This window comes from Ammospiza caudacuta, chromosome 4 (assembly GCF_027887145.1).
Source record: "Ammospiza caudacuta isolate bAmmCau1 chromosome 4, bAmmCau1.pri, whole genome shotgun sequence".
Lineage (NCBI taxonomy): Eukaryota > Metazoa > Chordata > Aves > Passeriformes > Passerellidae > Ammospiza > Ammospiza caudacuta.
The window spans coordinates 45,790,316-45,911,808 of record NC_080596.1 but is presented as its reverse complement, the minus strand read 5'-3'; the positions used below and the strand labels follow the sequence as shown (position 1 = coordinate 45,911,808).

Here is a 121,493-nt window from a genome sequence, read left to right as displayed (position 1 = left end):
TTTGTTCTGTTGTAGTGGCAGTGGCATTTGTTGTCCCAGGCTGGAAGCAAGATCAGCCCCTGTGAACATGAAAAATTCTGATCTGGTGATATGGAAGGATAAAAGGAGTTGTGGGAAAATTAATATGGTCAATTTTTAAATAGATTAAATCAGCAGCAACTTGTGCAAAGAGAACTGGTGGGAGGATGTAATGTTAGAGGCAGGAGCCAAACTGTAACGAGGGGATGGTGTTTCTGAAATAGGACAGAACGCTGTTGTGATAAGGAAGACCATCCTTCCTGCAGGATATCTCTCAGAGATGAGCTATAGTATCAACCCAGGTGACAGGTGTTGATAAACTAGTAGGAGAAGTCGTGATGGATGAAAATGGGAATTAAACATAGAAGAGGATATGGAATGGTGAGAAATAATACTGTGCTAATGGATAAGAGAAGGTGAAACCAAGAAGGAAGGGCCAAAGTATAACAATTCCTTGCAAACCACATCTCAGAGGATGAAGTGTCTTGGGGAAAACTTAGGGAGCTGGTGACCAAAGAACAGCTATACATTAAATGAGGAAATGTAGGTGAACCGTTTGCAAAAAACATCTTAATTCAAGACCCTTCTTTTGAATGGAAGTAAAAAGGGCTGTGAATTTCATGAAGCTGTGATAATGATAAAACATACAACTGAGGGATGGAATGGTTCCTTGAGAAGAAAATGGAATTACCGTGGATGAATGTGACAAATTGAGAAAACAGAGGAAGAAAAGTCTTGAATCAGAAGGCTGATGGAAAATACCTAGTTGAAGTTCAGGTAATAACATGACAGAGAAGAGACTGTACAGGGTTGGATGAGAATGATAGAGATGGTGGAAATTGTAAACAGCAGCAATACAACAGGAACTACCCACCTCCTGAAGTCTGTTCTCCTCCCTTTCTTGGAATTGATCAAAGATGAGAAGGATGAGAAAAAGCAGATACTCTACTGGATTGTCAGGTCAGGGTATATTTGCCTTTGCAAGTCTATCTGTAGGGCTTGAAGGCAGAAGCCTTGAGTTTGATTAAGCATCCCTTTCTTGACTTATTTTGAAATGCAGGGATTGTCTTTCAGCCAGAGTGGGTGGGGGTTTGGCGTAATTTGGGATCACTTTGAACTTTAACTGCAAACCAAACAATGGCTGGCTTCCATTGACCTCACAATTCATATGATAGTTTTACTTACTCTAAAGTTTCTCCTGTGCACTTTTGAATCATAAACAGAACAGATATTTTCTCTTTGTCTCTCTGAAACCATTCTTTTGTGATTGTTTGGGAAATAAAGTAAAAATCTAGATGCTAGCTGTGAGATAAAGCATATCTATGGTGACATGTAAGAGCTCTAGTGTTGAGAACACATACACTGGTATGTTACACTCATCTTTCTTTGGAACCAAACTAAACAAATAAGATCGTGCAGTGAATTAGAATTAGTTTTGCAAGAATACCCATATAACCATTCCATAAACCAACTTAACAATGCAAGAAAGATGCAGAGAATGATAATAGCCAGCACTCCCTTGGCCTTCTCTTACTCAATTTCTCTTGAGATGAAATCTGATTTAATAAAATAGTATCTGCAAATACATAATAGCTCAACAACAGCTCTTCCTCTGAGCTTATACTCTGCTGTTACTGTATGTGATGCCAGCCTAAGTGTTCTTATACTTTTACTAATATCCTCACAGGAGGGTTGTACAGAAACAACATTGTAAAATGAAACCAATTTGAAAACTATTGTGGTCTAATTAATTGGAATTCTTAGTGCTGACAAACTCTCAGTTTTCATATAGTGACATGTCTGCACCATACTCAGTCAAAGTGCTCTGAGAGTGGTGAGTACAAATACATGTAAGCATAACATTGATGTCACACCCAACCAACTACAATTAATCAGGGAACATGACCCCTTTTGAAGGTCAGACAAAATTCAGGGTATTTCTGTGGACTGTGACACCAGTTCAAGGGACTACCTCATCACTGTTAGGTAGTATGGGCACAGTAGCCTGCAAAGGAGAACTTGCTTTTACTCCAATTTAGAGCAGGGGAAACCTGACTGTCTCAGGAGCTCTGAGATAACCCTGGGTCTCAAGGTCATACCTGAATTTCTGTGTCTTCATATGTTAAACTACTTGGTAGCATCTAAATCTGACATTAGATTGTAAGCAAAGTTGACCATTGCTCAAGAGTAGACAGACATGCGTGGAAAAATGATGTCCTGACAAAGGAGTTGGGGTGGAAATAACACACCAAGTAGTTTTCCACCTTCTTCTCCCCTGGTCAGCTGTACCATATATATGTATTTCAGATGTGATGGGGTGCAGAACCAAAAAAAAGCTGACTACTGCAGGCATTTATGTGTGCAAAGAGCTAAACTAGACTGTGGCCTCCTGTTCTGTGATCAGGGAGCTCACCTAGCCCTAGTACCATGAACCTCTCTGAGGCAGTCCTGTCAGAGCCCTTTTGCCACTGCTGTTCAGTTGAATTTTGACTTGTCCAAAAGCAAGAGCAAAGTGTGCCATTCTGCTTCATCCTCAGAGCAAGCATGGTTCAACTTTGCCTAGACTGCTGAGAAGTGCTGAGCGTGCAGATCTGACCCCCTGAGATTGGTACAATGGGGCTGCCAGAGCAAAGTCAAATCTCTGACTACACAGAAGAAGGAAACAGAAACCTTTGGACTTGAAATAGTGGACTTCAGTGCTGTTAATTTGGTGTAATAGACTACAGACCTAAGCTGGCAGAAAATCCATTACAAGCTTGGTTAGCAGAAGAAATAAACCATGCTTTGAGAGGCATTGCATTTAAGAATGTTTGCAATGCCTTATTCTGCGTGTTTCAAAAGATAGTCAAAGCATTTAAATGAAATATTTAAATTTTTCTGAAGATATTCAGGATCAAAAAGAAGTCATGAAGCAGTAAATTATCTTCATAAACAAAATATTCCTAGGAGGTATGCAGCATAATATAAAAACGTATGACTCTGTGTCACATGCAGGTTTTCAATAACTGACCATCTTCAGAAATTTAGCATTCTCTTCACAACAAAAAGAATCCCTCTCAACACAAACAGATCTCAGGACAATGTAAACAAATTTCATGACAGCAATAGATCAGGAATAGAGGCAATTTCATCTATTCCTCTGAGAATGTTACATCATTGTGCCTAGGATGAGAGAGTTAATGTTTTTGCAAGTGGTCCATGGTTCATTTTATCTACCATTAGTTGATCCCTGCCATCCATTGATAAACCTGTGCCACTCTAATGCAGAGAGGATCAGGAGAGTCTGGCATCCCATGGCAGCTGAACTCTGCTAGACTACAGAGTCGTGTGGTCACCCCACCCATTTCACTCCTCACCTGGAGCTGAAGGCAGAAGAATTTGAAAAATCTGCACAATGGATTTCATGACCTGGATGGAGTATAGCACATCTATGCATAAGATCCATGGATTCTGATGGTTCTGTAACAAGAGAAAGTGGCTTATAGATAAAATACACCAAATAAGAGATGTGCTGGAGAGGTTCCATCAAGAAGTCTCCTCAAAGGCTGTAAGATTGTTCTCTGAGATCAGGGCTAGCTGTAGGTAAGAGTATCCTGCCTGGGTAGCAGGAGAAGGATCACTGAGGGGCTTCAGGTCTTGGAGGCATAACTTTTTCTCATCCAGCTCTTTTAGAGCTGTCTTGTCCTTCCTGCAGACTCTTCCTGATGGCTGAGGGGACAAGGTGAGATCCAAGAGCTGACAGCTGTAAAGAGCTTCTGAGAGCCAAGGTTGTCAGACCTTGACTGCCATGGCTTGACAAGGAGATGGTCAGTTGCTGTGAAATAACTCCATTTGGGCTTGTAATGGACTCTCTTCAGTACTCAAAAGCCATGAGGGTCTGCATGATCACTTCAGTATTTCTGTAGTAGCTGCAAGTGATCCAAAAGACAGCTGGGTAAAACTGTAACTATGAAATTGCCCACGACTTGCTAAGTATGGACTGGCACAGACAAAAGGCTTCAACACAATGCATAAATATCTCTCAGTCATGTTTAAGCTTTGGTGAGTAAAACTGCCATGATCCCTACCAATTTTCAGAGCCTCCAAGCTTGGAACAAGAGAACCTAAAGGCAAATGGTCTTTCCATGTTAATTTGAAATTACTTGTGTTACATCTGGTCTAAAAGCTGTATTTTGGTCATTTAAGTTACACCAAGAAATCTTGCAATTAAGTACATTTTCTAGAACAAATAGGTATTAGAACATTTGTGAGGAGTTTAAGAAAGAGTGGCTTTCTTGAAATTCAGACTTAAGATTCAGTTCACATTGTTGGTGGTTCTGTGGGAGGGAGAAAGGGAAAGGGTGTGTGTGAGACAGGCTTGATCAGATTTGTATTCAAATCAGATAACAGCCCTGGTGGCAGCGCCCTGTGTCAGTGACCATGGCTTTCCACAGGCTGTGGGGAAGGCATGCACAGCAGTTCAGTGTGGTTCAGGCACAGGAACAGCAGCACACAGACCAGCTGAGGACAGACAGCTGCATTTTCATCCAGTGCCCTGGAACAGTTGACATGGAGTCCATGACATCCATGCTCTGATGCCAGTGTGACAGAGGTGACCTGAGCTAGCCCAAGGCCTGCCAGTACAGTGTTAACTTCTCACAATTTCTCAGAGAAATTTGAGTTAGCACACTTGAGGCTTCTGCCATCTGATAGGAGATAATTTTTAATTAAATAGTAGGAGTTGTGAAACTCAGTTTATTGTTGTGAAACCACTACAATGTCTATACAGTCTAATATCTAGGGTGGTGACAAGCTGCTCTTACGAAAAGCTTTTGAATACTCTGTATGGAAACAAATATGGGATCAGTGCAGAGAAAGTGTTCTTGCAACTGCTGGGGCTGCTTCTCCAGTCTTGTTGGGCACAAAGGGCAGATGCTCAGATACATGCAGGCCTGGGTAGGAATGGAGGGGTCTCCTTGTGTGTCCCAGGAACCAAGATGGCTAAATATTTTTCAGGGAGTCTTTTACAGCTGTGCAGATTCTGCGTTTTAATTGCCTGTGATTTCCAGGATTAGAACCTGGACTGTGTTCTTGCTGACTTCAGAGAGAGCATGACCACAATAATTCACCAAGAGCAGCAGCCCTGGAGAGCTCCCTGTGCTACAGCCACAAGAGTAGTAGAGGTCTACATGTCACCTGGATTTTAAATAAGTATCTGTTCTGCACTGACTGTGTAGAAACCTATGTGTCAGATAAGATTATGAGATGATTGAAAGGCTGCAGTACAGGAAGGCAGAGGAAAAAGAAGGTAGAGCCTCTTTGTTACACCTGAACTTACTTTATCTTTAGGAGCCAGGAGGTTTAAATTGCATCTAATACTGGCAAATAACTTATTTTAAATGGCAGTCTCTGTGATCTGTAGTATATGAAAGAAGCATAGCTCACTCAAATGGCAGAGTATAATTTTGAATTCAGTATTGAGCAATTTTATCAAAAATAAAGTCCAAGGGCATGTAAGGGGTGTGGAGTGTATGTGGTGTGTGGAGTGCACTTGTATGCATGGACATTCCTGTGCTGGGAATGGAGAGGACAGCAAGGAGCAGGGAGGGGTAGGCTTGATTGGATGTGAATAATGGGCTTGATTTCCAGGCTTTTCATCATGAAGCCTCTTCCAGACTGAAAACTTTCCTGTTCTTCCTGTCTTAAAGCAGATTTCATGGCAAAACAATTCCAAGACTTTGGCGGTCGTCCAAACATACTTGGAGCTGTAGTATTTTAACTGATCAGCAGGCTCCTTTAATTTTTTTCTGTCAGGCTGCCAAGATCTTGCTGTATAAAGATAATCCCCAGTTCAGCTTTACCATCTGAAAATACTTACTACTTAGGAAGCAGTGTTGTAGGAAAAGTAGTGTTTGGCCTTAGTGAATCTGGGACATTACAGACACACAATTCTGATTTTTTATATATTTCAGCTTATTTGTGTATGACTCTTAAAAGGAGTTTAACAAATTGATAGTAATTTCTGCCTAAAAATAGTGGGTGACTGATATTTACATCAATTTCTGTAGGTAGTGGGTATAGAGACTCTTCCTTGTATTTTTAAAAAGTCTTATTTATTAAATCATAGATTATTATACACCTTCATCGTAGGCAATGCTAATGTGGATTTGTGGAAAGAAAAGTCATCTGATAACAAATTATGTGAAATGAAGTTGCGAATTGTACTGTCACTTAACTTTTTAATTCAGACTGCATGAGTCTTGAATTCTTTCTCCTTAAGGGCAAGATTCTGAAGTCTTTATTCATAAGAAGTAACCTGATTGCAGGCAACAGGATTGCTCCTCATAAGCTATATTACCTGCAAGGGCATGATTCACATATCCTGAAATTACAACAGATTAGTTGGATGATAATGTATAGGAGAGTAAATTTTGAGGTTATGCATGTCTTCTTAATTTGTTTTTGATCCATGAAGCTCAGTTCCCTTGTTCTCCATCATTAAAAGGCAGGGAGGAGACAGCATGGTGAGTGAGCACAGCCTGGCAGGGCAGGGTGCTGGGGGCTGTGCCTATGGACTGTACAAGCTTGGACCACCCTGACAGTGCTGGGCAAATGCTAGATGCTTGCAGAGAAAAGAGAAAATTTCCAATCTTTTTATTTTCTTTTTTTTTTTTTTTTTTGGATGGGTGATGGCAGGAGGGGAGCTCATGTCACTAAAACAAACAATAGTTTAAAAGGATTTGAAATCACTTGATGCATGCCTTATTCTGGATGTGGATTTTTACCCCTACTCTAACCACACTGCTCAGAATCTCAGCGAGCTTTTGTGTCTGTTTTGGTTATTTTGCAAGGCCTTGGGCTTTAATGGTCAATGCATGTTGCAGAAAGCAGCAATAATTGAGCAGTTGTAGTGATCTTTATTACAGGCATCTACATTTTGACAACTACTATATAATATAAGTCCCTACATGGTTTCTGTCCTTTTCAATGACTGGCTATGGGGAGACTACATTGCCTTCAATAGGGAGGCTACATTTTTTTGCATAGCAGTAAAATTGGATTATGTTCATGTCCAAAATTCCTTTGGGCTATCTTTTTTACAGTCCTAGGATAATTGTGTGCTTGCACTAATGTTTCCTGATGGATTGTACCAACATGGCTTTATAAATGGCATTTGGACATTTGGAAGGTACTGTTTTTTTTTTTCCTTTTTATTTTTTTTCCTCATCTGGCCATAACTGTGTCACATTCAAAAGAGAGCTTTCCAAGAAGAGCAAGGTTCCCACTGTGCACATTTAACAGGGTGACATTTTAGTGCTTACTTTTTAGCAATGTTGTTACTTTGCAGATTTTTGTAAACAGTGAATATCAAGTATGTGAGGAAATGCTGACAGTGGCTTTGTAGTAACTTGGAGGAATTTTTACCACCTCCGAAGAATATAAACTTTTCATTCATGATCTTTTTATTCATTAGAAAGTTTCTATGTTTTTAGAAAAATAATACTTCTGTTTAAAGTGAACATGACTCCTATTCTTCTAGTGAGAAAACTGGCTCAGGAATCCTCACTGCATGTATAAACTAAGTTTACTTTTACTTTTACTTCACATCCTATGGGCTGTGTTTGGCTTTCTTCCCATTTTCTTGCTCATCCTCCCTCTGTGTTTTTCAGGTAGATCTCAAATCTGACACATTTTTCCCAGAATCTTGTTGTTCTACTGATCATCTCTGCTGTTCTTATAGTGTGCAGCCCAGTAAAGTCTCAGATCTGTTCCTGCTGTTAAGGAATCCTCAACAAAGTAGTTGAACAAATGTTCAGGGAATGCCATGTAAGATGTGGAGAACATCTTATCATTCCAGTGATACCCGAGTTTTTACCTAGACCTTGCATCTGTGGGTCCTTTTACTACTGTTTTCATCTTGGCTTTATATGGTATTCACTACATCTTCTTGCAGGACTCTGTTGCCATTAGTGGATCACTAAAGAAAAATCATGCTCTTATTTAACTCTGACTCCTTCTATAATTTACTCTCCCTCAAACTGCAGAAAGGAGTTTGTCCATAGTGGATCAATGTAGGATGGAGGCTTTACCCTGAAAAGCCACTAATTTGAACAAGTTTCCAATATATCTCAAGGTATTCAAATGACCTTAAATTCCTTTAAAAAAATCAGCACAAGTGACATCCCTGCATTTACCATAAAAGTAGTTTATGGAAAGACAAAAGTACACAAAAGTACATGCCAATTCTGAACGTCCAGATTTCTGTTCATCAGTTTGAAGAAAGAGTATTTCTTGGAGTTTAGTGCTATTATACAGGAGGTTTATAGTCACAAGGGGTAATCTGAGAATGAACTTCAAAATGTGCTTCTCATCACTCAATTTTCACTACTTCTGGAGAATTTTTCTGTATTTATGCCACTGCATCTGACAGATCCTAACACTAGCTCTTATTGTTACCCCTTCCCCAGCAGTGTGCATTCAGACAGCAGAAAAGAGAGTTTCCCCCTCCTCAGATAAACTCTGACCCAATTTGGGCTAATCTTGGGAAGGGCAAGTGCTGCCAAAAGCTGCTGGGGAGCTTCAAGCGGAAGAGGACACAGAAGAACTTTCCATGACATTTCAATATAAGTCAAAGCTTAGTCACTTACTAGCTCAGCATTGATGACATTAGTCACTCTACATTCAACCTCAGCCTCATTTCTTCAGAGGTTTTATTGTTAAGGAAGGTTTTTTAATGGAGAAAGATATGATAAAACATCAGCTTCAGCACATAATTATCCTTAAAGTAATGAAAAATACCCAGAGTATAAATTTCTGTTCTACCATAGCTTTTGTCTGAGCAGGAATATTGTAGAACTTTTTCTTGAAAGTTCAGAGAATGAATTTCTTTTTGTTTCCATTTGTTATGATCATCATATAGAGCTGAATGAACATGATCCTTTTCTGACTCCAGATATCCTGTGGGAATCCTGGGAGGTTGTAGAGGGCACAAAGCACCAAAAATAATTTTAGAAACAAGAGGGAAATTATTTGGTCTCAATGCTGATTTCTTTCCCTACTTACTAAAGCAGGGAAAACCCAAGGGTTAAGTTTATGACGTTGCTGTGCACTTGAATGTGAGATCTGCTAGCTTTGATGCTGTCAACAGTGTGATTCAAGTTGTGGTGTTCCTGCATAATTTCTGAGGATGACTGCAAGAGGAGAAATTCAGGAATTTGCCAAGCTGTGAGCAAGAAGAGCCTAAAAAAAGTCAGTGCTATGGTTGGAACAGGAAGAACTAGTTTTTATTGACTCCTGTTGCAATCATCTTAGATACCGAATACATTCTATACCATTTAAAAACTCAAAACTGGCAATTACAAAGTAAACTAGAATACTGACATTCTGGTTTGAAAAATGTTTTATCACTTTTTATGTTCTTTAAGAAAAGTACTTGATATTGAGAAATGTGTAAAAGAGAACATACATAGAATGGGTGGGGTTTTCTCTGGTTTTTTTTCAGCTACCACTCAAGAAGTGACTTTAGCACTAAAGGGAGTTGTGGAAACTTCAGCTGCAGCAGTTCCATCCTGAGTGGAGCAGCACAGCCAAATCTGGTGAAGGAGTGTGTTGTCGGGGCCCTTAATAACCAGAGCAGACATGGTAAGACTCCCTATTTTTCTGGATGAAATAAACCATGGCAGTTCTTTCGAGTCATTGTGTTGTCACCAGGGGCCCTTACCAAACTGTTGATAAGGGATTTTATCTTTTGCCACCTTTCCCTGAATTACATCTGAGAAGTTTTGCAACTTATATCTGATCTGTTTAATGCAAAATAAAAGTAAAGATCTTTTTTTTTTTCCCAGGTTTATTCTCTAATGAGCACACAACAGAGTAACAGTGAACAAACACATACTTTTATCTTGCCACTTTTCATTGAAGTCTTAGTAGTAGGTGTAGAGGGAGAAACATTTGGAGGTTAAGAATATCTTATTCTTGATATTCATTTTGCTGTGTTGGCAAATCAGTGCATTTCTCTTTGCCCTTCTTTCTCAATCTGTGAAACAGAGATACTTCTGCTCTGAGAGTTGAGATGGCTGGGCAGTGCCATTGTGGTCTAAATCCCAAAGCAGTTTCAGAAACCTGAAGGAATCAGCATCACTGTGACTTAGTTGGGAACAATCCTGGTTTGGTCTAGGTATGTGTCAGCAGAAAAATTGACCTCAGGAGGGTAAGACTGAAACTGTGACTTTTCTACTAGTGATGATAATGCTGTGAAATGCAAGGAAAGATCCACACTGTTGAAGGAGATGTGCTGTTGGTACATTCAAAGATGTAAGTGTCTTGTGGTTACTTCTGTGGTAGCTGTAGGCCTGGAAGGAAATTAGGAAATGTGATTGTGAAAGAAAAAAATATGTTGACTGGAGCACTAGGAGAGAATTACCCTCTCTGCTATAGGATAACAGGAACTGACTACTTTCTTTTATGATTGGATAAAAGATATATTCTGTTCCAAAGAGACTTCTTGAAAGGCTGGCTTTGTTAGTTATAGCAACCTCCCCTCAGTCACACTCCAGCCTGCCCTCTGGGCAGCCCTGTAATGTGTCCATGGTTTGTTTATAGTCTCACTGCCCCTTATTTAAGGCTTGGAGGATATGCTCAGAGGAAAAATGTCAGGCTGTACCTGTGCTGTGGGAAATTGTCTTTCTGCCACACTGGAGGCTCTTAAGCCCTTTTACTATTGCTCTTGTTCCTTTCTGCTTTGAAGAGAACAAAATGACACCACTTCAGGTTATAATGCCGATTGTATTTTGTTGTTTGGTTGGGTTTTTTTCAAAATTGCCCTAGCAGCAAAAAGAGATCACCCAAAATCTCTGCAGAGGAGGTTTAATGTACTGTAGGGCTCTTGCCTAATTTGACATGTTACCTGAAAAGTAAAATCCCAGAGAACACTGATTGGAATGACAGGAGAATGGTGTCTTCACAAGTCCTTGTTTCTGGCTCTCCATTCCCCATGCAGGCCCTGCAATGACTCTATGCCAGAGCTTTTGCTGCATTGCTGCTAGCTGATGTAGCTGGTACATTCTTATTTCTCTCTGGGAGGTGTTTGGGGTAGGTAGGAGTCATCAGAGAACTGATGCATACAAAGAGTAAAATCACAGTTGAATATGGTCACCTTCCAATTTTACACCGTTAGGATTTGCAGGACCCCATTAATCACAGTTGTCTGGCTGCTCAGCCCCCAGGAAGTTTCTTAACACACCAGAAACTTGCGCTGACACAAAACGGGCCAGGACTTCCTTTTCTCTCTGACTGCATCACATGCATAGGAGCCTGATGATGCCTTGCAGCATGCAGTGGAAGCAGGTGGCTTTCCTGGAAGGGGCTGTTGCAGATGTGTGTCTGGAAGTTAGTCCCAAAGATACTCATGTGGCACACCCTCTGTGCTAATCTGGAGTGGGAAGGGAACTGGGGGTCTTTTTTAAGGGTGTTACTACTCCCCTCTCTATGTTTGGACTTCTGCTTAGAGCAGCAGAAAAATTGTGTTGCCAAGTTTGTGGGTTGTCTTTTTGAAACTGGGGAGTGTTGACCACACTGATGCTGTGCCTGTAAGAAGAGTTGGGTGTGGAAAAGGAAGGCTGGGGTATGTGCTGGTGCGAGCTGACTGCCATTTCTGAGGGAGAGCAAGCAAAAAAACTACTGCCAGGAGAGAGGAAGTGTATGCCTTGGGAGAAATGGCAAGGAGGATGGACTACTTACCAAGAGAGGAGACTATAGCAGGGAGCACTTGGTGTAGAAACAGTGTTTGTGATCACTGATCAGTCATAGCACCTTGGAGTAAGAGATTAAAAAAGCTCTCTGCTGACAAAGAGCCGGATTGGAAAAATGAGTGCAGGCTCCACAGTCAGGTGGTTTGTGCTCACAGGCATGGTGGGGCTCAGGGGAAAGCCAGACTATTTCTCTTCTGCTCTCTGACCATTGGCCAAACTACATCTTTAGAACAAATAATATTTAAGTGAGCAGCAAGTTTTATAGCCTAGATTTATGCAAGGGTCAAATACTACCCTATCTCCCAGATTCCTGATTTCTGCATCAGGTGTTATTTCTGTTCCTGTTTCAAAACTATGACCAATACTTTAAGAAAGAGACTCTCTGTAATTGTTCTTCAGACGTGTCTGAACGTTTCTGACCTTACTGTAGCACATAGGTGCCTTTTGCTTCTTACTCTGTTTGTCCTTCTCTGATGATATTGGAAACTTTCTCCCTTCCTCCCCCACTCATGTAAATTAGCTGTGCTTTATCAGAGTGCTTGAAGCATAGGCAGGGTGGTTTGAGCTCAGGATTGCAGCAGCACTGCTTAATCCAGTCAGACCTCTGATTCTCCCCACCTTGCACCACACGAGCTCTCTGAAGCAGAAGGGGTTCCTCCTCAAAGGCAGCTGCAGTATTAGGATATCTTCATGTCACAGAGGACAGCTCAGGAGCTCTTGTTGCTTTAACACATCCTTAAACAAATATGCCAGTGCATGTATAAACCTGAATAAACACTATTTTTCTTGGACTTTCATAGGGAGCATGGAGGAATGTGTGGCTCAAGCACTCACTATATCAGACTGTTCTGGCATAAAGTGCTTCATAGCAGCATGGCCATAAAGCAGCAAAGCTATAAAACATCACTGCAGAGAGAGGTGGTGAGTTCATAACTCAGCTGCTCCATCCTGTCTGAAGAGGTGTCTGCTCTATAAGTGAACCTTTCAGTGCTAAATTCCTCTCTCCAGACAGGAGAAGCAGGGAATAGCCCAGCTGGAAACAAACTAACCCTAACAACATTTCCCTTCCCAACTTATTAACATATAAAATCCTTGAACTGACCCTAGGGTAGATTTTAACCCAGAAGTGAGGGCAGGTGCCAAGGGATTAGTGGACTTTTACCACTATTGTTGGATTAATGTGGGAAATGATCTGGTGTAGATGGCAATGATCTGTAGTGCAGAAATAGGAAGAGGGCTGCTTTTGCAGGTAGTGGTGTGGAGTCGTGGGCTGGGGGAGTTCCACCCACCATGTGCACCTGTGTTAGGGAGAAAGGAAGCAAGAAGTATGTACTTATGAGAGGGTCTGCAGTTAGAAAATAATTTCCTGCCCATCCATCATCTTTAAATTACTTTGTAACCTTTGCAAGTTCCCAACTCTGCTGTCTGTAGACACCACACCTGTACAGTGTGGATGTGAGTGGGTAACCACACTAATGTAGAATTAGCAATCCACATTGAATAAGAGGATATAGATAATCCAGGGGAGCAGCAGCTATTTGAATACCTTCTTTCAAGATATTACTGTAGCTAACCTTTTCTTTGGGTAGTCAGGGAGTTTTTGCTCCTAGCTGAGCTAGTCAGAAGGAAAGAGACAGACGACTGTGTGCTGTGTGAGAAGGTAAGTCAGAGTTGTGCTTACTACCTATGGAGACCAATGGCTTGTTTAGAGATATAGTTATGACTGTTTTCACTGTTGTGCTCCTCCCCTGTTGTGGCCTGACTAATTGTGTGTAGTGGGCTATGTCACAGATCTTAAAACAGTTCTTTCCATCTCTTTGTGGGTATTCTCTCTGGTTTTATGTGTTTGCAGTGCTGTGTGCCTCAAGGGGTAAACGATCAAGCACTCTGCTACTGTTGTGCCACAACTAGCTGAAAAATCAGTCTTGCTTTTAATTTTATCCATCTCAGCCAAGCCTCCAGTGCCCTTCTTCCTGTGCACTGGAGATTTTTAACTTGTTTTATTTAAAGTGATAAAGCCTTCATAACAAAATCCAGGCTTGCGTTTTTACCTGCCATAGAAACAAAACCTAAATAACTGTTAAGATTGTTAATGGTTTGCTTAAATGTAACACTTCCAGATCAGCCCTTCTTATCAGTCAGAAGTTTCTGGGACCTTCTGTGTTCAGTTCCAGCCTAGCACTGTATTACCCACTCCTGTCTCGTTGAGGGCTTATTATTAATGCTTGTAAATAGCTCTGATGGTAACAGACTGCAGATGTTTGAGATATGGATATCAATATTGTACTCAGAATTTATCAATCAACCTATCTGTAGATGCTTTGTACTATTTATCTCCTAATGAAAATGGAAGTGCAACTCCTGGAAAATGGTAGGGGACTTGAAATAAGGAAGCTTGCCAGCAATCCTTGTGAGCCCAGGGTTGTTGAGCCTTACACTGTGTAATAGAAATTGATGCTGGTTTTAGATGTGAAAGTGAACATGATGTTTCACTGGAGATATGAGGAACACAAGGTAGCAAAATAAAAAGATTCAGGTAAGGTATTATTACAACACTTCCACCAAAATAACACTCAGATGCTTGGTCTTTCAACAGGTGATGTCTGCAAGCAGCACAGTGCACTTGTGCATGTCTGAGGTTTCAAAGTTTAGTTGCTGGGTAAGTGAAGTTGGGTAGGGGGCTGGAGAAGAGTAGCCGGTTACAGCAAAGGCTCAGTGTGATTTCATATGTCTTTGCAAGCCTGGGGGTGATTAAGTTTTGCTTTGGGCTCAGCTCATTACACAGAAGAGAAGATTGCTAGAAAGAACAATTATTGATCTTAATTTCTTCTAGAACTTAAGGTTAAAGGAGAAGTTTAGTCTGTCTTCACATAAATGAAGATTGCAAGCTTTTTTAAGGAGAAAATGGTGTGCATTCTTGAAGGAATTGTAGAGGAGTCAAATGCATTGACGCACAGTATTTGGCACTTGACTACTCCTGAAGCCACTGCAAGGTGTGGGATGCTGCACAGGGCAGACAGAGTTGGAAGAATTCCCTGGAATTAGAAACACTTCTGCTTTTCCCTTCCTGCAGGACTTCTCATCTTCTAATGGCCACAAAAGATAATGAACAGCCCTCTATGGCTGTGCAGTGGCACTGGCTTGGAACTCCAAGTGTTCCTTTTATTGCTGCTGTTGTTGCCTTGAAAATGATCCACACTGAGTTTTGTGAAGCCTGCTGTGAGGAGTCTTGGATCTTCTGTAATGGAGGGGAATAAAGCTAAAGCACAGACTGGGACACAGTATGAAGAGCTGCACTGTGCTGTTTTCTGCTGTAACAATGAGATGAATGTCCACTGATGGCTGAGCCTCTCTAACTCCTAGTGACTGCAGAGAGGGAGCTGCATTTGTTGCACTTCTCAGGTTCTGCTTGCTCTATGCAACCATGATGGATAATGAGCTGTTCAAAGCCATTTGGACTCATTTGTCTAAGTAGAGTGTCAGGTCCAGGCTAATCCTGTGAATTATTTAATAATCTTCTACCCTGAGAGCACAAGTGCGGAGATATCTCTGGAGCACTTAATCATTTGCATGGTGTTTACTCAGTTTATACCTATGCTTCCATTTTTTTGCTGTACTGTGTGAAGATGCATATGAGCTGCCTGCAGGGCCTGGGTGAACTGAAGGGAAAGGTCCTGCAAGCCTTCCCTTCTCGGGGGTTTTGCACCCAAGGTGTGGGGGGAAGGCTTCATCCATGAGAATGATGATTTTCCCCTAGTTTGAGAAAAGGTTCTTGGTTTTATTTCTTTGTAACCATGCTTAACCCATCAGCTGCTTGTGAATGTTTTAATTCCTGATTTATCTGTATCACAGTCATGCTCTTGATTGGAGCTGATTCCCAACCTAGATGTGATAGTAGCTTTCTGCAGAGAGAGAAGCAGAGCATATAGATGCTTCTAAGTAACCCAGTGATGCTGGTTTCAGAACTCCTTGCTGGTTTGCTCTGTTTATGCAGCCAGGGATTTGAATTACCTAACAGTGTATGTGTCAGCTCAACCCTGTGGCTGGTTACACACCAGGGTCCCCGACAGGAACCCCAGACAAATGTTGTTTTAAACACTGCATCTTTCAACTTGTTCCACAGTCTGCCAGTGTTATACACTGCCTGTGTAAAACTGTTCATTTCTAATCCTTTAAAATAATTTTTGATGCCTAGAGTGACCTGTTGTCCTGGTGTGGGACTTGTAGAATAACTGTGTGGGGTAGCAGTGTAGTGGAGGAAAGGAAAAATGAGATCATGGTGTGACAACAGCATGCAGACTGTCAATCCAGAGATTCACAACTGAACAAAAATTTTGGAAGTAATGATTAAGGTATGAAAACAAATTTTCATCAAGTAAAATGCTTACCTTGATGATTTCTTCTTCCTAACCATGATCCAAAGATTTTGCTGTTGCTGTTGATTTTATCTGGAGAGCACTGTCAGTATTATCATGACAATTAGCCTGCTGAAATTTATGATGGATATACCATTCTATGCCTGGTGCTTTAGTTAGTGAATACTTACTACATCCTGTGCTTATTTGCAAGCCCATTCACTCAAGGCAAGATGCCAGTTGCATGCTTCTTCATTGGGCAGAGATCTTTTGATTAGTTATGTCTCATAATCTTTTTGAATTTCACTTGTACGAGGTATTTTCAGATGCTGTGCATATAAATGAGAATATTTTCCACTTTGTTGGTCCCTTGACAAACATAGATATTGGCTGAACAATTCTTTTGCTTTCCACTTAACCCAGGTATTCTTGTGAAATTTGTAGCAAGTCTTATATCACTGTACACGTGTAATTTTCTGAAGTCCATTTCAACTGTATGCACACAAAATGTGTATGAACAAAACAGATAAGGAAGCTGAAATTCTACAAGATCACATCATGTTGAAAATGAATGTTTCATAACCATTCTGAAACAAAGTGTATGAGTTCTGGACATTGCAAACAGGAAAGAGAAGAATTTATCCTGACTAATCTCCAGGCAAGTGATTTTCTATGACCTGAAGGACTGAAATTTATTTTTTTTTTGCTTGCCTTGGAAAAGAATCCATTTTTCTGCATTGAAGGAAGCAAGACAGAAATGTGGCTCCTGAGGAAGAAAGGGGAATTTATCAGAGGTGAAATCCCTTTGGTTCTTCCCAAAGGGATTTCACCTCTGATAAATCACATATTCTCACTCTTGATCCTCTTCCTGCTTAAAAGCCCCAGGTCCTAATAGAAGTTTTTTAAAAGAGCCCTCACACTTTCCCTAACTGAGAAGCTGAAACACTTTTATGCTAGAAGGTTACTGAATAAACAAGTGTACACTGAGCTGAGCAAGAATGACTGAGGAAGAACAAACTCTTTTTAAGTTTCTTTTCTTAGGGATTTAGGTCTGAATTTGGTGTTGCTGATTTTAAAAGGAAATATTAGGTTAGTTGGTGATGACCTTCTTTTTACCAGATCATACCATGTGGAAAGCCAGGGAAATCTTATCCTAGATTTCAGTGGAAGTAGGGCTGAGAGTTCCTCAGCATCAATGATAACTTGTTTCTGTTGGACTGGGAGTTATTTACAAGAATTTTGATGCAGAAAAATAATCACATAAATCTTTAATCTGGAGTATTATCTGAAAGACATTAGTAGCTTCTTATTAATGAAAATAGTATTTTTGACCTTCCACTTTGAATTTGTTTCATGTTTTTATTTCTAAAGGGTAATGAACAAATTACTTTCACAGTTGTTTCAAAAGACTTAAAAGACATTGCTTCCGAAAAAAAAGATACCTTGAGTATACCTGCTTCTGCAAATTTAGAACTGCTCTTTTTCAAACCAGGATCTATGGTTGCACATCTACACAACTGCATTTTGGTGAGGAGGCCCATCCATATTTTCCTGTCCTGCAGAAAAGACCCTGCTTAGTGGGAAGGTGCTGCTGCTCTGTCAATATGCCACATGCCCTATCAGTGGAAAAGCTCAGTAAAGGTTCTTTCTTCAGAGATACATTTGATACCATGAAGAGTTTAGACACTTAAAGTTTTAAAATTTTCAGAGACACTTTGGTCAAAACCATTTGCATTGGGACTGTAATACTCTTTGGGAATCATTTGTGGGTGATTAAGTGAATTTTTTACTTGCTGGAGAACTTGCACTTTAAGATATGCAAATTCTCTAAATTGTCTGTGCATTTAAAATCTGAGTGTACCAAGGGTAAATAAAACTGTGGAAAGCCAGTGCCATTTTACTATAGATAAAAACTCACTAGGCAGCAATAGATCTTCTAGGCAGTACTCTGTGTATAATTAATATCCTAATCTAGATTCTGCTGAAGCTAGGGGAAAGATTTTCACCAACTCCAGAAGAAGTTAAATAAGGTTATTAGCTGACCACAGTGTTCATGTGTCCATGTAATCACGCTAAAAGACTTTAAAAAATTCAGTGCTGCCTTATGAGTTACTATAGTGATAAGGGCGAGACCATTACTGAACATTGGCCTATTTGGACTAGTTGAAAAATGGTTGAAGATGATTTCTGCATTCCTTCTGCTCCCTTTGTATTTCTATTTCACAATTCTTATTGAATTAATGTCACAAATGTCCCTGTGGTTCACCACCCTATGCTGCATAAGGTGGTAACATATGTCACGATCCATCTGTTGATGTGCTTCAGTTGGGTGCTTTTCCTGAAGTTTAGAATTATGCAGCTTTCACTCTGCATTCTCAAGGATTGTCAGCACCCAGCTGGACACCAACACACCATCATGGCATTCCAGGCAAGCTCAAACCCCTTCTCATGGGAGGGATAACTCCTTCTGCATGGGGCAAAGCCATGCCCTCCACTGCTTTCTGGGAATATGACGAAGGTCCTTTCATCCCTGTGGAAGGAAGATCTCAGATAACTCAGCATAGTTTGGGACTGTGGCTGCTCAGGGTTTATAGTGTGAGCTTTGAAAGTTCTTTTTCTCTGCTCAGTGGGGTAGACAACAGTTGAGTGGAAGTTGCATTCAACAAGTGTTTGAAGGTAAAAAGAAAATATTGAATGTATTGAAGGAAACTGAATGAACCTGTATTTTTACAAAGCTAAAAGCTTTCAGCTTCATCACTTACCATCAACAATCCAAGATTAGTGTGTCCTTACTAAGAAGGACATGCTACTAGACACACCTGATGTTGTTTTCTTTGCTTTCTTTCTGAAGGGGGTACAGCATATGGGGATCATGCACCCTGCAGCCTTGTCCAAGGAGGCCACAGGCCAGCTGCTGGCAGAGCAGTCCCATTATGGACAATAAGGCACTTGCCATGGAGGTGAAAATATTATCCCACTTTCTGGAAAGGTAATTAGCCGTTGGAAATATTTTTGTTTTGGTTTTGTTAATTTTAATTTGAAATTTCTAATTTCTCTAATTTGCTACCAGCTAATCTCTAAATTGTTATTGAAAAGTTACCTCTGCTTTATGTTGCCAGTTCAGGTGTGTTAGCCAAAGAGAGAAGAGGGAAGTTTGGATTTGCCCTCTTGGAATGGGAAAGAGCCTATGTAAGCTGCACATTTGCAATCCATTTAATGTCAAAACCCGAAGGGGAATAATGGGGTAAGGAATTCTGGAGTTTGTGGTTTCACTCTAGGACACCTTGGGCTGTATTTAACCTTGTAGGCATCCAGTTAACAACCTAAGAACAAATACAAGAAGCAAAGGCTTCCTTCTATGGGCTTATGAAATAATTTTCAGCTTGTTGTTAACTCTGTCAAGCCAAACTGATATCTGTTAGTCTTCAATAATTTGTGCCAAATCATATGTTTCAACCCATAGTAATTTCATCTAGGAGTGTGTTTCAATCTTACTTTGGGTTTTGTTGTTGGTTTTTTTTTTTTCTTTAATGTACTCAGTGCTCAAAGCTAATATCCCTGGGTCATCATTCTCCATAGTCACATCAGGAAATTAAAATTTGAAAAAAAAAAGAACTGCCCTAAATGTGTGGGTTTTTTAAAGTTCTGTCAGTAAATGCTTATGTAATGGAAACTTCATGTGTAACTACAGCAGTACCTGCTGCCATGCAGGTGAACTGGGAACATGAAGTCAGTTTTCCTTCCTGGGCAGCTGGAAGACACAGGCTTCTCCATGACCTTGGGGTGAGCCTTGCCACCTGTTGCCCTTTTTATACAAAAGCAGCCTGTGCCAGCTAGCAAGGGCAAGCACTGACCTCGCTGGGAGAAGCAAGAAGAGCTCAGGAGGGCAGTGAAGCAGCTTGGCAGAACAGTCTGGTTTGGAGCACGTGAAACGCTTGTGAGTGGGACGAGAGCCCCAAGCCTCGCATGCTGCCAGCTCTGCTCCTGCCTGCTGGCCCTGCCAGCACCTGCACCTGGTACTGCCACTACCATGGCCAGATACAGCAGGCACTGCTGGCTGCTGCTGCAGGGAGCCCGGCTTAAAATTACTCTTTCAAAATGATTGTGTATCATCTCTCTCCAAGCATCTTTGTAATAGTAATAATTTCAAAAAACAATTAAGGGAGGATCAAATAGGAAAAGAAGCCATAAAATGTTTATATAACTTCACATAAAATAATTGCCTTTAGTTTAGCTAATCTAAAGTTTGGCTAGATCAGCTTAAATAATTTTTATTTAAAATTAAGCTTTAAGTCTGAACTTAAAATCTTTGCTCTCTTCATCCATCATGTTCACCTATCAATTTCTTTGCTTCTAACTGTTTACAGTTCTCCTGCATATCTATATGCTGCCTTTGCCTTGTGGAGAAAAAGAGTCATTATCTAAATAGTGACCCAGCTGCTGGGTTTTCTGCTTATATATCAGCATTCAGGCTGGTAGTGATTCAAGGCTCAGAATACATGTGAGATGTGGTCGGATAAAATTTGCATTATCACACAGAGGTTAAACAACCTTGTAGTAGGATCTGTCACTACTACATAGAAAAAAATATAAGAAAGAAACTTGATGTATTAATTTTTGGGACAGATAAAGTTGGGGGATTTTCTGTCTGGTAAATTTTTGTTTCTGCTAGATACTTCTAGACAGAGATTTTGAAAAATCAGTTTTCTAAAATACCAATATGTAGGTGTCCATGAATGTTATGTAAAAATAAAGCATTTCAAATAATAATTTTTAGTACCATTAGGTGGTTTGTTACAAGAAGCAGTAGTCAAATATTCCTACAGGCCCATCTCTATTTAAAGAAATGGGAATTTCATTACCAGGATGCACAATAAAAGATATATTTCAAAAAATAAATAAATGCATTCTCATCACTCTAGGAGTTCTGCATCTGAAAATATAAGAAAATAAAACAGGGAATGAACTCTGCTCCAGCTGGGCTGTGGTGTTGCATGGGGCAATGGAGGGTTGCATGGATGGCAGGCCATGGCTGGAACAAGGAAAGATCAGGCTTATGATAAAGTGAGATCTCTCCAATAGGTAATTGGAGTGGTAGGTGTTGTAAGTGGGATGTGCTGGGGAAGCAGAAGTGATGGCCTGAACAGCTCATGCTGTTCAGGAATAGGATAGGGAAGCATCATTTCCAAGAACTACTTGGTGTCCCAACTCTAAAAGTTTCTTGGGTCCATGCATGGTGGCAGAGTTCATGCTAGCCAGTGCCAGTACCTGGTACCTGTTTTGTGTAGACAACTGGATACATGTGCTACAGATAACTTGATTTATGGTGGTTCCTTATACCACAAACATGGCAAAAAATGCTTATTTTCCTCTTATAACCAATGTTTAACTAAGGAGAGGCATATTTAATCTGTTTTTCATGTGTATTTCCCATAAACACAAGTTTGGGTAGGCAAGTTTGCTATTCACAAGCCAGACCTATTTTTTTTCCTTGCAGCAACTCTGTGAATCACCCCATTGCAGTGGAGGCAGGAGGGTGGAATTGTTTCCACACATTTTCAGAGACAATGCAGGTGATTGATGATGAAGGGCATTGACAGGTTGTTCACTTAATCCCTAGATTGGCTTTTATCCCAAATGAAGATGTAGTTTACTGACATACATTGCTGTGGAATACTTTCATGAGCTGTATGATGATCTTATCCATATCCCTCAAGCCTTTTATTGAAAGTATTCCCAGGACTTTTCTTCACCACAACATTAACTGGTGAGTTGGCTCTATCTCTCTCCATGTCTAAAAGCTGCTTTGCACTGAAGCAGGAAGGAGTGTGCAACCTCAGCTTTGTAGGTGTGAAGGAGCATGAACCAATACCTGAGCTACTCCAGCTGCCAGCCTGAGCTCCCTGCACTTAGTCCCCTGTTCCCACAGAAGCTCAGCACTGGAATGGGGCTTGCCACACATGGGAACTGTAAGTTTTTTCCAGAAGCCTGTGCTTTGGCACCTGTTTGTGCTTACAGGGGTGGCTCCTGTGCATCCTCTCCATCCATTTAAGGCAGGCAGCTGATAACTTCCAATGCCTGCTTGTCCATTGTTTTGGTCTGGCATCTGCAAGCTTGATTTGTTTGGCATTTAATGGCCTGGGGCAGATGAGATGTGGGGTCACCCTTTCAAAAGCAGAGCTCTGTTTATGCACGATTCAAGTATTGTGACATAAGTGTTACATGAAAATGCAAGTGACAGGATTAATATACATGTTCCAGTCTGCAGATGAGTTTTGTAAGAAATAAGAGGCTTTTTGGAATGCTAGGCACTAATTTAAAATCAGAGCCTCAAAATCACTATGTACAAGCTCTTTGGCTTTGGGAGAAAGATTGGGGCTCATGAATTAATTCTCTTTTCCCTTTCTGTCTCCTGTAGGCACTAGCATTGAGTTGGAGGAGTCCAAATGAATCCTTGCAAAGGTGGAGCATGCTTTTTAGCTGACAGCTTTGGGGAGGTGAGCAGTCTCAGGTTGAGACATTTTGTATAGGAGATGTTCCTTACCATGACATCTGGCCTGCTCCTGGGGCTGAACTTGGCTTGTGCATCAATTCTCATTAGAGATAGTTGCAAGGAGGTGTGGGTATGTGAAGAATGTGAGAACATGTTGTGCATTTAGAGGTCATTGCTGGTGAGGGATATTCAATATACTGTAGTCTGGCACTATCTGGGGTTCTCCTGTTTGGTTTTGTGTCAAACATGGGTAAATTCTACTGAATAGAACAACTTACTCCTTTTGTCAGCCAGAAAAGACTGTGATCAGGATATGTTTCAGCAGAATAGATGGTATTTTACTTTTCATACACTTTGCTTCTTAGTTGGAGTCTAAACATAATAAATATTTAACTTCTGAGCTTTCTTGCTCTGATTATTTCTGTGTAATATTTTACTTGATATTCAGTTAAGCAGATGAAACATTATTGTTGGTTCATCTGTTTTAGCAATATAGCTTTATACATTTCAATGTCTGTTCTCAAGTAGTTATTAGAAGTAAAGAACATATACTTTATCTCTTTTGTGTGATGCCTTTAACCCTCAAAAAGATTGATACAGAGAGGAATAGTTATTGGGGAAAATTTTTACAACAGAAAAAGTGAACAAGTCAGATCGTTCATATTACATTGTCATAAACAACCAGCAGAGCATTCTTGTTATATTTGTCATTTCAGTTAACTAACTTTCAAATTTGAAAAGCTTTCTGTTGTTCATTTTGATGAGGTAAGTAGTAAACTTGCTAGTAAACTTGCACCTGTGTACAGCTTAGAGGAGGAAAGAGGTGTTCTTTCTCTGAACTGTGAACCAAAGTTCAGAGAAAGAAGAAGCACTGGCAGTAAATGAACTGGCACAATTTAGTCTGTTGCTGTTTAGGCTGACTTTTCCAGTCCTGTGTCATTACATAGGCACCTTGTCATTTGAGGAAATAACATTTTTGTTAGCCTGACATAAGCAAGCTGAATCAGTTATGACCAGATTTCTTGTTTTTACTGGACAGAATACTGTTTCCATGGAACTCCTCTGTCTCCTTCATATCTTCTGGGATTCAAACTGACACCTTAATGCTGTGCAAAGGGCACTTCCTGTGTGCTGAGTGTGAGCTAAACAGAGACCTTTTCCAGTGGAATTCAGAAGTTCCTCAGATCCCAAACCATAAGATACACATTTCTATTATAGAGGGTAGGGAGCAAGAGATGGAGAAATATTTGATAAACAGAAGCAGCAATAGAAAGTGGAAAGAGTAGTAAACATAGATGAAAAATCCTTCCTGTATTAAAAAAAAAACCTGCAAAGTCTTCAAAACCCAACAAAGTCATTACATGTTTAAAAACATGGAATTGCTATTTAAATTTGCCTTGTAATTTCTTTCCTTTTTTTTTTTTCTGAAAAACTCTCTAGATATCTTTTTGTATGTATGTATCTGTGTGTATATATATATCGGGTCTCCTTTCTGGTGTGCCATAGAAATGTCACAATTTTTTTATCTGTGCCTTTATACAGAAGATTTTTAAACATTTTATTATTCTGGTTAGGTATCTCATTGTTCAGAAGACTTAATACTCAACACACTCATGACTTCCTTACTTCTGTCTTTCTAAGCTGAAGAACTATTTAAGGCAACATACTGAGGGTGAGTGAAGCAAGCTTTAGGCTGGCACTGCACAGACCTTTATCTAGGGCCCTGCCAGTACAGCTCATTCATTAACTCAGTTTGTCTGAGTTTGTTTTCATCCATTTGAAAGGAAGGCAGATGACTGTAGTCTGTGGGAATCCCTTAACATATATTTTTCATCTCTGACCTAGGACAGAGTTTCTTACTTCTGGGTCTCTCTTACCTTTGGGATGTTTGCTGCAGTGCCCAATATGATATGTTGTTTCTTAGATGAAACTGCATTTGTATGATGATGACATAGATCAGGAGAAAAAAAGGGTGTAGAGATAACCAAATTCAGTTGTCCTCAACAAACCAGTTCATCTGTTGCAAGCCTACAGTATCTTATTCCAGTATCTTCTTCACAGACTACCTTTTTATCCCAGCTCTAGTTGTCATAGAATCGTGGAGTCATTTAGTTTGGAAAAGAGCTCTGAGGTGAAATCCAACCATTATGTAACTGTCATATAACCTCAAACTTAGGTCCCCATGTCACCATTGTCTTTCGATATGTGGCAGGAATATTATGTGCACTTGCAGCCCAGAAAGCTGACCACATCCTGGGCTGCATCAAAAGAAGAGTGGCCAGCAGGTCAAAGGAGGTGACATATGTCCTAGTCTTGTCCTTAGTCCTAGTGTTGGTTCCTGCTGTTCCCCACTGCGCCTCCACATAGACCCCAGACATGACTTGTCACCTGAAATTGCCCAAGGCTGTTGGTTAAACTGCTTGGTATCACCTGTCGGGGTGCCCTGGGGGACAGCAGAGCTCCTGGGAAAAAGCATCTCTTCTGCTGGAGCTGTCCTCAGGTCCTGCTGGTTCCTGACTCTGGAGGGACTTTCCTGCTCCCTGGTGTTTCCTGTCAGTACTGGGATTCCATTTCTCAGGTGTATGAAATTTACACATGCAAAATGAGCATTATTCCATTTCTCACTAGGAAGAGGGTTGTCAAGATAGAAGCAACTATTCCTGCTCCATAGACCCAGTAGCTCATGTGTTTTAGTTGCTATATGTGTTAGACATTTTGAAGTGCTTATTTATATAACATTTCTTTGGTTTTCTTCTCTTGAGATTGCACCCAAGTGTTAGCAGATGCAGATACAGTATGGTAGAAGGCTAAATAGTCTGTTTTGTGTAAAACTGATACATTTGGGATGGTTCTGAGATTATACACTTAGGATTACCCAATTCAGTAGAGTGATCTGCATACCCTGTAGAGCAAAATAAAAAGACTACAATTAAATAAAAAGAAAACAGTAATGACAAACAGTACATATATATAAGAACAGTACTCTGGTATCAATATTACAGGGAAAAATTACTGAAAATTCTATAATGTTCATATGCTGAAATGGAAATCCTTTGTTTTGGGTAATCTCTTTATGGGATAATTATTAACAGCTGTTAACATTGTGTTAATATTATGGTCCTGGAGAAAGAAGGGATCCAAGAAAATGGATTGATTTTTCTAAGGATCACCTTCTCCAAGCTCAAGAGTAGTCCATCCTCACATGCAGTGAAGCAGAGATGATCATCCCCCTCTACTCAGCACTGGGGAGGCCACAGCTGGAGCACTGCCCACTCTGGTCTCCTCCATACAAAAGAAACATGGAATACTGGAAAGAGTCAAGTGAAGGGCCATGACTATGGTAAAGGGACTGGAGTTTTTGTCATATGAGGTGAGGTTAAACTTCAAGAAGGAAAAACCTGGGGCTAGGGGAGGATCTTGCTGGTGTGTAAATATCTATTTTACAGGGAAAGATGGAGGCAGACCCTTCTTGATGAAAGGACAAAAGGCTGTGGACACAGACTGGAATACAGGGAACTCCCTTTAAACAAGAAAGCCAGAATCTCCTTTTGGATGTCTTTATTTACTTATTTGGTGTATCTGATGTACTTAAAGAGCTGATTTCCATAATGAAATAGGTTCAGAGCCTGTATGCCCTGTACACCAATAAAAAGAGTTGGTGAAACCTCAAATATAGTTAAAATGTGTATGTAATTGCTAAAGGGTCCTAGACCTTCCTGATCCAGAGGAACACCAGGTTCCTTTGTTCCCCTGTGTAAGACAGTCCAATATTTTCATTGTAGATTTTATGCTCCTACTTCTGTGTTACCTGTGTTTTTCCTACACAGTTTGGTTGACACTGGCTTCCTGTCTTTTCTGATCAGCTGGCAAAAAGCTGATTTCAGAGAATAGTCCCTGGATGTATAATGTGGTGAGCATCAAGGGGCATCAGAGGAATGATACCTGGCACTACTGAGATACCTATTTAAATATTGTGTTGCTGAGACTTTTGCAATTTCATGTTGCTTACAGAATTCATTAAAAGGTACAAGACATAGAAAGAGAGAGAGTTTTTTTAGAGACTCTCTTTCCAGTGAAATACAAGACAAAACCAGTTCACTAAAGTTTCTTGGAAGAAGCACTAAAATGTGGGCCTTTAGAAACTCAGGTATGGAGAAACATGCTAATAAAGGATTAACTAGCATAGTGGATAAAATAACAGTAAGCTTTGGTGTTTGGCAGGTGGAACATAAACACATTCAGGACAAAGCATGAAATCACCTGTGCCTGAGATATGTATGCAACTCTATCTTACTTGTTTCTTTCATCCAAAATTGTGGACAAAATGCAAAAATCATATGGCAGAGTCTGGCTGTGTCTACATGAGCACAAAGTATGGTGCAATGTTGCAGAAAGAGCCATTTGTTGGGGATGAGCCATTTGTCGGGTGCAGGGAAAACTCAGACACTCAATATGAGTGTTCAGCAAGTTCTGTTTATTGAAGAGAGCATCAGACACTTATACAGCAAGTAATAAGCTCATGAATATTCTGTAATTTACACTGTCTATTGGCCCCACCACAACATCAGCTCTTCCCCATTCCTTAGGGGTTACATCTCTCTTTTCTCATGTCTCTTTCTCAATAACTATTTGTTATTATATTCTAGCTAGGCCCAAGGACACGCCATCTTGCAGGTGCAGGACTTGGAATTAGCCACGGCCTTGTACTTTTCTAATCTCTAGTCAGCTAAAATCCCAACAGTGCAATAGGAGGGAAGCAGGACAGCCTACTCATGGCGGAGCAGCTGGTGTCCATGCTGCTTGTGCTCTGGGGCTTTCCTCAAGGAGCTTTCGTGTGGCACTAGAGACTCTGTGCCCATTAGCAACAGCAGTCAGTGAGTTGCACTCCTGGATTAAATGCTTTCACTTCCTTTCCTGGGAAAGCAATTTATTTTGAATTTCTGAGTCACTCCATAGCGTGAAACAAGTGCAGTTACGTGGGGGCTATCAGCAGCTTCACAATTGCCCTCCTCCTTTGTGCTAAAGAGTGAATATAGGCTCCTTCCTTTCTTAAAATGCTGTTCTGTGGGAAGTCCTTTGCCTGGTTTATACTCCAGTATAAACTGAAGCATTAGGAGACTCTAGTTGCCTTTATGTAAAATAAAAGCACCTCCAGTAATTTATAGAATATTATATATATTTGTGTGTGTATGTGTATGTGTGTGTATCTCTGTATGAAAGTGTACAGCCTTAACACCCATACACACACTTAAAATAAAGAATACCCAGGAAACATAGGGAAATTATGGCAATGAAGAATGTGCAACATAGTGGGACTTTGACATGTGAGATGATGATTTACATGTCTAATGGACCAATGCAGCACATAGCCAAACCGAAAACAGTTGAGGTAACAACTGCCATCCAGAGGGGCCTGGACAGACTTGAGGTGGAGCCATGACCCTCAGAGAGCTCAACAAGGCCAAGTGCAAGGTCCTACATCTGGGTTGGGGCGATGCCAAGCATGAATACAGGCTGGGCAGAGAACAGATCGAGGTGTAGCCCTGGGTAGAAAGACTTGGGGGTGTTGGTGAATGAGAGGCTGGATGTGAGCCAGCAAATGTGCACTTGCAGTTTAGAAAGCCAAATGTGTCCTGGGCTGCATCAAAAGGAGTGTAGCCAGCAGGGTGTGGGACAGGATTCTGCTCCTGCACTGCTCTCATGAGATGCCATCTGAATACTACATCCAGCTCTGGGGTCCCAAGCACACGATGGACATGGACACCCTCAGGCAGGCCCAGAAAAGGGCCATGAAGATGATCAGGAGCACCTCTCCTGTGAAGACAGGCTGAAAGAGCTGGGGTTGTTTAGCCTACAGAAGGCTCTGGAGAAAAAGTACAGCAGCCTTCCAGTATCCAAAGGGAGGATGTGGGGTCTGCAGGACAGCTGGAGAGGGTCTTTTTCACGGGCATTTAGTGATAGGAAAATAGGTTATGGATTATAAAATGAAAGAGGGTGGGTTTAGATTAGATCTGAACAAAAAATTCTTTGCTACGAGAGTTCAGAGACACCAGAACAGGTTGCCTGGCGAAGCTGTGGATTCTATATCCCTGGAAATGTTCAAGGCCAGGTTGGATGAGGCTTTGAGCAGCCTGGTGTATGCAGGCAGAAGTTCCAGTGGCAGAAGTTCCAATGGCAGAAGCATTGGAACTAGCCGATTGTTAAGGCTCCTTCCAACGCAAAACATTCTGTGATTCTATGATAACTACCGGGGTCCTGATCAAGCCCCAGCCACCTCAACATGCCCCTCAAATTCACAGCACCTCACAAAAAAAGTTTGGCAGAGGTAAGCAACAAATTGCAACAAGGTCGTTGTCCTCTTCCAACACCTTCATACTTCAAATTATGTCCGTTTAGCATATTCATACTGGATGAAGATGTCCTTTCGGGAGCCGTAAGAAAGCCCTTGCTTTGCAAGCTGTCACATCAGACCTGAAAGGTGTTAGGTGGCAGTAGTGCCAGTGCTCCCCTCAGCTCCCTGGCCATCTCTGTCATTTGTGCCCGCACAGTACAACATTTCCACCGCCCTCCCGGCGGGTTTGTGTGAGTTACTGTGGGCAGGGGCAAGGGGAGGGGCAGGGCCGCGAGACAGACACGGGCAAGGCCGAGTGGCAGCCCCCGCCGGGCGGCGCGGACGGGAGGAGGCGGAGGAGGCGGAGGCGGGCCCGGCACACGCACACGCCGATCCCGCCGTGCAAGGCTTAAAAAGGGCGGCGCTGAGGCCGCGCGTACAGCCGTGGTCGCAGCTGCTGCTGGGAGGTGAGCGGGATTCGGGGGCTCTGCTGCCGTCGGGGCCGGGGGCCGTCAGGGACGCGCCGCTGAGGGACGCGGCCGGGCCTGCCGGAGCGGCCGCCGCGGGGCCGGGGTGGTCTGCGCGGCTGCTGTCACCGCGGGGCCCGGCGGTCCCTGTAGGCTGTCTTTGCGGGGCCGCGGGGCTTTCCTCCCGGCCCTCAGTGGGATCAGCGTCCCCCGGAGCCGGCTGGGCTTCCCCTCGCACAGAAGCCTTCAGGAAAGCGTAGCTGTCTGTCTCCGGCCTCCCCCCGGCGCTGCGGCAGCTCGGGCTGGCCGGGCATTGTTCGGCGCCGGCGTTGCCCCCCAGCCGGGCTCGGCTCGACCTGGCGCGGGGTGAGCGGCTCGGCCGGGCCGAGCAGCGGGTAGCGGGCAGGGCAGCGCGGTGCTGCCCGCTGGCCCCGCGGCTTCGCGTTCGTTTAGCTGCCGGACTTTGCCTTCGAGTACGTTGTTTTTCGGGCGTGAATGCAGCGTGTACTTGATACAGCTTTTTTTTCTTCTTCCTTTAAAGCAGTTTAGAGTACGTGTGGAAATGCAGCGTGAGGCAAACTGGCCTAAAATGGAAGGTTGAGTGGCTTTGACTTTGCAGGCCTCCTCTGCTGCTAGGTAGGACTTGCAGTGCTACAGCACAGAGATTTAGCCTGGTTACCCGACGCTTTTGTTCTAGGATGCATACATTTCTTGTTCCTGTTGAACAGGAATTGCAACACTTGAAGCCTTCTAAATTTCTAAACGGCATGGCTGTGAGCCGTCTGGAGTATTACGGACACCCTCCTGGACTATGTAATCTAAACATTGCCTCACTTGGGTTAGCGTCCAAGGTATGATTGTCAGGTTCTTGATAGGAAAGAACAGACCTCATCCATGTGGTGTTAATAGATTTCCTTTTTCATCTGCATTGCTTTACAGGGAATCATGCACTCTCCTGAGCCTGGTCAGGAAAGTTTATTATTGCCTCTTTGCTTTGGAACGTGCTCTCAAACTCACAAGCTGAGATTTCTCAGCACTAGGATTTGGATCAGATTTCTTGCATCAAGAAATTGAATATAAGAGGGCATCGAGTTTACTGAAAAATACCTTTCTTTTCCTCTTGCAACAATAGCAGTGTTAATAATGCAAAAACTGATACATAGAGTTCCTCATGGACTCTTGCTGTTACTGCCTTTTTAAAGTTTAAGGATATGTAACTTGTTTGTATTGGGATGGGGAAATGTTTAAAAGATGGCTGATGGGAAAAATCTAAAGCTTGTCATTCCAAGTAGCTGTTGTGTGTAGTGTTATCAATTCAAGGTCTTAAGCAAACAGCCTTAGCCTAGTGTGAGGACTGCATGATTACAATGAATTTACAAAGGTAGCTTCTAAATTTGGTAGATGTTGTTTTACAACTACAACTTGAGCAACATGAGTTTGGAAATGAGTTTGGAAATAAGTTTTCAGTTTTTGAGAAGGAGACACCTAAGCAGCTTTTTGCTTCAAGGACAAGTACAAGGTTGATATTGGTAGAAAAAACAAACCCAGCAATTTATAGTAGATGGTAAGACAACTTTGAAATATTTTTGTGGGTAACTGACTTGCCTGTCTTTTGAGTGAAGTCTGTGTAGCTGGTTCTCCTATCTCCTTGCTCCACTAGAAAGGAATACTTCATGGGATTTTTGGGAGGAGGCAGAGGTGGGTTGTACCTTCCCTGTTTTGTGCCCCTCCAGTGGGGCAGAGTAAAATGTTTCCATTCCCTTTCTTATCCTTCCAAGAAAACAGCGCTTTTACTAAAGTGAACAACAGAAGGTAAAAATAGATTTTTGTGTATTGTTTTTCTTGCTAATAGGGTTGATGGAATTGGGTAGACTGAAGAAAATTAATAGCAGGAAATTTTTTGAATGTGCAGCAGAGACAAGAGAGATGTTCTGCCCCAAGGGATACATTGCTTGATGAATTGGGCTTCTGGTGGTCTTATGAACAGACTGCCTGCCATGTCCTGCTTCCCTGCTCTGCTAAATTAAAAGTTCAGATATCTTAAACGTTTCACTATGGTAAATATAACCAGCAGTAACTCCCTAGAAATCCTCACAAGTAAGAGGGGTGATGGTTTATGCATTGGCGCATGGTTTTGTGGGGGAGTTTACAATGCTGTGTGGCTCAGGGAAGCTCTGCTGTGCAGCGTTGACCTTTCCAGGCTGTAGGCTGAGCCCTGTCAGCGGATGTGGGGCTTGCGCAGATCCCACCTGACTGCTGGAACAAGGACACTTGATAGTATAAGGCTTCTGCTCTCTTGCTGCCTTTTGTGTTGAGAGTTACTCATCTACACAGAGTAAAATATGATTTCCTACCCCTGGTAGGGAGTTTGGAGGTAGATAATCTTTAAGGTATTTTTCAAACCAAACCATTCTGTGATAGTAATTTTTTTTTGTCAGGATTTGAACCTTAGTAGTACTGGTAGTTTGCTCAAGACTGATTGAAAACAGCTTGCATGATTTTATAGAGGTGTAGAGGAAAAATGGATTTTGCTTTTGTAGTTGAGCCATTTAAGTGCTATACCAGAGGTGCATGATGTTGTATTTCCAAAAGAGGATTTCACCTTTTTTTATGAATTACTGTTCTTGAACCCAGAACTCTTAAGCTTTTTAGTTTGATACTGCATGTGCCATGTTTTGGAAATTTGGCTTCTGCAGTCAGACTGCAATAATAGCCTAGTAAGATTGAATTAATTTCCTAGGAAAGCAAGACAAAGATGCTTACTATCACTGACTCAGAGTAGATGCAGGCATACTTTAATACCTGTGGTCAGAAGATTGTTCTGTTTGTCATACTATTTTTTGGGCTGCTGGTGTTGGGAGGTCACTCAGTGAGCCAATTGCTTCTCCGAAGTACTTACTGATCTTGCAGTCTCAGTGTGTTAAGGGATTTGATTTTTTGTAACAACCTGCTGGATGTAAACCCTATGTAGTGCAGTGTGGTAGGGCAGGTTGCCTTCAGCCGGAGTTCAGGTATCCGAAGTATGAGTGAGAAACTCCTTCTCACAGAGTCTCAAGTGAGCACTTAAACCATGTGTTAGCTTGATATTGCATACTGGGCTTTGTGAATGGTAACCTTTTCCTGGGAGGAGTAGAATGAGTAAGTTGGTATGATCTACTCACCTTGAGTATGGTCTACTCAGCTTGAGTAGATCATACCAGGAAAAAGGTGTTTGGTTCTATATGGTGGTTTTCATCTAAATGGTGTTTGGAATGACACTAGATTGACAGAGTAGTGCCATGCAAATCAGAGTTGCAGGGATGCAGTTCTAGTGGATAGCAGCGTAGGCTGAAAAATAAATATTTGCAGGCATCTTATCTGGTTTTTGGAGATGAGAAACCAGCAAGATTGCTCAGTGCCATGATGTGTATGTACAGGCATGGATTAAAGGTAACTCAAAGCAATCATTCTCTGAAAGGTTTTAGTGGTAAGTGTTGATTTTCCTTCATACACAGGGTTACCAAATGTTGTTGGAGGACTGTAATTGCACAAAAGGCATTGAGCAGATTCTTGTCACGTGTTTCAACTCCTGAACTGGAATAAACTCCAGTGACCTCACCAGTGTGCACTCAAATTACTTACTGGACCTCACTGAGAGGCAAGAATCCAGGTGGAGTTCCACTTGATTGCAAGGGGACTGAGGCCAAATGTCTGAGGACGGGCCTGTGACTTTGCTTGTTGGTGTGAACAGAACCTTGACCCATTTCAGATTTAGTGCCCCTTAAAGGTTGCAGCCTTAACTTTGATTGCACTTTATGAGTAAGTCAGCGTCCTAACTTATGGGTCTGAATCCAGCTTGTAGGGTGTTTCTCTCCAGTTCTGCCTTGTCCCAAATGCAGGAAGAGAATCTGAACCAGTAGAGGGAACGAACCTACACCCCAGTATGTGATGCCCCATGGTTGCTGAGAGCCTGACTTAGGGAGCTGAAGAGGAGTTGGATGTGAGGTGTGCATATTAAGGACCTGGTGGTTCCTCCTGCCTGGGATGTGTTCCTAGTTCTCTAGTTCTTTCCTCTTCACTCTTGCAGGAAGGTAAATAGGTCAGTTACTGCTTTAAAAGAAGGGTTTATAGCTCTCAAGCTTGGCTGGATAAACTAGGTGATTTCTGGGTAAGATTTTTGAAAAAGAAAAGTTGGAGAGGTGCCGAGGGGTGAGGCAGAGGTGGTGGAGGAAGAGGAGGTCATAGTAGTGGATTAGACAGTTCAATGTGTTTGGTTTTTTCAGGCAAATTTTCTCTGCCTGAGGAGTCATATATGACTCCTCATATATGACATGACAGGCTGCACCACAGTAGGCATCTTGCTGTCTTGTTTGTTATACAGAGCTTAAACTAGGATCTCTCCTTCAGGTCTCAAATACCAAAGCTCCTTTGCTGTATCTTGAAGGTGGTTGTGGTTTGCTTGCTGGTTAGTTTGGCTATGTTACAGGTGTTTGCAAGAGCTCAGATTCCCTCTGACTGCAGGACAGGCAGAAAATCCTGGGAGGATTTGTAAGCAGTGTTTACAGTTTTGTGCCTAATGTAGTATTACAGTAGTCCACCCTCTTCCCCAGCTGTGCTGTTGTTTCCTTCTGGAAGCTAATGGCTATCTGGTCATTGAAATGAGAGTTGATCTAGTTGAGAGCTAGCATCAGGAATAGTATAGAAAGATTGTGTTTGCCAGATCACCTCCCTTGTGACTGCCTGGCTAGTGTGGAAAGGGTTGTGGCAGCATGTTACCTAGGACAGGGTGGACTGACTCAAATTTAAGGTGATTATAAATGCACTCTGAGATGAGGATTATGTATTCTGCTCAGACAAAAGGATTTCTTGGGTTAATAGCCAAAGCTATTTGTTCTACCTGGTTTTTTACACATAATAAAAGGGCTAGAACATGATTCTGCACTTGGTCTTTCAAAGGCTGAGGGGAGAAAGGCTTAAGAAAAAAAGATCCATGGGAGCTGAGCAGTGTAACCTGTAAGAGTAAGTAAAGAAAAACGGACTGCAGTGGCAGGTAGCTGTCAGGACAACTCAAAGGTATGTGGGTGGCTGGTTCCCTGTTTCAGCGTATGATAATGAAAACATCATAATGCTATATTGCTCATAATAAGAGGCGGCATGTCTTGTAGATTTCTCCTCCCTGCAAGAGGCTGCAGAAATAACACAGCCTGTTCTTTTACACCATGTGACGGACCTGCCTTTATGGCAGTGCTAGTGTGTTGTTTATCTAAATATTAGCGCAGAGAGAAAGAAAGGCCATTGGTTCTTGGGGTTGTTTTCTCTGCACTACAGAAGCCGATGGCTGCTCTCCTGTTCTCTTCCGCTGCACTCGGACCATGCCCGGCTACGGGCAGACAATAGGCAGGCTGCTGCCCACTGTAAATAGACCATTGTACGCCCGGAGTGGGAGCAGCAGAGAGCGGCTGAGCCCTGCCAACTTGGGTCGCTGCCTTGAGATACTGGCTGTGCTGTAAAGAACGAGTCTTGGGTGCTGCAGGGCGGGTGGGTGTGTGTGAGCAGAGAGCTGGCTTTGAAACTTACAGAGCTCCTTAGCCAAATTGGTACGGTGAGTGCTGAGGGGTGCCTTTTTGGGCTGCACTGGGGGAATTGTTTCTTTGGAGGTGGTCAAGACAGATAATTGTCTCTGAGGCAGTTTTGGCTCATTACCCAAACTTCTTTCCCTCTGGTCTTTAAAAAAAAAAATAGCATGGTCTATTGATGGCATTGAGAAAAAAGTGCTTTTGACCTCAGATGTTGATTCTGCTCTTCCCTCCCCTACATGTAGCAATCTGAGTATTACAGACTGGTACTTTCCATCTGGCATCTCCTTCCTTTTGGTCTTCAGCTGTGTCTCACACTGGGGCTTAGTTTGAGTCTGTCCCTTGTGTTCCAGATCCTGCTTGGTAAGAAAGAATTGCAGGACAAGAATTTGTCAAGAGAGCGTGGGTTTTTTTACTTGCCTTGAGTGAGCAAACTTAGCTGGGCCCTTCCTTGAGGAAAACAACTGAAAACTAGAAGCAAGCTCCACTCTGAGGATCTTTGTATCTCAGTGTGAGGACTCTAAACCATTCTCCTTGGTCATGATAAAAACCCAGGGTGTCTGATGATGTTTGGAGCATGAGCCAGCTAGATACTGAGATGACTTGAAGGCTGGGAGGCATTGAAGCCACTTTTCTTGATGGGGTATATTTGGATGCATGTGTTAAGAATGTGAATTTATTGTCTTGGTTACAGTTGGCTTTGCCCTAAATGCAGAAGACGAGCTCATATGACTTAACAGATAGTGTTAAAGCTTGCAATGACTTAGTCTTGCAGAAAACTGTGTCCTGGTCTTTTGTGTGGATGAGGCAGGAGATATAGTAAGATATTATCTCAATATAAACATAAGCAGCAAAATGTGTCATTGGATAGCTGATAACTTGTGGTATAGCTGCTCAAGAACAGTTTTATATTGCAGGCTTCCCTAGAAAGAGCTGGGCAAGGAAATGAAAAGCAGAGGTGTTTCTCTTCTCTTCACCCAGGCTGAAATCATAGCCAGTCCTTGACTATAATGGGACTGTTGTGTGAATTAAATGATGTTTGTTTCTGTTCTTGTTACCTGTAAAGGCATCACAGCCTTTTGAGCAATTCAAATTGCACTGCATTCCTAAATCATAGTTTGTGTGCAGGACACCTCATGACTAATACAGACAGGAAAACAGTTTTAAAAGTCAAAGGTGCTCATTGTGGAGCTTGAGGAAAGAGCTAAGCTTGCTCTTAGCCATTACCCATATCATAGACCCCCTTGTCTAGTTTTATGATGTGGTGTCCGTGATAAATGTGAAATTAACTTTTAAGTCCAGACTTCCTAGTTGGTGAAGAGGTTTTTTTATTCTTACTGTTCGTCTGTGTATAGTCAAACTTAAGTAGTAGTTTTCACACCTGTAATGCTAATGAACATGATTAGGGGTGTAAGAAGCAGCTGCATGGTGATCATAACTGTTAAATCAATAACTGATTCCTTTTTTAAAAAAGGAAATTAAGAGCTTGTTTATATATTCAGTTCATCTCTACCTTCAATTGTTACAGCCTGATGTGTTGTGGATTTTGATTATAGTCTGCTGTATATCACTGTGCAGATAACAAGAAGGCATTTCTGTAGTGGCCCTGCACTGCCTGCCAGGGTGATGCAGCCCTGTGCCCTAAGGCTAGGCCAGAAGAGAAAGGTGTGGGGGAGAGAGCAGTGCCTGCTGCCTGGGGATTACTCTATGGGTCTAGGACTCTTCCAGAGATGGAACTTGACTCCATCCCAGCTGCCCCCATCCATGACCTTGCTTCAGCCTGCCCTGTTAACATTGTGAAAGCATGGGCCCTTTGAACCAATTTTATTACTATTTTGCTGTCTCTAGCAAATCTTGTCCAAATACTGGTTAGACTTTTTGTGAACTAGACCACGTTTCTGTTGTCTGGCTGCATAACTGATTGCTGCAGTAACGATTTCAAGGTCAGACTGTAAACTAGAAATTTCCTGTAGAAATATGAAATGTTAACCGGGTATAGTTGGTCTTAAAACTTCTAAACATAATTCTGCACGTTTGGGTGTCAGTCTCATGTGTCACCCTCCTGCAGCGGTGGCTCCTTACACACTATGACTGTAGCTGTTAGCTACCTCTTTGACGTTCTCTAGGACCTTTGTTTAATTCCGTTGTCCGTAGGACATGGCTAAGACCTAAATTACCTAAGTAAATACATGTCTTTGTTCTTCAAGCCGGCGGGGCAGCGCTGCCAGCCGTGGCGGGTGTCGGGCGGCCGTGCCGGGGCCGGGCCCGGGGCTGGTGGGGTGAGCGCTGCCCGCTGCCATTGGCCCCGCGCGGGCCGGCTGCTCCCGCTCACCTCTCCCCTAGTGGGCACCGGCCGGCCCTTCGGCATGTGACACACGTCCCGGGAGACCTTGGCTGTGGAGGAGAGCACCAGCTGAGCGGACTGCAATCCCTTTTTTTTTTTCTGCAGCTGGTTCTTGCTGTGGAATATCCGTGTCAGTGAGTGCTGGCAGGGAGCAGCCTCTTCCAGCTCTTCTGTGCGAACGTGACAAATCAAATGTGCTTCCTGTGCTTGATTGTATTGCTGCGTGCTGCTGCCGTGGGCCTCATTTGCCACTGCCTCGGTCTGCCGCATGACCACAGATAAATTACTGGCATGGTGCTGAGAGAAATAGCAAACTTGCTAAGTACCATGGAGGAGCTATGGGAGGATATTGGCTTTGAAAACAGCTTGCTATACTGACCTTTCTGTGCATGTCTGAAGGGAGAGTAGAAAAGAGTTTATTTTACTGGAATTAGGACGGGAAAAATCTGCTCCTGCTATGCTCCTATAGGATTGGGATACTCTCTGTTACATGCAGGCAGGATAACATATGTCCCTACCCTTCATTTCCCAGACTTCCCTGCTTGATGACTAACTGTTTAAACAGTCTTACAATACATCTGCTCTACAAATAACTATTTTACCTTTGTGAAATTCTCTCCTTTAACAAAAGGTCATCTTTTTTAAAAAATGAGTGCAGTCTCTGCTGAAAGCAATACTAAAAGCCTGAAGAAATTCCCTCTTCTCAGCCGCATCTATTTTTCTGGAATATCAACTAATAATTGCTTGCTTAATTGCAGCAAATTTCTAAAGATATTGCCTGCCTAGTGGTGGATCAGGTTATTTTGACAGTAGGAAGCCAGTAGGACAAAGCATACATCACCGCCCTATAGCAACAGCGAATCAAAAGTGCATTTCAGGTTCTTTTTGTGCAACTTTTTTTCATACCAACAGATTCCAGCACTGAAACAACTGCAGTGAACCACAATGCAAGCACACGAGCTGTTCAGATACCTACGGATGCCCGAGCTGGGGGATGTCAGGCAGTATGTGCGCACCCTTCCGACAAACACACTGATGGGCTTCGGCGCCTTTGCGGCCCTCACAACCTACTGGTATGCAACAAGACCAAAGGCAATAAAACCGCCGTGTGATTTAGCAATGCAGTCTGTGGAAGTGGAGGTAAGTGCCACTTGATGGATGCTGTAGTTCACTGACATTTGAACCATAATGCAGCACTGAGAGAGACCGAACACTTGATTTACATTAGGGTGTTTCTAAACCTGTAATGTGAGAAAAATACATTTCTGAAATGTGGCTTGAACTCATTATTTTGGCTTGCTGAATATGAAAACCAGCTTGAGGCCTGAGGAAATAACTTATAACAGGAGAAGTTTCTGCTGAGACAACTGAGCTTCTGATCTCACTAGTGACAAAACTTGTTTATATTACAATTGGCAGAGTGTAGTTCTCAATTTCTGGCCGCATGATGACCTATTAAATTAGGTCTTGGGCTCAGAGTATGTATACTGGTATATACTGATTAGGCTAATAACTCTTCTGTTATTTTTAGTGTATAATAGCTGACACATGACACTTTATATTGTGTTACAAGCATCAGGAGAGTACTAATTGTCCTCAGATGATCTGTGGAAAGAAATACTAGTCTGCCAAGATCCCAGCCACAGAGTTAGTTGAAATTAAACCAGCCACCTGCTAAACTCTGGATGTTAGCTTAGCTTTTGTCTTACACTTTTTAGAAACAGAGTTACTTTTAGGTGGTGGCTTTTAAAAAGTGAAGTCAAATAGTCTGAGTGGGAGAAACTGTTGCTTTGTGAGCAAATACAGACAGCAGATTGCAAGGCTGGTTTTTTTGGTTGTTGTGGTTTTATTGATTCTCTTGCTCACTACAGAGTCAAATAACAATTCTTTCAAGAGTGTTCTCTTTCTTCAGGAGAGACAAGGTGTTTTCTCCTTTTGAAGGCAGGGGAGTTTTGGAAGGTTGTGATCTTTCAGGGAGATAAATAGAAAATGTAGAATTATAAAGCTGACAGCTTCTTGGTTTACTGATGATAGAGATTACTACTATAGATTTTTATACATGTATACTTGGCACTGAAGTCTCCCTTTACACTACATTCTTCTGCATGGATAGACTGCATCTAGTTGTCCTGTATCAAATTAAATTAACATGACTTTTGTGCTTAAGACCAGATATGATTACAAACTGATGTAAACAAATGTGGCAGAGTAGGTCAACTCATGAACTCTAGGAAACTCCTGTCATTACTTCAAATTGGGGACTTTCTTCAGTGTTTTATTGTTTTGAAATTGAAGAATGACACATTAGTTGGCCCCTCCATTCACAATTTATTTCCTGATCTTCTCAGTGGAGCATGCAGCAAGTATAGGGACACATCATGTTACTGTAGCACATAATGGTTTGCTATGAGAGGTACACAAAAGGGAAACAAAAAATGCAGTTGCAATGTGATAATTACCAGAAAACACCTAAGTTCAAGCAATGTGTAGAGTAAGGATCTAGGAGTTAGATCTCACTTTGTGGTGAGATTTTCCAAGTCTGTCAGCAGACATGTAGACAACAGGTGGAATAGTCTTGTAAACCAGCACATCTTGGTTGCTGGAATAAGCTAGCAGTGCAAGTTTTCCAGCTGTGGAGTGCCTCATTAGGCAGTGTAGACTTCAGCAGATTTTTGGGGGCATTGCATTTTAAGATGGTAAGACAGTAGCTTTTAGCTGGCCATAAATCCCATGACAAATGCTTATTTGCTTGAGACTCTTGACAGCAGTCTCAGTTCTCTGCCTTTACTTCTTCAAGTTAAATTACTTGTCACTGTTGGATTCTGAGATTGAAATCATTGTTTGGCAGTATGAGACTTCACTAAGCTACTTAATGCATCATTGATCCAATTACACTAATTGGCTCTCTGATCAGAGCAAGATAGGTATAACAGTATTATTTTTCACTGCCTCTTTAGAAAATGTGTTTTAATGGGCTAAATACTAGTTGGACTTAAATGAAAAACACCTGAATGTGTTAGCATGTTGCAGTGATAAGAGCTCAAACTTAGAGAATATCTTGAAATGAGTTAAGATCTGTCCAATTTTGTTTTCATTAATAATGTTTAAAATGGTAATCAAATGAGAATGTATGCTTTGAATCAAGTTTCAAGTGTATGTTGGAATTACTGCTCCTATAACAGTGACAAGACTTTATTACAGTGCTCAGGATTCAGGTACTCACTACATTTTGCTTAAAATTTAACTTCATATACTCAATTTTCTTATGTATATGTTGAGATGGGTTGTCTTCTACAGGGGGAAAAAAATCAAAATACTGCTCTGAAATTGTCTAAACTTTTTTTTTCTGCCTGAACAATAGGATTTTAAAAGGCCTGAGCAGTTGCTCCAAAAAAAGACATGTCAGAAGGCAATGCCTCTTTGCTACTGTTTTACTGTCTAGTCTACTTGTTCATTTACAGAAAGAAATTTGAAGTAGTCATAAGCTTCTACATAATTCTTACTTGTGACTTAACTTTGTTAGAAGCCAAGGAAATAAAAGTGAGGTCAGTGACTGGAGTAGGGTTTCTACATGTTTTGATATTTTATCTTCATAACTTCATATGGGAGAAAGAAGATCCTATTTACTGTTGTTCCAGGTCACTTCCTATCTCTCCAGAACTTTGATTTGGTAGGCCAGCACCGTATGACCCATTATAACAATCCCTGGATGAGCAAAAAGATTGCACACGTAGTTGAAAATGAGTGCAAAGAGTTACTGAAGTGGCAGGGATACATTGCACTAGACCAGGTTGCCCAGAGCCCCTGTCAGCCTGGCCTTCAACACTTCCAGGGATGTCATCCACATCTGGACCTGTCTGCCTGTAGATTGCTTCCCTTCCCCTGCTGACTAACAGCTGAGTAACTTTGGCTGCTGATTTTGTGTAGGTGTATGGCTGTCAAATATATTAAATCTTGCTTTAAAAACTTTTATTTGTTCCAATTTATGCTATGTAGAAAAATAGGATAGAAATAAATATTAGGATGTCAGTATTTTCTAGGAGTAAGACTGGATTTGACTGGCTTTTTTGTTCCCTTAAGAAAAAAAATTCAAATATGGAGAGAAGTATTCAACTCATGAAAACTTTAAGTCTTCTTATGTTTTTCTGATTCATTGCCAGAATTCTAGCATGCCTTGTCTTTCAAGAATCACTTGATTACACATGTGCTTGTCTCCCTATGAATGATCAGTTTTAGATGCTGTATACTTTCGTAGGGAATAACATACTTAGGACTAAATGGCTAGTTTGAAAACTCTGGTTTGTACTACTTGCTGCTCAGAATAAGTATGTTGGTGACCTAAGCACCACTTGCTAGTATATTTTCCCTCCCAGGTAAAGGGAAATTTCTCTCATCCCTGAGGCGTGGTGGAGTCTTCAGCATGCCTTCAACATTACTGCTAATCCTAAGAACCCTGTGTCAAGTCCATGGCTTGAACAAAAGCAGTTACTTTATATGACCTGAATAGGCCTTGATAGAGTAATATACACTCTGTTGTAGAATAAATCTGTTTCTTTCAGATGCTGCTATTTTTAACCAATGCCAAGGTTTTACTTAATGACTAGCACTTGATGTGCAGTAGGGTAATTTCCTGCAAGTCCCTGAGCTGCTGCAAGGGCCGCTTTACACGAGTTACTAGAATGTGTTCTCAAATTTATCAGATTTTACCGCCTGGCTATTTTAAGGACAGTTATTAAAACTGGCAACCCTTTTGACTGCTTATCTTTTTACTGGACAAACCTATTCAAACTAACCTGTGTGAAGTCAGCCAAACATTCCAGTCCTAGGATTCAGATACCTGATGGTAATGACCAGTGATTTTTTTTTTTAAAGTTTGCTGCAAACAGAACTTTCCCTCATATTGCACAAACATTCTGGATAGATGACTGTTTGGACTAGATCTTAAAACTGTAGTTCTTGCTGCTTTCAAGCAAAATGTAGATGAGAGCTGTTGCTTAGTGGATGAGTCAATTTAGACCTTGCATTACGCTCCTGGTTTGACCTTCAACATACCTGGGAGTATTTCACTGCATCACTAATGTTGAACTCCTTATGGCCTTCATACAAGGAGATGGATGTTTTTCTGAAAAACTTTTATTCTAAGACTGTTGAAAATCTAGTTAATTCTGCTTCACTATAAGAAAAAGAACAAAGTAAGCAAAACTGAAAGGTGATTGTTTCGCCTTACTGAAAACTTATAAGAACCAATGGCAACAGCAGTCTGTTAGAGAGTTCCTCTTTTTTCAGAATGACAGTGCCATTAGTCTTGTATCTCAGCAGTGTACTGTCTGATAACTCATATTCAAATTTGGTTAGTGCCTGAGGCCCTGGAAAAGTTGCTTTTGTGGTGCTGTGTAATAGGGCGTGTAAACAAAACAGTTGTAGCCACATGAGGAGAAGCAAATACTTCTTGACTCCTCTTGCTGAGGAATGGCTTAGGCTATTGTATTTCACCTGATGAGGGAATTACAGCACGTCAGATGTGGCACATGTGATACGCTGCACTTGTTGATGTTACCCGTGGCCATGGCAACAAACTACATTGTGTGATCTTTCTTAGATTAGCTCCAGAGTGGCAACACTGGGAAAAATCTGTAAGATGACCTTGATTATCCAAGATCTGAGAACCCAGTGAAATGAAGCAAGTAGTCTTGCTTTTCTTTCCAGGCAGACACATGTGCTAGTCATCTGTTAATTTCCTGTAGAGTAGATGTTGGTCTGAGAGCAAGTAGACTCTTGAATTTCTAATGTTATGAATTTTTAGAGGTAAGCCGCTCATTAAGTTGTTCTGGGTCATGTTCACAGTGTACGTTTCTGCTTACTGTCAAAGGAGTGGCAAGCTCTGCATTACTCATACTGTTTTGCTAAAACAAGTTAGGCTTGTTTTAGTGTAAAAATATTTTTCCTCTCTGTGCCTTTTGTGTGCTAGCTGATTTCTACAGACATGGGTGATATGACATCTTCTGTACACAAACTTGTATTTATCTGGCTTATACATGAACAGAGGGTGTCTGGTCTTCCAGAATACTTTGAAAACAGGAGAAGAATCTATGACTGCATATGAAGAGATTTGAGTTGTGGAGGATAGACTAACTAAATCTGTGCCTGAATTGTCTAGGGTTTGACTTTCTGAAAGAGCCAGAAATTGATTACACTGATAGAGAAAATCTTATGCAGTGTTTACTCAAGATCCTCTGTTTAACCAGCTGGGCTGTTCCTGATAAAAACTTGGTTGTAGGTGTCTGTCATCACAACAGGACTAATTAAGAACTGTGGCCTAATAGTAATTGCATAATTGTAGTTTGTGAAACTTGATTGCTCTCTATAAAATGGGGTTATTTAATCAGTCACTCTAAAAAAGGCAGTGTTATATCGGAATTATTAGATTCTTGTGTTGACTTCCAATTTTAGCTTCTCTAAGTGCTCAACAGCTAAAAAAATGGTGATTTCAATTTTCAAGATAGTATTGTCTTGACTGCATTTGAATAAATCTTTTTTGTAAGATGCAACTTTTAATTGGATTAAAGGACTCTATCTGGAACAGAGTATTTTGCTTATGAGAACACTTGTTTAGAGTATTGGTGGCCATGCTTAAAATCATTTAGGGTTTGAAACCACATACTGAAGTGTGATTATGTTCTGTCATCTTAATTAGAAAAATACATTGGGATTGCACCATTAATATTCTGTCTAGACTGCTCTGAGACTGGATTTAGGAAGCTGGATGAAATTAATTATGGTCTATATTGCACTAATGGAGTAAAATATTTCTTAAGAAAGTGCTTTTGACAAAATGCCCCTTCTTAGACTTTACTATTCTCATTTGTTCTGTGCTATCATAGGTAGCTGGGGAATAAGATTTTGGCAGGTTTTTGGTAATGTAGGGAGCAGTTTGACTCTTAAAACAATGTCCTGGAAAACCTTGCATAGTTCTCAAGTTCTCTCAAGAAGAATATTCCTTCCAGCCCCCAAGGGTGTCTGACCTTTCTGCTTGCCTTTCTTAGGGCGGTGAGCGTGCTCGAAGGTCCGCTCTTCTCAGCAGCGACGAACTGTTGTCCTACTACTATGATGATGTGAGAACAGTTTATGATATTTTCCAAAGGGGTGTACAAGTATCAAGTAAGTCTAAAATTAAAGATAATATTTTAAATATGTCAGGAACTATGTATTTGAACTCTTTTGAAATGCAGCTGGGCATAGGGAGTCTCAGTCTAGCAGTATGATGGATGTATTGGATGTGAATTTTCTTGAGGACAAAGGAAATGCTATTTTGTGAAAGAGTTCTGTGAATGAAGTCAGTGCTGTATTCCTTGGCCTAAACTTTGTAGCTTCTGTCTTTCTCAGCTTCCTTCCCTGAAAAAAACCCATTTTTCATCTGAAAGTGTCTGCTGAGAATCTAGGGGCTTAACACCAAGAGTGGTATCAGGACAGAGGAGTTGGGGTTGAATTTTGAGGGACTATTTATTTTTTTTTTTTTTTTTTAGATAATGGTCCATGTCTTGGGTTTAGAAAACCAAACCAGCCATATGAATGGATCTCCTATAAAGAGGTAAGTAGTCTCTTAGTGCTAGACTTGCTTTTGTTTGCTGAGACCATTGATACAACATCCAGTAATGTGATATAACAAATTTGAATTATTTATATGTTTTCAAGTAGTAGCAGAATATTGCAGAAAGGTGCTAGTTCCTATTACAGTGTCTTAAAGGAACAGTGTCTTAAATATGTGCAAGGGAGAGAAAGAAGAGCACCTCCTGCACCTGTTTTGTGAACCCCAAACAATTCTGAAATAAAACTTATCTTGGCATCTCAATGCTGAATTGTTTAGAACTTGGGTGAAGCAGCAGCTCTGAAGTAATGTTCAGGGGCTCAGACTGTGCTTGCTTCCAAGAGGCTCACTTTACAGGAGTTCTGTCTACAGGTGATGTTTGGGCTTCCTGACACCTTGTCTCCATAGTCTGGATGACACTTGTGTAGGGTGCTAGCAGATGTGCTTCTAGCTAGCAGCATTCTGCTTCTTGATCCCTGAAAATATCTGTATGCAAATCTCCATTAACAGCTGTGCACACTTAGGTTGTTCCTGATTTAATCAGTTGGTCTTCAAATTTGCATAAACCTTGCCTATTGCATACTGTTAACATCATTAAACACCTTCTGTGTGCAACAGACCTCACTTTTTTCCCAAGGTGACTTTGCTGGGAATTTGTTAGGCATACCTCTTTTATTAAAGCTTTGCTTTTGGGGTCTTGTGACTAATATGGTTTCAGGTCATGTGCTATACAAAAAGAATTTCAAAAATTGCCTTCCCAAGCTTTGTTAATAGAACTAAGTGGGTTTTGGCTCCTTGTTCTATTGTTTTTTCAAGGGAGAAATGCTACTCCCATAGGCACTGAATGAAGTAAAAGAAGGGTGTATGTAATGCCTGTGATTAAACAGAAATATTATGTATAATCATTCCAGGGTCACTTCTTGGGTTTAACAAACATACAGCAAAACAGCCTTTTCTGTGTTTGTGTGCTGAACCTCTAAACTTATACTTAACACTTCCAAGTTTGACTGGATCAAGTGTTTCTTCTGCTGCATATTGAGTGCAAGTGTAGTAATTACAATCAGTGCCATGTAATGGCACTGCAGTGTTTAGGTTATCAGAGCCACGGAGGGCATCCAAAATAACCTCAAAAACTTCTCTCTCATTCATACCAATTAATAATTGTTGAGGAGAGTTAGCAATTATGAGCTTGCTCTTATTATTTTTTGTTCCTCCTCTTTTTTTGCCCCTCCAGGCTTCAGACAGAGCTGAGTATGTGGGTTCTGCATTACTGCACCGAGGCTTCAAACCATCTCATGTTCAGTACATAGGAATCTTTTCACAAAACAGACCTGAGGTAATTAAACTAACATTTTGTGTATTTGTGGTCTGACCATTACCAAAAGGGCCTACTCCTTTCTCTCTTGTCAGTGTACTTCCTACTGAGAGCCTATTTGGTGTTAGGAAAAGCCTAAAGGCTGACATTGTAGACCCATGAGCTGTAGACATGGCACCTTTTACCTAAGAACCAAAACTAGTAGTTGACATAATGTCATATATGGTTGGGTTTTCGTTGGGGTATTTTTTGTTTTTTTGCCCCTAAAGCTAAATGCAGAAAACTAGAGAGCAGAAAAAAAATCAGGGAATTCAGAAGAACCTAATTACCTTGTTTGCATGTTACAGAGGTGGCTTGTTTAATAGGAAGTGAATGTAGTTCTTAGTGAATGTAAACACTGCTTAGTTTCTCTTTAAAAAGTAACATTGGACAACCTAGACAGTTGTAAGTGACAGGAAATCACCAGGAGGTGTTTAAACTTAAAATACCAAGGAAGAGTTATTGATTAAATATTTGGACAAAAATGTGTTAAGGTGATAAGTCTTGTTTCTGCCAGAGGCCCTGGGAACAAAGATTCTGGAAGGGGAGAACTACTGCTGAAGGCAAAAATTGGAAATTAATTTAATAAAAATGGGTAGAAAGACTGAAAGTGACACAATGAAAAATCACCTGAGACAGCCATGGGGATATTCAGCTTGATAGTGCCTATCCATTTGAACCCATAAAGTGGTTCTAGATTGCCCTTTCTAAAAAAATTATGAAATATTCAGTAAATATATGTTCTCTAGACTTATTTATTAAATCTGTTTTATAGGACTGAATTTCTCTAACCTAGATTTGTGTTTAGTAGTTTGAGCTAGTACTTGCTGCACTGAGCTAGTTCAGTGTAAACTTATATTAAGACAGGGGACTGCTTCTTACCCTTTATCAAAAGGATACTGTCCCTCTTGATTAAACACTCCTGTTTGTGTTTGCCATCATCAAAGGACATCCACAGTTCTGACAGGGTTAGAAGTTCTATCAGTGTCTCAGTCTCTTGTTGTCACTAAAATGCAAGCTGTATGACAAGTGACTGTGGCTTCCTTCTTTCTCTCTCAGGCTACACCCTGAGAAACTCCCGAGCTCTTGGGTTTTCCTAAAGGAATTCTATTTCTAACACCTGTAGATTTATTTCTGTAATTAGGAAGGCTGGAATGTATTCAGTTAGGAAGCTGTTAAATTATATGGAGTTACAGACTCCGCAGTTCAGCTTCCTGTGCATACAACATGATGAACCAGAAGTAAAAAAGGGAGACATGTTTTTGTTGTGCCCATTTGAATTGTTTCTCTAGAGAGCTAAGTGTGCATGGTCTCTGCTGAGTTAGGGTATTTCTGAAGGAGAGCATGGAGTTTTGCTCTTTCTGATTATAAAAATAAAATGCTTAAGTTGTATTGCTTTGAGTTGGGTCAGGAATGAGATTAAAAGATTTTTTTTTTACCAGCAATTTCAAATCTGGGATTTTCCCTGCTCAAAACTACTGGATGGGTGTTGTGACTTACCAGTCATAATCACTAATCCAGACAGGAGAATATGTGAAGATTTTTTTTTTGTGTGAAATTACTCACATTTGTTATTTCAGGGAACAGCTGCTGGGGAAATCCCCTAATGGGGAAAATCCTGGCAAAACCAAAACTTGGATTTGTAAATAAAAGTATTACTTTGAGTTCCTGGACAAAAAAGAGAGTCATCTTTTCTGGAAGTGGAGAGGTTTTGTTTTGATGGAGAGAAAACACAACAATGAAGTATGGTTTTCCTAACAGAAGATCAGAACTATGTCAGAAAAGAAACTAAAAGTCTGACTGTCTATATTTAGTACTAGTTGCTTGCTTGAGCTTTGAGAGAACTTGAGTGTCATGGTTTGATATTTACATTTGCTCATAATTTTAGATGCAAAATGGAAAAAAGTGTCTTGGTAGCCCAGAAAATAAAGATGCTGGTTGTACTGTTGAGAATGATGTGCAAGAGTTGTTGGAGGCTGCAACAAGCTTTTATGGCTGTGTGCCACTTCTGAAGTCTTTGTAGTAGACCCCCACCCTATTAAAATAACCTCTAAACTTGTGGCTGCTGAACAGCAGCTCAGTTGTTCCTTTTTTACATGTCCTGGAGGATGCCATTTAACAAGAACTACTCAGCAGACCCTTTTTGTGGCTATTATAAATGTGCCTGCTTAGGCTTACCAGTATGTGTAATGTCTTAATGAAAGTCTAGTTACCTGTTAGCTGGCATTGCACTAGTTTTATAAGAAGTCTTTTTGGACAAGAGGTGTACAACTTGCCCATTGCATGAATGCTGTCAGAAAAATTTGCTGTGTTTAAGGCTGGCTGAATCAATAGAGTACTTTGAGAAACTGAGCCCTAATAAACAGTTTGTAAAACTGAGATTTGGCAACTTTGACATAGTCTCTATTAGATATTTTATGGAATAATCAGCTGAATCATGTTTAAACTTGTCATCATGAGGGGGTGAGGTAGCTGCTAGTCCTGAAAAGCCCTGGAAAGTGTAACAGTTTGAGGGAGGGTAAAGGAAACACCCTTGTTAATGCAAGTCTTGTTGAATTTTAAGTTCTGGTGAGTTTTAAAGATGCATGCTGTTTTCTTCCTGTCATTGGAGCTGACTAAAAGTACTGAGAATTTTTGTCAGTATTTGATGGGAAAATCAGAAATGTTTTAGTTCTGCTCACCTTTTCATGTGTCTGGAGATTCCTATTTGAGAAGTTGCATGCTATTCTGTATTTTGGTGTAGCTAGTTGGTTACAAACTACACCCAAGAGTTACTATCAGAAAAAAGGAATTGCATTACTGTCTTACCTTGATGATACTTTGGGTGCAAATAGGCTGGCTGTAAAGCATAACTCTCATAACACATCATAAGGCTGCAATGTTCATTATGTTTATTGAGTACTATACTTGTTAGCAGGTAAATCCTTCTTACTGCAGCTTGCAGGGATGTAATTGCATTTTTTTTACTAGAAGTCTTCCTATAAAGAAGAATGGTTAGTCTTGAGAAATGCTGAGAAACTTTCTGGGGATGACTCTCCAAAGGACTTTTACTTTATTTGCATGTGTTGCATGTCTGACCATCAAATGAGATGTGCATAATGTAGGGGTAAGAATACTGTGTACATAAATTTAATGTGGGGTCAAGACATAAGTGAGTCCTTCATTGATTCATAGTAATAAGGGAAATTGAAAGCTTTGCCTACCTCAATAACATAAACCCAATAAAAAGTGCAGTACTCTTGCTCAAAGTCTTTCTGTTAGTAGGTAAATTAAGGAGACAGTTAATATTAACTGCTTTTTTCAAAAGTACTTAATATCACTTTTAGGGATAGGGTTGAATTTTATTGGATTCTTTCCTAGAGCTCGTTATTACTTGGGGATTTTTTCTTCCTTCCACAGATAAAAACTGAGTAGGTATTCAAAGTGAAAAAACAATAAAAACTGCCACTTTCTAAAAGGACTTGTCCATGTGAGCTGTGTCCTAATATCTTCCTTGTTAGATTCTTTAAAATGAATCATTCTTGGAGGTCTGTTACAATAAACAAAACGTAGTGACTTTCATCTCTTCTCCTTGTGCAGTGGGTCATCATTGAACAGGCATGCTATGCATTCTCCATGGTGGTGGTGCCCCTGTATGATACACTGGGAGCTGAAGCTATTACATACATTGTGAACAAAGGTAGGACACTTTCAGTAGCTCAGCAACTGAATATAGGATGGCAGAGCTGAGTGAGGGCAGAACTGTAGCCTTCTTCAGAAAAGCCTTCCATTGCAACATACTGAAGTACATATGGATCTAGTCTAAGCTGCACTTGTCATGTTGATAATATAGTTCTTTTTCATCAGCTGACTTGTCATTGGTTTTCTGTGACAAACCTGACAAGGCCAGACTTCTGCTAACCAGTGTGGAAAAGGGACAAACTCCAATACTCAACACCATTGTTATCATGGACTCTTTTGAAGTGGATCTTGTGGAACGTGGTAAAAAGTGTGGTGTGGAAGTCTTCAGCATGAGACAAATAGAGGTAAGAATGCTTAACTGTTTTAATCCTGTTTGCTTGCCATGGATTAGTTTCAAAATCCTTAACTATCTCTTGGATTGAAGTTTACTCAAAAATATAAAAAATAATAGGAGGAGAACAACTTGCTAATAGTGTTTCACAACGCTCAAAGTATAGAAGTGGATATACCAAGATGACAGCGTGAAAGCTTGTTAACATAGTCCAAGACTGATGACTAGATCTCAGTGTTAAGGCTTGCCCATGTGAAGCATAATGTGATAATTATATACTGTGACTAATATTTCAGAAATGCTTATTTCAAGGAGAGCCTGTGTGGGTTTTGGTCTTGTGAAAAATGGCACTTTTCCCTGTACACTGAATCTACAAGATGTTTTCTGAGGGAGAAGGAACATGTCAGTCAGCCTCTTACAGGATAAGGTTATGGTGATATAGGGGAATGAACTTTCAGACTTTGAAAGTAGCAATCATTTTAATTAACCACCTGATGTCAAGTCTTGGTTTTGCCTGTAGTTTTTGTGTGTGTAGATCTCTTATGCAAGTTTATTTCATAACTTCACTCATTTGGAGAACCTTCTTCCAGGATCAAATTGCATGAGGTATATGTTTGCTCTGAGATTATGAAATTGGGTTTAGCCTAGTTTCAGGTGTAGTTCTGATGAAGGCTTGGCTCACTAGGCTTTGACTATCTCCAGATAAATGTACTTGTCTTGTGCAGGTGTCAGTAGCCAGTGTGAAATGCCTCATTTCACTGAACTTGTTTTCATAGCAGTTAAGACAGCTATGTTAATAGGGCCACCTTCTGGTAAAGATACAAAAATGTCAGCTCACCTTCTTTCAAAAGACTGACTAGCAAACTGGCCTCATTAAGAGTGCCAGGTTGAAACAGGTCTAAAAACATGAAGTAGGGCTAGAGTTAAATGGCTTACAGTTCACTGGCCAAAGGATTGGGTTAAACTTAGAAAAAGAGTGGTCCAACTGTAAGTTGTTATAATAAAATACTTTCCTTGAGCTGAACTGCAGTTTTTGACAGAGGAAGATGCTTTCCACTGGATCTTCCAGCTATGGAAAAACAAAACTGAGGGTAAATGTTGCCTTTACGGAAAATGTTTGTATGCGTAAGTAGTGATGTTCAGTAGTAGTATATAACTCTTATTTCATTAATGCAAACATCAAGTGTTAAGTAAATAGGTGTTCCAAGAGCCTTTTGTTTAAATCTCTGGCAAGAAGTTAGAGGCAAGCTTAAGTAATTGTAGTCCTTCAGTGAGCAGGAAAGTTTTCTCACTTTTTTTTAAGAGGTTGGAGACTTAGAGTGTCTCTTGAAAGGTAACTATGAGCTGTTTAGGAGCTTAGACTGGAATGACTATTTCTAGCTTTGAGTAGTTGTTTTCTGGATTTCTGGCTTGAGTTTCTTGCTCAGCTGTGCATGGGTTATGTGAACTGTTCTGCTGTGTATGCCCTAGAAGCCATCAGCTTAGTTTCTGATGCCCAATGTGTATCATGTGGTTACTTGTAGCTGAGTAAATAAATGGCTCTTTAATGTGAAGAGATAGTGGAGTTTTGTTGTAAGAGATCATAACAAGTGTCTGGAGACTTCAGCTGTATATTCAGTAAATCCCAGATTTTACTCAAAGCAGGTTATAGGGAGGTACTGAGCTTGTCAGTGGTACATCAAGTGGAGGTGCTGTTTTGAGCAGACAGCTATGTTGCCATAGTGGTAAATCTTTGCATAATGAACTCTTTCAAAAAGGCAAGCCTACAGGTATGGGAATGTTCACTGTCTTTCCAGACATTCCCTTTGTCTTAACCCTCATTGGGTAAATCTTAGAGGTACATGATACTAAAGAACTCTAGGGTTCGAAGGAATGAATGTGCTGTTATTGTGCAATTGGAATGTAAAGGCAGTGGTGAAGTTCATCTGTCCTCAAAGCTACCCTTCTTCCAAGGATACACTTAACAGAAGGACCTCTTTAACTTGCATAAGCCCTTAAGGTAGTTTTGTTTCTATTTTTAAATAGGCATGACAGTAGTAAGTCTTGGTTTGAAACTTTAAAGCTCATAGATACTAAACATTGACTTGCGAATGTCTCCTCTTTTTTGCTATACCCTTGGTGGTAAAAGGATTGTTTTGGTATTCCTTCCCTTCTGCCTAAAGAGCCCTAACATCAGTGGTCAGGCCTGAATAACTAAGGAGGAAGAATGGTTCTGGATGAGTTTTTCCTGTATAGGAGTTCAAACCACCAATGAAAGGATCTTCCTTCATTTAACCAATAATTGTTGGTGGCACATCTTCTCCATGAGGTATAGGATTGATTGTCTTATCATAACCTTGGGCTTCCCTAGTGACTACTAGTTTATTAGCCAGAAAAGCCTTGTCAGTTTTAGATAACTTACCACTTTTTCATTTGTAGAACATGGTAGTTATTCTATGTATTTTTGAAATGTGCTTTAAAGCTTTTGTTACTCTTACATTAACCAGAGAATCACTGAATGCTTTGGTTGGAAGGAACCTTAAAGATCTGGTTCCCATCCACCCTCCAGCCATGGGTAGGAATTGCTGCACTGGGTTGCTATACAAGTTAAAATGCCTTAGCAGAGAGTCTAAATAATGAAGTATTACGGTATTTAATAATGTTTGGTAAATTTAAAACAAGAAAGCTACATATTTATGTCTACACTTTCTCTCTTCTCCTTTCTGCAGGAGCTAGGAAGAGCACACAGGCAAAAACCTATGGTAAGTGTGAACTTGGTTCAAGTGACAATGTGAAGCTGGTTAGCATTCTTTAGATCAAGCTAGCAAATCTCCCATAGCTCAGAAATAACACTAGTACCCTGATGTTTTGTCCAGGAAAATATTTTCCCTTGCTGTCTTAACCGTACTAATACTTTCTTAACTCTTGTAGCCTCCAAAGCCAGAAGATCTAGCAGTCATCTGTTTCACCAGTGGAACAACAGGTACACCTCATTACATTACATGGAATTTATTATTCTGCATGTGCAAAATTAATTCAGAAGCCCTCCTACTTCCCCTCCAAGATTTCCCCTGCTGCTGCACCTTTTTGGCAAGTAGTAGCTTGGGTAGTGTTACAGTAAAGTTCCCTTGGATTTTTAATTTTTTTTTCCTTTTTATTAATACAGAGTTGCAGTATTAGGGTGTGGAGGTGTAATGTTTTTGGGTTTAGAAACAAATAATGAATTTATATTTACATAACAATAAGGGCTCTGCATCAGACTTCAGACTATCAATTATTCCCTAGTGTTTTTTTTGTACTTTATCAGCAACACTGTTCCATAGTTCCATTGTTCCATAAGAACCTTGCTGTAAGACCAAAACAGACTGTCTAGATGTCACTCACTTGACATTTGTGAAGTTCATACCCACTGGCATGGAGCATAAGGAAAGAATACAGCAGCAAGCTATATTTTTAAAACAGATGTGAGAACAGAAATTAATCTGGATTTGATAGCTGCATCTTCACAGAAGAGTTGAATTTTGAGTGAGAGACATATCAAAAAATATGATGATTTCTTAAAGTTTTGGGCTCCTTAAAAAGTTATAAGACTTAATCATAAACTGATTACTTAACTGCTGCCAGCTGTTCTTGACAGTGTTTTATTTATTTGATACACAAAGAAGTGTATTAGTATCAAAGAATGCTATCACATTAGTTTTGCCACTGCTACCTTAACTTCAAGGATCTGAATTTCACTGTTGAATCCTGATGTCCTTCTTCCTTAGGAAACCCTAAAGGAGCTATGCTCACTCATCAAAACATTGTCAGCAATGCTTCAGCTTTTATGAAATCTACAGAGGTAAACTGAAAATATAAACATTGTGGACTTGCTTGAAGGGAAGTAATCTCATGAGTAAAACAAACATTGAAATCGCTAACTTTGGTCTTAAGCTGTAGTAAGATCCAAGTGAAAATGTTACTTGACAGCACTCTGTGTCCACTAGTCAGAAGTCAGTGTGTATTGGCTATTCTGCCAGGGTCAAGAACCCAACAGATTTCCAATCTGTTCTGCTGTAACCAAAGTGATACAATGATCCTGATGTGAATGTAGATTATGTTCTGCCATGGGCTTACAATGTTTCTCATTAGTGCAAGGAGTACTGTTTCTAAATTAAGCAACTGGTCTCACAGTTACCTCATGTAAGGTACTTTTGATATTGACCTTGGGGTAAATAAGGTAAATAAACTTCCTAATCTTAGATGAAAGTATATTTTTTTCAAACCAATGCTATTTTAATCTCTATTGTTCCCCTACTCTCAATATATGTAGTGGAACTCTGTGGTTTATATCAGAATTTATTTCTTCTCAGAATTCTATAAATGATAAATTGTAATAATCTGGTCACTATACTCAACTCTAAAAGATTATTTTTTCTGCTGTGTGTCTTTACTCATGCTAGAAAGTCATTGCTGTAGTCCTTAATAAAAAAACAATGCAGCTTCATTACAAGCAAAACTAAAGCAGGGGCTGTGTTCTAGAGTTTAGATGCTAGATTTTACTGTTGTATTTAACTTAGGCAAAATAGACTCAATGAGAATTAAACTTTTGCTAACACTTCCAGAAATCATTTATACCTTCTTCTGATGATGTGCTGATATCATTCCTGCCCCTGGCTCATATGTTTGAGAGAGTTGTTGAGGTAAGCATCTGTTTGTTGTACTAAATTACTGAGAAGCTTACTTCTCCTACAGAGTGCATCCAGGTGAAATATGCTCTTCCTTCTTGACTCTTGTAAATGTGTGTGAAAGCTTGAAATAAGGTTCAGGAAAGCAGTGTCCCATAAACAGTACATGATGAGCTCTAGGCAATTGGTTTTCATGCCAGAATATAAACATTAACCTTAGAGCTAGGGTTAATTAGAAACTGGTTTACTAGAACATGAGGCAATCCCTTAGCACATGTACACTGCCTAGAAATTCCCTCCAGTGTAATTAATGCATTATTAAAAATCCATGCCATTCTTTAGTCTGCAAACTTCAAAAATGTATATTATAAGGAGGCATTCTGTTTGCTTACACAAAACTAATTTTAATTCACCATTGCTTCCAAGAAATTTCAGTAAAGAGGAAGAGATTTTGTTTCAGGGTAATTTTCTTCTGGGAAATGGAAGTGGCTTTTAAGGCCATGTCAATGACAAACTTTGAAGTTCTCTTGGATCACTTGTTTTACCATGTAGCAAAATCTGAGGCCTAATTTTTGAGAATGAAATGGCTGCAGTTGTCTTAATGCTGGCAGTCTTGAAGACCTCTGGGCCCATTTTGGGTGCTATTCATTATTGAATGGATGTAATTCCTGCAGTTGTGCCTCTACAGGATATAAGAAGTTGATGTATTAATTACTGTGCTTACTGAAGTTGAATTAACACCTCTTCCTCAGGTGAGATTGCAAATACATATGTTGAAGTTTTATAGAAGGAGCATCCATGCAAGCATGAAAAATGCATATGAAGCTAGAAATTGTTGTATGACTTCCATTAGGAATCCTAAGTTTTCTGTAGAAGGTCTCTGTGTATACATATATAAGCAAAAATGTCTATATTCATATGTGTGCATATATATGTGTCTGTGTGTGTATGTATGCCACAAAGATTTGGGATAGTACACAACTGAGGTCTACAGGTACCTTCAGGCATTCAGCACTTTTTCTTCCTGGTCACCTTGATATCAGTTACACCTCCATGTCTGTTCTACTCCCCTGTCTTGCACCAGAACATACAAACAGCTCTGCTCTTGATTAGGCAGTAGAAACAGGATGGGAACTTTCATTTTAAAAGAAAAAATTAAGAGAGTGTTTGGATTGCAGTATTCCTCTGCCTGTACAAAATAGGTGGCATAATTACATAAGGAAGTTAACCAATACATTATTGGTAGAATGTAGAAAAGAATTCTTGCTCTTTGGGGTAGATATGAACACAGGCTCTGTGAGAACCAGTCTTTACAGTCCTGTTTTAAAGTTGATTTTTCCTTGCTTTTGGCATTATGTGGAAGTTAGAGGGTCAGTGAGCTTGGCTTGACAATTATACTGTTCCTGCTTAGTAAAGGCAGTTGCTGCTCAGTCCATAAGGACTGGTATTTGCTGCTTTTAGCAGATGGTGGTAAAATATAGGTGGAGGGGGAAAGTGACACTTTAGCATGTCTCATGCAATAGATAAGAGGATGGATAGTAGGGAATGAAGGAAAAGCAGATAGGTATAAACACAAGGGAGAGGAGAGATGTTAAACACTGAAAAAGTAGGAAAATAAAGTGAGGTGTGTAAAGTAGGTGGTGAAACTCATAGTCTTCTGGTTTCTAGACAGAAAATGTCAAACACAACAGGATTTAGTCTGCCTACCTTTATGTGGGTCTGAAGTGATACAGAAATAAGCTCTGGCTCTGCTAGAGTCTTCTGAAGAGCATCTTGATCAAGAATAAGTCCTCTGCTCACATCAGTCCTGTGAAATGAGAAGGAAAACCAGAGTGCAAGGATTGGAAATGAAGTAGCAAGTAAGCAGAAATCCTCACTGGCCAAGTAAAATAGCATGTGTGGACTATAAAATGCAGAATTTCTAGGTATAAAGCAGGGGACAAACAAGTCTAATATTTTTAAATAAGCTTGCTAATTATTTCAAATGGAGAAGTTCTCCTTTTCAGTCTTTTGCTAGCTCTTGAGTCACTTGACCAACTGCCCTTTTTGGATTGAGACTTTTGTGCTAAGCTCGAAAGTGTGGTTTGTGTACACCAGATGTGTCTTGCTACTTGATCTTTCTAGTGCTGTCTTAGTGTGAGAATGCTACAAAACTAGTCCAGAAGTTGAGAGGGTTTAAGGTCAATCCACACTGCATAGGACTGTCCTACATACAGAGCTGGAACACATTGTACCTCCTGTGTTTTCAGAGTGTTTACTTTTTTCTAACAGTGTGTGGTTCTGTGCCATGGAGCCCGGATAGGATTCTTTCAAGGGGATATCAGACTACTCATGGATGACCTAAAAACACTGCAGCCAACTGTATTTCCTGTAGTACCAAGATTGTTGAACAGAATGTTTGACAAGGTAAGTCTACAGGCATGAGTGCAGGCTTTTAAAAGACTCCTTAAAGTTTCTGCTGCCAGAGTAAGAGTAACTGCTGTGTCTGGGATATTAAATTGGTGTGCTAACAAATGTGTGCATCTCTTTCTAAAAGAGAGCTGAAAATGCAGGGAATAGTCCTCGTTGCATTAAAACACTTCCAGGCAGCAAATACTAGTGTTGAAAAGTCTGACTAGGGGACTTGATTCTCTCTGTGTTGATTCATGACTTAATGTTTGCTCTGAGCAAGTTATTCAAGTCTAGTCTACAACACGAAAATGAGGCTTGGCATCTGCATGCCACACTTTTAGCATCTGACTCATGGAGTGGAATTTGCAAAGCAAGGTCAGGTGTTTGCCTGTGTTTGCTGGACACAGACAAATTTCCTACATGGCAGCCAGAGTGTGTTCTAGCTGGGAGAACTGTAGACCAGCCAGTTGGGAGTGCTGGGGAGGTGTCTGTAGCCTCACTCTCCTCTGTGTGCTGTGTGCCTGCTCACAGTTAACTGAGATGGGAATTTGAAAGTAGATTCTTTCCTGAGCTTCAGATTTTAACTGGCCTTTTGCATGAGTGACTGACTCCTTTTAGGGTACAGCCAGGGGAGCTAAAGGATATAATAAATCCTATGACTGCTAAAGAAATGGCAGAGCTGTCTATGCTGTCTTAGCCAGGAAATTTCTCTGATCATGAGGCTAGAGAAACACCAAGTAACACAAGGTGCTGTTTGGCTTTGGAATCCATTTGGAGGGGAAGAAAACCTGAGACTAGCTTTTAGTACTTAAAATGTAACTCCTTATTCTGCTCACACATTCTGTACTGGAATTTGAGAAGCACAGTCAAAGCTTGGGACTTTGTTCTCATGATTTCCTCTTGCTTCTTTAGTCTGAGGCTTCCACCTCACCCACCCTTGCAGTGACCTAGCATGTGAACCCAGCAGGTTGGGGACTTGCCATAGCAGGGGGGCATAATGCTGCATTCTGCATGCTTTCAGTCATAATGCTGAGTCTTCCTCTTTCCAAATGAATGTACTAATGTTTGGCTTGCTGTTGAGCCTGCTCTCTGCCTTCCTGAGAACAACTAGAAGGAGACTTTTCAAAGTGATCTAAAGGGCAAATTTGTATATGCAAGACAGATCTCCATTTGGTATTTCTGAAGTGACCTGCATCTCCTCACAACACCATGTTTTGCATTATGTATTATGGTAGGATTCTTTTCAGAAAAAGCTGAGGATTATGCTTAATTTGGATTTTGATGATACTAGAAAAGAGAAGTAAACCATCCCTTTTCATTCATACATGTTAATGAAGAAATTATGCATTGAAACAACATCACACAGTTTGACGGATATCAAGAATTAACTGCTGATTTCAACTCTTGAACTGAGGTCAAAATAAAAATTCACAAATATTTCTTACTACAATTAAGATGCCTATCAATAAAGGTTGTTTTCATTTATTTGGTTTTCACTGTTAAGAGTCTCTATGCATGCATATGTAAGAAAAAGGGAATGGTAATCTATGAGAATTCTAACCATAGTTCATCTTTCTTAATAGATTTTTGGGCAGGCAGATTCTTCAATAAAGAGGTGGCTGTTGGACTTTGCTTCCAAGAGGAAAGAAGCAGAACTCCGAAGTGGCATAGTTAGAAATAACAGTTTCTGGGATAAAGTCATCTTCCGTAAAATACAGGTATGCTTGAAAGCCTCTGAGTTAAACTTTGCAATTGTTGGATTTCATACTTATAATTTGGTATGGCTTTTTGACTAAGTTAAGACTACCTGACTACTCAGAGTAAAAATCAGAGCTGTTTTTTTATTTTCAACCTCATTTTTTCAATTCCCTTAGTTGTTGTAGTATCACCTACCTGTATTAAGGAAGTCACTCTGAAGCAGTCTGGTGCTTCTCTCTTACTGCTTTGAAAGCAAACATTGTCCTTCTGAAGGAAGAATGCTAAGTATGATACAGTGCCACCTGGAACTCCCACTGTCTTCTCCCTGTTTGTCATGCCTGCTGTTATATCTGACACTCACTTGATATGGCCTTAACCTTGGCAGTACAACGTGCCTATGTTGCTGCTTTTTGTAGCATTCAGGGTGTATGAGAAACTGACACAAGGCAGTTAAATATAAAGCCATCACTGTAAGACCATGGCTTAAGCTCCTTTTTGCAGGGTCTGCATTGCAGTGACACCATGTACAGATACTTTGAGATTCTGTATCTTCCAGCCAATAATGAGACTAGAAACACTGCAAGAAAAACAGCTTGCAATAGCAGGACTACACTTTTACTCTCTACCATTTGTGGGTGGCACTGTATGCCAACAGTGGCTAAGGGTGTCATAGAAGACGACTCTGGAAATATTTCTGAAATGCTTTTGGTGTCCACAGTATCTTGTGTCTGTTGTAGGCAAGTTTGGGAGGAAGAGTAAAGCTGATGATCACAGGAGCAGCACCTGTGTCTGCAAGTGTACTGACCTTCTTGAGAGCAGCTCTTGGTTGTCAGGTGAGTTGCCTGGCCTTAAGTCCCAAACCCTAAATATTTTAACACCTGGCTCCTGGAGTGTTTAACATCTCTACTCTCCCTTAGAGAGCTCCCTTGTTAGAGCTTTTCTAGCAGTCTGATTATATGGATAACTCTTTCTAGTATTCTTGGAGATGATACAAGTGCATGCTCTTTTCCTGAGTTTCTCTCAGTCCCCTGAAATTTCTGTATTCATCCCAAAGTCTTTTAACTGAAGTAACTAGCTGACCTGTCTTAGGAAAGACTTTTTTTGTGGACTGCAGTAAGTAATAAATTACCTACTTTATTTAATTTTCTGGAGTTTGCCTTGTTTACAGAAATATTTTTAACTACTGTAGAAAATCTAATAATCAGTGTGGTAATATTGTAGTGTTGCTGTTTTGAACATGAGGTGAATCAAATTGCACATGTTGCATTTATCTTCAGAGCCTCTTCAAAGTATAAGCTTCTGGAGGTAAAATTTAACAGCAATGGCATAAAATAGAACAAATGTGTTGAAATTAAATAAATTCAATTAAAATTAAATTTCAAGGATAGAAAGCAAAATCATCTAAAATGTCAGGCTTCCATAATTTCCTGAAGTTTTTTAGTAGTGTGCTGGTGTAACAATGCGTTTTACATAGAAAAGGGAAGCCTGTCATATGTATAGCAATCACAGAACTGTCATGGGGCATAGGGATTCCATTTCTGGCTGTCTCAGACAAGCCTATTTTTAAATTATGTGAATGAAGTCACTACTAGTGCTATGGTTCTTCACTTCTTTCTTGCTTCTTCTGCTATTTTCTGTTTTAGTCTGCACAGGTGTCACATGCTGTGTGAAACTTTGGAGTCTATATTGGAACTGAAGGTGGAATATTAGCATTTAAAACTGTATTGTGATAAAACTAATATTTCAGGGGGTTTTTTAGAAGGTGCTGAGGGTTTTGGTACACTCAAATTTAAACAATTAGAAGAAAATAAACATAATATTAATTGCATTTTAATGAAGAAACTGTGTTGAAAAGTAATGGTCTTTAGATTATATTTTGATTTCACCTTCTAGTTCTATGAAGGTTATGGACAGACTGAATGCACAGCTGGATGCTCCCTGTCATTGCCTGGTGACTGGACTGCAGGTATGATGTTCAGCTGTGTACCTGTCTGTTAAATTTTAGGATTAGTGAAATTTTTAGAGGTCCCTGATCACTTTGTTTAATCTTCACTAACTTTTTCCCTGATCACTTTATTTATTCTTCACCTATCATGAGTGATAAGATTGGTTTTCTTCAAGTGAAATAAAAATAATTGAAGAGATCGCTTGACATTTCTACTCTAAATAGCTATGAATGTTCAGTAATTCAAACTTCTAGGATTTGTTCTTGTAAGCTGAAGTAGCTTTAGGAGAGGGGAGGTCACAGTATTAACCCTTGTAGTTTATATCAAGCAAAAATCTTCTGTGTATAAGGCACTTGTGGAAATACAAATGGCATTTTTTGGTGTTTGGAATCAAGCGTGTGCACTTCCCTGAGCTGTTACATTTCTAGCTCCCTAACTGATACATATTGCTAATGGAAACTGTATGGGACTTCTGCTACTTAAATATGTCTGTAGAGTGAGGATCCTGATAATAAGAAAAAGCAAGCTTTAATACATGGTTCAGCTTGTAACATTATTAGGGATATCTGAGAATTTAATGTTGCAGTCCTGGCAAATTTAAGCTACCAGAAATCAGTTTTCCATCTTTCTTCAGTGTGTAAGCAGCTTATTTTTTTCAGAATCTGACTAAAAAGCATCAGGCTATTGAAGTGTTACTGTATTTAATAGGTCATGTTGGAGCACCAATGGCATGCAATATCATCAAGCTTGTTGATGTACAAGAAATGAATTACTTGGCTGCCAAAGGAGAGGGTGAGGTAAGTAAGAAAGGCAATATGACCCTCTTGGGAATTTTTGGAATTTTTTTTTTTTTTGTTCCTGAAATAACTGAGTTTAGTAAAAGTGCTAAACATGGCCTGCTACATGAAATCTAAGATGCCTGCATGCCATATTTGTTAATGATTCACAGAAACAAATCAGGAAATATAAATGGGGGGAGGGAAAAGAACTTACATAGCAATGTTATCCCACAGGTTAACAGATGGTTTTATGACCATACATAAGGCTGTTTGACAAGGCAGCATCTTCCAGCTGTGGAATATCTGGGAAGTGTGGCCACCTCATGGTGCAGCTATGCTTCAGCAGAATGCTGGCAGAGGGCTTCCCTCCCACCCTGCTGCCAAGGGCCAGAGAGCAGCTGATGCATACAGCCAGTTACCCAGCTTGGGTAAAAATAAATTACTACATGAACATTTCTTCAAAGTAGATACAAAGTTAAGAGATGAGATGAGGTCACTTAAAGCAGCTGGGAACTTCTGAGAAATGGACATCAAGTGCCATGAAGGTTGCTGGTGATTTGTGATGCCTGCCTGCACATTTTTCTGAACTTTTTTATGCAATCTGCACAAATTGAACACGTATGTTTTACAAATTGCATTTTGAGGACTCAGCTTTACATGTGATGCTATATGCTGTCTTCTAAAATATTTTTTCAAAATTAAGTGTATACAGATTTAACTTTGTATCTACTTTGAAGAGATGTTCATGTAGTAATTTATTTTTCCCAAGCTTCAAAAGCAGATTAACTGTGGTGTCTTTCATATGCTTTCAAGAGGCTGTGGGGGCAACTAGGGGAGTGAGAAATTAAAAGTAGCTTAAGCAAGTAACTGATCTGTGGCTAGGATTTATAATATTTATAAGGATTTATAATATTTGTCTTGGTTGTGATTCATATGAGACTAGAAACAAATCATTGAGCTTTAACTCCCAGAAATACTCAAGGATTTTGTTGGTCTTCGTGGTGGGAAACTGCTTGCAAGTGAAGAACAATGTCAAAAGTCTTCTGTCTTGCATATGACTCCATATGTAGTCTTCAACAGCAAGTTTTGCTTCACTTTCAGTATGTTCTTAGAGATTGGTTTGCTAGAGGAACTGAGTATAAATTCTTATAAGGATAAATAGTTAAATAGTTTTTAAAAATCTCCTAAAAGTGTTTTGCTTTCACCTAATGTGAAAATATACTGCATTAGGAATTACTTGGACTTGAATAAAAATGGTAGCTCCTTAATGTATCAGCTGCCCTCTTAGTCTTTCAGGCCTAATTTCCTCAGTATAACCTATTCTGAATATAACAAAAAAGTATTGTAACTTGCTTCACAGAACTCAAAGCCCATTGCTTTTGAATTGGCACTCCTTATGCATTTGCCTAAAAGAAATATTCTTCCTTATTTTCTGTTTTTTATCTGGGTTAAATATTTCTAGTCCCCTTCTCTGAGAGTAAGCTTGCAATATTCTCTGCTCTGTCAGCCTTGATTTTCACTTTTGCCAGTCAAGAAGAATAAATATGTGAATAGAATTATATATGAGCATATGCAGAAGAGGTCTCAGTGCCAGCTAGCAGGATACAGATAAATGGTTGGCTGTCTCTACTGGGAAAAGCTGTGACCTACTGTGATCTCAGGGGCTGTGAAAAATTAACATTTGATTATTCAGTCTTTGACTTGACTGGAACATGTGGAGTCCTCTTTTATTTGTATCCTTCCAGATAAGGTCTATTTTAGAACAGAAGTTAGTTGCTTTGCAAATATTACTTTAGTTTGGTCCCAAGTTTGTTACTGTCTCCATAAGGTCATGAGAACCCTCACTAATACTCTGATCTCCCTCCTATTGACAACATCTCATGTTCATTATATTGTAGCTCACCAGCATACTGGGTAGGCACTGAATGTTTTTCAAAAATTGATTGCTGTGCCACATTAGTAATTCCTTCTAGCCTAATTTTTGGGCAACAAATGCTATTTGCTTGATACCCAACTGGTTTGTTCTCCATTAGTTTTAACACAATGCCCCTGCTGTTTACCAAAGCTGAAATGAAAATGTTGCCAGGCTGAGAGATCGTATTTCTGGATGCAGCAGAATTTTTTCACATAAATAAAACCAAATCTCTTGTGATAGGTTCCAATTATTCAAATAGTGGGTAGGAAGACTACTGCTAGACTGGAAGAGATCAGATCCTTCCAATTGCTTCTTACTCAATTTCATACCAATGGAAAACATTAGGTCTCCAAAAACCATGAGTAGAAATTCCTGTACAAACACAAATTTCCTCTTGCCTTTTTAATGGTCATTAAGAATCATTGGAGGATGAATTTTTTTATAGTAGTGATTGCTAACTTTCCTTCATTGTGGCACATATTAACAAATGGCTCTTTTCAGGTGTGTATTAAAGGGGTAAATGTGTTTCGTGGCTATTTAAAAGATCCGGAAAAAACAGCAGAAGCTCTGGACAAAGATGGCTGGCTTCACACAGGAGATATTGGCAAGTGGCTACCAGTAAGTTAACTTACATAGCTGCAATAATACTTTCATAGTAACTGGCAGAAATTTAATAAATATATTAGAAAACATTTGTTATTGAACAGAATTAGTTAGGTGAAAGACAAGAATTTGTGGATAATCACTGTTGTAGCTGAATCTGTATGCCTGGGCCTAAAAAAGTATTGACAGTGCCAGTTCTGAGGAAATTTCCTTTTCCTCTGAAAAGAGGCTTTCCCCAGTTTAGATTAGATGGATACATAACATATTTTCTTCTAACACTAGTTTGACTATTCTCTGATTTTAACAGTTTCATTGTGCCAGTGTGGCATGCCTATGGTGTGTAGATTGGTTTTTCACTTGAAGTGCCTCCTCTGAGTAAAAGTTATTTCTGCCAACAGAATGGTACATTGAAGATCATTGACCGGAAAAAACATATATTTAAACTAGCCCAGGGAGAGTACATAGCACCAGAGAAAATAGAGAATGTCTATCTGAGATGTGAAGCTGTTGCACAGGTGTTTGTCCATGGAGAGAGCTTGCAGGTAAGCATTTTTCAGGTAATTTTAAAAATTATTGCAAAGGAAGACTGCAGCAAAGTTCTCCTTTCTTCCTTCTCCTCACCCCAAATTTTGGGACTGAAATTTAAATTTTTATTGTAAACTATTATCATTATGCATTTTGGTTCTGATTGGATTCCAGCAGTTACATAGCATGTTTCTGGATTTAGTTTCACACCAGGTAGTGGAACTAAACTCATTTGCATATTAATGACTGTATATAAATTGCTAACAGTGTGCAGTGGGAAAAACCCAAAAAACAAAACAGAAAAACCCTTGCATACCAAGAAAGAACCTGGATATCTTGGGGGTTTTCAAATGTGAAGAAAAATGTGGATCTTAATTCTTTCAGTTCAGCTGAACTGAACTGCACTTGCTGTGTTCAGGTAGGTATCAGAGAAAGCTGTTGACTTTACAGCAGGATCAGAAATGCTCCCCAGTGAAATGTGTAGGAACTGAAGTGTTGACTTGGGAATTTTTGTCAAGCTTTTCTCATTTTTTTTTTAGGCCTTCTTAGTAGGTGTTGTGGTACCTGATCCTGATACTCTGAACAGCTGGGCCAAGAAAAGGGGATGTGAAGGCTCCTATCAAGAGCTATGCAGAAACAAGGTAAGGGGCATGTCTAGCTGAACTGTTAAATGTTCTGCATCAGCTTTTTCAAGTTGCTGCTTATGGAAGCATGAAGCTATATAACACATTTCTGTATCCACAGGATGTAAAAAAATATATTCTGGAGGACATATTGAGAATTGGGAAAGAATCTGGTTTGAAGTCATTTGAACAGGTATGATGCTTATGAGAACCCAAATACCTAATTTTTTAAACTTGTCAACACCAATATGATCTGATTCTCCAAACACTGCTTTTAATTTGTGTCTGGAAAACTTTTCAAGTGGTGAGCTTTGGTGAGATGTCTGGGCAAGTTTGTAATAGTCTTGTCTATTTCAAGGAATACAGCTTGGCTAGTAACTTTTTATTTTCCAGGTGAAAGACATTGTCCTGCACACTGAAATGTTTTCTATTGAAAATGGCCTGTTGACACCAACACTGAAGGCGAAGAGACCAGAACTGCGAAAATACTTCCAGTCACAGATAGATGAACTCTATGCTAATGCCAAAATGTAACTGCAAATGGAATGAGAAAAATGGCACATGTCTGTCTACTGTTGGCCTTTGCATCTGTATTTTGACTACAGCAAAAATAGGGAAGGAAACTGTGCAATCATTAACTTGTACAAAAATGGGTACTTGCCATAGGAACATTGAAGAAATGGAACACTGCCTTACTGTCAAGTCGTGTTGCATACTGTTTTTATGGTGACCTACAATTTCCAAAAAGAGCCTTAACTGTAAATGGTAACTATATGTAAGTTATTTAATATTTCCTTGGTCAAAAATGGGACTCACCTTCACCAAGGAGCTAAGGTTTTATTGCCAGCATGTTTGCTGTCTGCAGTGTGTTTTGCAGTTGTCAATTCCACAAAGGATTTGGCAGCTTTGAAAATGCCTCTAAGTATCCTGCATTCTCAGAAAAATTACTTAAGCTGTTCAAAACCACCCCACCCACCCAACCACCAAAAAACCCAAACCCTTAGAGTTTGCATGGCTGGTATCACATCTTTTGTTAGTCCCAATGTTAACTGGGGCAAGGCATCTGAGCTGTATCTCCCTTCTACATCTGCAGCCAGTTATGGGATGTACTTCTATAAGGTAGAAATCAGCACTCCACACAAAGAAGATTGATGAATAGAAGTTCCTCAGAGTCTGCATATGGTAGTTCTGCACTGTGTGGATGCAGTTCTTTCAGCAAGTGTAGCCTCTGCTACATTAGCATGGTTCTGGAGTGGTGCCAGCCCTGCAAATGAGCAGATCCCAACTCTGGCAAGAACACTAGAGACCTAAAAACCAAATCACAAGGCTGGGCTATGCTAACAGTCAGGGTAAACATTGCACCTGTACCAGGCACTTGTTGCCCTGTAATGAACTTGTATTTAAAATGTGTTTTTATAAAAATGTGCCTGGCCCTCTCTAAGTGGAAGACTTCTAACATAACCTGTTTCCTGTGCTTTATGTATGAGCCACTGAGTACCCTTCACTGAATAGCAAAATATAGGTCAGGTAGAATGTTTTTGCCTGATGCTTTGCAGCAATTGGAATGATTTATACATGCCAGCAGAACTGTGTGTTGGCCCAGGATAGGTATTTGTTCAAGGATAAAAACCTAATTCCCAGATAAATTGCAAAATAAAAACTAGTTATTACCTTTTGTTTGAAAAATCAGCAGAAATAAGCCTTATTTCAGCATAAGTCTTTTGCTATCCTTAACAGAGTTGGTTTTGCATTAACATTCATTGCTGTTTTTTGAAAACATGGATATATGTAAAATACAAGCACAACAAGGTTTGCACTAAGATTTGTGTGTGATTGTAATGCACTACTCTGTAGCATAATTTCGTATGTGTATACAATTCAGGTATACAAATCCAAGTCAACTGTTAGAGCAGTAGTTTTACATTGAAATTCAAATGTTTGGTTAGTGTTGGCTATTTCTATGTTTTATAAAACCAAAACAATTTTCAAAACCAATGAAGGAAACCAAAATAAATATTTCTGCATTTCAATGCTGTGATGCGTTTATTTATCAAGGAAAAATGCTGCTAACAAGCCCAGGTGTAATATTCTAACTGACAAGGTGTGAAACTCCACTGCTACAGTCAAACTGAATACATTATAAAGGCTGGTTGTTTACACTTTTGCTTTTGGAAAGTAACTTTTTATGTTTAAGGTGTTGGGCAATGTTTGTAGGAAAAGAATGCTCTTGTATGTAACTTGCTCTTTCAGTACTTTATGAAACAAGCAAATCTTTTATTTTTGTCTTTTTTCCTGGCAGTTGTGTTCTTACCATCACCTCAGATGACTTAAGTGAAAGGTGGAGTTTTCTGGAGCGCTGCCTGGGTGGTAGTGGGTTTCCTTAATCCTGCCCTCACACTGCATTTGGCTTAAATCCAGGGGGGTATGGTTTGAGAGATTTCAGGGCTGGAGTTACCAGAGCAGGGTAGAGGAAGCACCACCACCCATACATTATTTAAAGCTCCATGAGAATATAGATGTCAGTGCAAGATGCTAAGCAAATTTCTGCTCCTACTCACTGTAGAGTTTCTCCTCTCAAGTAATTTTCTATTTTCTTCTATACATTTCTTCCATACTGAAGGAAACCTAAACTAGATTTGTCACTTACTGAATAACATACTCAAATCTGTGTGTATGCTGCTTGGAAAGGCAGGGAAGTGTCACCACACGTCACCTACTGGAGATAGCTGAGCAATGGTTGAGAATTGGATCCAAGGTTTATGTTCTTAACAACGTTCTATTGAAGAAACCTTTCTGGAAAGGCATCACTACAGAAACAAATTTGTACTGTATTATTTGTGGCTTATGGGGCTAGGTGCTATAGCCAGTAAAATAGAAGTCTACAGGGAGCTTACCGCCTCTTAAGCCTAAAGTGTGTGTTTCACTGTTTTAGTTTGCCTGGCTAAAGCCAAAGGGGTGTATGTGGGTGTCACCACTGCCAGTGGATACAGAGGCCCTCCGACTGACGGGACGTGACGTATTGCTAAATCTCCTCTTAACACTTTAATTGCCAGAGATGGAATTTTATATTTTCAAGCTAAAGCCTACTTTTTTTTGGCGCTATTTAAATAAATTTCTGAACTGTTTGTGACCGTATCTTTCACTTTATCTTTGTAGAAGCGATCTCTTTGACTCGCTTTTCCAGATGCACAGCGTCAGTTTAGGGAAAGGGAGAGGAGAAAAAAACGGGACGTTATTGTGGTTTATTTTTTGTACTTAATCAGAGTCATTGACAGAAAACTGCGGAGGAGAGTGGGGTTAGGTGAATTCTCCCGGCGGAGCGCGGCTGCGGCGGCGCCGTTCCGTGTCCCGCTTCCCTTTCCGGCCGGCCGCTCCTCCCCTTCCTTCCTGCGCGCGGGTTCCAAAGGCGGCGGGAGGCTGCCCTGAGAGGCCGGGCCCGCGGGACCGGCTTGTACCGCTTCTGGAGTGAGCTGAGCCCAATAGCCTGAAGGAACAAAGAATAGCTTGAGGCAACAGAGATACCCCGTTCTCTCCCAAGTGCCCACACTGAGAAAGCTGAGTTCTATCGGGGACAATTTCTCACTAACTTCATCCTCGATTTTGTATTCAGCAGTGTTTACTGAACAGCGAAATGTCCTCAAAGAAGAAAATAAAGAAGAATCGTACCAGCTATAAGCCAGAGGTAAGTTTCGCTAGGCAGGACAGAATTCAGACAGCCGGTGTGTCGGTTTTGCAGTGTTCAGAGGCGGGCAAGGTGACGGGCCCTGAGGGGAAGCCGTGTGAGGGGTGGCTGAGGTCCCGGTCCGCTCAGCTGGACACTGAGGGGAGCCCTCGGAGTGGGCTCAGCTTCCTCACCAAGGGATTGCGGGGACAGACACTGACCTCTCCTGTCTGGGGACCGGCGAGGGGACCAAGGGGAGCGGCCTCGAAGGTTGAGGTTGGATATTAGTTGTTTTTCACCCAGAGGGTGGTTGGACACTGGCCCAGGCTCCGCAGGGGAGTGGTCACAGCACCAAGCCTGACAGAATTCAGGGACTGTGTGGACAGTGCTCTTGGGCACAGGGTGTGGCTCGTGGGGTATCCTGTTCAAGGCCTTGCGGATCCCTTCCAGTGCAGGATATTCCGTGATTCTGTGTTGTGTCACTGTGCCGTTATGTTATGTTATGGCATTGTCCCCAGAGGCGGATGCACAGGGGTTAATGCAGGGCTTGCTTTGCACTGGGAACTGCTGGGGTGGGCTTGGGCTGCTGCTGTGGAGTTTTCTTTTTTCCTTTTAGGTGTAGCACAAAATGGATCATTGACTTTCAAACAGAAAAAAGTTTATAAACAATCTCATAAAAGAAGATTTGTAGAGAAAGTAGTTGATGTGTATATTTGGTACTATAATAGAAATGCTGGGGCACTGCTAAGCATTGGTAAAATTAAAAAGCTCCAGAGGTCAGTCTTTTCTGGTTATAATTCACCCTACAGGTACACACAGAAATTAGTGAGGAAAGTCACTTGTGCATTTTGTGAATGGCATACAACTGTTTCATTAACTAGTGTCATTCTCCCTTACCTTTCTGCTTTACAGAAGTGTCTCTGTAATCCTTGATTTGTAAATTCCACCATTTTTTAATAAGAAGTTGCTCTATAGCTTTTCAGTTTCTTAAGATGAAAATAATTAAATTGGACAGGGTGGAAATTTATGTGGTATAGAAATGAAAGAAAAAATATTTTAATGCCTGAAAAGAAAGACTACATGTCATAGAAACCAGGTATTAGAGTGTTATAAGATTTCTAAGCTTGTATACATTTATGAAATAAGACAAAGCTTGCAGCAGAATACAGTATCAAACAGCAGAACATAAACATTTTATACCATCGCTTCTTTTAGCGGAAAAACCCCACAGCCTGAGACAAAAATATGCTTCAAATCCTTGTGTCATAGCTTAGGAGTCAATATGGTTCTGGTTAAGTGTATTCCTAGCCAAATGTTCTTGAAATGTATTGTCACATTTAATCTGCTGTACATTCAGAGAGCTGGGTAAAGTGGCTGTTAATTCATCCCCATCCAGGAGCACAAAGCCAACTCAAATCTTCGCGTGAAATCTCTTCCACTTGAGGAACCAGATGTCTCAAGAATATTGAAGGTAGCAGACACAAACCAACTTGATGAGCTTGATGATTCCTTTGGTTAGTATTATCTTGAGTGTCATTTAATGCATGTTTTTCACAAACCAACCACGTGGACAAAATACTTCAGGTGCTTACCTAGGAAAAGGTTTTGGTTCTTTGCAAGAGAAAGTAATGGAGAGGAAAGACAGATGGGATTTTTTGTTATTTTCTGTAATTTAGGAAGTAACAGGAATAAAGCTGTAGTATGTGCAAATAAAAGTCAATGGGAAAATACTGGCTATTTCACCTTTATAGTCTGAATGATAGAATTTCACACATCATAGTATTGCAGTTGTGTAAGAACTCACAGTTAAAAACCAAAGTTAACTTATTCTTTATTAAATTACACAAATTATGAAGTGACATTTTTACCATTGTAAGAATATTCATGGTAGTAGACCTGGACATTTGCAGGGGTGTTTTTCTGGTGCTCTCAGCTGTTACTTAAAGAAATTACATAAAGCCATACAATTAGTGGTGAAGGATTAAAACCACTTCCATGCTTTATATTTGACTTGTGTAATGAGGCCTCAATACACAGGAAGAGAATCAATTTAGATGGGGTAGGTGCTCTTCTGTGTGGAGTCCGGTTATAGCTATCTGTATTTTTTTTTTAAGAGCTGTTTCTCAACTGTAATAGTTATTACTCTGAGCAAACCACAAAATATAAATGCAATTTAGGAACAGCATTGACAATGAGCTATAAAAAACTATTTAGCAAAAGGGTTGTTTGTAAGGCAGGGCTGCAAAATGAAAAGCTCTTGTTTCTGTGGTATGTATTTAGACTGCAAAAAGAATGCCCACTGACACTTATGTAAACCAACACAAAAGTTTTGTGGCAGTGTGCTTGAAAAAGAAATTTATACTGTGGAAGGCATGCTGAAACCTAAATTTTTCAGAGTTCTAATCTATTTTGGTAGCTACCGTCAAGAATTTTACATTTACTAAAAATTTATTTAAAAAAAAAAGAAAGTAATTGTTTAAATGTCTAGAAGGGTTACATATGCCATAGCAAGGAAGAACTTGAATTAAACTGTACCAAGTATTTTACTTGTTCTGTGCCATGTGTACATGCTAAGCTTGGTTTGGGTTCATAAAGAAATAGCAGGTGGATGGGTACAGAAACTATGAATCCTTTCACTCTATATCTTTTCATAATACTCAAATAATACTTGTAACAAGAACTTCCTTTATATTAGTTAGCAAACCGCAAATATTCTAACTAAATGCTTAATGGCTGGCAGTGCCTTAACAGATGGGAGCAGTGCTCACACAGTTTATTTTTTGTTCTTTATAGATCACCCTTTGCACAGTACTGCTGTGGATGCTTATGGAGAGGAACAGTCACAAAACGAGGCACTCGGTCATGTCTCAGCACCACAAAGGCAAAATACAGGCACACGGTCTGTTGGAAAAAAATAAAATTGTCAACATTTAATTTAATCTTTAGGTATTTAGATTTGAAGGGAAAAGTGTTCTACTTCAATTATAAGTAACAAAGAAAATTATTTCCAAAAAAAATGAATTAAAATTTTAGTATATTTCTAATATGTATAATCCAGTTTGGTTTAAATCTGAAATTGTCTTGCTAATGAATTCAAGTAAAACTTTAATAGTACTTGTATGAGATACAGCTGTACAAAATGTTCCCCAGAACACAGTGTTTTGTGTATGTATATGGCTCATCCTTCCTCAGAGGGTAGTAGTGTATGTTTTTCTTTTCCCAGTAAAAAACGGCGTCACTCAAAGCCCTTCAGTGGTGATGCTCAGGAATTCAACACAGCTGATGCTGGAGAGGAACCCCTTAAGGAGACTGTGGTACCAAAAAAGTTTCATGATTATTTTCAGTCAATTTAATTTTAGTTTATTTTATGCCATGCCTGCATTAGAGGGTGGAGGAAGAGAAAGACCTTCCATTTGTTTCTTAGTACTTAATTGTATCCAAAATAATCCGTCCTCAGAGTATTCCAGTGAGGTGGCCAAGTGAAATGCCCAAAGCTACAAGTCATCACATCAACAAGGAATATAAGAGCCAGGTGTTCCTGGATCCTGTAGCCTTTTCTCTTGCTGGTTTGGGAGTATATGCTTTCCTTTTTTCAGTTTTCTTATTTGTATCTGTAATATATGTTCTCAAGGAATGGCATACTAGATGGAACATGAATCCTTTGTACTTGTTTGGTATTGAAGCAAAACAGATTTATGGGAAAAAGAATATTGATAAAATTAATTTTGAATGTGTGTTAAAATGAAAAGCCATTCAGTTTTGAATGAGTGTTTTTGAACACTTACTCCACTCCCTGCTGCCTGGCCAGTGGCTGGAGGATCAGTGGCCAGGGCAGTCAGGCAGCCTCTGTCCTGCAGCAGGGTGACACTGGGCTGGGACTGGTGGAACAGGCCAAAGGAAGTGTTACTGATGCTTCAGTCAGGGAGTGCTTTCTGCATGCTGCCTGATTGTCATCTCTCAGGAGTTCAGATGAGTAAACCTAGGGTTTCTTCTGGAAGTTAATCTGCTTTTCGTGTCACAGAAAACTCTGAATACCAAATTCCAGGAAGAAAAGGAGCAGCCTTCAGAGGAGAACACATCAGATCCTTCTGGTAAAGTACACTTTTCAGAACTCCCATATATCTTTTCTTCATTCAGGATCAAAGTTTTTCAATAGTTTTCATTTCTGGAATGTAGCAACACAGTGCTTCTAGAAATGGGAAGTTTGAGTTTCAGTTTTGGTATAGACCCCCATTTGATCCCCATGGTTTGCATCCCTGGATGTGGCTGTTCCTCTCCTGAAGGGGTAAGGCATAGGTGTGCATTACACCTCTAAGTGAGCCTGGTTTCCTTTGGAGGGAAGCCTGGAATTACGGCTGTGGGGCTGTAGGAGGTGTCAGTACATCCCTTGGTCTGCAGCCTGGAGCAGCAGCTGTGGGGCAGAGCTTGGAGCACCCCTGGCTGCAGTGCAGGAGCAGCTGTTGATGTAAAGTCCCCTGAGACAGGGAGCTCCAAGACAGTGGCATTTTTCAGTGGGAAGAAACTGTCCCTTGGGTCATCCTGCTTCCTTGGAACAGGACCCCATCACGTTTTAGTACTGGATTTACACTGGGGAGTGTGTGAAGAAACATGGTTTAACTTTTTGTGGAATTGGTTTGTAATGCTATTTCAAAGTTTAAAGAAATGCATTTGTGTGTAGTGGGGTTTTTGGAGCTTATGTGGTATTAATAAAAGAATGTATGCAAATATAAAAGCTTGTGATTCTTGGAGTAATGCAAGTTGCAAATTCAGGCTAATAGTTTTTTAACACAAAAAAATCACATCTACATACACTATGTAGTTTATTACTCAGTTTACTGATGTGTTCCTGGGCTTGCTTGAATCAATAAATAATAAGAATTAAGTTACATGTCATTGATCATCCCAGTTCTAAGGTGTTCCCAGGTAAATTTATCACAGTTGCACAAGCAAAGACAGGTGAAATAATTAGAATATTCCTCTTCTCACATTTCATGTTAAAATACTCATAACTTTTGGATGGTTATTTTGATGGTGGGCATCAGAGTTTTTGTGTTGTTTTACAATGTGCACCAGAATTGTGCAATGCTTATGTTCATTCTGTTGTTCCAGTGGATAACCCACATTCTGTACAGGTTTGGTGTCCCAAAGAGCTGAAGAGATCTCCTAGAGATATTACAGAACTGGATGTTGTTCTGGCTGAAGTTGAGAAGATAGCAGCAAATTACAGGTAAATATTCTGCTTTTCCATGAGTGGATATTCAAAGTTTTCAAAGGAAATAGCTGTGGTTTTGGTAATGGGCTGTCCTTTAGGGAATCAGTGCTGCATGGTTACATTCTGATGTTAAGGATTATTAAATATCTATGATACAAATGTTTCTTCACATGTGATCTTGACATGGTCTCCAGGGATTTGATATTTTTCCAAACATGAACAGCACATCTCAGTTGCTGATTTTCAAGACAGAAATAAAGCTATTGCTAGTATATGAAAGATCTTCCTTTGTCTATCTGCTTAACTTTGGGTTATTTGTTACTCAAAGGAAGGGTTTTGGATGAGATTTCCCCTTTACTAAACCAAATATGTTTTGTCCCTCTGACTTCTCCAGACAAAGCATAGAATCAAACATTTGCAGAAAGGCTATCAGTGACTTTTCTTCTGCTTTCAAGGATCAAATCACTGATCTTGTAAGTACACCAGAGATAAAATCAGTTCTGTGGTCAAAATACCTATGGTTTTATATTGCCCTTTACACATTCATTTTACAAGCTGTAAAAGTTTCCAGTCTCTTGTCAGTATAAGTAATATGAAAACACAATTTGTTGTGTGCAGGTTAGAATTGGCTGCCTCTGTGCAGGTTTTCATAATAACTGCCTCTAGACACAACACTGAGGTCATGCAAGTACTTTGCCAAATTGTCACCTTTTGAGAGTAGGGAAGCATCCAGTAATCCTGAAGTGTTGGTCATATTTAAATCATTATGTAGTAAAACTGTGAGCTGCATCATTTAGATGAGCATACAGCTATGTCAAACACTGTTTTCAAAGCTCGTTGACTAGAGGTTTAAAAGGTGGGTTTAATTTTTGTGTTGTCTCAGTGACTTCTTAGTAAGACCTCTAACATATTCCAGGGAAAATCATCCTTTTTTAATTAACATTTTGAACATAACTGTAAGATATTCAAGAGCCATCTGGACACAATCCTGTGCCACGTGCTCTAGGATGACCCTGCTTGAGCAGGGAGGTTGGACCAGGTGACCACTGTGGTCCCTTCCAGCCTGAGCCATTCTGTGATTTATTGGCAGGAAAGATCAAGGTGATTCTGATGAGTAAAATGAACTCAGAACTTTGCAGCACTTGTGCCAAGTACAGTGGCCAAGTACTAAAGCTGTAGTTCTGAGTGGTTCATTAGCAGTAACAAATGTTGGGATTACCAGATTTATACATCTATATAAAGATATAGAAAAAAAGGAAGGTAATATTACAAGAATTGGTACAAGGAGTATTATTTGCACAAGCTCCTTTTGTGCAACAGTTTTCCTCTGGCATGAGGAGAAAGAGTCAATACACAACTGGTGATGTCCCATTGAACCAGGGTTGGTTGGTTTTTGTAAAAATAAAAGAACAACATTTTATGATATTCCAAAGTAATTATTGCAGCCATATTTTTAGGAGGATAGTGATGACCTGTCAACCTGTAATTCTTCTTCTCTGTAGATAGCAGGAGTCCAGGAATTAAAGAATATGAAGAAGAAAAATGCTAAGGTAAGCACATACATATCACTAGATTGTAGAGCATACAGTTGTGGGCATTGAAATGTTGAGAACTTGACTGGAAGAGACAAAATAATTTCCAGAAAGGTGTACTGTACTCAGAATCAACTGCACAAACAAAGGTTAGGGAACCACAGGAGGTTTTTTGGAAAAGATCTGAGTAAATGTGGTGGATTGCAAACTCCAGATGTATACTGCTATATGGTGTAAAAACAATGAGTGCACATTAGGATGGGTAAGATCTGTGCATGTCAATTACTCTTTTGTCTTTTTGGTTTGTTTTTTTTTTTAATGAGTGAGGCCTCTGGAAAGCCAGTTAAATAATGAGAGCTAACCTTAAAGAAACATGAATGAATATAAAACCTAGGAGAGCAGCAGAGATAGAAACCTGTGAGGATAGAATGGGATTGCTTAATTTAAAGAAGGGAAGACTCAGGCAGCTGCATTCCCTAAATAGATGCAGAATTTTTGTTTAGAGGAAGACAGTTCCTCTCTTTTTTATTTATTTATTTATTTATTTATAGCAAGTAGGAATTTGCTGAAAATGCAATAGGAATGTTGTCAGAAGGAGGCAGTAGTGTAAGGGCAGAAAAATATTGCAGTGGTTTCATCAGGGATAGGTGAATGCCCTACAGAAGAGAGATTTAAGAGCAGCTTAGGCACTGTCTGGACTTCTGCCCAAATTAACATCCTCTACCAAATGTTCAATGGCAAAATAGCTTTAACAAATAGTCAAGATAAAGCTTATCCTGGGAAGTAGCAATTAATGTGCTAAAGTCTTGTTGACTTGGGGTGATATGGTAAACTGCTCTGCATGTGAAATGAAAATCTTAATACACACCTAGCATTCACAGCCACTCAGATTTATCCTTAGTTTGCTTCTTAGACATTTGTTTAAAATTAAAGTTTTAGTTGCTAAATTTAAATTATGAGTTTTGGGTGTTGCTTTTTTTTTAATTGCATGTTATATTAAAGAAAGCTTACTTAGTTATGGCAATCATGCTGGACACACATTTGCATTAATTTTCATCTTTAAACCTAAAACCTCCTAGAGTTCTTAATGTTTGAAATTAAGAAGTCACAAACTCCTTTTGTATGCTTGTAAATCCAATGTTTCTTAAGAAAACTTTTGGATGGAGATTAGAGTTTGACATTTTAAACAGCTTTGAATTGTTTCAAATACAGTTATAACTTATGGCAGTTTATCAGATCTGGTATCTTACAATTTTCCACAATGACAATCAGCATAAAACTTCAGAGGAAAAAAAAGGCAATGAAATTTGAGTTGTTTACCTTTGAAGTTTTAGAAACTGTTTCACAGACTTTGCTCACTGTTTGTTTCAGGCAATAACCAACATCAAAAAGAAAAGGCAGCAACTGGTGCAAGTCAGAGAAAAGCTAATTGGGTGTGTATCTAACAATGGACAATAATAGCCTGAAGAACTTAGAGTCTGGTATTTTGTAACTCGGAAGGGAAAGTAACTTCTTTTGTTCTCTCATTTTATTTTGATGAAATTGCCACTTTGCTTTTTCTTTTTGCATGAGCTTGTGATAACCTCTCCTTTACATATTTCAGTTGCCTAGGCAGTCATTCTTGCAAGCTCTCTTAGCTGACTAGTTACTGGGAGGGTGTTTCTCACCATATGTTGATAGGAAGAACACCAGTGTTAGGATTTGAATTGCAGAGGTGCTGGATCATAAATTAAAAAGGTCATACAGAGGACTTCTTTGGTTTTGAGGTGGGAGAGTGTATTTCAGCTCTGCAGGTGGGCAGGGGTTGCTCTTAGTACATGGCTGATTTCCTTCTGATGTGGCCACACAATTCCCCCTCTCTAACCTGGCATATTAATCTTAAGTGTCGTTTAGATACCCAGCACAGGAATTATGTGGTTGGAAGAGCCATTAGACTTCCCCAAAGCCCTCGGGTTGCTAGTGACAAGCTTTGTCCTGAAGCTGCATTTAACACACCCCCTGTAAGGTAACTCTAGGGAACCACAGGCTTGGATCTGCAATAACAGGGCAAAAACCTTTTCTCTATGGCCATGAGAGGTGCTTTTCTTTGTGGTCCTATGGACAAACTTTTCTCAAAGAACTATTTGAAGCCCCTGAAAGCTGTCTGCACATTTTTATATGTTGCGTTTTAATCCTTTGATCATTTTAGGTTTTTTTTTCCTGCAGCCCTGTTATAGGAAAATCACTGTTGGTGCTCAGTTCTTGGAGTGCTGCTTTAATGGATTAAGCACTGCAGTTTATTTAGCAGAGGTGTAGGTAGTTTGTAGATCCTGAATATGCTTCAGCATAAGCACTGACCAACAGCTTTGCAGGCAGGGGTGTGCAGAAGCAGAACACCTTGTATTTAAGAAACTACACTTCAAAAACATAAATGCTTAAGAAAAGAGTGGCAGACTCAAAAGAGAGGTTTGGGTCTTTTTGGTGTATTTGGACTCATGCCCCTGTTTAAGGACTATGCTTGTTCTGCCTAAGCACTATTCTATAGTAAGCTGTGTTTTGTGTTTCTGACCAACCTTTAAGAATTCCTTCAAAGGAAATAGGGTCATAGTTATTCATGCAATAAATATGCAGATGTAAGCATCAAAGTCTCGATCTTCTTTCAGAGCTGAACCGCAACTGACGCAACTACAAAGAGAATTTGCTGAGTTACAGGAAAGGAAATCTTCCTTGAGGCAAACAATTGAATTAATTACTGATTTAAAGGAGCTACAGCAAGACTGTTTGGATTATAGAGAAGAAAACCCCCAAAAAAAAGTGGTAGTAAGTACATATTCTGCATGTGTTTCAGTTTTTAAGTGTTTTTATTTTAATTTATAAAATTTATAAATTTATTTATTAACATCTCTTAAGTAGTAGTATTATGTTAATTGTCTTTGTGGAAGCAGCTTGAGAATCACTGCTGAACTTTACTGTAGTATCTCACTTGTTTTTTTCATCTCATATTAGAAGCTGGAGTATTTCAGAGCAGATTCTGCTGCCTTGCTCTCAGTATCCAGTAATTCAAAGGACACAGACATAAAACAGTTGTCCTTAGTTGTCCTTTTTTTAATAGAAATTGAAGATTAACAGTGAGTTAATCTTCAATCAAGAAGTAATTAATTAATTTCTTTAATCAAGAAGTAATGAATTTTTTGTGTTGTTGTTCAGAAGCAGGGAAAGCTCTGGCACTTCCATGTAAGATATTTAATGCTGAGAACAGTGCTGGTATGTCATGACCAGAGTAACTTCTCATGTAGCCTTAGAATCCATCCCTGTTGTACCCAGGACCTGGCGTGGTATTTTCTGTGGAGAAGGCTCACACTTGCCCTGTGCAAGGGAAATCCTCACATTTCAGAAGGCACTCTAATTTTGGCTGTTCACTTTTAAAGGTCATCTTGCACCACTTTAGAGGAAAAATAAATACTGATATGTAAGTGATCTTTCCAAGAGTTAAAAATGTTGCCTTGTAATTTTATTTCCTTACCAACAGTATGGAACTTCCAGCCTCCCTGCTCTTCTGGTGGAGTCTCGGAGAATTCTAGGAGCAGAAAGGCACTTTAAGAGTATCAATATGAAACTTGAAGAGGCTCTGGCTGCACAAAAAGAGCAGAAATCAAAGAAAAATTAAATGGCCTTTTAAGACTTTCAGACATTCAGTAGGAACAGTTATTAGAATTGTCAGTGCTTAAAGCTTGTTTAATCATTGTTATTCTATTTTGTTTCAGTGTTTAAAAGAAGTCAGCAACTTTTTATTGTCAAATAGTCTCACAATATCAATGAAAGGAAATAGTGATCACAGTTAATAAAACACTTCTGTACTCTGAACAATGTTGGGTGTTAATCTTGTCCTATTAAAGTAGTCTTGAGAAGACTATATTCATAAAGAGAACACAGACTCTGGTTCAACAAAGATGAATAAACAAATATTTTTATTAAATTTGCATTTGAAAAATAATTTAATCTTTTTTATGGAAATAAGGATTTGTTGGCTCCTCAATAAACTTGGACATACAACTAACAAAACAGAAACTGTGCAGCAAAGAGCGTTAAAAGTGCTGAGCTTGGAGCAGCATTCATAATGAGTATTCTAGTCCCGTTCTCTTCAGCCCCCACATAGCCTTCCATGATCTCCTCACGCCTGCTGAAGTTCACTAGGCACTCCATTCTTTGTCCTGCAGCTCTGGAGTGCTGCCTGTGACCTTTCATACCAGCATGAGCCACACAAGTGTCATTCAGAGCCACCCAAGTGTCATTCACTGCTGGCCAGGCCTGTACTTAGCTGCCTTCTTTAGCGTGGAGGTCTTCTTTCCCTAAAGCTTCCAAAAGAACTTCATCTGGGATTTCTTCCATGCCATAATTCAGACTGTCATCTGCAGCTTCAGCTAGTTCCACATCTTCAGCAGCTTCTAGGAAACAGGCATCATCACTTGTGTTTTCCCACTCACTGTCTGACAACAGGAAGTCCTGAGAACAGCTGGTCTCTGGAGATACTGAGCTTTTTGACAAGTCTGACACAAGAGAATGTGGAGGTACTTTTCCTTCTGTGTGCCCCCTGTCATCCATTAGCATGGACTCTTCTTCCTTTGAGAAAAAAGAACACTACTCATTTCATATGCAAATACTCTTGATACCTTCAACTGCTCTGCAAGTTTGGAGTTTGTGCTGTCACACAGAATGGACACTGCAGAAAGCTGGCCAACACTACAAGACTTCCAGCATATTATATATAGATAGCCACATTAACCTGTGGAAGCCTATTTTAATAGGAGTAGAAATCCACTGTTTTTCTAGCACCCTACAAGTAGCCTGTTGAATACAGCTTCATAAAATAATACAAGGTTAAGACTAACTTAAGTGTCTGTTCAAAGATACTGTCAGGACCTGAAAATACAGTTAAATGACACTTTCTGAAAATGAATAGCTATTGATGAGCTGCCTGAGTAGAGCTTAAGGTGCCATTCTGCTGTATGATATTTAGAGCTGTATAGTTAAATTTAAAAGTTGAAAAAATACCAATTGTTATTGCCTAAGCACTGGAAAAAACTTGTCTGTTCAGGGAGTTCACCTAGAGTCTAGGTGCAGGATCAGGTCAGTTTAAATATTCTGCCTGTCTGGGAAGTGTGCTGCTTTAGTACACGACAGTGGAGATAAATGAATTTCAGAAATGAGGGTCGCTGCCTTCATTTGGCTCTGACTGACTCCAGTGTTCCAGAACCAGTTCTGTTCTATTTTGCATGAAGTCAGACATGCACAGCACAGCTAAACTTGGGTAGTTTCTCTGTTCTGCACCTGGAGCAACCTTGTGGCTTAGACATTGGGAACTGCTGCTCACATCAGAACAGAAAGTCTTGAGTCCCAGGGGAAGTCAGACAATTCCAGTAACTTAGCATTGCTGCAGAACTTAAAAATGAATATATGGAGCTACCACACCAGCACAGCTGCTCTGGGAACCTCTTCTATACCACTGGAACAATGTGCAGGGCTCTCCCAATAGACTGGGAGGGCTCCAGAGCCTAACAAGAACTTGAGCATCTCACCAGGACAAAAACGTACCTCTTTGAAAAGAGACGGGAGGCATATCCCAGGTGGCAATGGGAAACCTAAATCAAATATAAGACATTCATTAAAGTTAACATTCCAAAATGTATGAAGTATAATTGAGATCACAGGCTACATACTTTGTGATTTGAAGTTTTGTTCTCTGCAGACAGGATCGTGACACTTTTGATACCAGACTTCATTCTTTAGATCTACCAGAATCCTAAGAAGGAAATTATTTTGTTTTTTAGTATCAGTACATAAAGGAAGTGAATTCATATGGTAGGAAACTCTAACACTAAATGAACAGGTTTTGTTTGTCCTCAGCTAGGGACATTGCTTTCATAGTCTTGGCATACTTAATATGTACTTGTTTTGTACAATTTTTAGTAAACTTCAGATTTTTTAAGTTTGAAGAAATAAATTTTTAAGACTAACATCTGAAAGTGAAATTTAGTCAATGTCATTACATTAAGCTTGGAGAGAAAGTCATCAAATTAAGATTAGCATATAGGAAGGACTTGACTGTAAGATAAGATTTTGTTGCTGCTGCTGCTGCTGTTACAGATAATGAAATTATAAAAGCCACATGAAATCACTATTTTTTGTCAGCTGATAGGCCATCCAGCTTTTTCAACTGTGCTTTAGAAACACCAAACTTCAAGCAACTCACTTGAGAAACAGCAAGTTCATCCAGCTGTGGGGTTTTTTGAATATCTTTGTTTCTCAGAAACACATTCCTTATGTTTCAGTGATTTTAACTGTTACATAAAATTATTTCTAAGTTAAAATATTTATACTAATTATATACCGTAATTCTAATATAATCTAATAATAATCTAATAATCTATTTTGCTAAAACTATAGGAAGCCTGAGTCCTTGTAGAGTAACTAGCAACTCATCTTGATTCATGTGGCAGGAATTACCATTCTAAAATAGCAATTCTCAATTGTTAAAATGATAGAGTCATTTTAATAATGTAAGAATGTAATTTAAGAAGTGCTGTAAATTAATTTAAAAGCAATCTGCTTGCTTTCTCATTTTTCAGCTTCCTAGCTGGGAAGTATCAAAACATAGTATTGTTTAATAGCTTTAATTATACTCTGACTTTTATGTTAGCATCTTTGGGCCCATATTTTAAATACCATGAAGATTACTGCAAAGAATTAGTGGAAATAAAAGTCCAGTTATCACAAAGTAAACTTTGGGAGGGCATAAATAGTTTCTTTGGTTTTGTGGGGTTTTTTTTGTAATTAAAACATTGTATCCCCACAGAGCAAGACAGCAGAAGTTGTAACAGTTGCTGATTCTATCCATAAGAGTTTTTTCAGCATTTCTAGAGAATAACAGTTGCTCAGGAAAATAAATAAAGCTGTTTAAAACTGAATAGTTAAAGAACGTACATTATATTGTTACTTTTGTGAGCTCTTCCAATATTTTCACACCAACGGTAACCATAAATATCATAAATAAGTAGTTCTTTGAGAGAGAAGTAACTCCATTGTCTTATCCCTGAGGAAAAAAACCAAAATCTTTAAATTCTTTAGAAATAGTGCTGCAGAAGAGTCATTTGTAAATGTAAGGTGGTCTCTTTACCTCCTTGTAGCCCATCTTTATTAACCAAGGAACGAACAAAATTATCAATTTCTGGATATGGCGAACCCTGGTAACCTTCCATGGGATCTGTAAAACCAAAGGCCACAAGCACACACTGTTAGAGGGTTCCCCACTGTAATATGACATTGGAACACTTACACTTTCTATAGACCACAGGCAGAAAATGTACATGAATCACATCACACTCCTAAATAAAACCAGGGAGAAAGCCACTGTTGCTTTCTTGTATGTCTTTAAAGTGCTACCCCCATGCCCAAGGTGCAGAGGGAGCTGGGACAAAGCAAGACAGCTGTGGTACAGGAGGGAGGGTCAGTGGCATTCAGGTGCTGCAGAGCATCCTTCAGCGCAGATGGACTCTGCCTCCTGCAGAAAGGCCCTCCCAGAAATTACCAGGTGTACAAGTCACACAACATCTACATTAAGAGTATTTTTTTCTATGCAGTAGAAAAGGCTTGAGGTACCTCTGCTGCTTCTGGTAGTTTTACTGTTTAAAAAAGCAGACATTTTTCTCTCCTCCTCTGAAAAGCCTGATGACAGAACTTTTATGTCATCACTCGCTCTAAAGGAATGGGAGAATACAAAGAGTGAGATTCTTACAGCATAACACAGTACAATATGACTCCCTGTAACGTCCCACAGGGTAGAACATGACACAGCTCTGGGCCCAGGGATGAGCCAGGAGACCCCCAGGGGTCCCTGCCAACCTTGACCAGCCTGTGATTCACTGTGCACCTTTCCCTGTTCCTGGAGCACTTTGCCTTCTGGCCTTGGCAGTTTCCCTGACTCCCACCACAGGACAGGGGTTCCTCCTCCCCAGCAGCAACATTTGGTTCCTGGCCAGAGTCCCAGGACCCACCCATTTAGCAACTGCTGGTGCACACCCCTACAGCAGGATGTGCTCTAGATGTAGTATTGATGCAAATATACCCTTTGGAAGGTTTCTTTTTTTTCCCTCTCTCTACAATTAACTGTTTCTCTGCCATATTGCTAACTGGAAGCCAGATGATAACAAGTCTGAATTCAACACAGCAGAATTTCTCATCCGTATTTATGGTGGATTCAGCTGATGCCTGTGATCAGAATACACTGTGTGCTTTACTGGCATCAGTTCAGCATAATGAACACTTCAGGATATAAAACCTGAAGTCACAACAAATACATGTTTTCAATAAATATATTAATACTATTTTAACCTTTCTGCTACAGCAGTGATTAGGATCTTTTTAAGATAAGGTATGACATATCAGAGATTTAGATACAGAAAACTTGATTATTGTCTGTACAAGTACCCAGCCTATGGAGGGGTCTGCATCAAATGGGAAATCTGGTATGCAAAAAAACACAGACAGAAACCCTTTTATTTCTTATCTTACTTCGAAAAATATTCAGAATTCTCATATTTAACTGACTAGAAATCTGTTAAGTTTTGCTTCCAGAACTACACAGAATCTGACCAACTTAACAATGGTTATGTTTTGGCATTTTGAGTGTGTATAGAGAAATGAGGCAATTCAGAGGCTGTAACAGATTTAAAGGCAGGTTTAACAAAATAACTGCCACAAAATTTTTTTCTTCAAAACCAAGAAATTCTACTGGGAACTCCCAAATTACACTGTAACAATGTTAATTGAATAACTGCTTATTCATAATAGTTGTTTGTAACTGCTACAGGAGAATTATCATTAAAATAGATATTTAAAAATACTTTACATTTGACTGGAATTAAGTAATTACCCAATGTTGCAGATTAAAGAGGAAAGAAAATATGCTTCTTCCAAGAAAACATCCTTTTCACAGTTGGGGATAAACTTATTATCCTCTGCTATCTTCAGAATCACATTTTTTCCTGCTTTTGATGATTTATACAGCCGGAAATTTCTATTCTTTGTATAAACTCCTACAGGAAAAAAGATATTTCTTAACACAGCAGTGCTGGCTAGGAATTAAGATACTGAGCACTTGTAAATTAAACCATTTTCCTTAGGCCCAGCTAAGAGTCTAATGAATGGACAAAAACTGACTAGCTCACATCCCATAGAAGAAATGCAACACAGCAAGATCATGCACACAAGTACACTTTTATGTTACAGAATAATTAAGGCAAATGCTCAACACCTCTACATAGGCATTTCAATCATTCTGACATTAGAATTGTTAAAAGTTTCCTTTCAGTACAACAAATTGGTCCTTTCACAATAACTTTGTGAAATACAACTGAGCCCAAAAAGCTGCACAATTATTTTAACCAGAAAGAACTTAATCAACCTTTCTGTTTTCTGTGGACTTCTTCACAGCTTTTCTGAGACATGTATAAGGAAAGCTTAATTCCAATCTCAAAAACAAACAACAAAACAACAATCAAGTACCTTAACATTGCATAATCCATCTAGTAATTAATTGAGAAGGTGAATTTTATTTGCAGATTGCATTTGACTTTCATTAAGAGAAAAGCACTTACAGAGCTCATACAAGAAGAACATCACAAAGCTTTCTGTCACTGCAGCCTCATGATATAATTCAGTAGTTCAGCAATTTTGACTTTAGCTTTCCAATTCTGAGGCAATGTGCATAACATAAATACTGAGGATGGTTAATTATGGGAAACTAACATCAAATTCTTAAAAAGTGAGAAAGGAAACAAATTGTTTTGATTTAAATTCCATTTACAAATATGCTTGAAGGAATTTTGAACAGTAGGTGAAAGTAACCTTTCTGACTCAGTACAGAGAAGCCTACTGTAGCCAACTTTGGGATTACATTTCAAAAGATCAGACATGCTGAAGAGGCCCACAATAAAAGTGATCCTGAATTCCATGAGAAGAATTTGAAGGAATGGAAGTTCTTCAGAAGAGTCTGAATAAAAAACCCAAGGTAAAGTCCTGAAATGTGTAACACACTGCTGTGCAAAAGCGTGCTAAGCTATTTTCATTTCCCTGAGATAAGGCAAAAAGCAAAATAACCCAGATATGGAGTTAAAGAAGAATGGAACTTTCAAACTCTAGTTTGACTATGGGAGTTATGCTCCTGGAGATTTGTAACATTTTAATACCATGAACAGGCTATGCCTAGCTGGGCCATGAAGTGCCCAATCCAAAATTTCTATTATTTCATCACTGAAAGCTAACAGCTGCCATTCCAAACAGGGAAAGAAGACTCAATTCATACATGTAGAAGAATACAGAAAGCCAAGCCTGTAAGACTTCTTCTTTTATTAAGCAGCTTCTAATTCAACTGAAATAACAAAAATGCAATATATGCTATCCTCTTTCAATCAAATGGGAGCACTAAGCCCTTAAGGGGAAAAAAATTGTCTTGTGTGGAAAGAACTACTTTAAACTTCAGAACAAAGTAATTAAATGTAGTAATATAAGAAGTTCCATAGACCCATGAATCTAAGGCTCCTTTAAAGCACAGCACTTATGATGGCAGTTTCAGCATGTATTTAAAGTCTGACCATAGGGACAACATTAATCAAAGATAAAGCAACATTTCATTCTTAACCTTTGTTGCATCCCAAAGGGGTTTAAAAACACTTATACTTACCTAGATCCACAAAAAGCTGCTTGTTGCCTTCTTTATCATTTACTATTAGGAAGGAAAAATCCAAATTTTCTCCCTGGTGTGGCATTTCCACATCCTTTGTTTCACGAGCAATGGCTGGCCTGTCTTTAGAATCATCTTCAACAGCTGGGAGGTTTGTAAGAGAACCATCTAATCCAGCTCCTGCAGAACACTGGAAAACATTCTCTGCTTCTTCTGTTGGAATGACAGCAGCCCTACTCTGCAATAACCTTATGGCAGGCTGCAAAATGGTTCTCACAAAGTTACCTTAAAAACAACCAAAAAGGCCACAAGCAGAAGTCATTTATGAGTCAAGAAAGAACTTAGAGAGTTTCTGTGCAAACATTTTTCAAAACAGCCAAGATGGAAGTGGTTGAAGTTCAGGGATTTTTTAGCCCTTCTGGATTTTTAAAAAGAAATCTTTTGACCAGCCCACTGTATAAAATGATTCTGGCCAGTGACTGAGAAACCAATGCCTCACAAGAATTTGTACTAAACAGCTTAAAAAACCCCCAAAACTTAAATACTAACAAGCTCAGATTTAGGATTCTAAAAAGCTTGTGACTGTCCCCTCATTACTACTTTCCCTAATTTCACTTTCAGAATGATTGAAATGTTGTATTTACTGATGTAAGAGATTGACCAAAGCTTACTCAAACAAAAAATTACTTTTACAGAAGTATTTTGTAATGACTTTTCAAACTCCCAGAATTGTAATTCGACTCCCATTGTAAGTCCAGGCTCTGCTAGATGGAAACCAAAGACAGACAAATAAAAACCATGGCCAAATTAGTTCTAGGGAGAAAGCAAGAGAAGACAATAAATACAGATGTACAGGGGAAAAAACTATGAAGTGGAAGGAATACTGGCAAGGATGATTCTGCACTGTTGGATGAAGCTTCCATGGGGAACATGAACGAAGATGAAATACTGTTCCTCCCATGCTACATCTCAGCAGAATGACTCAGCATATCAAGCATCAAAATCATCTTCCTCATAATTCATTACAGGACTACTGGGCCACACAAATGAGTCAAGACAACCCTAAACTGGCAATTCTCTGTGTTGGAGTTTCCATATCTGAGAAATCCTGACTCATGTAAACAATTAAAATTGCTTTCAGCTTTCTCTTAAGCATGTTTATGCACAGGTGGCTTGAAATCATCTTTGTCCTGCCTTTTTGACAAAGTGCTGAGCAGAAATTGTATTTAGAGCAAAAACCAGCAGCTTTAATTGTTAAGACTGACATTAATCTGAAAATTAAGGAGCCATAGACTTGCCAGTTTCATAGAAATCAGTATTTTTGTCAATAAAACATACAGGCACAAAAACATTACAGTTTTGTAAACACATGCTAATTATAGGAAAAGAAAGTAGAAGATGAGGAAAAAATGAGGCTTAATTACTCCTATAGAGTAATTATGTGTATGTTTGGAATACACATTCGTTTCCACATACCATTCCATTAAAAGAAATACTCGTATGGGAGTTGTCACTGTATAAAGTCAAAAGCTCACCTTTTATTTCTAGGTGTAAGAGAAAAGAACACACTTACCAATATGAGTGTTATCCTTAAACACAGTCTTTTGGGGCAGAAAAATTAAGTGCCGACTAAATTTTTCATCAGTACTGGAATCCAAGTTCAAGACATCTTCTGATGAACAATTTACATCATAAAATTCTTTTAATTTTTGGCTGACAAGCTGAAATTATAAACATTAATTATGTTGTTTTACTCTAGTAGTTGTATCTACAAAACCTAATACAAATTCAGATTCTACATTTTTCTCAAGTTCTTTTTTTTCCCTCATTTTGAGCATACAAATAATTTAATTCAAACTAACCTATATCAAGTTTTAACCAAGTTTGACACAGACTTTATTCCTTAAACATGCAAGTCACTTAACACGTAACTAACAGTGATAAGCTGATAAGACTTGCAGTTTCTCAGGTCAAAGTCTGGTGAGGAGGCTTTACCCTGCAGGTTGTTTTCCACCACCACCAAGCAGTTCACACCCACAGTGACAATGTTTGCAATGCAGACTCACAGGAGTAGAAGATGGAGGCTGTCATGATACACAGCACTGGTGAGCTAATTCACTGTGATGATTTAGCTAATTCATTGGTACCACCCCATGAACAACAACTAAGCAGAAAAGAGATTTCACTCTAGATTAGCTCTAAAAAAACCTTTTATAAACCAAGCTACTGATTACTCATGTTTAGGACTTGGACTCAGAACCTAAAGATCTGGAAGCTTTGGGTTTCAGCAGCTCAGATCCTCCACCCAGCAAATCCAAAATCCTCTTCTTAACCTGAGGAACCTCTACATTTCAGAGCAGAAATCCACAATGGATAAACCCCTCCAGATTCTGTATCAATTAAGGGTTATTTATGAAGGAATTACCTCAATAATCTTTTACTTTTGTTCACTTCTAGCTAGAGACATGTAGGTGACAGAAGTCTCACAAACAGACATCCACTCACAATTGGATCTTATTAAAACAGAAGATATTCTTCTAAAAATATATGAATGCCATATTGAACTTGCAGAGAGCCCATTTACAAAAAAAAAAATTGCAATAAAATGGAAACTGCACTATTTAATAAAAATTGATAATTAGCAAAGGTATTTAATTTTAGGTACCAAATTTGTACATGCAGTCACATGATGCTCTCTACATAATCAATTAATTAACTTTCAGGAGAGATTCACCTAAGCCTTGATATAGGACTGCACCATTAGGCAAAGGGAATGAACTGAGGAATATAGGAGTGGAACTTTTATTGATGCTACTTTAAAGAGTACCTAAACATTCCTGCAGTTTTACAGCTTTGAAGTGGCAGATCACATAACACAATCTTCAAAAGTAAACCTACCATGTCAGTAAACCCACCATATATACAAACAGTCCAACAGCCATCATTCTTTATTTTTGTCTTTCAGTTAAATTTTTGTCTCTCTTAGATCAAACCCTTCCTTTATTTAAAACAGGATTTTTACTTAATTGAAAATAATCATGGTGTCTGCAATTCTTTTAATTTTACTATAGCATAATCAATATAAAGTGATAAATACTTTTGTTTCTTATTATATTAACAACAAATTCATATTCATCCACAGCATGACTTTGCTCCAGTTTACCTCAATTAACTTCATGACCATACTCTTGCCATCTGCATCAGGATTTGCTTGTTTGTAAAACTCCAAATCAAAATAAAGTTTGCAAGCTTCTTTTTCAGGAATTACTTCATAGCAATGCATAAGACTTGTTTTGCAACCTTGACTAAGGAGAAACACAAACAAATCACAACCTCTCATGATAAACATTATGAGCATGATAAACATGCTTATCAGTTGCAAACAAGGATCTCACATATTTTATTCTGCAATCAACCATCCATATTTGAAAAATGTAGTGCTTTGAAAAATTTGTAACTAACACCAGCATCAAGTGTCAGCAAAGACTGTCTGGCCTAGAATTTAATTTTGTAGAGTACTCTCCTCCCCTTTTCCCCCAGTCTTACAACACATACAGAAATGTTGAGAATTCAAGGAACTATGAAAACTACAGTAAAAAAACTTAGGTTATCACTCATATGTCTTTAGCACAAACAGATTATATGGAGTTTTTTCTAATTAAATTAAAAAATAATCCCATCATCAGTTTCAGAAAAAAAAAATCAAGCTTTATATGTAAAAGATTGAGTCTTATTTCTTTCACTTCACAGCCAAATGTTTTATTGTAAAAGAAACAAATGGGGGGGAAAGTTCAGTACACGACTGAATTGTCAATACTTGAAACTCCATCATGCAAATGCAAACCCATAAATCAGTTTCCAAACACCTGCATTAACGCCCACTGAAACTGGTGTATGACTAGTCAGAGAAGTATGTTTTGTCATGTGTTGGCATGATCCCCTGAGGAAAGCTGACAGCAAAAGCAAACCTACTCCTAAAAAATTTCAGTTCAACATACAGAGTACTTAATTCACAGGAAATAATGGCAACTTGCTACTCAAAAGAAAGGTGAAACCCACTATAGAATATATTGTTTTGTCCTTGTAAAGATTTTTCCCATTTCCAAGATGAAACCTCAGGTAACCCAGTCCAGCTCTGTGCTGCTCAGAGCAGCAGATGGCTCCTGGGAATACCTGTCCACTGACAGCTCTTACTAGGTAGGATATCCAGTGTACCACTAACTTTTAGTAACATACAGGGCACCTGCTCGAATACTCACGTGTAATAAAACCAAAGCTCTTCATATGTTGTCACAAGGTAAAACCTCTGTCCACTCTGTGTGTTCTTTTCCAAAGCAAATACATGAACATCCTTTTGAAGTAAAAACATTGACTTTTTTTTGTTAGTTTTATTCAAAAAACCAGTTTAAATCTTCCTAAGTTCCTACTTGGTATCAGTTAAAGGTTAGTAAATACTAGAGAACTATAAACAGATCACTTATCCTTTTCCACACTTAGTAGCATCTAGTTTTAATTTAGAACATCATTCTGATTTCTGTTACATGGGTAAATCTTTGAAGCTTTTCTTTGCTGTGCAGTAATTTAAGCTGTTTTCTCTTTAAACTCTTGTATTTTCTGATCAGTATCAGGTGGATCTAAAGGGAGGAGGAACAATGTCTTGAAAGGAGCAGCCTCATGGACATGATGGCAGTATAAGCTTTATGGGCAAATATTCTTCAGTCATTGTGTTGTTTAGATCAAAAAATGGAAATCTGAGAAGAAAATAGAAAAAAACTACTCCCAAGCCAATGAGAACCCATTTTGGAAAACAGGCTGTTAGGATTACCTGAATACCTGAAACAAGTATGGAGAAAAACACAATACTTTCTTTAAAAATAGCAATCAATTTACAAAGTGTTAAACTGAAAGCAGAGAATACCTTTCACACAATATTTATTTGGCTAATCACTTCTAATCATCTGAACTTGCTACTCAGATGCCACTGGAGAGTTGCATTGTTTTTATTGAGTCTCTGCCTCTTCTTTATCTCTTTTTCTTCCTCATTTTTTCCCTTCTCTTTCTTCCTACTCAATGCTCACTAACCTTCCCATTCTCCTGCCCACCCTGACAGCTTGTTCATCTTGAGAAGGAGCAAATTTATCACTACAATGTTCCCAAAAAGCACTTTTACTGTTCAAAGTTAACACCACATATCAGCTTGTATGTCAGAACAGAACTAGTACTTCAACTTAGAGAGACTTCCAGTGCAACGTGACCTACAAGGGCAAAAAAACCAAAACTTGCAGTTTCAGGATTAGGAGGAAAAAGATCTTGCAAATTGAGAAAGACTTCACTTGCCAGCAGCAATTTTAAATGATGTTCAGTCTTATGATGCAGTATACAAAGAGTAGAGACATTTCCCAAACACCTAACATACCTCTTCACAGGCTTTTACATAATTAAATGCTTCAGCCTGTCGAGAAAATATTTTCCAAACAGAGGATGGCATAGAGGGTTTGGACAGTCTTGGTCTATAAACTGTAGGAAGAGGATTTCTTTCATAGTGAGATGCTAGTTCTTCCACTTTCTTCAGTCTTTCTTGCCATTTTCTCTTCATTTCTCCTAAAGCAATTACAGAGAGTCACATCAGTATTAATCCATTTGCAAGGCAATTTTAATTTGAACATATCCTGTACTCCTCACTGCTTTTGATTCTGGTTTTGTTGAATGTAATTTTTTAATTAACTGGGAGTAGCCAATATTCCAAATCAACACCCAACCTTGCTATGATATTCATTTTAATATTACACGTCTCTACTGTTTTGGAAGTACAAGAGCTTCACATTAACACTATCAAAGATAAACACAACTGAATAAAGACAGTGAAAGAAGGCATAGGAATTTTCATTTTTGTCTACAGAATGGTATTACACTCCTCAGAAAGTATACAAACTGTTGGCTAGGCACATTATATCAGTCAGGAGTAAAAAAATACTAAGAGTAAAAGTAAAAAAATGCTAAGACTAGAAAAATATTTTTCCTTTGTGGTTGGGGAGACAAATGAGATAATTAATTGTATGGGAAGTACAATATTTGAGTTCATAGGAGGAGTAAAGACTTCAGGACTTTAGCTCTGAGCTCTGTATCTTGAAGTAAAAGAACTGAAATCAAAAATGAGGGCTCCATTCTCCACTGCTGACCTTTGCTATTGATCACTCATACCTTCACCTGCTTTAAAAGCTCATGTATTTTTCACAACCTTAAACCAGCAATCTTATCTCTTTCCAAGAAATAGAACCATGCAGTAAGTCTTGCTGTCTTGTAACCTTTAAGCTTCTAGTCCCATAAAGGAATCCAAATGTTGCAGAGTAATGTAGTAAAGCATAAACACACACATGTACAATGATCTGTAAGTGGAACACCTGCAAATCAGTAAAAAGCACTGCCAGGAAATTGTGAAACAGAGGAAGAGAGGCTAGAAGTAACAAACATGAAGGGGAATCTTCTTGTTCTGCCCAGCACAACCACCTGGTTCTCCTAACAGCCCCTGGGTTGCAGTGAAAGATAAAAATGAAAATGAGCATACTCAAAAGTATTCAAACCTTTAACAAGCTGGATCCACAAGGCAAATTTAAGTACTTAAATATTCTTGTGGAGCCCCAAAGCCCAAAGTTTAGATTCTCTCATTTCCCCCTCACAGCAGAAGTTTCTGGACACTAACATTTCTGCCCACTGTTCTAGGCCTGCCAATGTCTCAATAGTCAGTGCCTGCATCAAGTCTAAAACCAGAATGTTTTTTCTGCAACAGGGGTCAAACATTACCTCTATCCCCCTTGTCCATCTTCTGACCTGTGCATTTTCTTCACTCCTTTTTTGTGCTCTTAGTTTCTTCTCTGGGAATGAAAAGTTAGATTATAGGCACTTGGCATTTCTCAGAAATGCTAACAAAACTTTCAGTTTCATTTTGATATTGCTGGCTGTAAATTAACTGGGTGGGTGAAAAAGACATCCCTACATCAGCATTTTCCCACAAGGTGACCAATAAAAAAGGAAAGCAAAGGAGAAGCCCCATAATTCTTTATTAATTTTACACTTCCTAGTTATATTAGGCCTTATTTTTACAGAAACACAGCTGGGAGGATACCTGAACCTGGCAGAAGGGCAGTGACCCTTACTTTAAACTGAAACCTATCATGGTTCTTGCAGTCCAAACACTTGGTCTCTCAAGAGTCCAACATGTCAAGCCTTTTCAAGGCAATTTCAATTCCTGTGTGAACCACACCACAACACATCTATTCAAAGCACATACAATGAACACCTACAGACCAGCCTTCTGAGTTCACTGGCAAATTCTCACTTCATCCTCCTCTCCTATGTCCCACCAGAAGTAAGGGCAGTACTTATTTGTGTTTGACTTGACTGAAATTTTGTCACCAACATGTTTGGACTTCAGTGTTAGTGACTCAGCAGGATGACTGCATGGAGAGTCTGGAAAAATGTCTCCTGAGCAATGACTTAAAGAACTTGCTATTTCATGTTCTCTTTTTATGGAAGACTACTTCTCCCTTTACTTCTCATGATAATGACAAAACATATTACCCACACCTGCTGACAACTGAAGCTGAGACATGCAAATCAGCTGCTACTCAAAATAACATTACACTTGTTTCCTGGCTGGTGTGTATCAGGCAACATAGTTCTGTGGCAGAATTCATGTCCTTGACACAAATAAATCCATGAGATTTTCTCCCAGCTACTGATTCAGCCTTAGAAGAACACATTAAATTCCTTAACAATAGTGAAAATTAGCCTAGCTATCCTTAGGTTGAGCTGACGAGTGGCACATTAACAAAAACTACTCATCTTCCCAACAACAAATGTTCATCTTGCCCTCCTAGCAGAGGAAGTGGCCTCTACAATTACAGAATTATGGAATGGCTCAGGCTGGAAGGGACCACAGTGGTCACCTGGTCCAACCTTTCTGCTCAAGCAGGGTCATCCTAGAGCACGTGGCACAGGATTGTGTCCAGTCAGTTCCTGAGTATCTCCAGTGGAAGAAACCCCACAACTCCTCTGGACAACCTGTTCCTCAAATTAGGATTGCAAGTGCAAAACTCCATACATCAGACCCGGTGATAAGACCTGCAAAAGTAGGTTAGTACCTGCTATGAGAAGCTGCAATACACAGCTTCCAGTGTTATCTGACTTCTGCTACTGAAGGTCGATGTACAAATATGAAACCAACTGACCTGAAAGCTGATGATGAAGCCAGAATCAGCCCTCAGTGCCAGAGCGCCGTTGTGCAAGGCAGGTCTGTGGGCAGCCAGGGACAGTCACCATGCAGGTGGGCAAAAACCCTGTCCGAGGGTGGTCCTGCCGTGGTACACGCCAGCTCACCCACAGGGATCTCACTCACTCAGGTCAAGAGTGAGGGTGCTCATTTAGGAATTATCCCCACTGATTACTCTAGATGGCCAGTTCCTTTACAAAGCACCATTTTTTCCGAATCACAGAATATTCTGAGTTGGAAGGATCATCTCTAATCCAACTCCCAGCTCTACACATGACCACCTCCAAGAGTCACCATGTACACAACAATGTTGTCCAAATGCCTCTTGAGCTCTGTCAGGTTGGTGCTGGGAAGCCAGTGCCCAAGCACTCCCTGGGTGAAGAACCTTTTCCTAATATTCAACCTCAACCTTCCCTGACACAGCTTCAGGCCATTCCCTTGGGTCCTGCCACTGGTTACCACAGAGATCAGTACCTGTCCCTCCTCTTCTCCTCACAAGGATGCTGAACACCACAAGGAGATCTCCCCTTAGCCTCTTCTCATCTTGGTCTGTTCATCTTCCCCAGACTGAACAGACCAAGTGACCTCAGCTGCTCCTCATATGGCTTCCTTCCCCCTAAAGCCCTTCACCATCCTCACTGTGCCCAGAACTGCACACTGCATTTAACATGAGGCCGCACAAACATAGTGTAAATGTACCAGAACGGCACATTTGTTTCAGCAGGGAGAGGAACTCAAGCAACAGCGCAAACCTGACAAGGTTTGGGTTACACCATTCACACCCAGGAGCAGCAAGGGCAGCCCTACCCAGCTCAGCGCCCAGAGCCCGCAGGGCGCGGCGGCTCAGGGTTCCGCCATAGGGCCCGGCCCGGCGAGCTCCGGGAGAGCATGGGAGAGCAGAGGAGAGCAGACCAGCCACCCCGTGCCTCCTCAGCCGGGCCTCGCACGCCTCTCTCCGCGCCGGGAGGGCCCAGAGGCCGGGCCCGCCTCATCCGCGCCGCTCCCGCCGGCACCGACTCACCACTGCCGCCCGCGCCCGCCGCCATGGAGCGGACTGCCCACCCTTCGCGGGGCGGGGCCAAGGGGCACCGGGCGGGCCGGGCGGCGGCGGCGGGGCTTTTTCCGCGCCGAGCAGCGCTCAGCTAAGCCAGGCTCGGGAAAACGCGGTCGGAGCGCAGCGAGCAGGCGGCGAAGCTGGTGGGTGGCGGCGATGCCGGGGTGCGGGCCGGGTCTGGAGCTCGGGCTGGAGCTGGGGCCGGGATGCGGGCGCGGCGGCGGGGCCGAACAAAGCGGGGGGGGGTGGGCCAGGCTATGGCTCTCCAGGTCCGCGTGGCCGCCCGCGTCTCTCCCGGAGCAAGTCGGCTGAGGGGAGCAGCGTCTCGCCCGGGGCGGGCCTGGCTGAGAGCGCCGCTCCCCCGGCTGCCCGCGGGGCTCCCGCAGGCCCGGCGATCCGTCGGTCGGTCGGTCTCTCGGTCGGTGGCGGGGGCGGATGAGGGTGAGCCCCGGCCTTGCCCGCGGGCCAGGCAGGAGAGAGTGGCCCGGTGCCAGCCCAGCGCCCGCCGCTTCCCCTGCCCGGGGGCAGAGCTATGGCCTCAGGTGTTAGCTTTGCAGACCTTTACGGTAGCTAGCTTGTAACCTTTCAGCCTGTCTCTGTGGAGAAGTTGTTGAAACAGAGGGCAGAAAGAAGGAAAAGCAAAGCAAGGCGCTGTAATTCCGAACTGCTCTCTGGTGACCCCATTGACCGGAAGCACGGGGTCGGGAGCTGTATTTGGGTCTTCCAGAGCAAAGCGTGTTAAACCCCGTCTGTCCTGACGGAAAGCGTGCTTGGGGCCCTGGCAGGCACCGTGGCCGACTTTTGACAGCATGGAAAAGGCCCTGCCCGAGGCGGGCTGTGTCCTCTCTGTTCCCTCTGGGCTGGGGGATCGGGCTGGCCATCTGTAGTCCTTTACCCTGTTACTCACAGTTCTTCTTTCAGGTGTCTACTTGCCAGGTGGTAGGTTTAGAACTAGCACACCGTGCCCTTCTTGCTAAGGAACACGATGTGGCTATTGCTTATAGCGGTGGTGATGTGACTTATAGCTACAGGTGAATTAGTAACTCAAGGGTCCCAGCTACACTCAGAGTAATTCAGCTGATTTTACAGCTTCATGCTGGGTTTTGGAAGCTCAGAATGCTGGCCCAGTGTCAGGGCTTTCCGGCAGCTGCATCTAGACCAGAAGCAATCGGAAGAGCGGTCTCAGCCTGCTTCCGTCTGGGGTAGCAGTATTTAGTGGGGGGATAGTGTCACACAGAAAATGTAATGGTATATTTCAAATGTTTTTCGTTTTTTCATATAGTCTGTATCTATATTTTTCTTCTGTTATTAGTCAGATAATTGTTGTTTAGTGTTATAGATTGTAGAGGGGAAATTTTTTAATGTGCATGTCCGCATTAGTATCATATGTCTTGTATGCATTCATGTACAAAAAATACTTCTTTGAATGCTTGACATTTTCTTTTCAGTCATGTGATGTAGAAAACTGCTCTTTTCCTATCTTTAGGGAGATGTTTTACATTGCTGATGTCTGTTTTGAACATGTGTTTTAATAGTGCTGTACTCATTGCTTTGTAGCAGCAGATAGATACTAAATATGTGTTGTCTCCATATTTCAGGATCCAGTTGGTAACTAAAGACAGTTTAGTTATTTGCTTTCTCCCATCTCAGAAGCTTTGGTATTATTTTTGGCACTATACCATTCATTTCTGTTGATGAGAATTGAGTCTCATTTCAAATAACTGTTGCTATAAAAAGAAACCTGGTGGTTCTTATGGCAGTGGTGACACATGATGATATGAATTTATTCTCCTTAGGTCCAGGCAGAATAAGTAAATCCTGGCTGGGATGGAGTAAAAAGTTGTTTTATTTATTGCTTTCTCTTATCAAAAGAAAAGCATTAGAACAACTGCATGTATGTCGGGAAAATATTTTTGCCATTATTGCTGTACAGAGAGACATTGGTCATTTTTGGTAGCTTACATAGCTTTGGACCTTTTAGAGCCACTTTATTTCTTACTACTTAGTATATGTAAAGATCACTGTAGCATCACCTTTATATTTGCTGTCTCTGTCTCATGGTTTTTGGGTTTTTTTTAATTGTGGTTTTTTTCAGATACAATATTATAAAATAAGCTTCTTAAAATCTACAGAATATATTTTGCTAGATTATAAAAATGCTGTTGTTCTTTTCAAGAACTTTTTTTTTTTACATTTCCTTACAGTTGAAACCTCATTTTATCTAAGCTTTCAGAGAAAATAATATCAAAGAGCAGAATAAAAATCTGTAATAAATTTTTAAAGCACTGCCGTGATTTCTTCCCCCTCACCAGGATGAGATCATCCTCCGCAGGGAGATGCATGGCATCACTGCATTAGCTAAAGCAAGATGAGGCAATTCTTAGTGGCCTGTCAGCATCAGCACCATCCTCTAGAGAGCATTGCTGTTACCCTGACCGGTGCTTTAGAGCACAGAACACCCTGCTGGCTCAAACACACATTTGAGTGCCGAGCAACAAAAGAGAGATCTTTGTTGGGTGTCTTTTGTTCTTTAAAGAGTGCAGGTGACCTGGTGCCTGAGGGTGCTCAGGAGCTGCTGGATATTAAAAGTGAGTTACAGATTCTGTTCTGAGGATAAACCGTGTGCATTTCAAGTACTCAAGGTGTTACAGCCAGTTTTTCTAGACGATCCCTATCGCTTCTGTAAAGTCTCTCAGACAAGCTCCAGTTGTGATGAAGCAGAGTGCTGGAGGCTCTAACACTTCACTGAACAATTGGAACTGTAGGCTGTCAACTAGGCTCCCAGAGGCCTTAGTAAGAAATATTTTTATGATACAGTATTGCAAGTTGTGTTTTAAATTTTTCAAAAATAAACTAATATAGTTTGTTGTAATTGTAGGTTTTGCTAGCTACTTCCAATTTCTTTGTTTCTTTGGTGCTGGATCAAGGACAGCAGTTTGAGAGCTTTAAAATTTAAGGTCGCTAAAGTGTCAACAACGTAAGTCTTATTTTAAGGTCACTTAAATGTTGAATATCTCTCTTAGTGTTTGCATCCTGCCTTAGCATTTATGTTGTGAGAAGCATTCAGTGCTGTCAGGGTTCTGCAGTTTGCTTAGTTAAGGCTGCTGCTGTTCAGCAGTTTGGTTGATGTGAATGAATGCAGGAGAGCCCAATAACCACTCAGCCTCCCTCCAGATTCCAAGGGCTCATCTGTTGGCCAGAGTGTGTTGGCCTTCCCTGTGCTTTGGCTGAGTCTTTCTTTAAGGAGCTCTTGCTGTGTGGCTCATCCGAGAAACAGGAGCTAGCCACAGCTTATGGAGGCACATATTTACTAGTTCACCCTCTCTCCTTCATGGACTTGCAGCCCTGGCACTGCAGAGCTTCACAGTGCCAGGCAGCTGGGATCAGCACCTGGGGTTGAGCAGAAGTTGGTTTCTGTGCTGACATGGCTGCACTGCTGTCTGTGCACCTGCTAGCTGGTTTTGATACTAGAGTTGGCACATGATGCTGTGCTTTTTTATTTGGTTTGGCTGTTTGTTACTGTTGTTAGCCAAAGGACAGATGAAGGAAGTTAATAATTTCCCTATCTCTTATTAATCCCAGCCACACTGAAGGGTGTGGGCTGTGCTCGTGCACCTAGTTCTTCTCCAGGACAAGGAAGAGTATGAGTGGCATCAGAATGGTGGGTCAGTCTGCTTGGATGTTTTCCTACAAATTCTGCTCAGGCTGAGACCTCAGGAAACTGAGACCCAAACCAAAGGATATTGTAGTAGGGATGGTTGAAAAAGTCATAGAAACTCCTGAGGCTGGGCTGTGCTGGAGCAGAACTTTGAAGCATCCTTGTCAATGAGAGGTGTTCTTTTCAATTGCTGGGGATCAGAAGCTCTGCCCTTCAGTTAGAGCTGGGTGCACATACCAGTTGTCACTCTAGACTAGACTTTGCTGGCAGTGCTGATGTTCCCTGCTCTCTAGGGCATAGGGTTGGATCTCTGTCATGCCACAGGTCATAAATATTTGAATTGCCCTTTGGAGTCCCTTGCCTTTTTCTTCCCACAGGGTACTTATAATTAATTAGACTTTGAAGTTAGGATGGATGAATCCAGATCAAGAGGCTAGGCAGTCTAGTTCAGCATTGTAGACTTAGTTCCTTCCCTATGATACTGTCTTTAAAGTAAATATCTAAAATATAATGATAAAGTGTATTTCAGACATTATATTTCTAAAATACTAAGCTTATTTTGTATTTTGGTAATTTGATTTTCAGGAAATTTCCTGTTTCTTGCATTGCATAATACAGTTGTCAAGTCTGGAACAATTTGGTGAAGAAGACTTAATTACATCAGTGTTCTGAAATAATATTCAGAGCAACACAGAAGATCTTTTGACGCCACTAAAAATGTAAGTAAATGTCTTCCTAGAAACAGGTTAAGAATGCAGATTCTACATAACCAAATTACTGCTTCTGGTGCATCAGTAATTGTTGCCACAAAAAGGGCTGTTTATGTGGTACTAACAAGAGTACAGATACAAAGTTGAGATTTAATACAATAATAATAATATCATTATGTAAGGTGGCAAATATAGTTTGCCCCAAAGAACTTAAGCCTTAAATAAGAATCTTCATCATATCTGACCAGCAAATCTTGCTACTTGGTCTGGTTACTCATACTTTCTTATTCACCATAAATATATCTGCTAAAGTAAGTTTTTTTAAAATTCTTGCCTTGTAAGGCCTTGTTTGACCTTCGTGAGGTCTTAGCACTACTAAGCAATTATTACTCTGTCCTATCTGGTGGTTTAAATTTGATTCATAATTGTTTTCTGACACTTGAGTTTAAGGTAACTTTTGGTAATATGTTCCATGAGTATACACAAAGTAACCGTGGAGGAGGTTTAATGCTTTTAAATTGATTTCTGATTTGGTATCCCTTATAATTTATTGGCCTGTATTCTCATAAGTAAGTAGCCCACAGCATAGGGGTCATTCCATCAAATGATTTAAGTTATATTGTTGTGGTTTTATTTTACTACCATTACAATTGCCTTCACATACACCAGTTAGAAAGGGATGCAGTGATGTTTCATTTGAAATGGAATGCAGAGAAATTACTCATTTCTCAAACTACTATGACCTAATTTCTAATCTGTGTTAGTCTTTGCACATATCTAATAACTTGTATTGCTTAATTTTTGGTTCTTAATTTCTAATGCATCTGGGGACATTACAATGTTTTAAAGATTGTTTTTTATTTGTTTCTCTCTTACCTTGCTTTTTGTAGATTTTTTGAAAGATTTGGTCATAGGGATCTGCAGACTTTTTCCCAGAGCTCTTTTAGAAGGCAATAATGTTCTTCTTTCAAATATAAAATGTGTAGAGATTACTCAGAAAGCTTTTTTTTTTTTGCCTACTAATATCCTAGGCTAAAGTTATTCTGTGAACTGTCATAATACTTCTGTTTTCTTGCATTTTCAAGCTGATAATTGAAAGCAATAATGACAGAAATGGGAGATGGACCACATCTGGGGGAAGATCAGGCAGATGCAAAATCTATTCCAGGTTTTAAAGGGTAAGTGAGGTACTTTTGGTTTAAGTCTTCAGTTGAAGTCTGCTCAGCAGCTTATGTCTAAGGGATTATATATGCACAATCAATCCTTGGTATCACTGAGCTAAGGTTTTAAAGTTTAGCATGCTACCAATTACTTACCAAGAAGCTGTTGTGGCAAGGGTGTCTCAGCCTCGCGGAGTAACTGAGAGAGGCATCTCTGCTCCAGGGAGATCCTGGTGTGCAGCCTGCTCTATGTGGAGGAGGAGAAGTGACTTGCAGTCAAACTTGCATATGAGCCATGTTTTGGGATGGTGCATGCTCAGCTAGCCCTTACATGTTGAGGAAGACTTATGGCTCTTAGCCATTGTGTTAGCTGTCTCCCAAAGTCCAGCTTCATCGAGGGGTAGCCATCACGCTAGCAGCTATTGCTTAAGCAGAAAGGAGCACACATCTGCCACATGTCTTTAGATTTGGAATGTGGAAACTCAATGATAATAACTTCTGTTTAGAATTCAGAACAGATTTGCTTTCTCAGAGCTGACCTTTCCTCCAGGTACATAGATTTCAAAATATGGTAGTAAAAAAGCCCAACTGATTTCTTGTTGATACAGTAATCGGCATCCTTAAACTAAGTTTTCATAGTTTTCATATTCTCCTGCACAGAGGCATTACAATTTTAAACACAGTTCTTCCTTGATTCTTTTAATTTCAAACTTGTTGCAAGTTCTGCAGAAGGTTGCTACAAATGCAACCTCATCAGTTCCATTGGGGTTGCTAAAATAGCCTATTGTTGTCATTACTTTGAAAAGAGAGATCAGAAATTAACACCTACATTTTGTCTGGTTTCTCTACAGAAAGAGCCTACCTGCTAGCAAGTCTATGGACTCTGGAATTCTGCCAGACTACAGTTACAGAATGGATTATCCAGAGATGGGGGAATGTGTAATAATAAACAATAAGAACTTCCAGCCACATACCAGTACCACTCACAAGTTTTTTTACTTTTTTCCTTAATTTAGATAAATTTGTGCTGTGTGTTACTCTTCAAAATTAAATATTCAGACCAGTTCTGATTGCACTCTAAAATTAAGTCATGGGTGTGATTAATTTCAGTCCATTCTCCCAAATATGCATAGAGGGAACACATTAAGGTGTAGCAGTAATGAGGAGGAAAACTGATCTGCAGTACAAGTTTCTCTTACCTTTTGTAAATGAAATTCTTATGTCCTTAAATAGGGGAGTAGATATAAAAATAAGATGCAGATAAATCTACAGTAGGTACAGAGGGTGGGAGATGATATGCCCATGTAACAGTGCAATGTTGTCTCTGCTAGAGTGGATCTGGAATAATGGAATATTTCAGACTGATACAGCTATAAACAAGAAAAATGATTTGTCTCAATCAGGCCATGCCATCTATATAATATGAAAAAATAACACATTTCTCTTGTGTATAGGGATGTCATCCCGTTCAGGTACAGATGCAGATGCTGCAAGTATCAGAGAAGTTTTTATGAATTTGAAATACAAAGTAAAGATCAGCAATGATCTTTCATGTGAGAACATTTATAAACTATTGAAAAAGAGTAAGTTATTATATGTTGTGTGTGTGCATTAAGTCAACTACTGTTTCCAAATACATCTCTTGCCCTCACATCTCTTCTTTCTGGGTTCTTTTAGATGCTTTTTCACACCTTCTGGTGATTTATTGCTAAGGATAACATGTACATCATAGTTTCTATGTTTATTCATCTTAGCTGTCTCTCCATCTTTTGTGCCATGACTGTTGTATCCGTATCCTTTCTCATCTTCTAAAGAAGGATGGAAAAAAGGCTGAAACTTAAATGCAGACTGATTTATATTCTGATCCTGGGATCACTGAAGCTCTGTGAGTTGGAAAGAAAGCTGCTAGATTGGGTGGAGGGGTTCTGTGCTTAATGGTGTGGCCCAAAGAGGGGTTCTGATTGAGGGACCAGAACTGCAGGTGTGTAGACTGAATTTTCTTTTGGATAAACAACTCACATTTTGTTTACCTTGTGAAACAAAACACCCTTCTTTCAAGTGAGGGCTTTATACTGCTGTGTCAGTCCTGCTTGCTTTGGACTTGGCTGCATCTAGACCCATACATTAAATGGTATCGGTGCCCTGGAACACAGGCCATTCCAGTTAACTGGTGCAAGGTTCTCTGCCATGACTGGGCCTCATGCCCACTAGTGCTCTCCCACACTGTTCCAGGTCATACTGAAACACTGAAAGTGTTCCAGTGATTATTCACAACAGCAGTTAGCCTGCAGCAATACTGGTCTCGGGTTTTGTGTTTGGTTTTGTTTGGGGTTTTCTTTGTTTGTTTGTTTTTTAATGAAAGTGTTTGCTAACATTGATGTAGGTCTTTAGTGCCAGTTAGTATTTATGCCAGAAAATGTTCCCAGACATGGTTAATTCATTAGTATTGTTGTAGCTGGTCTGTTGAAATAGCTGAAAATGTGACTCTTCTAAATGTAGTGATTGTCCATAATTGTAGAAATGCCTGAGTGTACATCACTTGAGTAAAGTTGAAACAATTAATTTCTTCCAGAACAGAAATTTAGTGTTTTGTTAAGCACAAAACAGTAAGACTTCAGATTTAGAGACTGTTTTTATTTTTCATCTAGAAACTCTTGCATCTTTTTGAGTTACCACTCATAATTTCTTTTGGATCCTTTCTTTTAACCTTGTTTGTATCTTTTCATAAATTTGAAAAAGTCATCTTGGTCCTCAGGTACATTTCCCACAATGTCAGGCAGCAAAAGACATTGGAGAATATAGATTCTCCAATTTGCTATTTGTATACTGCAAGATAAAAAAAGTATAAAACTACAAACACTTTATACCAAGCTTAAATAACTGTAAGTACAAAATTAAGATTCAGAAATCTCTCTAGACCTCAGCACAGGTAAAAAGTGAGAGACAAGTGTAGTGCTAGAACCTGCAGGAGCAGCAGCAGCCATGGTCATGCTACATTTAGTTCCCATGTAATCCAAGTAGTTGAAGCATCCTCAGTTGAAAAGAGAGGAAGGACTTCTCCTTTCTTTCCCAAAACCCAGGGTATTCCATCAGCCCAATCCCAGATCACAAGGCTGACCATAATTGCATGAATGAGCTATATCATTCCAGCTTGGAGACACTGTGGGAATACCCTTTTTGTCTCCTGACTATTTCTGGCCTAGCTCTGTGGCCATGTCTTGCAGTGGGGAGGGTTGGACCTTAATTTGGGGTTTCCTGTGCCCAACCTCCTGAAGTAAAGTAGGCAGGCTTCTTGTGTTCAGAAGTGAAAACTCTTTGGAGGTTTCTAAACATGCTAATTAGTTCTTAAAAACTTCTGTGACCTAGGAAGGATCAAATGCTCCAAATTTTTACAGAGTACAGGAAGTTAAGATAATTCTCTTTTTTATTTCAAGTTTCTGAAGATGATCACAGCAAGCGAAGCAGTTTTGTTTGTGTCTTGCTGAGCCATGGCGACGAAGGATTGATCTATGGTACAGATGGGCCTCTTGAACTGAAAGCACTAACAAGCCTTTTCAGAGGTGACAGGTGCAGAAGCTTAGCAGGAAAACCCAAGCTCTTTTTCATTCAGGTGATGTACAGCTGAACAATGATGATCAAATCAGCCAGATAGTTAAAAAAAAAAAAACATTTCCCACTAATTATTAGTGCAAAAAGTTAATCCTTTCTAAAATAGATTTAAATGTAATTACTTTCAGAGTAAGATTCTCTTCAGATCTAAAGTGGGACAATTTTCCCTGTTAGGTAGGCTGTATTTATAACAGCTGGCATTGTGTTGATTCTATGTATTAAATAAAATATTAGGTAATATTTTAATGAGTTTTTGAGTGCACTTTTGAATGAATACTCAAATTGTGTGTTGATTTAAATATATGTTAGTTATCTTCTGAGTCTGTCTAATGGAAATGTGACACATAAATTCTTGTTATTTTTGCAGTTTTTTAATCGTGATATAATTTTTAAAACACAAAATATCATTGTTTTTATAATGATCACTGCCTTTACTTTTCTATTTTAACATTATTTTACTTTTCTATTTTAACATTTTTTCCATTCTTCTTTCTACCAAATAGGCTTGTAGAGGGACAGAATTAGATGCTGGTATTGAGACAGACAGTGGATCAGAAGAAACAATGTGTCAGAAAATACCTGTAGAGGCAGACTTCCTGTATGCCTACTCTACAGCTCCAGGTGAGGCACTGTATCCATGTCAGCCTGTACTCATGCTGTAAATTACAGCTTGGATTGGCACCCAGCCAGTGGGTGAATTCACTTGTGTGCAATGTCCTTTGGTCACTTTGGGTCAGCTGTCCTATTGTGTCCCCTCACAGGCTCTTGCCCAGTCCCAGCCCCTCGGTGGGGGAATGCTGGGGAGGCTGTGCTGCTCCCAAATGTGCTGATAACAGCCCAAGGCACTGGGGTGTTATCAGCACATTTCCAGCTGCCAGTGCAGAGCACAGCGCTGTGAGGGCAGCTGTAGGAAAATGAACTCTTCCTCCTCAGCCAGACCAAATACAGTCCTTCATGGAAATAAATATTTACTTCCCTCAATCACTTTTTTAGTTTGACTTGATTTCTTGTTGAAGTAGTTACTATTCTCAGTTCCTACAAAACCCTTACCAAACCCTGAATATATCCTTCTCACTAGCAAACCCTCAAATGTTTGTCTGCTGGAAATTCAGTTAATTGGAGTTGTGCAAACAATTTACAGCAAGAGGAAAAGATATTATTCTCAGAGAACAAAATAATCAGATGTGCAGAAGTGGATGATAAGTACCAGCATATTACTTGTCTATTGACTGTATTTGTATTGCATCCTTAAGCAAAATTGGTAGTGGCAGAGCCCTTCATATGTCCTATTTCCACTTAGCAGAGGTAGGTTCAGTCTTTAATTCTGCACATATTTATGAAATTAATGACACTGAAACCCATTTTCCATCTGTACTGTCACCTCTTTGTATTTGTGTACCCCATGAAAAGTAGTAAGTGATTAATGACTAAGATTGATGCAGCAGAAGATAACTTTCCTGACTTTTGATTTTCTTCCTACTTAAGGTTTTCTTAGATTATAAAAGATGACAGGATTAGAAAAAAAAATTCAATTGGAATTTGTGGAGATTATAAAATCTAAATGTTGTTGGTTGGTGGATTTGAGTTATTTAAAATATTGGTTGCCATTGGAAACAATGCCTTGTTCTCCTAATTGCTGACCTGTCCTGTATCAAAGGCTGCTCCCTCTCATCACTTTGACGTTGCTCTCTTCCCCAGGCTATTACTCCTGGAGGAATGCAGTTCAAGGCTCGTGGTTTATTCAGTCACTGTGTGAAATGCTGAAGAAACATGCAGGGAAACTTGAACTCATGCAGATTTTAACTCGTGTCAATCGCAAAGTGGCAGAGTATGAGTCCTGCTCAACTCAACAGGATTTTAATGCAAAGAAACAGATTCCATGTATTGTCTCTATGCTCACCAAAGAATTTTATTTCCCTTCCTAAAATAATTTTTCAGTTCATGCTATTTATCTGCATTTTATATGCAATATTAGTACAAAATACCACTTTTAAATCTGAATAACTGTTCACTACTGTGTGTGGCACAATGAAGTGTCTCAAAGTTAGATATATGTCTGTTGTTAGAGATAAAACATAGTATCTATGGCTGTGTAGAAATGCAAAGCTCTTTAGCTTGCATTAAGTAGCTGAAGCAGATTTGAAAGTAGTGCTCTGAGTATTGCAGAAAATGAGGGAGACTGAAGAAAGATCAGATCGTTTATTGGAGCAATTTGGTGCTACATTTCTCTTTGCCGAAGGGGCACAGAAAATAAACAGCTCTTGTAAATAGTTTGGTTTCAAATCTTACCAAGAAGATTCAGAATGTCATTGCTGGTAATATGATGGTGGTGTCATCACACATTTCTTCTTAACTCAAGTTCTTAAAGTTTAGGTTAGTTTATAACCTAAACTATTTTTACACTTTTGGGCATAAACTGTGGAAAACAGCCATTTCATATTTTTGCATACAATTACGAAGCATGTCTAGAAGTACAGTCAGTTTTTCCTGATAATTTGTGATAATTTACTAACTTTGTGTATGGAATATTAGATAAAACAATTATATCAACATGGAAGCTGTTTCAAAATAAATTTTGTATTCTGACCTTGAAGCTGAGGGCCCAAGGGACCAGTCTTCCAAAATGTCTTTTTCTGCAGCTCTCTAAGGGTGAGCTGTTGGGGCATCTTTGGGGCTATAAGAACTAGTGCAAAAGGAAGTCTGCGTTCTGAGCAGTCTGCTTTCCTCTAGTTAGCCTTAAATGAGAATGGGTTGGCTCTGTATATGTCACATGTAATCTGTGTGAAAACCTAGATTTGTGGTACTGGAGAAATTTCACTTCATAATGGTAATTCCATGTGTTAACAAATAGTAAATTTATATCTCTTGACTCTGAATTTTGTGAGACAGACTTTTACAAAATTCCAAAACATTTTTGCTGGTATTTCAACTTCTAGCAGTCTTTTTAAGATCAGTGGAAGACAGAATATGGAATTATTATAGGTGCTTGAAACAAGACTTGAAACCCTTTTAAAATTCTGTAGCAAAAACAATGCTGGAAAATTGATGTCCGCTTCAAGAGGCATTTTGTATGTGTTTTTTTTTAATTAAATACTGTTTCCTGGATTGTATCATGCTTTTCTATGTGTGTTATTTGTTTAGGATTGATAGCTTTTGCAGATTAATTTTAACTTTAATTCTTTCCTTTCCTCAAATTACTATTGTCCTTTTTCTCCCTCATTGGCCTTATCACCCAAAATTGAAAAGAATCCCCTTTAAAGCATTGTATGCCATTGTACAGCCAGGTGTTAGAGCAGTGACTTGAGACACGGGAAATGCAGGTTCAAAAGGGATGCAGAGGAGGCAATTTTAAATGCTGTAGATGAGTTCCTTGATGACTGCCTGCTGGATAGGAGCAATTCTCTCTCTCATAGAAATGTTCTGTGAGAGATGGTAGGTCTATTTTAACTCCTTGAAATTTCACTTCTGGGCAGATTCTTGCCCATGCTCCTGTTACAACATTAAATAGGCCTCCTCATAGGTTATGAATTACAACAAGCATTTGCAAGGTTTTATGTTGTAAATAACTGACAGGACTTCTCTTAATCTGCTTCAGAGTAATGGGGCAGAGGGATGTTCCTTGAGTTATTAGTTGTTTTGCTATTAAAAAAAACTCCTGTCACAGAGTTTGCTCTTCCCTTAGATTTAATAAGTTTTGGTCTGAATTTGTTCTTGGTCCTTTAAAGGAAAATTACTCTACAGCTTTTCCAATGGTCCTTAAAACAGAGCCAAGCAAAACCTAGGCTAGGCTACAATGAGTAGCCAGTTGGAGGAATGAGGCCTGCAGCCATGAGATACACTGAAGCATATGTGGAAAAGGGATTTCCTGAGGTATGCCATGAGCTCTGGTGCTGGAGGGATTACAGTGGGCATGCTGGTCTGGTGGTGGGGGGGCAGGGCTTCTCATTGATCTCACCTTAGCTCTGCAGCTGGCCACATGGAAGAGAGAGTGACACTACATGTTCTACCCTGGGCATGACCCACAGTCTCTGTAGTTTCTCTCTCTGAAACTCTCTCCATATCCCTCTTCTATGTATAAAAGTGGCTGGGCCACCCCAGTGTTCATGATGACAATAACAGGATACTTGACTGCAGTCTCACTTTCACTTCTCCAGAAAGTATTTGAAATCTTCTATGGCTAGAGGATGGGAATGTGACTACCATGCAGACAAGGTGATGGGCTTCCTCCTGTCTCCTCCTAAAGCAGGGACATCTCCAGTGAGATTTCTACCTGTACCAGAGCATGCCTGGAAACACTTGTGCATAGTGCTGTGCTCTCAGATCATGTATGTCTAGTGAATTTATCACTGGCAATCCAACAAGAATCTGTTAGATTGCTTGTTGCTCCAGTTTACTGCACTATTTGTTAATGTGTGGTCATGAATGAGCCCAGACTTAGAGCATAGCTCACATTGTGCATCTGAGATCTTACTGAACACAGCCAGACTTACAGTGCTGAATTGGTTATAATCAGAAATTTGATTAGCCCCATCCAGCTTCTCTGAGGACTAGTTGGAAAGCCGGGGAGTTTATTTTCTGATGAATTTCTATACTCTAAGCACCAATCATTTAGCAGAGGTAGGGCTTGGGAAATGAGGTATTCCCATCAAGTCCTTTCAGGACAGGAGCCACGTTTCACTCCAAGGCAGTAGATTCCTTCACAGTGCCAAGGAGGCACCTAGCTACTTCTGAGGGATGATGTTCCAGTCTATAGGACTTGCTTGTAGAGACATAGCCTGTTGGAGAAGGCAGAGGGAGAGGTGATAACATCATTTTTTCTCACATCTTACTTGTCTCTCCTATTTTTCTCATGTCTTTCCTAAACACCCTATTTGTAAAAATTCATCTCACTGCCTCCTACCCAAATTCAACATTCTTACTAGATCACATTTTCCTAGTTATCCATGAGCTCAGTAGCTTACCACCTCCTTGCCAAGCCAAGTCAGGTGAAAGGCTGGATGAAAGCACTTCCATGAAGGTGAATATACCACCCAGGTGGGAGCAGTTCACTTCCACAAGGGAGCCCTTTCATGCCAGCCATGGCTGCAGTTTCCAAGCTGAGCTGGAAAGTGAACAACTGTTTCCACCTGAAGGTCTGTGACTATCTGGATTGTAAAGTCCAGTTAAATCATGTCCAGAAGGCTTTTAAGAATTCTGACATTAATATTTTGCTAGAATGCAGTCAGTCTGCCTTCTTCCTCTAACAGTCCCTGAGAGTACCCATTTCAAATATGAGTTTGTTAAAAGAAAAGAAGACGAGTCAGACACTAATGCTGGTAAGCCCTGTGGAAACAGTCTTTCCTTGAGAACAAAATCCACAATTTTAGTACTCTGCTCCATAAGAAAACCCATGGAACTTACTTAAAATACAAATTTGGGGCTGCTCAGTCTAGGGAAGAGATGGCTCCAGGGAGCCCTTAGAGCAGCATGTCAGTATCTGAAGGGAGGTAGGGACAGTTTTTAGCAGGGCCTGTTGGAGCAGGACAAGGGATTGTGGTTTTAAACTAAAAGAGGGTAGATTCAAATTAAATTTGAGGAAGAAGTTATTTTATGATGAGGGTGGTGAAGAACAGGAACAGGTTGCCCAGGAAATGCCCCATCCCTGGAAATGCTGAAGGTTGGGTTGGACAGGATCTGAGCAACCTGGTCTAGTGGAAGGTATCCCTGCTTGCTGCAGGAGGGTGGGCAGGATGGCCTTTAAAGGTCCCTTCCAACACAAATCACTCTTTGCTTCTATGATCATATGGTTCTTAACATGTACCGGGTCTCCTGTGCTTGATGCATTGCTCTTGGAAGTTTCTGTGGTTTCTCCTTGAATTTTAAATTGCATTACTATGCATTCACTGGATTACAGTACAATCACATGCATATCAGTTAGTTTTTGCTAAACCCAGGCAATATGCATATGAAATCACATCTAGTGATTAGAAATATTAGCAGTATGAACAATAACAGCTAAATTAAGACTTGTCACCTCATATTCTGTAAGGAATGGTACTCATTACCAGGAAAAACAACCTTTCAGCTGTGTATTTCCTCCTGCTCTTGATTGCAGACAGCAGAACAGTTGCCTTTTTGAGGGACCGGGACCAGAGGTAAACAACTGCTTCATCACCACCGGGTGTCACTGCAGATAGCACAATAATCTCCAAAGCCCACACCAATGACTCATGCAAAATGAAATCCAAAGCCTGCTGAATGAAGCAATGCTTTCACAGCTGTCATTGGTTGGTTGCTGTCAGCTGGAGTGTTTATTACATCCTGGGACTTGCATCCCGAAGTATGGGAGAACACTGTATTGCTGTTTCCCAAGAAAGCCACACTGACTTTTTGCATGTCAGAGTAAACAAGAATTGGCTGATTTTGGGGCAAAAAGGGTTGTCTTTGCTGTCCTAGACCTACACAGAGAATGCTGCCAACTATGGAGCATGTCCCCTTGCAGATCCCTGTCATACCACTGATAGTCCTGTTACATTTAATTCAAAAATCCACAGCACACCCCCAAAACAGGTTTCTGCTGTATCTGTGGTGATGGTCTTCAAACAGGACTGGTGCAATAGTTTGCTTTGCCTCCATTATGACAATTAGTGGAAACAGAGAGAACAAAACCTTGTAAGCTCTTAATTTTAATTTTATGTCTTTGAAACAAATTCTGAATTTCAAATTTTCCTGGATAATCACAAACCAAAAACTTAGGACTTGTCTTCTCCTAACAAATGAAGGAATGTTCTTTTCTTCCTAGGGACCAAGATGTTCTGTCATGAAGATGGTTGTGTAATTAAAGGGTCTCAACAGAAAGCAAAATGCAGAGCAGTCATTTTCCAAAAGTGATTTTGCTTAATGTTTGCAGGCAAGATTTGCCATCAGGTTAAATAACTCACCAGTGCTACCCCCACTGTCAAGGGACTGGCAATGATGCTCTACTTTTGCTTCTGAGCACAAGACCAGAATATTTCTCCCTGGTTGAACATGGTGATCTTTACAGGGACTTACCTATGAAATTCCATAGGATGGGGTGTTAGAAGACCAACCTGGATGATTTAATCGGTCCTCCTGGTTTCAAATGTTATACAGAGGGGTACCTTGCAAGTCTGTCTCATGACCTCCGAAGGATGAGCAGTAACAGGTTTTCCAGAATAAATATAAAGCAGTAGTAATATTGTCTGAGTGGTTTGGGAATATCTTATGCAAAGATGTACCAACCACAGTACTCCATGACCATTAAAAATTGTTGGTTCTCTTTATTTAACCACAAGACATTTTGAAGAGTAGTGGAAAGAGCCATCACTGTGCAATTTACCAACTGCATAAAAACATGATTAATAGTAAACACTAACAGGGTGATTTAAACTTGCAAAATCCTCCTCAGCAGACACAAGCATTTCCTCTTTCTATTTCAGATACTGAACACAAGAACCCTTTGTGTTCCCTTTTATTCCATTCAGCTACAAGCCACTTCCTCAAATGCGCAGCCCACACCTCTCCTGCATGGTGCAATGCAAGCAGCTGGTTGAAGGCAGGAGTAACCTTCTCTGCACTGAGTGCTTTTCCTGCTGAGCCTCTTCACTCTTCTTTGCCTCCTCATCCTCAGCTGGCTCCCAGTGCCCAGCACACTCCTACCTCACCTCAGCTGAGGCTATGAGCTTTCTGGATGAGGGATGACCTTTAGGTGATGGGGATGCTCTGGCTGCAGGAGGTCCTGAGCCTGGGCATGCACTCAGGAGACTGTGGCTTCCCCACCTGCCATGTGGTCCCATTGCAACTGGTGACCCCACAGGTGTTGCTTTCTTCAGTCAGCCTGCCTGTTATTAAGACCTCAGGAAGCCAATAAAACACCCCAAGTGGGCTTTGATCTCACTGCTCTTCAGGCTTGACCTTTAAGGCCAAGAGTCCATAATTCTTGGTTAACCTTTTCTTTCCCAGGATGTGTTCTATACAAGAATGCATGCACTGTTGTGATAAAATTGTCTCCTGAGACCTGTGGAAGATGGGAGAAGCATCAGAAGACAAATCCAGCTTTACTGAGTCTCCAGCAGCACAGCAGGAGCTCAGCTCTATATTTGGTAGCTCTTGCTTGCTGAAATGCTGCTGGTGAAAGCACAGACTGACAGAATGTTTGGGCTTGGAGGGGATCTTAGGGACTGTCTAGTTTCAACACCCCCTGCCACAGGCCTGCGCAGCTTTCACCACACTGCATTGCTCAAAGCCCCATCCAACCTGGCCTTGAGCACTTCCAGGGATGGCACATCCACAACTTCTCTGGGCAGTTGGGAATTTCTTCCTATTATCTGATCTAAATTTATCCTCTTTCCATTTGAAGCCATTTTCCTGTGTCCTATCAATACATGCCCTTGTAAAAAGTCCCTCTTCAGCTTTTTTAGAACCCCTCAGGTATTAAATGGCTGCAGTAAGGTCATTCCAGAGCCTTCCCTCCACCAGGGTGACCAACCCACATCCAAAGGCAAAAGGAAAACCAGATTCTTCCATCCCTTTCACTAGTTCCTGTATTTTATGCCTGCATGTGATGTGTAAGCCTCCCCAGATAGCATCCTGCTCTAGTGGGGCTTCCTTTAGACCACATCTAAGGGCCAGTGGTGCACAGGGCTTGGTGTCCACAGCACCTCAGGTTTCTGTAGGGAAGCCCAAAGGCTGGCACTGACCAGTGAGTCACAAAAGAATACTGGGGGTTTGGGTCATACTGAAAGCAGCTCAAAAACAAGAGGTGCCTTAGCTGCTCCAAGTGACCTGGCTCTGTGGTGATGGCAGAACAACATCCTGGGCAGCAGGGAGGGACAGCAGCAGGGCAAGCAATGGAATCTGTGTCACCAGCTGGGTGCTGCAAGGCTGTGTCCCCTCAGGACAGAGGCTGGATCAGCTGGGGAGACCCTGCTGGGGAATATGCAATGCAGGCTTTACCCTCTGGGCCATGCCAACACAGGCATGTTTGATCAGCTTTTCTCAAAGGCACCACTGTGAGAGGCAGGGGAGGGCAGGGGAAGCAAGGAGGGCAGCAGTGAGGTGGGACAGCTGATCAGGAGGTCAGAAGGTGGCACCTCTGACTGCAGCCTTGAACTGCTGACCAGCAGCTCTGGAAACCTCTGGGAGGAAAGAGGCTGTGCAGCTACACTGAGTCTTTTAACTTGGATGTTGACCTCAGGAATGTAATCAGAGAGCTGATTATAAATAGTTTGTGCAGTTGTTGATGAGACTAAAATGTGTTGCCACACAGGCAGCATAGGCAGCTGGAAGCAGAGGGTTACTCCAGTGTCTGCTAAAGATGCTGAACCTCTGTCATCTATGGCTGCACAGCAAGTCTGAAAAAGAGAAGTGCTAAAAAAATACTCAAAAAATGGTCCCAGGGAGAGGGGAAAGAGGAAGCAGCCTGCCTTACAAAACTGGGCATGAGGGACAAGGGGAACAAGGCAGGGAGCAGAGAAAATTAAGAAGGGAGGACAGTCACTGTGAGGGACCCCAGGCCAGGCATGGGCCAGGCTTACCTCAGAGTTAAAACACAACAATGACCTGCAATAAAAAAGACTAAACCAGCATAACCCAAAAGTAAGGGAATGCCCTAAATATTGGAAGTAAAAACCTCCAGGTAAACCATCAGGGTTAATTGAGTTCAGGTGGAAGCATTTCATGGAGCTTGGCAGAAAGAGAGGGCAAAGGAGGCAGGGAAGGAGAAGTGCAAGCTGTGAGTGACCAGCAGCTTGAGGCACCTGCTCTAGCTGAGAGTCGTGCCCAGCCCTGTGAGGTGGGCACAGAATGTACCCAGGAGCAGCTGATTCTGTCAGCCATGAGTTTGAGCAGCAGGGCTGCCAGACCTGTGCTGTTTCAGAGAGTTGAGGAAAGCTCCAGGAAAGCTCCCTGGAAAGGCCCAGACTTTGCAGCCTCAAACTTTAGAATCATCCAGCTCAAACTTCTCAGCTTTGGAGTCATCATCCCTGGAGATGTTCGAGATAAGATTGAACATGGTGTTTAGTGCTGTGATCCAGTTGACAAGATGGTAATCAGCCAAGAATTGGTCTTGATTATCTTAAAAGTCTGTTCCACCCTAAATGATTCTGTGATTCTGTGACTTGGCAAGCAAAGGATACAGCAGGCAGGACCAATGGGGCAGAAAAGGAGGCAAGAAAATGATGCCAGGCAGTGTAGAAAGGGACCTGCTGTGGGTTTTTCTAAGTTAGCATAGAGGAATTTTAAGGAGTACCTGGAGAGATGCCAGGAGAATTGCAGGATTCAGCTCTAGAGCATCATCCAAATGGGAGTGGCAACTGGGAAGAAAGTGGAGCAGCACTTGCGGGGCAGTGGGGAAAGGATGGCTTTGGTGTGCATGGGGTCCAGGAAAGGCCTTGAAAACAGACCAGCAAGCTGTGTCAAAAAGCTGTGCTTGGAAAGAGCAATGAAGCAGCAGGAATAGAGCAATGACCAGGGGTGGGCTGGGAAAAGGAGCAGCACAGCCACCTCCTGGAAGATGTCCCTGGGAAAGGCACCTGGGGAAGGCCCAGCAAAGCTCTGGCAGCAGCCAAGCTGTGGAGCTCTTGAGCAAGAGCTGGAGCTGTGAGGATGCCCTGCAAACACCAGGTCATGGATCCTCTGCAGCAAGTGTGCAGGGAAGGTGGGCTCTGCTGGTGTCCATCACAGGCTGCTTCCCCCTTTGGAAAGGTGCTGAGGTCTCCCTGTGCTGCTTCCCTGCCAGCTCACAGAGCAGGCAGAGCAATAGAGACAGAGATTATTCAGGACTGACTGACCTGGAAGCTTCAGCTTTTACTCTGTCCTGCCCCTGAGTACAGCCTGGGTTTCAGTTTGACAGGATCACAGATCAGCAGCACACAGGAGGGAATGGAGTTTGTGTCTGTGAATGAAGAAATCCCTGAGGAGAGGTGAGTCAGGGCAAAAGGAGGAGAAAAGTATGGAGTGTTCCTCATTCACTGCTGAAAGTTGGAAGTATTTGGGAGTAAAACAGCTCATCTATGAAATACATAGATTGGAGGATTTTGCTGAGAGAAGCAGAAAAAGAGGTGTTGTGAAGGATTAAAAAGAGTGCTCGGAGAGAGCTACAAAGCACATACCTTTTTCCCCCTTACTTCAAAACAAAATAGTAATTATCAGCCTTGTCCTAGTGACTGAAACAAGTCCTGCAACTGAAGGCTGTCTTATTACTGACACTGAGTGCATGCTCAAGTGACAGCAGCAGCATTCACAGGTGCCAAGCTCTACAAACCCATTTAAATCAATACAATATTCCCATTGATACAGTCTTCACACGTTCTGGCTGAAGCTGTGTTCCTGTGGCTGGGTTTCAGCATCTCCTGGTGTGAATCTTTAGAGCTTGGTATTACCAGGGTGTAACACTACAGGAGGCAGAACAAAAAGCAATCCATAACCTAAAGGGATTACACCTTGGATATGCTTCTTACCCAAGGTCTAAACAGAGTGAGAAAGCAAACGTTCCTTACTGGCATAAGACATAGACATAGAACTAGAAAAAACCCCAAACCCTTTGAGCAGAGAAACTTCAGTTGTCAAATTTCCTGTGGCTTTTGCTTCCTGTTTATGCTCCTTTCATGCCACACATACGAAGGGGTGAGGTCTCATCAGGGTTTTCTGGGTGCCTGTGGCTGTGGCAAAGGACTCCTGGGCATGTTTCTCCATCAGGGAGAAGGTGAGTAACCGCTGCTGAGGGTGATTTGTTCTTGCACTGATCATCACAGGTGTCTACAGTGGCCCAGAGACTAGCAGGGTGTTGAAACCTGTGTGCAGCTGAGCAGAACGAAAGCAGGGCAAAGACATTGTGACCTTCTACTATTCCTTCATTTTGATGATGGAGGTGATTTAAAAAGAATCTACATTTCACAGGACTGATAAGTACCCCATTAAACTTGCCACTATCTTGCATTTAGGTTCCAAGTATGAAGCCTTGGGGAGATTTGCTGGGAGCCAGTTCACTCACTGGTCTTACCCTGGATTTGAGCTCTAAGCCGTGTCCCTTGGAGTCACACCTGCAGGTGAATCGTGATAGCAGGGAAAAAAAATCCCATGGTGGTGTCACACATACTGGGAAATGAGATTCCAGCATGGATGTACGTGTAGATGTGGCACTGAGCAACAAGATATTTCTGGGCAAGGGCCCCTCAAAGGATTGGAGCAAAATGCCATGAACCTCTGCAACCCAAAGAGCTGAGAAAGTGTAAAAACACAGAGGCAAGCTTCCTCCACTTCAGGCTTCTTTTCTCAACCGTGTCCTGATCGCTCCATAACTGCAAGAGATAAGGTATCTGTAGTGGACTTCACCATCTACCTCCTTTCTAAAACAGAGGGTCATTTGTTTTGCCATCTTGAAAAATATTGCAAAACACTCCAAACACTGATTGCAGGCATAAGTCAACAGCACTGCAGGTGCTGCCCATGGCCAGGCTGGTTTTGGTCCCTGTACATGGGACACAGCAGCACAGCCACAGCCAAACTCTGCAACTCAGCTCCCTGGGGTCTCGTGGGCATTTGGGTTGGGAAATGGGAACACTGAAACTCAGATCTAATGAGATAAAGTGAGATCCTGAGTGGGGATGGGAGGGGATGGGAGAAAAGGCATTTTAAGGCACAGGCAGCCCTGCCAGCCGCATGGGCACAGTGTTGGGCAGCGAGGAGAGGCCTTTCCTGAGGTCTTACCTGTGTGCCCCCCTGACTGCTGTGGTACCTGGCAGTGCATCAAGCCCTGCTGCCTTACAGAAGTTTAACTTCCAGCAGGGATTAGCTGGCTTTGACCTGCTAAAATCCAGACAGCCATGTTGGGTCAGGTGGGCTGGGGGCTGTGCATCCACTATTCCCAGTTTTCCACAATCATGGAATAACAAAGGCAGGTGGACAGCAGTCCTGTGATAATGGACACTCAATGAACCCTCCAAGCCCTTTGTGCATCTCCTTTAAGTTAACAAAATAACCAGCCTTAGTGTGCAAGCAACAGTGTTGAAGTTCTGGCACAAAGTGGGAGATGAGAATCTGAAGAGCACTGGGTTTTAGGGAGAGGTCGTGTTTTCTCCAGATCCATGAACAAAGCGGGACAAAGGGGCATTTTGAGCAACCTGTCCTTTTTTACCTTCCTCATGTCTTCAGCTCATTAGGGCTGTGACAACTACTGCACCAAATCAGTGTGGCCAGCAGGTCAGGGGAGGTCACTCTGCCCCTCTGTCCCACTCTGGTGACACCCCCACATGGAGCATTGAGTCCAGCTCTGGGGTCCTCAGCACAGGAAGGACATGGACCTGTTGGAGTGAATCTCTAAGAGACACACCAGGATGTTTAGAGGGATGGAACACTTGTCCTATGAGGAAAGGCTGAGAGAATTTGGATTGTTCAACCAGGAGAAGAGAAGGCTTTGGTGTGACCTATCTGAGGCCTTCCAGCGCCTGAAGATGACCTACAGGACAGATGGAGAGAGGCTTTTTACAAGGACATGTAGTGACAGGACAAGAAGGAATGGCTTCAAACTGAAAGAGGGCAGGTTTAGATTAGATGGTATGAATAGATTCTTTACTCTGAGGGTGCTGCACTGGAACAAGTTGCCCTAAGCAGTTGTGGATGATTCATCCCTGGAGGTGCTCAAGGGCAGATTGTTTAAGGCTCTGAGCAATCTGGTCTAAGGAAAGGTGCCCCTGCCCATGGCAAGTGTGTTGGAACTAGATGATCTGTAGGGTCCCTTCCAACCCAAGCCATTATTAATCCAGACCTGTGACTTAAGGAGAAAAAACAATAGTGCATCTTGATCAGTTCTGGTTGGTATTATAGTTTAGCTGGGCTGTCAAGCTGAGGGACAGGAAAGCAACAGTATGGCTGAAGTTTTTGACATGAGTAACCAGATGTGATGATAGGCCATGTAGTGAAGCTCTTCTCAGAGCTTTCTTCCATGTCTGCTCCCTTTTGCACATGAAACCATTTAATGCACTGGTATTTGGCTCTGGCCAAGGGAGAGAAGTCATTGGCTGGACAGGCTGTGAATTCTCAACTGGTGAAGTGAAATGTTGCTGCTGAGAGTGCCAGGTGCTAAAAGTCACACTGCTTTGGACAACTGGTCATGAACCAGTACCAGCAGATGAGCAAGTACTTATAGATGAGCTGAAATGTTCTTCTTTCAAGAAGAAGAAGAAGAAGATTCCCCAGGTTGGAAAAAAGGAGAGAAAATGTGATGAAAACCTTAAATGCACAGTTCAGTTGGAAAAGAGTGGAGAAGTCTGCACAAACATTGCGAGCAGATCTTCTAACAGCTTCTGCGTAAATGTTCTCTGCAGCTATTCCACAAACTATTTACAACAGGTTTATGTGCATTAAGATTTAGCTTGCCAAGTAGTGAAACACTACCCTTCCTCTGAAGCTGATTGGGCACTATTAGCATCTGCTTATTGGACTTTTACGAATCCAGCCCAAGGTATAATTTCATAAGACCTTCCCATACAGAGAGCTCTTGACTCTTCAGCCAGATCCATTCCAGAAGTGAAATGGCAGTGCAGGAGGAAAAGAAATACACTGAAATTATACATAATTGCTTTTTCTCCACCTCTATTATACAGGGAGCCGGTGAGTCAGCATTCCCATGGAACTACTTTACTGTGAAAGAAGGAACTCTGCCTCAGCATACTAAAGCTTTCCTGCAGGGTTGGTTACTGCTTATAAGCATCATAACATGCATACCTGTGGAGTATTCCTTTCATTAGAAGGAGGATTTGCCACCCCACATGTAATTACTGAAAGCAGGGTGCAAATAGTGACCACAAGCACCTGAATTATGTTTTTCAAAATAGTCCCACTGTCATAATGTACTACTGAAATCCAGTTGGGTTCATGGGTCCAGGTGTCATGCCATGACTTACAGAGCTAAGGAACGAATCTTTTTCCTAGATTTACACTGCCTACATTGTTGCTTCTGATTGTAGTTGATTTATTTGAAATTCTAAAAACACAAGCACAAATTAACTGTGCTACTGGAGAACCACCATACAAAGCAATGGTATTTCTTGCAGCCCTGCACAAGAGCAGGATTCCTGAGACAGAGACACTTTTGTACCAGACACTGTAACACTGAGTAAGAAGAGACAGCTGTTATCTCTGGGAACTTATCCTCCACACAGTCTGAGAGAAATAAAGGTAATGAGGAAAACTCACAGCAGACAGGTAAGACTGGGAAGGTAACTTAAATTTCCTGGTTCTGAGCTGGCACTGACTCCACTAGCCTACCTTAAGAGACAGTACCTCTGAAGATCAAGGTTGATGGATCTCCTGGTTATTTTTTAATTTGGGCATTTTAGCTTGGCCTGTTCAAACCTCCCCTGTGTGGCAATGGTCATGCATCTGTCTGCCTCTCTCTGATCTGTGCTTGGGAAGTCAGCAGGTAGAGTGCATCACGAGCCTTCCTCTGCATTGCATGTCACTAATTAAAGAAGCCATTCAAAACAAAGCTCCTACTCATGCTCTCTATTAATAGCCAGGAGTTTTCCTCCACCCTACCCTCCTACGACCTCTTTCTTTTAAAGTGATAAAGCAGCCCTGTCCATGGTTTTGAGACCCCTTGCACTCAGATACCAACTCAGCATTTTCCCAGCTGCATTACAGCAGTTCTCTGAAGAACTCAAGGCATTTTCCTCAAAAATATGCCACATAACACCCCTGTAACCCTATCAAGATATCAGTAGTAATGGAAGATTCTGGGAATAGATTACCTGAAATTGATGTCAGCTTTTACTATGCCATGAAAGGCTTCTTATTCAGACCCTGACACTGATTATCCACTCACTTCTGAAAGCCTCAGTTCTGTGGGCTTAGCAAACCTGAGAGCAGGGCAACGGCCAGAGTGGTAGAAATGACTTGTCAGAAAAGAAATGCAGCAAGATGGGCTACAGGAGACATGAGTCATGGATGAGCTGCACTCCAGAAACAGCTCAGCAGGGCCAGCTGCTGCCTTTCAGAAAATGAACTTGCTGGACTCGACAAGCCAGCACTGGAGGTGCAGCAGAGGAGCTCAGTACAGTGCATCCAAAAGATGCTGTATCTGCTCTTGCTTTGAGAGGATGGTCAGGTGGATGTGCAGAGGGTATGGAAAAGCACTCTGGAGATCAGTGTTGCCAGGCCACATCCATGAAGGCAGTCAGCAGACAGGGCATGTTATCCAAAATTTACCCTTTTGTTAATGATTAAACACTGATGAGAAAAGGTGAAAGAGCCAAAGCTTTAAAGAGAGTGGTGAGTTGGAAACAAATTTGTAACTCGTAGTGACCATTTTAACTTCAGATAGAAAAGCCTTAAATTTACTGTTTATAACTGGGTCCCTCTTTTTTTTCTCTTTTTGTGGTCACGTTGGGTGGTGTTGCAGTATGAGCTGGAGAGTGCACCAAGGAGGAAAGGCTATATTTAAATAACCCCCCAAAGTTGTAGCATAGGAGGCTGCTGCAGGGTCCGACAAGCTGGGGGGCACACAGAGAATTTCCTGTTTTGTCAGCAGGAAACCTCCAGAGG

The 121,493-nt window shown here is 40.5% G+C and overlaps 4 protein-coding genes across 9 annotated transcripts; 3 read left to right on the top strand and 1 right to left on the bottom strand.

Annotated features, from left to right (window-relative positions):
* Nucleotides 1-29,269: 29,269 nt before the first annotated feature.
* On the top strand, nucleotides 29,270-67,399 carry ACSL1 (acyl-CoA synthetase long chain family member 1). Of its 2 annotated transcripts, XM_058804241.1 has the most exons (21): nucleotides 29,270-29,393; nucleotides 38,205-38,432; nucleotides 44,336-44,450; nucleotides 44,816-44,880; nucleotides 46,112-46,213; nucleotides 49,811-49,910; nucleotides 50,078-50,256; nucleotides 52,952-52,984; nucleotides 53,154-53,205; nucleotides 53,990-54,063; nucleotides 54,827-54,904; nucleotides 57,161-57,295; nucleotides 58,864-58,998; nucleotides 59,716-59,811; nucleotides 60,872-60,944; nucleotides 61,633-61,721; nucleotides 64,120-64,236; nucleotides 64,620-64,763; nucleotides 65,286-65,387; nucleotides 65,491-65,562; nucleotides 65,763-67,399. In XM_058804241.1, exons 2-21 carry the CDS (start codon nucleotides 38,238-38,240, stop codon nucleotides 65,901-65,903), a joined length of 2,097 nt encoding a protein of 698 aa, XP_058660224.1. In that variant the 5' UTR covers nucleotides 29,270-29,393; nucleotides 38,205-38,237; the 3' UTR covers nucleotides 65,904-67,399. The 2 variants fall into 2 exon arrangements, with proteins under 2 accessions (XP_058660224.1, XP_058660225.1); XM_058804242.1 differs by lacking the exon at nucleotides 29,270-29,393 and having other exon boundaries at nucleotides 38,193-38,432.
* Nucleotides 67,400-68,762: 1,363 nt separating this feature from the next.
* On the top strand, nucleotides 68,763-80,677 carry CENPU (centromere protein U). The gene is made up of 12 exons (XM_058804372.1): nucleotides 68,763-68,834; nucleotides 68,980-69,051; nucleotides 70,427-70,544; nucleotides 71,824-71,929; nucleotides 72,254-72,344; nucleotides 73,052-73,121; nucleotides 74,140-74,257; nucleotides 74,637-74,715; nucleotides 75,745-75,792; nucleotides 77,146-77,207; nucleotides 78,417-78,573; nucleotides 79,283-80,677. The coding sequence occupies exons 2-12, from the start codon at nucleotides 69,001-69,003 to the stop codon at nucleotides 79,418-79,420; spliced, it is 1,038 nt and encodes a 345-aa protein (XP_058660355.1). The 5' UTR covers nucleotides 68,763-68,834; nucleotides 68,980-69,000; the 3' UTR covers nucleotides 79,421-80,677.
* PRIMPOL (primase and DNA directed polymerase) lies at nucleotides 79,405-95,803 on the bottom strand. Of its 3 annotated transcripts, XM_058804369.1 has the most exons (14): nucleotides 95,782-95,803; nucleotides 93,293-93,363; nucleotides 91,908-92,092; nucleotides 90,751-90,842; nucleotides 89,655-89,796; nucleotides 88,065-88,212; nucleotides 86,492-86,776; nucleotides 84,683-84,845; nucleotides 83,410-83,507; nucleotides 82,928-83,014; nucleotides 82,735-82,843; nucleotides 81,471-81,553; nucleotides 81,346-81,392; nucleotides 79,405-80,373 (listed from the first exon to the last, which is right to left on the bottom strand). In XM_058804369.1, exons 2-14 carry the CDS (start codon nucleotides 93,309-93,311, stop codon nucleotides 80,068-80,070), a joined length of 1,764 nt encoding a protein of 587 aa, XP_058660352.1. In that variant the 5' UTR covers nucleotides 93,312-93,363; nucleotides 95,782-95,803; the 3' UTR covers nucleotides 79,405-80,067. The 3 variants fall into 3 exon arrangements, with proteins under 3 accessions (XP_058660352.1, XP_058660353.1, XP_058660354.1); XM_058804370.1 differs by lacking the exons at nucleotides 93,293-93,363; nucleotides 95,782-95,803 and adding an exon at nucleotides 95,568-95,775; XM_058804371.1 differs by lacking the exons at nucleotides 90,751-90,842; nucleotides 93,293-93,363; nucleotides 95,782-95,803 and having other exon boundaries at nucleotides 91,908-92,075.
* A 54-nt stretch (nucleotides 95,804-95,857) lies between these two features.
* CASP3 (caspase 3) lies at nucleotides 95,858-108,061 on the top strand. Of its 3 annotated transcripts, none has more exons than XM_058804373.1 (9): nucleotides 95,877-95,957; nucleotides 98,693-98,791; nucleotides 100,058-100,191; nucleotides 101,268-101,360; nucleotides 102,194-102,318; nucleotides 102,797-102,925; nucleotides 104,777-104,952; nucleotides 105,455-105,572; nucleotides 106,650-108,061. In XM_058804373.1, exons 4-9 carry the CDS (start codon nucleotides 101,287-101,289, stop codon nucleotides 106,874-106,876), a joined length of 849 nt encoding a protein of 282 aa, XP_058660356.1. In that variant the 5' UTR covers nucleotides 95,877-95,957; nucleotides 98,693-98,791; nucleotides 100,058-100,191; nucleotides 101,268-101,286; the 3' UTR covers nucleotides 106,877-108,061. The 3 variants fall into 3 exon arrangements, with proteins under 3 accessions (XP_058660357.1, XP_058660356.1, XP_058660359.1); XM_058804376.1 differs by lacking the exon at nucleotides 95,877-95,957 and adding an exon at nucleotides 98,584-98,607 and having other exon boundaries at nucleotides 98,677-98,791; XM_058804374.1 differs by lacking the exon at nucleotides 98,693-98,791 and having other exon boundaries at nucleotides 95,858-95,957.
* The last annotated feature ends 13,432 nt before the right edge of the window (nucleotides 108,062-121,493 follow it).

Bases quoted from the DNA above. Each gene is read 5' to 3' on its own strand.
- CASP3 (XM_058804374.1), top strand. From the start codon at position 101,287: ATGACAGAAATGGGAGATGGACCACATCTGGGGGAAGATCAGGCAGAT. The intron at 101,361-102,193 runs GTAAGTGAGGTA...GTTTCTCTACAG, and splicing joins TCTATTCCAGGTTTTAAAGG to AAAGAGCCTACCTGCTAGCA. The intron at 105,573-106,649 runs GTGAGGCACTGT...TCTCTTCCCCAG, and splicing joins TGCCTACTCTACAGCTCCAG to GCTATTACTCCTGGAGGAAT.
- ACSL1 (XM_058804241.1), top strand. From the start codon at position 38,238: ATGCAAGCACACGAGCTGTTCAGATACCTACGGATGCCCGAGCTGGGG. The intron at 53,206-53,989 runs GTACACCTCATT...CTTCTTCCTTAG, and splicing joins TTTCACCAGTGGAACAACAG to GAAACCCTAAAGGAGCTATG. The intron at 64,237-64,619 runs GTAAGTTAACTT...TTCTGCCAACAG, and splicing joins ATATTGGCAAGTGGCTACCA to AATGGTACATTGAAGATCAT.
- PRIMPOL (XM_058804369.1), bottom strand. The intron at 83,508-84,682 runs GTAATTACTTAA...CCATTCCTTTAG, and splicing joins TCTTTAATCTGCAACATTGG to AGCGAGTGATGACATAAAAG. The intron at 83,015-83,409 runs GTACCTCAAGCC...TTGGTTTTACAG, and splicing joins AACTACCAGAAGCAGCAGAG to ATCCCATGGAAGGTTACCAG.
- CENPU (XM_058804372.1), top strand. From the start codon at position 69,001: ATGTCCTCAAAGAAGAAAATAAAGAAGAATCGTACCAGCTATAAGCCA. The intron at 72,345-73,051 runs GTACCAAAAAAG...TTCGTGTCACAG, and splicing joins AACCCCTTAAGGAGACTGTG to AAAACTCTGAATACCAAATT. The intron at 73,122-74,139 runs GTAAAGTACACT...CTGTTGTTCCAG, and splicing joins GAACACATCAGATCCTTCTG to TGGATAACCCACATTCTGTA.